Source organism: Mya arenaria, chromosome 14 (assembly GCF_026914265.1).
Source record: "Mya arenaria isolate MELC-2E11 chromosome 14, ASM2691426v1".
Taxonomy (NCBI): Eukaryota; Metazoa; Mollusca; class Bivalvia; order Myida; family Myidae; genus Mya; species Mya arenaria.
Genome location: NC_069135.1, coordinates 38,620,725 through 38,764,903, shown reverse-complemented (window position 1 = coordinate 38,764,903; position 144,179 = coordinate 38,620,725). Strand labels below are relative to the sequence as shown.

The window sequence follows — 144,179 nt, the reverse complement described above, 5'->3', positions numbered from 1 at the left end:
AGTGCAGTAAACTATTATTAGTATTCACTGTAGTAATAGCCGGTGCCTTTTAACCCTTCCTTGTCGATCGTAGCCGGTTCACGCGACGGACCCTTATTTTTCACAAACTCAGCCACTGAAATTCCCAATTTTCAGAAGCAAAACAATCAAATAAAAATCAATAGATTTTGAACAAACAGAAAACAACTTCAATAATAATTTCCATTCCACTGCATTAATATTTGCAAACAAGGGGAAGATCGTAAAATTCCGGTTGAATGCCGCGAACCGGATCTCAGGGTTGTTCTGTAGGACGGGCAGCCTCGTTCGGGAATTGACTTCTACTAAATATGACCTTTGGAAAATCAACCCAACTCGGGAAATGGTAAAATAATAAAACGAAAAAAAAATAATTCTGACGAATCTATTGTATAACAATACAGAAATATATCATAAAACGCTTTCATATACAGTTACATTTTAAAGCACGGATGTTATATCGAAGCATGGAAAACAGTTTGTTAGCACATAACTAGAAAATGTCATTCATATCATCAAGGCAATTTGAGCTATATTGCAGCCAAGACAACACATTGCTGTTGGGGCCGATGCCGTAAATCCTTTATTTGCATGGTCATTTGGATTTACTGAAAACTATTGAAACTTCTTTGATGTCACTTGTCTACTTGCCAGTTTTCGTAAAATTACGGGGACTGTTTATAATCACCGACGATGTATCCCTAATTGACATATGACGCGGATATAGTGTATTTGTCATCACATTCACGCCTCTGGCATAAGGGGTCACTCCTTATAAAAACAAAACAGCACATTTCGAGGCAATAGTTATATTATTTTATTTTTTATACAAAAAAACATCGAATATTCGAATATCGATTTTAACATTCGAATACCAAACGTTTGATCGAATATTCGAATATTCGTTTGCATCCCTATTTATTATAATAACCTAATGAATTCGCCGAGTCAACACACAAACGTATAATATATATATTATATACTTGTGAAATGATCATTTTTTATATATCCAAGTTCACACGAGCGTATAATATATATATAATTGTGAAATGACCAATTATGAACAATTATCCAACGCATTGATAGTGTGGTGAATAGTTTTCAAGAAAATCGCCAAAAGTATCATCTAAATTCATATGTTGTTATTTCACCAACAGTACGTCCATGAACTATTACTTTATTCAGCACCTCCTCCAAACGATTGTGGAGTGTTGCGCAAAGATGTCAGCGGGCTTAAAATGAGCACTCAGCCACACGACTCCCAAGCTTGCCCGGAGGCCAAGCCCCTGATTTGCATGGTTACGAACGAAGGAAAAACAACGGCTTCAAGTTCTTGCCGGGCAAATTGTACAGACAAACCGACAGGTATGAGGCGGAAAACTAGTTCTTATTCTCCCGCACCCCGTCTGGCTTCGGTAATGCTCTATCGCGGTATTGAGGTTTCTTAATATTATTTAAACATTTAAAAGTGTTAATTTGAAATACAGTCGAACCCCGTTGGCTCGAACTCCCAATGACCGGCAAAGATACCAGGATACATCGAAAAATTCGAGCCAAACAAATCCCGCTTACCATCAGTATAAAAATCGGTCCTTTACATTCATTTCGAGCCAAAGAGGAAATCGAGCCAAGCGGGTTCGACCCAACGGGGTTCAACTGTACACAGATAATCCAGCTTATCGACGAGCATATTGTGCGTATTTTATTTATGGCTGTAATGGGAGATATTTTGAAACAAGAAGTTTGACTGGAAATACTTCTCTTAGAATATGTTGAATTTTCATTAAAATTTTAATCCAATTTCTAACACAGATTAAGTAATTAACTGCAATTCATTATTATATGATATATGGTCGTACGAGTGAAGATTTAATAACCTAAAAGATAACCAAGACAGCTCACAAACATCACTTGCTGATAAACCTTATTGCTATTTATCCCGCGAAGTTGCAATTTACTTCTCAATATGAATAAGCCTTACACAAAAATCGAATGGTCTGTGGTTTAAATAGCCGAGCACTAAAAATTAATGTTTCCATTCCAATTTTCAGGGCCATCAATCAAGGATCAATATTTCAAGCTGGTAGGTACGGGCGTCTCTCCGCCGCCGAATGTGACGACCATCAGTCACGTGACTACTGGTTCCCCGAGGCTATGCGGCGTGGAATGTCTCAAAGTTTCTGTGTGTGGTTCTTTCTTGTTGAACCCCGGCTCCAGTCAGTGTTTGTTGTACGCCGGAAACCACTCGAGCACAGTCGTGCAAGGCCCGATAGGCGTGAAGTACTTCGTGAAGTATAAAAATACAGTTTAAAAACAGACCGAGTTACGGATGACCCCGAGGGGTGGGGAATTGTTTGAACTATACAACTGGGCTTTACTGACATGTACTTGCAGTGAAAATAAAGTTATTGAAACACTTAGTGAGTTAATTAATCTCTTTACTGACTGTAAAATAACAGGGATATAACTCAATTGTAGGTGAAAAGTATGAAAGTTCCTAATTGTTTTGTTTACAGATAATATGCGAAAGGAAGATAACTCTTTCTCCCACCTCAGATACGTAGATCCGATAAATTGACCATGCTAGAACTTATTTCTTAAGTAGATCTAAAAATTTAACCATGCTATAAGTTCTTTTCTCCCACCTCAGATAAGTAAATCCAATCATTTAAGCATGTTAGAAATTCTTATCTTGCCCACGGGCCCGTATAGAACTCCTTTTTAATGGTCATCACATTGTAATTACCTCCCTTGTTGAAGACTGTCGTCTGTAGCATCATGGAAACCTTGTCTTGTGGCAATATTAAGAATGCTAATTAACTATTTCTCGCTTCAAATGTCACCATAAAAGAGTTTTCACGCACCTGTCAAGAAATAATGCTTCACTCTCTTTAAAACTATTTAAAGACAGATTTGACTATTAAAGCTGCACTCTCACAGATTTACCGTTTTTACAACTTTTTTTTTTTTGTCTTTTTAGAGCAAATTTTTGCGTAGATATCTGCAAACCAATGATATAAGATTGCTGACAAAAAATCAGATCGTACATTTTCCTATTTCCGTTCGAAAATTAATGTTTTATGGCCTTAGATTTAAGAAAAATGCATAAAACATCATTGTTTTTACTTAAATATAAAAATCTGCGATCTAATTTTTTGTCAGCAGTTTTATATAACTGGTTTCCATGGATTTTCGCAATAATTGGCTCGTTCCAATTCAAAAAATAAAAAAAAAATTGTCAAAACGTTCAATCTGTGAGAGTGCAGCTTTAACATAATCTGAATCACTGCACGCATATCCATGACAACCACAAATGATCGCCTATCCATACGCATTTATTTTCACTACGCACAAAATAGTTCCAGCAAAAAATACATTTTTATTTAATTTTGTTTAACTAAGGTGGGAGAAAAAGCATCTACCATAGCCGCTCGTGTAAGATAGGTTCATCCAGACCCTTGCACATGGTGTTTTGCGGAAACTCGGTAAACCTCATACCATACGCTCGGGTCGGAATGAACCTATCTTACACTCTCGGCCATAGATGATACTTAAAATCGTACACTCTCGGCCATGGAAGATACTTGTATAGTTAGCTTTTTGTAAGTTCTCCTATCGAATATGTTTAGAACAAGTCTGATCAATTAATGCTTTTTAGGTGAAAATATATGTGTCTCAGAATCAGTCCTAATAAGCTGATATCTAAAAAACATTCCTGATTTTAGTGCAACCCGACCCTTTCTGACAAAAACCCTCAACCCTAAAGTATTTTTTCGACCCTAGGTAAAACTAATTTGCAATTTTCCGATTTTAGGTTGCTATTTACCATGAAATGCACTTGATGGTACAAAAAGTGTAAATCATTTGATAAACAAGGTACTGAAATGTTATGGTAAGCATTCGGGCTTTGCTTTGCTGTTTTGACTGGACTTTAAAACGACAACAAAAAACAACAACAAACCAATGTGTCCATGTCCTACTAAGCATTTTCGAGGCCGAAGTCTCAGACTTAAATAGATTTTTAGACCTTAGGATATGCTGTTCACGAATCTCAAATCATATTTAGAATACTCAGTACATCTTTGTTCTTAAATGAAAACATTGATTAAACTCTTGCGTCTGAGTATGCTAATCTTGCGGTAACTGTTGTTGCTGATGATAATGATGATGTTATCGAGGCTGAAAAAATAGCATAGGCAAGTGTATAAACTTTTGGTTAAAAAAAAACAACGTTTTAGGCTGACCTACTCGTAAACAATTTCAATGCACTTTTAAACTTCATTGTTAAATATCAGTTAGTGTTCTCTGCGAATCTGAACTCAGTACGCATTCAAAATACAGATTTCATGCCAGTATGAAACGAATCAGAGACAAGGACAAGGATTGTTTAGACGAAAAAACATCGATGTATACCATACCCGTTTACCCTTACCGAAATATTCAGGTAACGACGTTTCATTTCTACATAATCTGCTACCATCTGCTACCAATATTTTTTTTCTCCGATTAATGGAACGGACCTGGAATGGTACTTGGGCGTGGCGAGCCATAATAACAATGTGTGTATACCACGTGATAAATTACGTCATATATGCTACGTCGGAAAGCAATATTTTGCTTAAAATGAAGACTTAAATCAAAGATAACTTTTCTTTTACAACACCATTTTAAATAAAACAAAGGGCAGTCTATGACGCTTAAATAGCCCCGCCTTCGTTGTATTACCGTAGTTTGATAATGTGACTAGTTTTATCAAACATTTCGCCAAACATGTTTCAAAAATAATGTTTTGACAGTGCTCCGTCAGACTCCGTATTGTGAAAAGGTTTGTCGAAGTGTTTTAAGAAACTAAACTCTCAATCAAATTCTGGTAAAGACCGAAGCAGCGCTCCGTAAGCGGCGAAGACTGCACTATGTTTCAATTAAAATTGTGAATTAATTTTGAAGTTATCTTTGTTAAAAGTCTTCATTCGAAGCAAAATGTTGCCTTCCGACGTAGCATTTATGACGCAATTTATCACGTGGTATACACACACTGTAATACGTGACCACCATTTTTTTTATTGATAAAGGGCATGCATACTAGTCGCAACATGAGTACTCGCAGACTGCCACAACTAACACCGAATGAAGAATAGTAACACTTTTGCATTACGATAACATTGATTACAATTAAATACTGTATACAAATACCAAGTAAAGTTTCAAAACAATATAACTACTTTTCAAAACTTTCATTATAATTAATTAAATTGAATTAACAATAAATTAAAATTAAGATTAAAATTAAATTAAATCTTTTTAGATAAATTAAATCAAATTAAATTAAACTAAAAATTAAAATTAAATTAAATTAAATTAAATTAAATTTACTTAAAATAGAATTAAAATTTAATTTAAAAGAAATCAATAAAATGTTGTTTTTTTAAATTAAAGCTTAAATATTATTTAGTGAACGACTTAATGTTATTCTGGGAAAAGCAACCATAACAATGAACCGATAGTAAAGCATAAGTATTTAACAGCTCTCTAAGATCATAGCTTAGTAACAAATTCGTAAGACTGCTGAAAAATTATCATCCTGCTGTACCAGAATATCATATCGTATTCTATTCCTCAATCTATTCATAAATAATGCCGTAAATATATTCATAACACACAACATATTCAATGAACAATAGTATCTAGTACAGGTTAATAATCTCTGCCCGCAAGAAAAGTTCTAGAACAAAATCTTATCCTGACTAAGCAAATTTCATCTATCGTCCAACCATTTTTGGTTAGGACGAAGGAAGGTTATGACTTACCTGTAAGATCTGCGCTCTGAGAGTAATTTACACCAACACGGGTTAAGTATAAAATGACCACTCTCGCGCGCCCACTCCAGAAGTTATTCTGGTTATCTTACAGTTTTGTCTTGTGGTCGTGTTTCGGATTGAGAGACATAACCTGATAACTCTCAATGAAAATTGAAAAATGAATATGAGCTTCGCATCCCCAGTTGGTACGAACACCAACATCAGTAATGAAAACAATCCGTAACAATACTATAATACTATATCAAGAGTTATTGTTTCTGCGCATTGTACTTTTCCTCGATGAGATCTATCTGTATGTAAAGTTTGATGTCAATAGTTTAAAGACTCTCGAGTTATGCCCGGACAAAAAATAAGTGAACATAAACAAAGGGCAATAACTAAACAAATACTTCAGCAGTAGTTATGGTTTATGTACAGTGTACTTCTCTTGAACTATATAAAAATTATATCAGTATAAAAAGTTTGAAGTCGATACTTCAAAGACTTTTCGAGTTATACCCCGAAAGAAAAATTATAATTTAAAATGCAACAACTAAAACAAACTGCAGCCGTAGTTATGGTTTCTGTGTTCTGCACTTTCCCTCAATTTACATGTATATGAAATTTGAAGTCAATATGTCAAAGACTTTACAAGTTATGCGCCGCAGAAGATTGCCCGGACGCACATTCACGCACACACTCGCGCGCTCACGCACACACGTACATACACTCGCTCACACACACACTAGAACACGCACGCATACACGCATGCACATACGCACGCAAGCACGCACGCACGCACACACACACACACACACACACACACCCACACACACACACGCGCGCGCGCATGTACGCACACACGCGAGGAATTATTACTTTATCTCTTGGAAATTTCAAACACAATTATTGTATTATTATCATTATTTTATTGTTATTTTGTTGTTGTTGCATTTTGTAATTATTGTTGTTGATGTCGTCGTCGTTGTTGTTTCATATTATTGAGTGGCGTTTTGAGTTGTGTTTACATTGACACTTACAACTTCGGAGTTTTTTTTAAACGATTGTCATTAACAATAGGAGGATAAAGAAAAACTGAAAAAGAAAAAATATAGAAAAAAAATAGAAAGAAAACAACAACAATGGTTTTCTGAGATTAATAAAAACAACAGCCACAATGATTCGTTTATGTAGGTAATAATTAATTTTGACTACAGTTATAAAGTATATGAATTGATTTATTTTCGTTTTGTCACATTTGATCCTTTTCTCACTCCATTTTTTTGTATTTTTCGTCTCATTATTATATATTTCGTATTATTTTTTTCTGAACTAGAATTTGATCAATAAAGCTCAAACAATAGCTATTGTCAATCATTATTATATATTTCGCATAGTGTATTATTTTTTTCTGAACTAGAATTTTATCAATAAAGCTAAAAAAAATAGCAATTGCCAATTCCGAAGCTGATATTTGATAAAGTTAAGTCAGTTTAATTCAAGTCAATGATTTTATTGCAGCGAATTTGGCGCAAGCTTTTGTGGAAGATTTAAAGTCTGGCTTCGCTAAAAATGCTCGATGATTTGATTGCTTTTCAAGATATTCTTAGAAGTTTAAGACCTAAGCAAACAGATAAACGCCTTTAACATTGAATTTTAAACACCTTTAATTTATAAACATTTTTTTTAAATGCAATATCCGGTAAACCATCTGTGAAATTTGATAAAAATATAATGCACAAGAAAACTGAAATACACTTCATTTTAGCCATGGCGACTTTTAGGAACGGTCTAGCAGTTATTTTACTTTCCGCCATGTGTGGTAAGTATATATTTTAAGAAGTTCTTATTCCATTAATTTTTAATAAAGATAATTACTTTCGTTTTATACTGATGGTGTTATTTAAAATTACAATCGTATTTTAGGAAAGGGCCGTAACTGATATTGGTAAAACTCGTGGCCAACTCCTTTTGCATGTCCTTTTTATATGAACGTAACCTTTGTTACATTGCACTGTTTCTGTTTCTTTGTTGTTATCATCATCGCATAATGTGTAAATATATCGTCATGCAATATTATATGTTTAAACTAATCGTATTTTAAAGGGATTATCTCACGCAAATAGTATCAGACGTCGATTTAGTAAGTGTGTTTTTATTTCGTCTTTAATGGCACACGTACAAATGTTGATGCCAAAAAAATATTAAAACAAAAATGTTTTTTTTTAATAATAGTTAGCAAAATAGCGCAAATATTTTGTATCTGTACCTAAATTAGAGGCATTTTTGTTTTGATCATTGACTCATTGCTTGAGCTAAAGGCGATAATTCATTAAAAAAACAACAAAAAAACAACAACATTTTTAACCAACCTTTCAATTTAGCAGTAAAGGACTTTACTTTTAGGATTCTTTATTATTTATGCAACTAACATTCCTTCGACAAATGTGAATATTTTCCTATGAACTCAACATCTTCGGGAATATATATATATATATATATTCGGAACCCGATTGATCGAGTTTAATTAGAGTACTATTGTATTGTATTGTTTTAGCAGGTTACGATTTTTTTTTACAGTCGAAACTCGTTGGCTCGAACTCCCAGGGACCGGCGAAAATACTTCGAGCCTCGAAAAATTCGAGTCAAGCGGAATTGCTTACATTCAATATAAAGAAATCGGTCCTTTAAATCCAGATCGAGCCAACGAGGAATTCGAGCCAAGCGAGTTCGAGCCAACGAGGTTCGACTGTATCAACATGTTGAAAACATTCTCCTTCATCAGAGGTTCGATCTGATAAATTTAACTTGGTACGCATAGCATCATCACTCTGGTGAACGAGAATGATTGAGAAGTGTTATTTTATAATCTGTTACATGTACCATCATAAGCGCTTCAGTTTTACTTTAAAAATTGATTTTATTTTGGGACTTTTTTGTCCAATATAATGTGTAAACCGGTCGGGTAGTTCAATTCACAGCATGGGTGAGCAATAATTACTATCAGGTTTTCTTAAATGAAATAACGTAGTTTAGAACATTTTTGGAAAGAAATAATAAGCTATCGGTCTAAACAGAAGTAATGAATTGCATGACTGATGTCATAATCGGGGTTATGAACGCATTTGGGCTGGTAAAGTACGCGTGGAGTCGGACTCAACACACTTAACCAGCCCAACTGCGTTCGAACCCCGATAATGACATCGCGCAATTCATTCGGTAATACAAATCGAGGGGTGAATGCGAAAAGGTTCTAAGTGACATTAAATAAAGAAGCAGATAGAACCTTTTCGCTTTCACCACTCGAAATTATACGTTAAAACACTACATATAATTATTAGTACTATCAATTTTACGAACTATTTCCACTGATATACCGGCATCCGAATTTGTTTTCGATGGGAAGTGGCCGAGTTGTTGATTTGATATCACGAAAACGGTAAGGTTAACACACTAAATTATGACTGCCATTTATATAATAAATATAAAATAATTCCGAAATAGGTGCGGACGGACATACGACAGCGTTCCCAGGTGACGATCGGACAAACTGGAATTTCATGAATCCTGGAATTGGACCGGAGAGTAGTACCCCAGTGTCACCGGTTGACTCTGGTATGTTCCCTGTGATCTTGGGGTTTCTTAATACAGTCGAACCCCGTTGGCCCGAACTCACAGGGACCGACGAAAATACCTCGAGCTTCGGAAAATTCGAGCTAAGCGGGAAAGAAATCCGTCTTTAACATCCTGTCCGAGCCAACGAGGATTTCGAGTTAAGCGATTTCGAGCCAACGGTGTTCAACTTTATAACATAATTTACGCAAATGCTACAGGAACAGCCCGTTGCTGTCTGTTATACATATGCAGAAAGCAAATGTCCAAATATTTTGCTGTTTAAAATGGTCAATGAGAACTTACTAATAATCATACTTCACCTGCTTTCTTACATGTAACAAAAAACAACATTTGTATTATGTATTTTACCATTATGTGTATATTTAACTTTAAATTGTCATTGTTTAAGTAGTTTGTTTGTTTCTTGTCACAAAATTAGTTTGTTAGTGCCAAAAGGATGAGCTTTTCTAACACATCGGATAGGCATTTCCTCTGAATTTAGCCGTGCTGGAAAACTCCATCTGGCATCCCCCCATGCCAGATGAGTCACGCGCTGTGACGTAATAATTTCAATTTCTTTTATAATACATTTTATGTAATCATAATTATGAGATTTAAATAGATGAGTTCCATTAACATTAACTTTACAAAATCAAACTTTAAAAAACAAAACAAAATAACCTTTAAAAGACGTGATGTCGAAGGAATTTATTTACGTATGCCTTGAATACAAATTACTGCGCGTCATGACGTCAGTAAACATCATCGCACGCGCTTTTTGGTGAAACGTATAAATATGCGCTTTTTTATGTATTCTCTTCACAAAATATGTAATTTAATGTATGCTAGAAAAAATATATGTCATGTGTGTCCGTTCCGGATAGAAAAATCCGACCCTCGGGCACGCTGCGTAGCCGGTAACTCGGCAAGTCTCGTTACCTGGCAACGCAGGTGCCCTCGGGTTGAATTTTTCTATCCGGAACGGGAACACATGACAGATATTATTAGTATAGTGTCAGAGGGCCGATTGTTCAGAAGTTTGTTAACGTTAACAACGTTGTTAATGTCATCGTTGTTAACTTTTAAATCAATATGGCTCTGTAAGTTTCCCAGATACCTTTATGATCTGCAGTGTTCCTGCATCAAGAGGTGAGACAACTATTTCAGCTGTACTTGTTTTATTTAAATATATAAGCACATCATCAAATATTTCACCCTTACAAGTTAACAATGATGTCATTAATCCCGTTGTTAACTATAGCACAATTCTGAACAACCGAACCTCTAGAGGTTGTTAATAGTGTGAGCAGTTAAAGAAGGGAAGTATTTTGGGAACCAGAGAAAATAAACTAAAAAACCGCCCGAATAAGACGAATTGTCTTTTTGAACAAAAGTTCATGGTCGTCAATTTGTAGACAATTTATATCAGGAGAAAGGTTTGTGCATTTTTTTTTTATCGGAGTCTTCTGATATTTTGATGATGAATACAATAGAATGTTAGTCTGGTCGTGGATTAGACTCAATGTTGCCTGTTAATAGGTATATTTGATATATAGAAATTGATATAACTAATGCACCGTGCCTGGTAGTTTACTTCCAACATATTTTCTTGCCTTTGTCTATTTTTTAAACATAGCCTTTTTGCGCCTGATTGTGTATGTTCATAGTGCGCTATTGCGAACGGCAGTGCTACGTCGTCCATCGTTGACAATTTGCCTCTTTTACAAAAGTTCGTGTTGTTTGAAGTTCTTAATGACAATAAGTTTCCATGCTTTATTTTAGGCCCACAAACCAAGGGCCAACATTTTAAACTAGCGGCTACGGGCGCCTCTCTGCCACCAGGAGTGAAACCTCTCAGTCATGTGACCACTGGTTCCCCGGTGCTCTGCGGAATTGAGTGTCTCAAACAGACAATGTGCATCTCTTTCTTGGTGCGTTCCGATACATCACAGTGTTTGCTGTACACTGGAAACCACTTGAGCGCAATATTGGACGGGGCCATCGGAATGGAGTACTTTGTGAGGTTTTAAAAGACGGCGACCGGGCGGGGTAATCAACGACACCGAGGTGTTGGATTTGGTTGATATATACTGTTGCTATCACACTGACATCACATCACACTAGATTTACATGTATTTGCAGAGAAAATAAAAAAGGTTTCGTATAAGAACAGGACAAGTCGTGTATGGTTATATCACAATAACAGGTGCGTAAATAAAAGCTGCACTCTCACAGGGTGAAAGTTTTGACAACTTGTTTAATTTTTGTCTTGGAACGAGACAATTTTTGCGAAAATGCATGGACACCAGTTATATAAGACTGTTAACAAAAAAACAGATCGCAGATTTTTATATTCAAGTTCAAAAATTGATGTTTTATGCATTTATCTTAAACCGTTAGTTTAAGCCATAAAACATTAATTTTCGAACGAAAATGTTAAAATCTGCGATCTGATCTTTTGTCAGCAATCTTCTAACATTGGTTTGCAGATATATTCGCAAAAATTTGCTATTTGCAAGACAAAAATAAAAAAAAGTTGTAAAAACGGTATATCTGTGAGAGTGCAGCTTTAAGGCTTTAATTCTTTATTATTTGCCGGAGTTAGAGCTGCCCTTTTATCAATCAAAAAAGAAAGGATGAGCATTGCAGGCGCCGGCCCGTGGTGCTTGTGATGTACTTTTAGCTTGTGTGGTTTTAGAAAAGTCACTGTATTGTCATATTTTGTGCGTGCGTGTGTGCGTGTGTGTCTGTTTTCTTCCACCTCAAACAAACCTTGTTAAAACTTACACATGTTTATCTTAAAGCAACTGTGCACCAGATGATCAATTTTCAAGATTTTTTTTGTCGAAAACTGTCATAAACTTGGTATGAATGTGTACAATGCATTGAAACTTACTAACTGAAGTACCACATAGTTTACAATTTATTTTAGTTTAGCAGTTATTTCGTATTTTTCCATTAAAAAAGATTACTGAGTATGTCTACCTAGTATAATTCATTCCTTATGCGTGATTGGCTAGTCGGTGTTATCACGTGATATTACCGAGGTTGGTGTATTGCTTAATTACGTCACCCGATTAGAGTAAGCCGTTGAGCTCATTGGATACGCCGCTGGACTTCAATTTTGGCGACACGGGTTCGACCCGGTCTCTGACACATTTTTTTTTACATTTTGGTACTTTTTTAACAATTATGATATCAAAGCGTAACACATTCTATTAAATAATTGTCCTGAGATTCGTTACAGAAAAAAAACTTTTTTTGGTGCCAATCTGGTTACTTAAAGCATAGTATGTACATGATGTGTACAATGTCCATTTTATGTGTCTTACCGTGTCTCAGACACGGTAAATAAAAGTATTTCTGCCAATACAAGGGTCATAACTCTGGAGTGACTGAGGCGATATGGTGGTTATCGAACTTGACCAATATATTCTGCCCAATCACATTCTGACCAAATTTGGTGATGATTTGAAAAAGACGTCTAAAATAATTGATCAGCAAAACCGATTTAAGATTATTTAAACAAATAAAGGGTGATTACTCTTGAATGACTCAAACAATGTGGTTGGTTATCGAACTTGTCTGAGATCTTTTTTTTAAACACATTCGGAATACATTTGGTAATGATTGGACAACGGCCTCTAAAGTTATTGATCGGACGATACCAATTTTAGGTATATTCTATAATTAAAGGGTGATAACTCTCGAATGACTCAAGTCAAAATGCTGGTTATCGAACTTGTCCAAGATATTTTGCCCATTCACATTCTGACCAATTTTAGTGATGATTTGAGAAACAAATCTAAAATTATTGATTTGACAACACTGAGTTTAGGTAATTTCTTTATTCAAAGGTCGAAACCTCTTGAATGACAAAAGCGAACTTGTCCGAGATATAATGCCCAACACGTTCTGACTAAATTTGAGGATGATTGGACAAAGACTTCAAAAGTTATTGATCGGACAAGACCGATTGTTTTCTAATATAAAAGAGCGATAACTCTCGAGTGACTACAGACGATATAGTTGGTTATCAAACTTGTACAATATGCCAATTCACATTTTGAATTTTCTTGTTGGTTTATTGAGCGGACAAGACTGATTCTAGGTACATGCTATTTCTTTAAATTAAAGGGCCATTACTCTTGAGTGACTCAAACGATATGGCTGGTTATCGAACTTGTCCAAGATATTATGTCTACAGCGGTATATTTGGTTTTCGAACTTGTCCGAGATAATATGCTAATACACATTCTGAATGTGTTTAAAAATTGTAATTGGACAAAGGCTTCTTAAAGCTGCAGTCTCGCAGATTTACCTTTTTTTCAACGTTTTTATTTTTTGTCTAGGAATTAGCAAATTTTTGCGTGAATATCTGCAAACCAGTGATGAAAGACTAATGACAAAAGATCAGATCGCATATGTTCATATTTCCATTCCAAATTTAATGTTTTATGGCTTAAACAGTTACTAACGGTTTGAGAAAAATGCATAACACATCAAATTTAGAGAGGAAATATGAAAATCTGCGATCTGATCTTATGTCAGCAGTCTTTTATCACTGGTTTTTAGATATTTATGCAAGAAACTGCTCGTTCCAAGACAAAAAATAAAAACAAGTTGTCAAAACTTTCAATCTGTGAGAGTGCAGCTTTAAAGCTATCATAAAGCTTTGTTATAATTGTTGTTTTTTTGGCCTTGATTTTAGTGCAAATAGTATAGATTAATCTGCCGACTAGGTTTCATAAATGTTAGTATCGGTTTAAGCCATAAAACATTAATTTTCGAACGGAAATATGAAAATCTACAATCTGATTTTTTTTGTCAGCAATCTTATATCATTGCTTTGCTGATATTTACGCAAAAATGTGCTCTTTCCAAGACAAAAAAAATAAAAAGTTGTAAAAATGGTAAATCTGTGAGAGTGCAACTTTAAAGCATTGAAAATAAATAATAAACAAATAATAGTGATAAGTTTTTAAATAGTTTTATAGATTGAATCCAATTTAAATGCACTGTCACCATTGGTATATTCAAATTGTGAAGCATCTTGGTTAAATCGTAGTAATGGGTTAATATATAACATAACTCTTATTCTGTAAAAAAATATATAATTATCATTTCAAAACAACAACAGCAACAACTTAAAGACAAGATGTATTGTCCATTTCAACATTAAAACCTCTATAACTTCACAGATGGACACTCAGATCGGAGATCTTATAAGCAGCACCAGGTAATTTAGATAAAGATCAATACACTGAAGTTGTGTACAATATACGGATTGGGGGGGGGGGCACTTATACAAGGCTCAAACTAGGCCTTTAAATACCCGGTTATAATCTAACCTAATTTATATTTTCCGTTAATGAATTATTTAATAAGGATTTAAAGGTCAAGATGTATGTTTGTTATACAATGTTATGTATTGTTTTTTAATAAGAGTATCACTTTAAATTATGGGATTACCACGTTGGAACGGTCAGGGAAACCTGCGTTCACTTGAATGCGAGTTAACTAGGAGCTTGAACTTGTTTGCATGGCCATAGATCACACGTAACAGTATCAAATATCGTTAATTTGATTGCTTATCAAGTTACTTTTTTAGAACTTTAAGGCCTTTGACAAACAAATATATGCCATAGACACCTTTATAGTAAACAGTGGCAAAGTTGCAATGTCCGGTTTACCATCTGTTAAATTGATTACACAAAAAAAATGAGAAAAAAGGGAATGACCTTAAATTCATTTCCAGCCATGGTGACGTACAGGAACGGTCTAGCTTTTTTTGTGTGGTCTATTATATGTTGTAAGTATATATATATATTATTTAAGGAAAGAGTTGATAATATCTAATTTATCAAAATAGAATGTTTTAGCAAAACAAACTTTAGGCATGTTTCGTTTGATATATTTGGTGTTAAATGTAAATAGTAATTTATATGGTTGATTGATGTTTGTTCAGGTTAAAAAAAACCTCAATTTATATTTTTTTAATAATAATACATTGAGGATAATTGTTTGTTTTAGTGTAAGATCGTTATAATATATTTCACCAAGTGAGCACCAAAGCCTGTGTTTCACGAGTGGGTTGTGAAATATTCACTTAAGGTGTTCATGAGGAGAAATATATTGCTATCTTACACTGAAAAACAACAGCAATTTTTCTTTTTCTTTTTCAATAAAATTGGTATAAATAGACATTTTATTACATTTCATTATAAAGAAATGGCCAAATTGTATGCACACATTACGTCATCGTTGTTATTGTGTCCCAGGTTCGTGCGCGCTGGCGTTTGATTTGGAATGCAAAACGGGCTAAATTATCTGTTTGAAACAGTGTAATATCATGTTTATTTCATTGATAAATCTCTAAAAATCACCGGAAAGCATATAAGTAGATAAGATGTTTATAAAAGAATATAACTTTAAAGTAGTTAAACATATATCATAGAACTAATCTGCTTAACACTTATATTCCACACAGGTAGGTTATTTTAATGCTAAAAAAATCAATACATTTGTGGAATCAGAATTTAGAAACTGTAGATGTTTTCCCGCCTTACGTTTTGTGTGTAACAACGATTGGCCGTTGGAAGCCCTGGATTTTATTTCAAATGAGGTCAATGGTATTTAGGAATAGAAGGTTACCACTTATTGTTACTAAACTGATAACACCTTTACATTTTATGAATTACCCAAGAACCCAAGGTCCGAGGTTTACAGTCCGGAATCACGTGATTGTTTTGTGGGTGTTTTTGCATACCTATGCGTAAAAAATGACGTAAAACGCAATTTGGTACATTTCACCAAATAGGGCGGGGATTTCGTTCACTGATATCTTGACACTGTCATCATTATATAAATTTTAACGCGTTTTCTCTAAAATCACGTTTTAACGAGTGAGTGCGTTCGTTTTTAGACTGGTGGCCTCCATTCTCATTCATCAGAGGTTTGATAATGATAAATATAAAATCTGCTGTACGCATAGCATCAAACTTTGATACCGCAAATCAAAATCAGGTATCGTCAGATTAACTTTTTGATATAATATGTTAGAATATTAATGCACCTGGGTTTAAAACGGGAGATATACTGTTATGCGGTTTAAAATAGAGCGAATATATTATATGACCACTTAATTGAAATATGTTTATAAGATTGCAACGTTAATGTGAATTTGAGCAGAATAATCTTCAATAAATCCTGGTAAAAACCCGACGGGAATAGATAATTACGTTGAAAATCGAAATATGTTGACTAAAAGACCCTGTCTTATTTTACAAACTCCATTTAGTCAAAACGTCACAACCAATATCGGATTTTATTAAAAATCTAAAATTTTATTTCGATATATTGTGCGTGACACCAGTGGCATGCAGGGTTCCATACATAATTTACCAACTTGGTTAAATGTATAGGGTGGGCAAATAAGACGTAGGTGGTGCCAATTGCATGGGTAGGTTGATATCGCTCGATGGAATATCTACCCAGATACTTCGTCGTATCGTTCCATTGCGCTCTACCTACTTCTCATTACAACGCATAGATTGTGATATCATGCAATATAAACAATCCGGAAAACCAAAACCAGAGAAGATAATTCATTATTAAAAACAACCTTATTTGTACTATTTTTCATTTTTCAGCGAACGTCAGCGCGGGTTCCGCTGCAGATCTATTTGTGCACTGCCAGGGAAGACGATATGAAGTCACAACTCAACCGTATGGTGTATTAATATATTATGATTGCACAATTAGTGTATAAAATACGTTTATATCTAAGGGAAATTTTATTTGTATTACATGATATTTAGAGTCGCCACTCGTGAAAATATTTTTTCTATGACATAAATTATATTGCACTTTCATTTTTTGTTTTAAAAACACAACATCTTTAAGGTTTTGAATCATTTTATGCTTTTTATGTATGTAATGATAGCTTCGCCTGGTCTTTGATTCTTGTAAAGTTTCTTCATAAAGTTACATAATGTTAAGACCGAATAATGTAATGTTTTTACAGAGAGCTTTTTTAATTAAGACACTATGTTATCTAATAAACAAATTGATTAAAAATAAAATTGCTTTGACTTGTAATCATAGTAAAACCTTGCTATATTACCTCACTTTAGTATATTGTATCATTGTGGTACCGTTTAATGTTATGGTGTAATTCCATGCACACAAATATAATTGTTAATCAAAATAAATTAAACATAGAAATTATCTCGATTTCAATGTATAAAATGCACTGATACAACTTTGCTTCCTAATGAGGGATGGTTTACCTGAAACATAAGTTCGTCAGAAGAAAAAAAATCCATTAGGGCCTCACAGCGTAAGACATTAGTCAGCACATGAACTTTGTGCATTTCACAGTAAATTAAAAGTTAACATTTTGTCTGCTACGCGATTTTTCACAACAAGTGGACAAGCTGTTTAATATGTATATCAACTATTTTTTGTTATCATGTAACGTGGCAAGGTACTACAAAAACAAATCATAATTTTTTTTCAGGATGTTTTTGCTGTGTTTCAAAACAGTTCGACATTTAATTTTGACAAAAAAGATGTGCAATTAATTAAACTATGTTATTATAATATTAATAACTCGGCCGTCTTGATGTAGCTCCAAACCGGCGTTGCATACAGACGAGGCGCCAGACTATGCATCCACTGTTTTTTATAAGGGTTATATATAAGCCGTAAACATACTTCAAGGTTTCGGAGTTTCCCGACCTACCCTATTGTTTTGCCTCGACTCTATACCGTTTTATTGCCTTCAGAAATATGTTTTTATCATTGTTTTTAATGTGTGTTTTTTGTGTGTATTTTTAACAAAATCAGTGGTGCTTATATTTAATTGTATAGGTGTTCTTAAGCATATAATTTATATTTATTGGTAACAGAAAAAAAATATAAAGAAACAATTTGCATAATGAAAAACATGTACAGAAATATTTTCCGACATTTGTAACCTTCCTATTATTTTAAGGCATGAAACCTGAAACAAGCCTACTATTTTACGCCTTCTAGTGAATTGTCCCTGTAAATATGACGTAAACAAAGGGCGTAACATTTGTATTAGTTTCAAACACTGATTCAGTGAATTTATATTACTAGCATTATATGTATAATACCCTTACAAACAAATAATCACCACCTAACGCCCGATATATGCTGGCTCTTAAACACTATCATTTTTTTTTTCAAAACGAAATCATTTTAGAAAAAAGTGTTAACGAGTCATAGATATACCTTTTAAAAGGATGGATAGACACAATTCATATATACCTTTTAAAAGGATGGATATACACAATTCATATATACATTTTTAAAGGATGGATAGACAAAATTCATATATACATTTTTAAAGGATGGATAAACAAAATTCATATATACATTTTTAAAGGGTGGATAGACACAATTCATATATACATTTTTAAAGGGTGGATAGACACAATTCATATATACATTTTTAAAAAGTGGATAGACACAATTCATATATACATTTTTAAAGGGTGGATAGACAAAATTCATATATACATTTTTAAAGGGTGGATAGACAAAATTCATATATACATTTTTAAAGGGTGGATAGACACAATTCATATATACATTTTTAAAGGGTGGATAGACACAATTCATATATACATTTTTAAAGGGTGGATAGACACAATTCATATATACATTTTTAAAGGATGGATAGACAAAATTCATATATACATTTTTAAAGGGTGGATAGACAAAATCAATGTGAATCTGTTTAACTTTGCTACACCCTTTTCAGATATCCTTGGAATGAAACGGATAGCACATGCGCATTACATAATGGTGTCCTAGCAACGCCTCCCTCGGATCTGAACATGTGGAAAAATAAATGTCCTGAATTAATGAACGCGATCGTTGCTAATCATATGTATCGGATGGCATGTGAGTAATGGTATAGTTTCTGGTAGAAAAGGCCCGAGTCAGAAAATGTGCGGTTAAGTACGGATTGAGAATATATCCGTTATGGAATGAGAATGAATCCGTTATGGGATGAGAATGTATCGGTTATGAGATGAGGGATGTGACTGAACCCATCACTGGTTGAGAATGAATCTGTTACGGGCTGAGAATGAACCGTTATGGAATGAGAATGTATCCGGAGTGAGAATTAATCCGTTACAGGATGAGAATGTATCCGTAACGGGATGAGAATGAATCCGTTACAGGATGAGAATGTTTCCGTTATGGAATGAGGATGAATCCGTTACGGGATGAGAATGAATCCGTTACAGGATGAGAATGAATCCGTTATGTGATGAGAATGTTTCCGCTACGGGATGAGAATGAATCCGTTATGGAATGAGAATGAATCCCTTACAGAATGAGAATGAATCCGTTCTTGGATGGGAATGAATCCGTTATGGGATATCAATGAATCCGTTATGGAATGAGAATGTATCCGTAGCCGGATGAGAATGAGTCCGTCACGGGTTGAGAATGTTACCGTTGCATGATGAGAATGAATCCATTACGGGATGAGAATATATCCATTACGGGGTGAGAATGTATCTGTTACGGAGTGAGAATGAATCCGTTACGGGGTGAGAATATATCCATTACGGGATGAGAATATATCCATTACGGGGTGAGAATGTATCTGTTACGGAGTGAGAATGAATCAGTTACGGGGTGAGAAGGTATCCGTTACGGGGTGAGAATGAAACCGTTACGGGGTGAGAATGTATCCGTTACGGGGTGAGAATGAATCCGTTACGGGGTGAGAATGTATCCGTTACGGGGTGAGAATGAATCCGTTACGGGGTGAGAATGTATCCGTTACCGGGTGAAAATGAATCCGTTACGGGGTGAGAATGTATCCGTTACCGGGTGAAAATGAATCCGTTACGGGGTGAGAATGTATCCGTTACGGGGTGAGAATTAATCCTCGTTAACTTTCAAATGTAAAATAGTTGATGATATAATCACGTATTTAAATATAATCAAGTACAGCTACAACATTTGTCTAAGATCTGGTTAGAAATACTGCAGATCACAAGTGTATCCATTAAAATTCCTGAGCAGCAAAGATTTAAAAGTTAACAACAGTGATGTTAACAGTGTTGTTAACTAAAACAAAGTTCTAAACAATCGGCCCATTGTATCCACCATTAGGGGACATCTATATTTTCTTTATGAATTCAAACTTTCCTTCAGCCGTCCCTCCGAGTGATTGTGGGGTGATGCTGCATAAAGTCGGTAGCAACCTTGAACAGCTCCCTCATATGTCAGAGAGTTCCCCAATGTGTAAGAATCCAAGCCGAATCATTTGCCAGAAGGCCGCGAACGGACCAACGACAGCGTCACCGACACATTGGACGCGTAAACATTCGGAAATGGGGCCGGAAACTAGTTCTAGTTCTCCAGCGACCCTCCCTCGGCTTGGTTTGTTCCCTCCCGGTTTTATGTATCTTATTTTTAGAGAGGTTGCGAAATATTACATGTACGTGAGCGCAATGGCCATCCTATTTATATATTTTTTTAAAAAAACACATACTTTTTAGATATTTTAAGATAAATTTTATATAGTTTTTATATACAGCTTTGAGAGTTTTTATATATATTTTTTTAAAGTTTTTATATATACTTTTAGAGTTTTTATATGTATTTTTAAGAGTATTTATGTATAGCTTTTAGAGTTTGAATATATATTTTTAAGAGTTTTCATATATCATGTTTAGAGATTTAACCAAACACACATACGCCCAGGCCGGGAATTGAGCCCGGGTCGACTTGGTATGAAGCGAGTGCGCTAACCACTGCGCTAACAGGACAACCTAAGGATAAGATGAATATTGAATAATAGCCCAGGGGTTCAAAATAGACACCAATTTCAGACCATCAACATGCATCACTTGCCATCAAGCCTGATCACAGTTACTTGGTTTTTGGACTGCATTTTTGGCCAGTCGAGCTATCTAATTCGAGGGATTCGGTTCTTATGGTATACTCCATTTTTTACAGATTAAATATTTTAATATTTCATACAATGATAAAGACTGTATGAAATAATAAAATATTTCATACGTAAAAAATTACGACTAAATTAATGATTCTCTGTCCAAGAGATCACCATAGGGACCGAATCGCTCGAATCAGATAGCTCAACTGGCCAAAAATGCAGTCCAAAAACCAGTAAACTGTGAGTCTGATTAGATTTAACCTACCCAGTTGCGATTTACCTCTTTAATAGTTTAAGTTTTTTACTAATATTCTTATATGTATTTTTGTTTGCTGCCTGTCATATTGGCTTTTAAAACCTTCAAGTGTGGCATAAAACATTGGACATGTAACAGACTTACTGAACTTGGACTTTAATTTCATGTTTAGTTCTTCTTTATTCAAATTAACAACCAAGTTGTCATTATTTTAGTGTTTAGTTGGTTTTCCTCCCCCGATGGCCGAGAGGAGTTCTTCATCACAAAACAGAACAAAACGTTTGACGAATGTGAAACCTACTGTACAATGTTCACTGTTCCCTCTCCTGCGGAAATCGCACTTAAGAAAGACCTAGACGTCATTTTCGGCATGGGAAAACTTCAAGTGCCGGGAAAGTTTAAGTTTAGACGCAGTGACGGCTCGTGTGGACTAGGCGTAATATATCCTAATTCGGCCAGATCTATGGAGATGAAATTGAATGCATGCGATGAACCTGGACAATGTATCTGCAAGCGACGATCAGGTTTAGTTTTATTTGTTGTATCAGCTCATTTATGCCAAGCGTTAATTTCCGGTAATTTCCGTATTAACTCGGAAATTGACATCGAAAGCGAATACCAGATTCCTGGAATGTTTGTGTTTGCATGTTTATTTTTCAATTGATTTAAAACTCTTAGTGAGACTTCCTGGTAGTTACACTTTTTTTAATTAAGCACTTAACTCAAAATGGCACAAATATCTGTGCATAAGATATTCATGGTGCGCTATTCGTATGCGGACGTCCTAAGTCTGGCGTCGTCTGTCGTAAATAGTTTGCCGTATTAACACTTTGTTTAGAGCTTGTGGTCAGAAAACCATAACACAAACATCTTGTTTCCATGCGTACATTTCAGCTCCACCAACCAAAGGCCAACATTTCAAGCTGGTCGCTTCGGGCAAATCTCCGCCATCGGAGGTGCCACCCTTCCGTCACGTGACCACTGGTTCCCCGTTGCTTTGCGGCATGGAGTGTCTCAAACTACCGATGTGCGGTTCCTTCTTATTGGTCCCCGGCTCATCGCAGTGTGCGTTGTACGCCGGAATCTACTTGAGCGCAATAGTGGACGGTTCCATAGGAATGGAGTACTTTGTTAAGTTTTAAAAGACCGGGACAGACTTGAAGTGTGTTGATATTGGCATCACACTCGGACTTGACTTTCATGTACTTGCAGCGAAAATAAAATATTGTTAAAAGGCTAATTTGTTTTATATCTACACATGGTTGTAAGACTTATCGTGTATGGTCAAATATTATGTACAGGTGACTATATTTAGGCACATTGGGATTGGATGGTGGTACATTCAATATTATTTTTCGCAGTTTAAGTCGTTATTTCCAAGTCATATTAATTTGGTAAGGAAAATATTGCAGTGTGTGTATACCACGTGATAAATTACGTCATATATGCTACGTCGGAAGGGAAAAATTGCTTAAAATGAAAACTTAAATCGAAGATAACTTTTCATTTACAACACCATTTTAATTGATACAAAGAGCAGTCTATGCCGCTTAAAGAGCCCCGCATTTGTATTATTTCCATTATTTGATGAGGTCATTAGTTTCATCAAACACTTAGACAAACCTGTTTTCAAAATAATGTTTTGACAGTGCTCCGTCAGACGGCCGTATTGTGAAAAAGTTTGTCGAAGTGTTTTAAGAAACTAAACTCGCAATCAAATTCTGGTAAAAGACCGAAGGTGGGGCTCCGTAAGCGGCGTAGACTGTACTATCTTTCATTTAAAATGGTGAAGAAATAGTGAAGTTATCTTTGTTTAAAGTCTTTTTTTCAAATCAAAATATTGCCTTCCGACGTAGCATTTATGACGCAATTTATCACGTGGTATACACACACTGCATATGCCAAATCGTCATAATTTAGCATTGAACATTACTAAAAAACGTTCAAGATATTAACTTAAAACTCAGTACACATGTTACATGTCCTAATACACATTTGTGTAACAAATTTTAAACTTTGGGTGTAATATTATAATTTTCGAGTTATGCCCCTAGCAGCTAATGCCCTCGATGTATTTAGGCTTGTCTGGCTTTCAATACAAAAAGTCCTTGCATTGTCAAAGCCTTAGTAACTAGTTGGCCAAAAGCTATAAGTAGATTTTGTTTACTATTGTATATAGTAGCGGACAAAAAATAATATTGACTTGACTTGACTTGTTACCGTTGCAATGGCGACGTTTTGGTGTGTGAATTTGTTTCCTTTACCTCAGACATAATACTTAATATTAATAAAATCAAACATATGCATTGAGATGTGTGATAGCAATTACTAAGCTCATAGCTTGCGAAGCCATGCCATATACACGCCCTTTTACGCCAAACTTCTATTGAAACATTGCCTCTATGCAAAATGTATTTAACTTTTAAATTGTGTCCCATATACCATGTATACTAGTACACTGACAAAAATTTGAACTGTGTAATAATTTAATAAAGGAAGATATTTCGTCATGAGGTTGAACATAGAATTACATTGTCATTTCAATCCAAACACGTCTATAAAAAGATTTGATATCAATGGAGCTTTAGTCATGATGATTTTGAAAAATTAAGGTATACGAGTATAAATACACACTAAGCCTGTCTAAAAAGGTTTAAAGATGGCCACCGTTTTGGACGGACAAATCACCCTTGAATGAGGAGATGGTAGACGGAGGTAGGGATTTCAGAAAGATATATACTAATTATTTTGACTAAGAAAATGAATTTTAATAAGAGCATGTTCCTGTTAAACATGCCAATACAATAATTTATACGGTTTAAACAATATTTATTTCAAAAGAACATTTTAAGGATACACAAAGTTAAGGCATGATAAAAAGTTGTAAGGGAGTTGCTGTGTTTATAATACATGACAGATAAACAAGTTAATATATTTGCACAAAACAAAATGGTCTCGACAGAATGGAGAAGGAAGCAGTTTAACTTATACATGTACTATGCCTTGCTTGTGTTACTCTCTCAAGTTTCTTGTACTGGTGTACATGTTATTATGATTTTTAGAGTTGAGTTATAGTTATAATTTGATGGATACGATAAAAGATGAATTACAAATGCATGAAGTATTAGGTGGTAAAATGTGTTGGTAGTATGTTAGTAAACAAAGGGGAAGAAACGTAAAGAAACAGCAAGATGGTGGATGGCATGCAGTGGCGGTTCTACCGGGGGGCACATAGGGTCCGTGCCCCCCCCCCCCCAGCGGGCCAGCAAGTAATGTTTTTGGGGGCACATCTTTATTGATTTAATTGTACAAATAAGTTATTTTGTCACAATTTAAATTTTATATCAGCATTTGAGCAAATAAACAACCTGTTAACGAGTATAATAAAATATACGAAACGAAAAAGTCTTTTAAAAAATGACATCGGGGCCCGAACATTCGATAAAAAAAATCGGCGCCGCATTTTACACAGACAGCTGATCAAAAGTAGACAAATATGGCTACAGTTATACGCGTAAGTTTACTGTTTTCAGAATTTATCATGTACTAGAAATATAAGTGGTTTTAAACTGTTAACATGTGCACATTATATGGTCGTCATTGCTTTTAATAATGTAATTGTGTGCCAACAAGATATGTGTGTGCATGACGTGCATTTAACAAAAGTTTAAATTCAAAACTTTGCCGCTTTGAAACTTTCCATTTCGGCCTTCATTATCGTCTAGTTCTCTGAATTATGCTAGAGCCTTTGTAAATTAATACATTATAATTTATTTGAAACCCTTTTTGGAATTTGTTGTCAAGTTGTTTTTACTTCATTTAACTTAAATTTACATCCGAAGTACCTACAGTGTCGTTGAGTGCAATCAATATAATGTAGTGTAGGTTTATATAGCACTAATTTTAAAGCATAGATATGTGTGTCTCAGGTGGACGAGTGTTTAACGACTTAACCTGTTAATCTGTCGACCTTGGTTCGTTCCCAAAACGGCTAGATATCTTTGTTGTTTTTTGAAAGGTTTATCTCAGTAAATGTTATCTTTTTAATTCAATTTATCTGCCAAACATTAATTCCATGTCATTATATGATTAAAATAATCCATTCAAAAAAGTTTGATATGTTTATAATTAGTTGTGCCCCCCATTTAGAAAGTCCTGGATCCGCTGCTGGCATGGGCGGGTCAGGTCAGTGGTAGTATCAAGTTTTTTACTTATTTATATTAAGGAGATTAAAAGCATTTAGTTTGGCGAATGTAGTGCTGACGTCATTGAATATCGTTGAGTTGATCAGGGACGTGGAGTTTTTGGATCCAAACAGTAGTACTTAAAGTGGCATAGGCCGAATAGCAGACCATTGGTCGAATAGGTGGTACCTTTGTACATGATATAAAGGACAGGTGGAGAAGATATGGTAGGTGCCTTCAAATTCACCACATTGGCAATTCGGGTTATTGATAATGTGTTTTTTTATAGATCGAATGTTCATTTAGATTACTTCAGTCCATCCACAGCCTTGCATGTTGACATTCAATTTGCATTCACCCTCGTAGTAGAAGAAAAATTGTTATAATTTGATGGATAAGATAAAAGATGAATTACAAATGCATGAAGTATTAGGTGGTAAAATGTGTTGGTAGTATGTTAGTAAACAAAGGGAAAGAAACGTAAAGAAACAGCAAGATGGTGGATGGCATGCAGTGGCGGTTCTACCGGGGGGCACATAGGGTCCGTGCCCCCCCCCCCCCCAGCGGGCCAGCAAGTAATGTTTTTGGGGGCACATCTTTATTGATTTAATTGTACAAATAAGTTATTTTGTCACAATTTAAATTTTATATCAGCATTTGAGCAAATAAACAACCTGTTAACGAGTATAATAAAATATACGAAACGAAAAAGTCTTTTAAAAAATGACATCGGGGCCCGAACATTCGATAAAAAAAATCGGCGCCGCATTTTACACAGACAGCTGATCAAAAGTAGACAAATATGGCTACAGTTATACGCGTAAGTTTACTGTTTTCAGAATTTATCATGTACTAGAAATATAAGTGGTTTTAAACTGTTAACATGTGCACATTATATGGTCGTCATTGCTTTTAATAATGTAATTGTGTGCCAACAAGATATGTGTGTGCATGACGTGCATTTAACAAAAGTTTAAATTCAAAACTTTGCCGCTTTGAAACTTTCCATTTCGGCCTTCATTATCGTCTAGTTCTCTGAATTATGCTAGAGCCTTTGTAAATTAATACATTATAATTTATTTGAAACCCTTTTTGGAATTTGTTGTCAAGTTGTTTTTACTTCAGTTAACTTAAATTTACATCCGAAGTACCTACAGTGTCGTTGAGTGCAATCAATATAATGTAGTGTAGGTTTATATAGCACTAATTTTAAAGCATAGATATGTGTGTCTCAGGTGGACGAGTGTTTAACGACTTAACCTGTTAATCTGTCGACCTTGGTTCGTTCCCAAAACGGCTAGATATCTTTGTTGTTTTTTGAAAGGTTTATCTCAGTAAATGTTATCTTTTTAATTCAATTTATCTGCCAAACATTAATTCCATGTCATTATATGATTAAAATAATCCATTCAAAAAAGTTTGATATGTTTATAATTAGTTGTGCCCCCCATTTAGAAAGTCCTGGATCCGCTGCTGGCATGGGCGGGTCAGGTCAGTGGTAGTATCAAGTTTTTTACTTATTTATATTAAGGAGATTAAAAGCATTTAGTTTGGCGAATGTAGTGCTGACGTCATTGAATATCGTTGAGTTGATCAGGGACGTGGAGTTTTTGGATCCAAACAGTAGTACTTAAAGTGGCATAGGCCGAATAGCAGACCATTGGTCGAATAGGTGGTACCTTTGTACATGATATAAAGGACAGGTGGAGAAGATATGGTAGGTGCCTTCAAATTCACCACATTGGCAATTCGGGTTATTGATAATGTGTTTTTTTATAGATCGAATGTTCATTTAGATTACTTCAGTCCATCCACAGCCTTGCATGTTGACATTCAATTTGCATTCACCCTCGTAGTAGAAGAGGAAGTGATTGTTTATTCTTGTTAAGATTGTACTTGAAGTAGGGAAAACATGGAGAGGAACGAACTGTTTTCGGAAGTGCATTCCATGACGATATTTAGTTGGCAAAAAATGAATTTTATAACAACTCAATTTTACACGAAACATTACGAAGGTTTACATAAATCCGAGTTTTTATCAGAAACTCAGCACGGAAATAGTGTAATGATATATGCTGGCGTAAAAGAATGAAAGATATTATAAAAAAGATAACTTTTCCGCTTTCTCTCCTTCAGAGATTGAAGCCCTGCTTCAACTTAATGTTGCTCCTGAAATTATTGTGCTGCCTCATGTTGAACATTCTCTATGTTCTCATCGTCAGCTTGCGGAAGATTGTGTCAAACCACATCTGCATATTCCGACTGTATTTGAATGATCGCATGATGTTAATACTTTGCCTGGTCTTGGTTTTGACGTACTGAATATATTCATGTCACAAGCAGTAACTGGGGAGTTTGACGCCCAGATGTTTATGAATAGTATCTTCCGTTATTTGAAATGGCTTGAATGATACAAGCCACCTTTCGGTCAACATATTGATCTTTTCCATGGCACCGTTTAGCTGAAGAGCAACAACAAAGGGTCATCGGCAATGATATACTTCGTAGTATCAATTACAGAAAGACGTATAGGTGATTCTACGAAAAATATCATTAATATAGACAAGAAAGAGTAAGGGACCAAGAATTGAACCTTGTGGAGCTCCGGCATATATTGAAACCTTAACAGGAATAGAACCGAACCAGGCAACGCTCCCTTTTCTCACTGAAATAATCAGTAAGCCATATTAATAGTGAACCGGAAATGCAAATTTCCTTAGGATTGAAAAAATACCTTCATGTCATTGGTGACTTAAGGTTTTGAGATGTCACAGAATACCCTTAATCCTCATCTAGAAAAAGGCAGAAAGAGTGATATATAGATACAAGCTAATAATAATGGGGTCCTTTAGAACAAAGCCCGACTGAAATGAGGTTAAATAGTCGTTATTAAGGAAGATGTTGAACATGTATGTTTGCAAAATTATTTATAGTACATGTTGTACCTTAATTAACTTATAACACTTAACAGGGATATCAGTCGGTAATTACCGACATCTTTGGGCCATTTGACTTCTTTAAAATTGCACAGATATGAGTCAGCTCCACTGTTTTGGCACTTAACCAGAACGAAGAGAATTATTGAGAAGGTCTCGAATGTCTGTTAATTTTCAGTTGCTATCTCCCTTAGAACATATTTGTTTACAAAGTTCGGTGTTGTGGTGTTATAAAGTGGAATTTACAATTGCTCTTAAGATAGTTATTTCAACATAATGCCTTTTTATTGTCTTCATGACATGCTAGAAAGTTTATCCCTTGAAATGCATGGTCAAGTTTGATTATGTGCCATGCCTGGGTTATCCTCGTTCAGTGAGTAGGTCACATTATAAGTCAAATGATCAAGACAACATGTTAACTCTTTTGAAGCTCTTATCAATCTTTTTACAAATATCTAGGAAATATAGGTCAAGTTCAATTATATGCTGTTAAGTTAAAAGGTTGGTCGCTATGTCAAATATATGAAACAGTAATCAATAACTCAAATGGCCATATATTAAGTTCGAGTGTTGGTAATTTAGGTTTAAATATGGACAAAATAAACAAGTCAGCATTGTTGTCTTTGAAGCCATGTTTGGTTTAAACAGTATTAATTTTTATAACAAATAAACATTTGCAACATACACATATGCTATATAGAATTGAAGAGAAAGCCACAGGCTTGTCCGAAACCTCTTTTCTATGCCATGTTTTCTAACAAATATTCATAAAACGTGGTTGGAATGTATGTCTATGATGAAATCTAGGTTAAACAAGTATGTCTTAGGATCTTGTTCGGTCAAACAATAGATCAGTGACAGTGACAGTTGCAACAGCAAATCCAGGAGCTATTTCGTACATACGACATATTTTCAGTAGTGCAGTATACTGTAAAAATTCCATGTCCCACATTGCTGCCAGGATAATTGATGAACTCTATGATATGAACGCAATTGGGCTGGTCAAAGTACGCGTGGAATCCTACGGACTCCACTTTGATCAGCCCAATTGCGTTCATACCCCGATAATGACACCACCCCCGCAATTCATTCCTTAAAATACAACATAAGCTGTAACGTAAATACAACGTTGTCACAACGTTATGTGTTTGCTGGGATATGGGTTTTATGGCACTCTTTTTTAAAGGGAAATTAATTTAAGTCGTAATTACATTACCTGCCGGAAACTGCCAAAGCACAAACATAGCAGATTATGTCGATCTCGTAAAATTTTAAGCACTATATGCCTATCAGTAATCTTATGAAAGTTGTTGCGGGCAATAAATCTTTCAAGGTTTCAAGTTTTTCTACGCGATGATCTAGAAATAATTGAGTATCAGAGTTATGTAAAACAACCTCGACTAATTGTTTTAGAATTTAAGCATTAAACTTGACCAAGTTTTAATATCCGGTGCGCCGTATGTTTGATTTGATAAAAAAATATGTTTTTACTGCACAAAAAATGAAATAAGCGTCACTTTTAGTCCAGCCATGGCGGTATTCAAAAACGGTCTGACAGATTGTGTGTGTTTATTACTGTGTTGTAAGTATATTGTATTTATTCTCTTCATACTTACTGTATATTCGTTGAATATGTTGGATAATATCTAATTTATAAAATAATTTAAATGTAACGTCAATTGTAAAGCAATGATATTTTACGGGTGCATATATCGAATATACTTATAATCTGATCATGTATTTCTGTCGACTTGGTTTACGTCGACTTGATAAGTATGATATATTACGACATGTTGTCATAATGTTGGCAACTTCTTCACTTATTTTTGGATATGTTTACTCAATATTTGTCGACATATAACATTGAACGCATTATGCCGACTTCATTTTTGTCCACAAATTACGTCGAACACGTATTTCGACTAAGATTATGTCGAATTAGAGTTACGTGCATAATGTACTTTGATACCTCTTTTAAAAAATAAATAAATGACGATTTTAAACAGTAAATAACGACTTTTTGTTAGTTGGATTATCCGTGGGGTTCTATAACTTCGAGGAGTCAACTAACACTGTATTTATTTTATTTCAAAAGTATTTTTAAATTAAAATAACGATGACTTTCTTTTAATTTTTTTTTAATTTTTATTCGAGGTCAAGCGTCCTATTTCTTACGCGTAGTATTTTGGACATAGATTTGATCATGCGCACTAGGCTACTGTGTGATACGGAATCGGATTCATACAGATGTTTTCCAAATTACAAATTTAAGAATTAAATCATGCGATATTTTACACGAAAATTAAAAGGAATGAAAGAAAATATTTATGGTAATTATATTTTCCGGTGAATCAGGGAGACATATCAGTGAAATTAAAATGATATTTCACATAAAAATACAATTTGATACGTTCACTGTTTTGAAAAACCCCACTCTCACGTCCAACTCCAACTTCATCGCGCACAAGACTGGGACACAATCTTTACGACGTCATTTTTGATATAACGTTTGTATAACGATTTGGTGCGCTAAAAGTTTCAATGAATTGTTATTTTGTATCCTTTTAAGGCAAATAATTAAAAGAAAGTTGTTTGTTTCTTAATAGAAAACAATTGTTTTCTCCTTTTCAGCGTAAGTTCGCAATATATTTCACTACGTGAACACCAAAAGTTGATATTTTTCTCGTGGCTACGCCACTCAATCAATTATCTTCTATGAATTATGTTTATATTACAGTGACCTCAATCACGGTTGATGGGCTTATAATCTGCCAGGGAAGACGATATGAAATCACAAAACAAGAGTATGTTATATAACAGAACTTAACATTATAAGTTCAATATGTGTATAATAATTATTGTAACATGTTTGAAAATTGTCAATACATTTAGTTCCATATCGGAACGGGTAAAAAGTAGAATGGGCGTAACCGTTCAATAACTACCGTTTGGATAAATAACAACTTAAATCGCCTGGTATTTAATGAACGTTTGCATTGACATGGTAAAAAAAACCTCATCCGCAACCTGAGAGAAGTATACACCTGAGCTAAAGCTCAATAACTCGGATTTTGGGTGCCTTGACTATTATGCACCAATCAATTGTAACCACGCCCCTCAGGTCCGGAGGTATACCGGGGGATAGCAGGGGAAATAGGCCGTGTTTTTACCTTTTAGGTGGCCCCGCAGTGCCGGGTGAATGCGGTGGTTTTGTCTTCGCGCAAAATATAGCGGGGAATTTGCCTTACCTAGGCTCCCTGGGGTGCGGGGGCATTTGGCGGTGATTTGACCATCAGTTTGTTCCCACAGGGCTGAGATTTTACCCGGGGTTGGCTGGACCGAAAGTCAAAGTCCCCGCTATTCCCCGGACCTGGGGGGGGGGGGGGGCGTGGTTACAATTGACTGGTGCATTACTCAGAGAGATGTTCAAACACGCATTGAAATTAGGATAAAATCGGTATATCATTTTTACAAAACAAAATGATTATAGAACATATGAGAAAACAATTTCTTTGTGCTTTTTCATATTATAATATTTATATCAGACGGTGACCTTAATGTATATATATATATTTCAATACATTATATATAGGGTAAAAACATCGAGAGCAACCCCTGTGATATTTACTTACACGCACTTTCCTTATTGAACGCTGCCCTTTACAATATGGGACAGAACAGTAAAAAAAAACAATTACCGAAATTCATTAATTATAATAATCTCGACGCTTAAGTTCGTGTGCGATTTCACTAAGGCCTAGAAAAAATATGTTTGGTTAGGGTAATATCCCTTTTCAAAAATAGGTAGGGTAGGTAGACTTTTTTTTATTTTTTTATTATTATTATTATTATTAGGTTTATAAGAATGTCATTTTTTATCCCAGCGGAATGGTGTTAAATTTATCTTATGTACAAGCATTTAAGGTTTTGAACTACATATTGAAAAAGAATTATTATTATTATTTTTTTTTTTTTAGTTTTTCCTTTTTTTTCAAACTGACTATAAAAACGGTAAGGTCGGCGCCTATTCCGTAGGTAGGGTCGGGTATGTATGTATTTTTTATAAGGCCTAATTCGGGTAGTTGGTACCTACACTTCGTACCTTGACTCTCTTTTACATTGTAGATGGGGAAAAACGCCTCTCACCCAAGGGTTGTGGGTTCGATCCCACCAGGGGCACTTTCTCATGGCCTCTCAAAAAGGACTTAGTACTTGTTTCTGCCCAGGAAACGGACTCGAGAGTGATCTTATAAGCTATCAGCTTTCGTAAAAATCGAGCTTAAATAACCCACAACCTCTGTTTATTTTGCTTATATTGTTACAGCTATCCTTGGGATGAGGCGGCAAGTATATGCGCATTGTATAATGGTAACCTAGCTACGCCTCCCTTCGCACCGGGACCTGTTGATATCAACTGGAAACTTAGTTGTCATGATTTTGTGAGCAATCTTGAAGCCACATGGATGTATCTAATGGCATGTGAGTACGAGCAAGCAAACAAGATTTAGAAAATGGGATTTTAAGGTTCATTCGGAACTCCGCTACCATTACTCATCAAAAACAACCTTGGATGTATATCGACGGCTTACAATGTCAGCAATCTATAGAGTTTAACTACGCTGCAAGTAGATCGCGTAGTAATTCTAATTTAGTAGTTAAATTTATGACTTTAATTTTGGGAGTCTTAATTATTTATGCAATAATACACCTCACAGGCAATCAATTGAAACTTGACAATATAAACTACACGTTAGAGCACTTCTATTAATTAATATTATGAATAAAAAAACGAACTGCTTTTACTGATGTACCGTTATACATCCGAGGTTGTTTTCGATGAAAAATGGCCGAGATGTTCCGAAAGGTTTAGGTTTCGTTACGCCGCGAAATATTTCTACAGGTACGTACATGTGTAGGAACAATACTAATTATATTCTTCAGGGAATGTGCCCCTTGAATTCCTAGCAGGACGGACATGTAAGAGCAATAATATGTTCTTCAGGTGATATGCCCCTGGACTGCCAAACGGGACGGGCCTGCATATCTTATTTTGTAAATCCACCCCCCCCCCCCCCCGTTTACTGTTTATTTTAGATAAAATTGTGACAACATTTGTTTGTCTATGTGCCATGGTATCGCGGCTTGATTTTATATAATCAATAATTGGCCTTATTTTTTCGCGTTTATGCAAGCGCTTCACGGTATTTGTTCGCGTGCCCTACTGCGTTCATACAGCATAAACGCAAGAAAAAATGCGAACACTACTTGTATTTACATACCAAAAAATATATTAATTGCGGTAAAACAGTAGCAGTATCTTTTGCGAATTAGTATTTGGTCTTTAAGAAATGAAACCGTTTGTATAAAATAAAAGCTTATTTTTGTTGCGGCGTTCATTATTGGTTTAATGACGTCGCGCAAATCCAATCGGAGCGCAATATTAAAATAAACAATGACGTCATAACTCCTTGCTTGTTTTACAACATAAACGTCTTATCTATACAAAGGACAAGGCGAGTATTATCTATACAAAGAACAAGGCGAGTATTATCTATACAAAGGACAAGGCGAATATTATCTATACAAAGGACAAGGCGAATATTATCTATACAAAGGTCAAGGCGAATATTATCTATACAAAGGACAAGGCGAATATTATCTATACAAAGGACAAGGCGAATATTATCTATACAAAGGACAAGGCGAGTATTATCTATTCAAAGGACAAGGCGAGTATTATCTATACAAAGGACAAGGCGAATATTATCTATACAAAGGACAAGGCGAATATTATCTATACAAAGGACAAGGCCAATATTAATATGAATCAAATGAATTTGTCACGGGGTATTAATGATTCCGTTTCAATATACAATAGGAAAATCTATTATATAATTGTTCGAAATCGAGGGACAAATAGCCCACTTGCATTGTGGATAGCTTGATTATTTGTTCTTGGAAGTATCGTTTAAGTATAGTTTAAATAGATCTACTGATCATTACCAAAACGTCATCGATTAATGCATTCATGCAATACTATATGATATTTTCATAAGCTCCCTCTCCAGACGATTGCGGAGTGTTGATCAACGATGGAAACGGGTTATTAACATTGACCACTCAGCCACACGACTCCCCAACATGTGTCAATCGCGGGCGACTCATTTGCGAGAAGGCGGCGGACGGACCAACGACAGCCCCCCAGACACATTGGACGCTAAAACAATCGGGAACAGGGCCGGAAACTAGTTCCAAATCTCCCGAAACCCTCTCTCATTTTGGTATGTTCCCTCGCGTGTTTAGGTTTCTACCATCCAAGATAAGTAGATCCAAATAAGTAAGTAAGTAAGTAAGTAAATTGTTTATTATAGTGACATGTGTGCATAGCATAATAACATTTCATAATGAATATTTTTACATTTACCACCGGCCCATCGGGCCTATAAGTCACCTATATATTGGCGGTATATGGAGCATAATTTCATATAAAACATAAGTTGTATGTAACAGTGCAGATATACAAACAATCAAGTACTATTTTACCTAGCATCAACGACTGGACTTAAGACAAATATGTGACTTGTTTTTTTCTTGTAATTGTATAATCTGGTGTCTAGCCGCTTTAACGCTTTAAGCCAATCGTCTGAATAATTCATGCTTTTATTAAATAAAAAATATTTTCCCGTTGTTTTCATAAAAATTGCTTCCAATTTGCTTAAAGAAACTAAAGAAACCATGAGCTGGTTTGTAAAATGCACTTTTTTAATTTCGAAATAAAATGTGGCAAATCAAAAGGAGTGTTGAAACAAAAATACCAAAAGCTTGAAACTGATGGTAAAATCCCCGCTAAATGCCTCGCACCCAAGTGGTCATTGGAAAGGTCCATTCCCCGCTATATTTGACGCCAAGGCAAAACCACCGCATTCACCCGGCACTGCTGAAACACCGGGAAGGTATGATATTCATGGTACGCTTTTTATAAGCGGACGTCCTAAGCCTGGCGTCGTCTGTCGTAAATAGTTTGCCGTGTTACAATTTGTTTAGAGCCTGTGGTCTGAATACCTTAACACCCTAAAAATTCCATGCTCAAATTTCAGCTCCACCAACCATGGGCCAACATTTCGAGCTGGTCGCTTCGGGCAAATCACCGCCATCGGAGGTGCCACCCTTCCGTCACTTGACAACTGGTTCCCCTTTGCTTTGCGGCATGGAGTGTCTTAAACTACCGATGTGCGGTTCGTTTTTGTTGCTTCACAGCTCATCGCAGTGTTCGTTGTACGCCGAAAACCACCTGGGCTCTCTGGTGGCTGGATCCGTGGAAATGGAGTACTTCACTAGGTTTAAGGTTGCACACCCCTAATAAAAACCGCCACTTTAAACTCTTCAATTTTAATGCTTTAGGACAATGCCCACAACGAAATTGCACTTCTTGTTCAATGTAAAATCACTCAAGTTCACCACTTTATTATGAATTTGCAGAATATATTTCAGCAATGACATTATTTTTCCACAAATTATGAACACTCTGTCTGTTGATTTAACACAAGAAAACCGTATCAAGATAGTTCCGTGTTTCTGCTATCATCATTTATTTACAGTCACTATCTATAAAGTCCATGTGCCACAGTCATGGCCGCATCTTTGGGGTCATCTCTGAATCCATCCACCCAAGAAAGAGGTCCTGCAAAACATCATTCAAAACCACATAATTATCTTCAAATATGATATAAATCATGCGTAAACTTGAAAATACATACAATCATACAATGTACACATCATCGAATGCTATCTAAATGGGGAGAAACATTTTTCTTAAGAACTACTTGATGTGGTACTACGACCCGGAAGCATATCGTTGTGTGCCGACACCTTTAGCCTATATTGTTAAGCACATAATTACAAATCTTTTGAGGGTTTTATGGTAACGGTTCGAATCCATCCAGACCAACAAATATTAAAAAAAAATCATTTTTACACATAAATATATAATCTTCTTTGAAGATTTTCTTTCTTGCAGTCACGGCTGAAATAGGTGGTCGGGAATTTCAAACCCCTATTTTTTTAAACGAGATCGTAAAACATTCTGATTTTTTTACCTAATGGTCCCAAAAGGTTAAAGTTAATTATTAGTATGGAAAAGGTCATGAGAATTGTTCGGTTTCAATGTAGGTAGGTAATCAAGACACTTAAGGGTTTATTAATAAGGAAAAGGTCATGAGAATTGTTCGGTTTCAATGTAGGTAGGTAGTCAAGACCCTTAAGTGTTTATTAATAAGGAAAAGGTCATGAGAATTGTTCGGTTTCAATGTAGGTAGGTAATCAAGACACTTAAGGGTTTATTAATAAGGAAAAAGTCATGAGAATTGTTCGGTTTCAGTGTAGGTAGGTAATCAAGACACTTAAGGGTTTATTACATTTATTCTGCAAGTGTATTACATGTGAAAACATCTATAGTCTGAATCATACTACCTCTCTGAGACTTCTAGGTGTTCCACCTTGGTGCCTTAGCAGGGCGGTTACTGGTTTGGATATAGAGGGCGAAGATTCTATGCTCACAACATTACACGTACTTGCAGAACTAGTTGATTTTGCTTTTAAACGTCAAAGTTCCAATTTTTATGCGACAAAACAGTATGTTAAAATTGTACTACCATATATGTATTTCAGTACAGTTTGATTATATTTGTTGATGATGTGATCAATTATGTTTTATTTCTGAAACAAAATATAATTTTACTTAATCTGATATCAAATTATTATTAAAATGTTAAACAATAATAAAATGAAGGATTTTTCTTGTCTAAGGTGATTTCGTTTTTATCAAACTTTCTAAAGTGTGTTGGTGTGGGAGGTGTGTGTGTGGGGGGCGGAAGGGTATTTCAATTTTAAAGTAAATTGTTGACGGTAAATATCTAGATTCACTCTAACTCCCAAATAAGATTTACCAAAAAAAGTAAAGTTGTTTTAATATACCAAAAGGAATGAATACATGTCGAAAACAATGATTCAATGATTCGATATGAAGGATACCGAGTTTAATTTGAAAGAAAGGTGCAGAAAACACGCTATTTCCACCTTATGAGACAATAGTAGATCACAGTAAATCTTTTAGCATTCACCAGTCATTTAATATGTTTGCGCTTTCTGCTATTAAATACACGGTGGCATTTCTGTTATCAGTAGTTAATATTTTCCATAAATGCATTGTTTTGTAAGCAGTTAAAGGTTTAACACTCAAAATTTATGTTTGTTGTACACGTGTATGTATTGATTTTGAATAAGAGTGTCATTTTAAATTTTGAAACCAGATAAATGATACACATTAAGTAATAATCATACTAATCATAGTTTGAAATGATGCCCATTTGGGGTGTGCTATCTTAAAAGACAGGGAAAGGCCGGATTAAGGATAAGCCCGGGGTGTGGGGAAACGTTTTAATATAATGTTTTTTTAGACTTACATTTGCAGTTAAATAAATTTATTGAAACGGCATTACGGAAACCTTTCATATTGGTTGAATCAGACCTGGGGTGGTATTCTTAAAAACTTCTTTAATCATTTCTTAATTTAAGTCAATACCCTAAATTTTTCCTCGTTGTATTGTAAAGGTATGTATTTTGATTTAATTCAATGAAAATAAAGTATTTCAGATATTATGAAGCAATTACAGTCGAAACCCGTTGGCTCGATATCGCTTGGCTCGATTTCATCGTTGGCTCGAACTTGATATAAAGGACCGATTTTGTTTAACACTGTAAGTATTCTCGCTTTGCTCGAGATTCGCAAGGCTCGAAGTATTTTAGTTGGTCCCTGGATTTTCGAGCCAACAGGTTAAGAATGTATATAAAATGATTAGCAAGATACTTAACTTAAGAAGATGACTCAAGTTACGAACTTACTTAAGATGTTTTATAAATACCATCCCTGTATTATAATGGTGATAAACCAAGGGCAAGTAACTCCATTATGGGGGGGGGATTTTTTTGGGATACAATCGTTGTTTCCCGGAGTTATAGCCTTGAGCTCCCCTAATAGATTTATACATTTATTTAGTACCCATTTAGATATTTGCCAAAACATTATTTATTGTACAATTAACGTGTGATTCGAAATAGAAGTATATATTATATATATATATGGCCCAAGAAAACGCTCACCATGAACCCCAAACTGCTCAAAATTTTGGTCAAAGCTTCTCCTTTGATGCTGCTCTGTTGTTATTTATGTACCTGCTGTTGTTGTTGTTGCTGCTGCTGCTGCTGTTGCTGTTGCTGCTGCTGCTGCTAATAATGATGACAATATTCAAGGCTAATAGCATACCGTAGAAAAAGGGCTGGTAAATAGTGACTATTTAGGCTTTCGTACTCGTAGGCATTGTTGATACAACTTCAAAATTGAATGAAAATAGGTTTTGAACTCATTTACCAAGTTTACCATATAAGGAAGTTAAGCCTTCTAGCGGATCCAGGGTGAGGATCACCCACCATAAAACTATCCATGTGTACTTATTATGTTTATATAAGAGGGAAAAGTATAAAAATACAATTGTTAAAACTGTTCCGGAAGCCAAAAGGTCATGCCCCTAAGTTACGGCCCCTTTAACTTCGAATCCTGGATCCGAACCTGAAGACCATAATTTTTTTAAGGGTTTCCCAAAAATTAAGGAGCAAGTTTCAAACTCTAATCAAGAGGTGTAGCTAAAGTGGGTGTCACACATTGAAACGGACATTGAGGACATAAATACGATAATTTATTTTATCTCTTAGCTGTTGGTATAGTGATGTACAAGGTCAGATTTTCTTGCAGAGAAAAAAGGATTAAAGGGTTCCACATCTAGGAAAACGTCAACAAACCAGGTTTAAATCCACATTTTATACGGCATTATAATCTTTCACTCTCGGGTACCAAAAAAGCATCCTTGTACTGCCTCAAGTATTGCGGTATGTTATGTTTTTTTAACACCCATTGTTCATAAATTTGAACGAGGTTTACCGAGTTTCCGCAAAACACCCTGCCCGAGGGTCGGGATGAACATATCTTACACGAGCGGCTATGGTTGATGCTTTTTCTCCCATCTCAGTTAAATTAAGTAAAAATGTTGTTTTTTTGGAACTGTTTTGTGTTTAGTGAAAATTATTGCGTATTGATATGCGATAATTCGTGGTTGTCATGGATATGCGCGCAATGATTCAGATAATGTTAATAGTCAAATCGGTCTTTAAATAGTTCTAAGAAGAGTGAAGCATTATATCTTGAAAGGTGCGTGAAAATTGTTTTATGGTGACATTTGAAGCGAAAAATAATTAATAAGCGTTCTAAATATTACCACAAGACCAGATTCGCATGATGCTACAGACGACAGTCTTCAACAAGGGAGGTAATTACAACGTGGTGACCATTAAAAAGGAGTTCCATACGGGCATTTTATCTTCGCCCGTGGGCAAGATTATAAGTATCTTCCATGGCCGAGAGTGTAAGATAGGTTCATTCCGAAACCTCGTTTCCGCAAAACACCCTGCGCGAAGGTCGGGATGAACATATCTTACACGAGCGGATATGGTAGATGCTTTTTCTCCCACCTAAGTTAAACAAAATTAAATAAAAATGTATTTTTTGCTGGAACTCTTTTGTGCTTAGTGAAAATAATTACGTATGAATATGCGATAATTCGTGGTTGTCATGGATATACGCGCAGTGATTCAGATTATGTTAATAGTCAAATCGCTCTTTAAATAGTCCTAATGAGCGTTCTAAATATTACCACAAGACAAGGTTTCCATGATGCTACAGACGACAAGTCTTCAACAAGGGAGGTAATTACAATGTGAAGACCATTAAAAAGGAGTTCCATACGGGCATTTTATCTTCGCCCGTGGGCAAGATAAGAATTTCTAGCATGGTTAAATTATTGGATCTACTTATCTGGGGTGGGAGAAAAGATTTTCTAGCATGGTTAAATTATTGGATCTATTAATCTGAGGTGGGAGAAAACTATGGCGTGGTCGACGATGGGTTCATAACTGTTTTGATCAACAAGGGGCAGATAAGAGGATAGCTGTCATTAGATAACCATGGTCAGCTAGGGGCAGAAAAGTATGGTCTGGTCAACGAGGGTAAGATAACTGTGGTGTTCATCCATGGGCAGATATCTGTTGTCTGTTCAACTAGAGGCAGATAACTATGGCGTTCAACGATGAAACGCAGGGCAGATAACTGTGGTCTGATCAACAAGAGCAGATAACTGTGTGATCACCGAGGTTAATATAACTAGTCATGATAATTTAAGGGCAGATAAATAATATGGTCACCAAGGGCCTGATAATTGTGGTATTTGTCAACATTTCAACGACGTTCAGACAACTGTGGTATGGTCGACGAGGAGCAAATAAACGTGTTCTGGTTAACGAGAGTAAGATAACTTAACGAGGGACATGTTACTTTAGTCTGATCAACTAGTGGTAGGGGTATGTTCATAAGAGGTTCAGATAACTGTGGTCTGGTAAACGAGGGTTGATAACTGTGGTCTGGTAAACGATTCAATGCGGGGTAGATAACTATGGTCTAGTAAACGATTCAATGCGGGGTAGATAACTGTGGTCTGGTCAACGATTCAATGCGGGGTAGATAACTGTGGTCTGGTAAACGATTCAATGCGGGATAGATAACTGTGGTCTGGTAAACGATTCAATGCGGGGTAGATAACTATGGTCTAGTAAACGATTCAATGCGGGGTAGATAACTGTGGTCTGGTCAACGATTCAATGCGGGGTAGATAACTGTGGTCTGGTAAACGATTCAATGCGGGGTAGATAACTATGGTCTAGTAAACGATTCAATGCGGGGTAGATAACTGTGGTCTGGTAAACGATTCAATGCGGGGTAGATAACTGTGGTCTGGTAAACGATTCAATGCGGGGTAGATAACTGTGGTATAGTAAACGATTCAATGCGGGGTAGATAACTGTGGTCTGGTAAACGATTCAATGCGGGATAGATAACTATGGTCTGGTCAACGATTCAATGCGGAATAGATAACTGTGGTATAGTAAACGATTCAATGCGGAATAGATAACTGTGGTATAGTAAACGATTCAATGCGGGATAGATAACTGTGGTCTGGTCAACGATTCAATGCGGGATAGATAACTGTGGTCTAGTAAACGATTCAATGCGGGGTAGATAACTGTGGTCTGGTAAACGATTCAATGCGGGGTAGATAACTGTGGTCTGGTCAACGATTCAATGCGGGGTAGATAACTGTGGTCTGGTCAACGATTCAATGCGGAATAGATAACTGTGGTATAGTAAACGATTCAATGCGGAATAGATAACTGTGGTATAGTAAACGATTCAATGCGGGGTAGATAACTGTGGTCTGGTAAACGATTCAATGCAGAATAGATAACTGTGGTATAGTAAACGATTCAATGCGGGATAGATAACTGTGGTCTGGTAAACGATTCAATGCGGGGCAGATAACTATGGTCTAGTAAACGATTCAATGCGGGGTAGATAACTGTGGTCTGGTCAACGATTCAATGCGGGGTAGATAACTGTGGTCTGGTAAACGATTCAATGCGGGGTAGATAACTGTGGTCTGGTCAACGATTCAATGCGGAATAGATAACTGTGGTATAGTAAACGATTCAATGCGGAATAGATAACTGTGGTATAGTAAACGATTCAATGCGGGGTAGATAACTGTGGTCTGGTAAACGATTCAATGCGGAATAGATAACTGTGGTATAGTAAACGATTCAATGCGGGGTAGATAACTGTGGTCTGGTAAACGATTCAATGCGGGGTAGATAACTATGGTCTAGTAAACGATTCAATGCGGGGTAGATAACTGTGGTCTGGTGAACGATTCAATGCGGAATAGATAATTGTGGTCTGGTCAACGATTCAATGCGGGGTAGATAACTGTGGTATAGTAAACGATTCAATGCGGGGTAGATAACTGTGGTCTGGTAAACGATTCAATGCGGGGTAGATGACTGTGGTCTGGTCAACGATTCAATGCGGGGTAGATAACTGTGGTCTGGTCAACGATTCAATGCGGGGTAGATAACTGTGGTCTGGTAAACGATTCAATGCGGGGTAGATAACTGTGGTCTGGTCAACGATTCAATGCGGGGTAGATAACTATGGTCTGGTCAACTATTCAATGCGGGGTAGATAACTGTGGTCTAGTAAACGATTCAATGCGGGGTAGATAACTGTGGTCTGGTCAACGATTCAATGCGGGGTAGATAACTGTGGTCTGGTCAACGATTCAATGCGGGGTAGATAACTGTGGTCTAGTAAACGATTCAATGCGGGGTAGATAACTGTGGTCTGGTCAACGATTCAATGCGGGGTAGATAACTATGGTCTAGTAAACGATTCAATGCGGGTAGATAACTGTGGTCTGGTCAACGATTCAATGCGGGGTAGATAACTATGGCCTGGTCAACGATTCAATGCGGGTTAGATAACTGTGGTCTAGTAAACGATTCAATGCGGGGTAGATAACTATGGTCTAGTAAACGATCCAATGCGGAATAGATAACTATGGTCTGGTCAACGATTCAATGCGGGGTAGATAACTGTGGTCTGGTCAACGATTCAATGCGGGGTAGATGACTGTGGTCTGGTCAACGATTCAATGCGGGATAGATAACTGTGGTCTGGTCAACGATTCAATGCGGGGTAGATAACTGTGGTCTGGTCAACGATTCAATGCGGGATAGATAACTGTGGTCTGGTAAACGATTCAATGCGGGGTAGATGACTGTGGTCTGGTCAACGATTCAATGCGGGATAGATAACTGTGGTCTGGTCAACGATTCAATGCGGGATAGATAACTGTGGTCTGGTCAACGATTCAATGCGGGGTAGATAACTGTGGTCTGGTCAACGATTCAATGCGGGATAGATAACTGTGGTCTGGTTAACGATTCAATGCGGGGTAGATAACTGTGGTTTGGTTAACGATTCAATGCGGGGTAGATAACTGTGGTCTGGTCAACGATTCAATGCGGGGTAGATAACTGCGGTCTGGTCAACGATTCAATGCGGGGTAGATAACTGTGGTCTGGTCAACGATTCGATGCAGGATAGATAACTGTGGTCTGTTCAACGATTCAATGCGGAATAGATAACTGTGGTCTGTTCAACGATTCAATGCGGAATAGATAACTGTGGTCTGGTCAACGATTCAATGCGGGGTAGATAACTGTGGTCTGGTCAACGATTCAATGCGGGGTAGATAACTGTGGTCTGGTCAACGATTCAATGCGGGATAGATAACTGTGGTCTGGTAAACGATTCAATGCGGAATAGATAACTGTGGTCTGGTAAACGATTCAATGCGGGGTAGATAACTGTGGTCTGGTCAACGATTCAATGCGGGATAGATAACTGTGGTCTGGTCAACGATTCAATGCGGAATAGATAACTGTGGTCTGGTCAACGATTCAATGCGGGGTAGATAACTGTGGTCTGGTCAACGATTCAATGCGGGGTAGATAACTGTGGTCTGGTCAACGATTCAATGCGGGGTAGATAACTGTGGTCTGGACAACGATTCAATGCGGGGTAGATAATTGTGGTCTGGTTAGCGATTAAATGCGGGGTAGATAACTGTGGTCGAGTAAACGATTCAATGCGGGGTAGATAACAGTGGTCTGGTAAACGATTCAATGCGGGATAGATAACTGTGGTCTGGTAAACGATTCAATGCGGGATAGATAACTGTGATCTGGTTAGCGATTCAATGCGGGGTAGATAACTGTGGTCGGTCAACGAGGGGCAGATAACTGTGGTCTGGTAAACAAGGGGCAGATAACTGCGGTCTGGTTAACGAGGGGTAGATAACTGTGGTCTGGTAAACGAGGGGCAGATAACTGTGGTTTGGTAAACGATTCAATGCGGGGTAGATAACTGTTGTCTGGTCAACGAGGGGCAAATAACTGCATAGGTCTCTGAGGGTCACTGATGGGCAGATAACTGTGGTGTTTGTCGACGATTTAGCGCGGAGTTTATAGCTATGATTTAGTCAACGAAGGTCTTGGTCAACGATTTAGCTCGGAGTATATTGCTATGATTTAGTCATCGAAGGGCAAATTACGGTGGTCTGATTAACGAGGGGTAGATAACTGTGGATGTTACCGAGGCGATTATAAGTTATAATTTATAACTGTGGTCGGGGTCGACAAAGGGAAGCAAACTGTGATATTGATCATCGGGCGGCAAAACAACTGATCAATGAGGGCAGATAACTTTTGTCTTGGTCTACGCTTTAATAATGGGTGGGTAACTATGTGTGTGTGTGGTCGATAAGACTCAACATTTGAGAGTAAAAACTTCCAATCTACAGTTTACTGCACTGTTGTTATAGGAAAAGCGGTAATGGTTATGCACCAGTCAATTTTATCACAACCCCCCCCCCCCCCAGGCCCGGGGATATACCGGGGATAGCCGGGGGAAATGGGCCATGTTTTTATCTTCCCGGTGGCCCCGCAATGCCGGGTGAATGCGGTTTTTTTTCTTCGCGCCAAACATATAGCGGGGAATGAGCCTAACCTAGGGTCCCTTGGTTGTAGGGGCATTTGTCGGGAATTTTAGCATCAGTTTGACCTAAAGTCAAAATCCCCGCTATTCCCCGGACCTGGGGGCGTGGTTATAATTGACTAGTGCATTAAACCGGCCATATATATTGCAAATACTTTATGAAGGATAATTAATAACATTTGAAAAAAACACTTTTCTGAGCCAGAGTCTAAAACGGACCTGGAAAAGATTTCAAAGCGACAAACAAATGTGCAATATGAGAACAGAAGTGGTACTTTAAATGATTGAAACAATTGATAGAATATGCGTTCAAATAAGGAAGCGCAAAACAAACGAGGGGTAATATTTTTTATCAAGACGGAATCGTTTCAGTTTCATATTATGTGGTTAAACTTTACCGTAGTCAGTACATTCCAAAACAATTATATGTTTAGCGTTATCAGGCTAGTACGGTTTGGGTCTTTAAAACCAAAACAAAAAGTTTTTAAAAATTGAAATATTGCAAAGAAGCTGGATTATTATGCTAGTTTAATTATGGAACAGTTTTAGATGTACAGTCGAACCCCGTTGGTTCGAACTCGTTTGGCTCGATTCCCTGTTGGCTCGAACTGGATGTAAAGGACCCATTTCTTTTAACTCAGTGTAAGCATTTCCCATTGGCTCGAAGTTTTCGAGGCTCGAGGTTCTTTTGTCGGTCCCTGGGAGTTCGAGCCAACGAGGTTTGACCAATACCAAGGGCATGGGCGGTGACCCGGGTACTCGCGTGCCGGGTACGTTTTGGCTTTCTATTTTATACCGACTACCAATTAAGCAATGATTTACACGGTACAGCAATACATATATCAAAGCGTTTGTTTTTTTAAATCTAATTAATTTATTTCATAAATTCAGCTTACACGAAAAGAATCTGCGTTAAATCTTCTTATCATTTCACAAAACGATAAAAACCCCACTTCCAAACCTTACTTGTTTCAGACTCGACACAGTTACTTTCGCGGGATGTTAGACTGTTTATTCACTCATATTCTTATTCGTGCAGCGTGAACATGTATATAAACGGGTACGTGACGCTCGTTTACCCGGGTCCAAAGTTTCTACCCACTAGCGGATTTTGAGGGGGCACCGGCGCCCTTAACTCGTCCAAGTTTACTTTTTATATCAATAAGAGTGTAAAAAGTAATAAAGCACGCTATTTATGCACCATTTCCGACTACAAATTGATAATGTTTTCTTGGGGGAGTAACCAAAAATCCCCATACGATCAGTTTATGCCATATACTTTCGGTTCTGAGGGAGGGCCGCATGTCAAAAGGTTACGCCCCTAAGTTACGCCCCCTCTAACGTCAATTCCTGGATCTGCCTAAGCGACCTGTTCATTCCAACTAATAACCAAATAAAAAGATGATCTTTGTATAAATGGTACCATAATATGCCTGTTGTTTATACTCTTGACATTTTTTTTTCCTTCTGCATGTACGCATATTTTGATATATTCTTACACTTAGCTAAACTTCTACTTTACCTGTTATTATTTATTGCATTATACGATTTATTAATTAGAAATCTTTTGTATCGTAGTTATTTGACACATTATTCTTATTCCTATGTATATGAATATTACATAAATGCATGAAATATTACGTTTAGTTTCATAGTTTATGTGACAACGTAAACATTTTTGCTTTTCATGTGACGTTTCGGGAAAGGGCCGTAACTGATGTTGGTAAAACTCGTGGCCCAATCCCTTTGCATGTCCTTTTTATATGAACGCAAGCTTTGTTACATTGCACTGTTTCTGTTCCTTTGTTGTTATCATCATCATATAATGTGTAAATGTATCGTCATGCAATAAAATATGTTTAAACTAAGGATATTTTGAAAATTAAACCGGACGTTATTTAAACACAAAATCAGTTTAGCATGGCCTCAATAAAACCCAATACCGTGAATAGATAGTGCGTCAGGATTTCTTCTTAATAAACTTATCCTTAAACAGCAGATTTTACAAATATATCCGGGTGTACATGAGTTAAGGCGTTACAGAACAATAAAATAAACGAATCGAACCATGTATTTGCGTAAACGTCTTCTATAAATAAGTTTAATATTCACTCTGGACGCGTCATCGGATTTCCGCACATGCTAAATATAATGTTTCAAAAGGAGACGTTTTGTTTATTGTTAAATTCAGCAACGCATAATTTTCCTTGATTTATCTATGAGGCTGAAATACAAAACAATATTAACCGATAAAAGAAACTCGTCTATTTAATTCAGTTTAGCCCTGGGCTTTCTCAACTTCAGTTAACCCCATCCTTATAAAGTGTGTGACTATTTTGTTCAATGGTCCGGCACAGAATCGAGTGGTTGAATTATTTTTGTATATAAATACGCAAGGTAACCGGATTTTTCCTTAAAGTTATATTGTCTGCGAGTATGACAGGTATGTTAAAGTTTTAAATGTATTTCTTTTTTTTAATTTTAGTAAGCGCTTGCTTATTATTTTATAATGTTCATTATTTTTTTTTCAATTGAAATTTTAGTAAGCGCTTAATTATTGTCTTAAAAGATCATTATTTTATTTTCAAAAGTGTTTATGTACTGGTTAAAGTTAGTTAGTATGTACTTACAAAAATAAATGGCTTGATGTGACACAGTTGCATAATGCATAATCATTTAATTGTTGTGTAAGTACATTATAACACTATTGTTTTAGTGGTAAGCTACCTAATAAATGGGCCAGCCACTGGTTATATCCAACGCTTCCCTGATTTAAATAAAACAAAAACGGCTAGCCGCTCAATTAATGAAATAAATGTGTTGGAATAATTCTCCATTAGACAAAATGAAATGTTGACCATTAATTCATTTGTATTGCTTAAATAACGAAACGCATATCATTTTAAAGATATTCGGCTAAATGGCTACAGGTAAATGAATGTTCTGTTCTGTTCTGTATTATTTCGTTTTAGAATAAACGTGCATTTATCTAAATATGCGTATTTAAATTCGGTTTAAAGTTAATGATGAATTTTTCACTTTGACTTATAGTGGAGTGCTTTAGCTTATAATTTTGAGTCTTTTTGTGTACTAAACACTTGAATGGAACTTGAAATTTGATAGGTTTTTCAGTTGAATACAGTGATATTAATAAACGGATATTTCATGCATGTGCATGATAATGCATTTAAAGTCCTTGAACGTTTGATAAACAAGGAAAATCTGCTACGACGTTTCATTTTCAAGGGATGGGTTTAAAGGGACTTGCTCGTGTTTCTGGATCAAAAATTAGTTTTCCCGGTAAGGCATCTCAACACACTAATTTTATATTTTTTTACTCGATGATATCAAAATTGCACAAAAAAATACAATTATAGTATAATAATTTTGGTTTAGTGGTGTGCGAGCCCACACCGGTAAAGTCAGGATAAAAATAGAAAAAACCAATGCCTTACCACTAGACCACCAGAGCTTAAACATGATGGATATTTTGACCGTTTACTTATACATTGATAACATCACGTGATAATGCCAATCAGCCAATCACGTAGCAACAAAGCCGGAATTAAGTGACCATTAACGTTATTAACGCCTATGAAAAGTTTGTCTTCAAAAACGATATTGTAGCAGAAATCAACATTTGCTGAAGGGTTCCAGCTTTTAGTATCTTAGTTTTAACACTTCTAAAGATTTGCCATACTTTATTTCGTCATACAAAAAAATGCATTTTATAAAAAAACAAACATGAGCGAATCCCTTTAATGAAATCATATTGCCGTATAAATCAGCGGACAATCTTTAGCATCGTTTTGTTTTGATAGGGATTGTTTTAACCTTACAGGGACAATGGAAAGCTACCGTTTGACATATTTCAACAAAAGAGGGGGTGGTGAAATTATACGTCTCGTGTTTGTTGTGACGTCACAGACGTTTGAGGATGAAAGATTGACGTCAGAAGAGTGGCTAAAGAGAAAAGAAGGTATAAGCAATTTTATTTGGTTCAAATCCTTATATTTGTATTTAAACAAAAATATAAGAAAACAATAAACAAACATGATTTGACGCATTACGGTGGTAAAAACGTTTGATCTAGGAATGTCGACGCTGTTTCATTTACTTTAACGTATTACGGTGATCACGATCAACGTACGTTTAGAAACTACACGAGTTTCGAAAATATAGTTAGGTTTTATTGACTCACGCAAAGCAGTGCTTTTAACAAGTGCAACTGTAGTATCCCACAGTATTGATGTTTTATCACATACTTTAAAAGATGCAGCGACTTTTTTCAAATGCCCACATATACTAGTGTGTGGAATTCATATAAACAATGTCCATGTTATATGAAAGTAACCATACAACTCTTATCTTATACAGAAATGCCAATGAAAAGTTTGCCCGTACTGCACGTTAAGCGAGAGGACAAAGAAACAACGTTTTGTCAGTCGGGAGCCATCGCCAAATACCTCGCAAAGAAGTTTGGTAAGATCGCGAATCATCGGCTTATTCCGTAGAACTCCGTAGAAAATGTTCATTTTTAGGCCTGGTTTAATTAATGATGTTTACAAGATAAACTTTGAACTATGAACAATTTGAGTAGCATGCGTATGCCTGTCCTTATGTTATGTATTAATTTTGATTTAGATCTCCTTTCGGCGGGGTTTCCGTATAATTTCCGTATTTCGACTTTCGGCAATGTACGGAAAATAATCATACACCAAATTTTAATTGTTTTAATACACTTGGCCGAGAAGCCTTTCATTAAAAACAAAATTAATTCTTTCCGCGATAGCGGTCAAGTGGTAAAGGTGTCTGTCATGCACCCAAGATGTCGTGGGTTCAAACCCTTTAACGGCACGGACACCAGTAATGATTTCTTCCCATGAAACCGACTCGAATGTGAATCAAAACAACTTAAAAATTTGGGTCTCAAAATGATAATTAATCAAATTCTCGTACATTTAGGAATTCATGGTGAAAATGAAGACGAGGGCTTATTGGTAGACGAAGTGTACGACTGTGTTGGAGATGTTCGAAAATCCCTGGTACAAATCCACTTTTGTAAAGACGAAACTACAAAGGTAACACCATACTGCGTAACACCAACATATTTAGTGCAAATTCACTTTTATCAATATGAAGCTACAAATGTAAAACGATGAAATAAATTATATCCAAAATATTTGCTTTTCACATACGGATGTGAAATTTGGGGGTTCGCTTCAAACTGCACACAACTCAAGCCAGTACATGTTAGCATAAACTGTAGTTATCTCTTTTGGCTTTCTGTTTGGACGACATACATTTTTATGTATGTAACTCTTTAGTCCCAACATATAGTGACTCTTATAGTACACTGGTAATATACTGGAAACTTTGTAACAGAGACGAGATCAGTAACTAAAACTTTCGACGAATACTAATACGTTTGCCGCTGTTATATATTTCATTGATATTATGATTATGCATACATAGTTTGTGCATTGAGTAAATAATACGCGAACTTTAAATATGCTGTATATTAAATCTAAACGTATACTGTCTCATTCTACAGGCCGACTTACAGAAGAAGCTTATTAGTGAGGTCTTGCCTAACTTCTGTCAGTACTTTCAAAGACGAAAGGCGAGTTTTGGTGAAGGTGGTTACATAGTTGGCGGAAAGGTAATATTTCATTTGAAGAAAAATCAACAATTCTGAGTGAATTTCCCATTAAAATCATTTTAAAGACCTTAATAATTTCATATGAATTTTATACAGTAATGCGGTTATCACGTGGTACACACACTGTTCATATATAGTTGGAATTGGAAACATATTTCCTATATAAAGGTTCTGTTATAGAGTTATGCATTCCTTTACAAGTAGTTGAACCTTAAAAACTCACCATACATTTCAGATCTCTCTGGCTGATTTAGCTGTTTTCAACATGGTCGACAGCTGCTTGGAAATGGGACTCAAGTCGCTATGGCAACCATACCCAGAATTATTGAAACACAGAGAACTGATCATGGAAAACGAAAAACTTTCAGACTGGCTTAAAATTCGACCTGTCACCGAGGTCTAGATTTTTATGAACTATTTTTGGTGTCTTACCTCCTTAACTTGTATATTAGTTAACCGTTGTCCCATCCAAAAGTATTAATATGTGTGCTAGTATATGTTGCTTTGTGCAATAAAGATGTATGTTAGTTCACTGTTGTCTCATTCAAAAGTATTAATGTTTGCGAGTATGTTGCTTCGTGCAATAAAGATGTATCATGTTAGTTTACTGTTGTCTTATTCAAAAGTATTGATATGTATGCGAGTATGTTGCTTGGTGCAATAACGATTATTAACTTCATTCTTATTTTATAACACATGCCAAACATTATTAAGTTTCTGTATCCGGTATAAGTACTTAAAAGTTCGATGTCCTAATAATATTTGAAACAAGAATATCGTTTAAATGCCTAGTTAAAAGGCTTAGTTTAAGGAATGTTTGACATGACAACCCCTGCTGTGCATCTCCTGCTTATTGCACTGATGTCACAGTAGGGGCCAATTTCCTGTTTATTTGTTTATTGGCTAAGGGCCATTTAGAGTCCATTTCTATAATAAAATCTCCAAAACTGCACAACAGGATATTCAGCATATATGATAAGACAATTTGGCAATTAGATTAAGACCAATACAAAGAGGTTGTGTACAATACTCGGTTTTTATTCATTTTTTATTGAGGGGGGGGGGGGGGCACTTATAAAAGGCCTTTAAGGAATCCCGGTGCCACAGCATGGTTTAAAATTTCATATGTATTTTTTATTTGGCTAATTTACCACTTTTGAGCCTAAAATGTTATAATTATGGGAACTACTTTTACGCACAGCCACCCATAGTCGCTGATGTGTTTATCCGATCTGGTTATTGTTCAGTTTAGTTTCGTCCCGTCCAGACGTCTAGTATTTGACTTAAAAACTGATCTGGAGCGACGATAACAGACACGAGATATATAGATTAGGACCAATAAATATTGTGCAATACACCGAACATTATTTTTTTTATCTTTTTGAAAGGGGGTTAGCGGGGGTCACTGAAAGAAGACTTCAACTATGTTATACGGGTAATTGGGAATGTATAATTGCTGTCAATAAACAGTTTCGATCAAACCGAGATGGCCTTGGATTCCCGCAGAATGTGTTTCGTATATATCTAATAAGATATCACTAGCAGAGCGCACCCAGACCCCCCCCCCCCTCTTCCAAAAATGAAAGTCCAAGTTTACTTTTTATTTCAATATAGAAGAAAAAAAGTAATAAAATACGCCCAAAATGCATCGTTTCGTACTTGAAACTGTAAATTTTTTCTTGAGGGATGACTCCGGACCCCTGCCCCCCCCCCCACCTGCCAGCACTTTAAACCAAATAAGTTTCGTTTCCAAGGAAGGGCGCAAGTAAAAAGGGTACGCCCCTAATGTACGCCCCCTCTAACGGCGAATCCTGGATCCGCCCTTAGCTATATTAATAATCATCTCCGCTTCGGACACATATTTGTTGGATATGAATAAGTGTGCCGGTATGAAGATTGTTTACTTTGTCTTCGTCTAAAAATCATCTTCCATATCGGAACGGTTACACGTGTGCTGCAATTATCATGCGGATGATCTACAGCGCTATTTACTTATACACATGCTAGAAATTGAACAGTGTCCTTGACGAAGCGATACAGAGCATTCACCTCACCCACTTCCATCGTGATTGGTTGTTATGGTTTGGTTGTGGTTAGGTTGTGGTTTGGTTGCCCCAGTAAGATTGAAAGCATTCATACAGTTTGAACCTAATTTAATGGCCAAAACAAACATATCTGGAGCAAACTGTCAATGGATCGTTATATATGATCATAATCATAACCGCAAACTAGAAATTGTCTTCTTGAAAAAAGCGCTTGTCTCCCGCCATCATGTGGACACGGTCGATGTGAAATTTGTACGTATGGACTGGAGACGTACCAACTGTGACCTTGAAGTTTGACTGATCTCAACATCAAAAGTGGTCATCTACTAGTCATGGCCGACTGGCATACAAAGTATGAAATTCCTGCGTGCAAGTGTTCATAAGTCATTGAGTGGAAACCATATTTCAACGTAAGGTCACAGCCAACCTATCGTTTTTCATCTAAAAGTCATCGCGACCTTGACCTTTGACCTTCTTACCTCAAAATCCATAGGGGTCATCTACTTGTCATGACCAACAAGCATACCAAGTATGAAGTTCCTGGATGCAAACTTTTTGAAGTAATCGAGCGGAAACCATTTACAGCTTAAGGTCTTAGACAACATATCGTTTTTTGCCTTAAAGTCATAGCGACCATGGCCTACTGATTTTCAATATCAATAGGGGTAATCTACAAGTCATCACCAACAGGCATACCAAGTATAAAGTTCCTGGGTGAAAGTGGTCTTTAGTTATTGAGGAAACTATTTTTCAGCTTAAGGTCACAGCCTACATAACGTTTTTCACCTGAAAGTTATAGTGACCTTGACCTTGACTTGATAAACTTATCTCAAAATCAATAGGGGTCATTTACTAGTCATGGCCTACTGATTTTCAATATCAATAGGGGTAATCTACAAGTCATCACCAACAGGCATACCAAGTATGAAGTTTCTGGATGAAAGCTTTCTTTAGTAATTGAGCGGAAACCATATTCAGCTAACGTTCTCAGCCAACATATCGTTTTTTTGCCTGGAGGTTATCGCGACCTTGACCTTTGATATCAAAATCAATAGGGGTCATCTACTAAGCGTGACCAGCTCGCATACCAAATATGAATTGCCTGCACCCAAAGGATCTTCAGTTATTGATTAAAACCCGTTTTTCACCTGAAGGTCACCTTGACCTTTGACCTACTGACCTCAAAATTAATAAGGGTCATCTTCTCGCCATGATCGTCCTGTATACCAAGTATGAATGTCTGGGTGCAAGCGTTCTAGCGTAATTGAGCGGAAACAAAGTGTGACGTATTAATTGACTGACGAACGGACTGGGCAGAAACAAAACATTTATGTCTTCCCCCTTTTTTTCATTTTTAAAATATCATTTTTTTTTGGGGGGGGGGGGATTTATATTGACATTGTTCGCAACTAAAATGGAGAAATTAGCTTAAGTTGAATATGAAATACATAATAAACATTTTTGTCAAAAGAAACACAAATAATGTTTGTAGTGTTTATCTAGATATATTTATTTGCACTAAAGATACAAGTGTATAATTAAAGTTTCAGTACAAAAGGTGTCTCCCAAACTTATGTAAAGGAAGTTTTTAAAAAGGACATGATAATTACATTACACAAGTTATTTACAATCTACAAAAAATCAGTTTCGACAAATAAACATAACATAAAGCTAGTGCAAATTATGCAATGAATGACTAATTTTGAGTAAACTCAAGACATTTGCAGGAAAATGAAAGGTAAAACTAACTAGAGATTGCTTTTTTGAAAAAGCGCATGTCTCCCCCATTGTGTGGTCGTAGGTGAGAAATAATCAATGATGGATCCCAAAATCAATAGGGGCCATCAACTAGTCATGACTAACTGGCATACCAAGTATGAAGTTCCTGGGTGTAAACGTTCTTGAGTTATTGAGCAGAAACCGGTTCTTCACCTCAAGGTCAGTGACCTTGACCTTTGACCAACTGATTGCAAAATCAACTAGACATCATGACCAACCTCACTTCAAAGTTTGGTGAACCTAGATCAAAGCATTCTCCTGATATTGCACGGAAATATTTTTTTACATTAGAGGTCACAGCGACGTTGACCTTTGACCTTGTGACCCCCCAAAATATAGGAGTTTTCTAAACCTCATGATCAACCTCCCTACCAAGTTTGGTGAACCTAGGTCAAACCATTTTCAAGATATTGAGCGGAAATGTTTTTTACATTGGGGGTCGCCGCGACCTTGACCTTTGACCTAGTGACCCCAAAAACAATAGGGATCTTCTACACCTCATGACCAACCTCCCTACCAAGTTTGGTGAACCTAGGTCAAACCGTTCTCAAGATTTTGAGCAGAAATGTTTTTTATATTGGGGGTCGCCGCGACCTTGACCTTTGACCTAGTGACCCCAAAAACAATAGGGATCCTCTACACCTCACGACCAACCTCCCTACCAAGTTTGGTGAACCTAGGTCAAACCATTCTCAAGATATTGAGCGGAAATGTTTTTTACATTGGGGGTCGCCGCGACCTTGACCTTTGACCTAGTGACCCCAAAAACAATAGGGATCCTCTACACCTCACGACCAACCTCCCTACCAAGTTTGGTGAACCTAGGTCAAACCATTCTCAAGATATTGAGCGGAAATGTTTTTTACATTGGGGGTCGCCGCGACCTTGACCTTTGACCTAGTGACCCCAAAAACAATAGGGATCCTCTACACCTCACGACCAACCTCCCTACCAAGTTTGGTGAACCTAGGTCAAACCATTCTCAAGATATTGAGCGGAAATGTTTTTTACATTGGGGTCGCCGCGACCTTGACCTTTGACCTAGTGACCCCAAAAACATTAGGGATCTTCTACACCTCATGACCAACCTCCCTACCAAGTTTGGTGAACCTAGGTCAAACCATTGTCAAGATATTGAGCGGAAATGTTTTTTACATTGGGGGTCGCCGCGACCTTGACCTTTGACCTAGTGACCCCAAAAACAATAGGGATCTTCTACACCTCATGACCAACCTCCCTACCAAGTTTGGTGATCCTAGGTCATGCGGTTTTCCAGTTATCGATCGGAAACGAAGTGTCACGTACGGACGGACTGACGGACTGACGGACTACCGGACTACCGGACTGACGGACAGGGCAAAAACAATATGTCTCCCCCAGAGAGGGGGAGACATAATTTTCATGTATTATCATACAGTTGCACCCTGTTGGCTCGAACTCCCAGGGATTGGCGAAAATACCTCGAGCCTTAGGAAATTCGAGCCAAGCGGGAATGCTTACATTCAGTAGAAAGAAATCTGTCCTTTACATGCATTTCGATCCAATGAGAGAATCGAAACATGTTCGAGCCAAAAAGGGTTCGACTGTATTTATTATAATCTACTATGTATATGTCCAAACTATTAAAATAATGAAATTTTAAATAAACCAGGAAAACTGCTTTCCTTTTTTTTCAGTTTCCTCAAATTCCAACTCAAATATTGCGATGTTTCATTTCTGCTTTAAAAGGAGGAAAATGGTTGTTAACTTAATACATGCAAAAAAAGAAAGGTATTGCCTCAATAGAATAAAAAGCAATATATCATTTATGTACAGATATAAACATATTTCAATTGACAGCTAACTAGCAACAATTTTTTTCAGTTAAAACAAGAGCAAAATTATCCCTAACATGTTTTTGTATCTATCAAGGGTTAAACTATATTACCTCCCACCCCCTGGTAGACATACCCAGTAATCGTTTAATGGCAAAACACGAAATAACTGCTAAACTTAAATAAATTGTATACTATGTGGTACTTTAGTTAGTAAGTTTCAATGCATTGTACACATCGATGCCAAGTTTATGTCTGTTTTCGACCTTTTTCTTTTCCCCCCGCTATTTTATCATACGGAGTACAGCCCCTTTAAAGCTGCACTCTCACAGATTGAACGTTTTGGCAACTTTTTTATTTTTTGTCTTGGAATGAGCCAATTTTTGCGAAAATCCATGGAAACCTGTTATATAAGATTGCTGACAAAAAATGAATCACAGATTTTTTTATTTAAGTTAAAAAAATTTGATGTTTTATGCATTCTTCTTAAACCGTTAGTAACAGTTTAGGCCACAAAACATTAATTTTCGAACGGAAATATAAAAATCTACGATCTGATTTTTTGCCAGCAATCTTATATCATTGATTTGCAGATATTTACGAAATAAATTGCTCTTTCCAAAATAAAAAAGTTGTAAAAATGGTAAATCTGTGAGAGTGCAGCTTTAAGATCACAATGGCTTACTTTTTGAAAAAAAAATACCTGAATTTTAAACATTGGTTTTGAATCTGTCAAATCTGCAGACCAAATCACTGGACAGCTTAGGCTTGACAATCTAGGCTTAAGTAGCTTATTTCAATTAGCCAAAATACATTTCAAGAGCTTGATTTGAATGTGGAAAATACTTTGTGATTATTATAAGGAAAATCCCTATGTAACATAAAAAAACTGCTCAAGATGTAAATCCTACCCATATACTTGAACATCAAAATTAGTGAGCTTAGCTTAATCCTGTTTTAAGGAAATTTAAAATTTCGAAAAATAAGGGATGCCGAACTTTTAGTTGAACATGCTCAAGAGCAAATCGAAGGCTTAGCGAAATAGTGTTGTAACACATTCAATTTCTATATTGAGTTACAACCATGTTGCACTAAGTCAAAATATAACTTTTAACATAAATACCGAAATTAAAAATGTATACTCAATTAAAAATCAGAATGTATGATCTCTGATATGTGTGATCAAAGTTGATATGTATAATAAAACATTAGTGTGTAAATTATTAATACAAAAGTAATAATAACAGTATTTACAAATTATAAAGACAGAATGCAGTTTTACAAAAAAGAAAATGATTGTGAAGTGGCAAGCATTCAAGCATATCACAACCTTAAAGCTGCTCTCTCACAGATTGAACGTTTTGACAACTTTTTTTATTTTGTTGTCTTGGAACAAGCTAGTTTTTTGTGAAAATGCATGGAAACCAGTGATATAAGACTGCTGAGAAAAATCAAATTGCAGGTTTTCATACATGTATTTATGTTCAAAAACTGATGTTTTATGCATTTTTCTTAAAGCGTTAGTAACACTTTTAGCCATAATACATGAGTTTTCAAACAGAAATATGAAAAAAACTGCAATCTGATCTTTTGTCAGCAGTCATATATCATTTGTTTTCAGGTTTTTATGCAGTAATTGACTCATTCCATAACAAACAATAAATAAGTTGTCAAAACAGTAAATATTCGAGAGCGCAACTTTAAATACTATAAGATTACACAGATTTTACCAGTCTAAACTACAAACAATTGTAAGCACACTGTTATGTCCATAAAGGATGTTTTAAACAAACTAAAATATAAATAGAAAAAAATTGAGCCATTTCCATTTGTACAAAAGTAAATATATGTTTGTATTGGGTTTCCCAGCCTACCTGATCTTTTTCCACATCCATGAGGCCTCTTATTGCCTTGAGAAATATTTTTTATCAGTCATTATTTTATTTTTAAAGTGTATAATTGGGCTTTTACCAATATTCCTTAGCATTTAACTTACAGGTTTTGGTAACGCAAAAATCTCAAGAAACAATATGCCCGATGGAAAAAAGAAGTAAAATTATCCGACATTTAGCGCATGAATCCTGAGACAAAGATATTTTTTACGTCTAAACAATTTACGCCATCATGATTATGACCTTAAAACAAATAAAATATGGCACATAAAAGCATCATCATAAACTACTCCGACATTTTACATTTTTTTTAACACCTAAATAACAAGATTTTGAAGATTAAACCCAATATGAGCCGATATGAGCCGAACTTTGTTAAAGTTAACAATATTGTTAACATCAGCGTAGTTAACTTTCAAATCGTTACTGCTCTGGAAGTTTAATCAGTTCACTTCTGATCTGCTTTATTTCTAACATTAGACTTGAGACCACATTTTTAGCTGTACTTGTTTATATTTAAATATTTGAGCACATCATCAAATAGTTCATGTATAAAAATTAACAACAATATTGTTAATCACATCGTTAACTATAACAATTTTCTGAACATTCGGCTCAATGCCAGGTACAGTATTTCTCCAACATATTTTTTGATACAGTAGTTGTATACTATATTGCATGTACACACTAGCACAATCTACACATTACAACATCATCTTACTGTTCACATTCTGAATTATTGCTACTATGTAGTAATTGGTTGAAAATGGGCGGAGTGAGCGTGCGTAGCGATCGGGCCCTTCTTAATCATTAAGATATTACTTCAGGTTATCTAACTGACTTAGAATACAACCTTATTGGCTGATCAAAGCAATCTGTAACTTACAACAATATTTGGTCATACACTCGTTAATAAGATGGCCACTGATAGTTTAAGAACCTTTATAACTCACTGACAGTCAAATGAAATATTGCACATACCTCAAATTCAAGTTAGATAACTTAATATGCAAGTATAAATCTGTATTGATGAACCATATAGGGCACACATAAGACTGACAACCAAATTGAGAAACAAAACACCAAACCATGCAAACAAGAAACCACCAAATAACAAGAGCGCCAATGCTCGTCTGTTATTGTGTTTAACAGTCGAACAAGGGGCACAACTCAACAATGATTTAAACCAGAGTAAAGGGCCTTGTCGTACAAGTGTAAATTATTATTAGCAACGTATACACAGTTTTATTTGAATACCTTATATGTTGTTTTTTTTGGGTTATGGCCAAGGTTTAAAATTTTGCACAACATCAACGCTGAGAATAGGGCTAACACTGTTAACAACGACAATGCTGATGATAACAAAGCCAAAACTTATACAATACATCTACAACTTTCTTTGAAAAAATGGACAAGATAATTATCCAATTCCACACAATGGTTCTGATACTTGTCGATTCACCCTGAAAAGGCACATCAATGGCAAAGGAAAATGTCAATGCGGTTTTGAATAAAAATTGGGAGTTTTTTCTAGCGCATGTAGATAAAATGTCTTTAAAAATGTGGAAATGACTGTATCAGACAAATTATAACATATCCTTTAACAACCTTGAAAACATGTTCAAATGAACAGATGAAAAACGTATATTTTAACGCATGAACTAACAACATTTTTTGTGGGTAACATTGTTTGTATGTAATCAATTTAGGTCATCAGAGTGATATTCTTAATGTGCAATTAAATTGGTGAAATACATTAAATTCCATCAGCAAATGTCTTAATCAAAGTGATGTGGCTGTTACAAAGGCCTTCAATTATGTCAATAGTTTTAAATGTTACGGTAATGGTAGTGACGATAATGGTAGTGACGATAATGGTAGTGATGATATAAATGTTTTAAATGACAAAAAACTTGCAACCCTGTTGAAAGCCTTCCCCTGATTGAAAAGGAAATCTACAATGAAATGAATTTGTACAATGAAAAAATAGTTGAGTTTCTATGTAATTTCTGAGCAAATTCATCTCTTTCAAATTGTATTTCTTGGAATTCCTATGGAATGTAACTTCATTGAGCTAGGTTTAAATCAGAGTAAAACTTAATAAATTAGTTGAGAACAGAGCATATGACATAAAGAGTGGAAAGCAAAACTGTACAAATTAATTATTATCTTGTAGAATAAACATCAATAACATAGGTCACATCTCACAAGCTAGATAAGTAAATCTTTACACAAGTCGCGAACTAAATAAGTAATCTATCTCTTTCATAATTCCCCAGAGGGAAGGCAGCTAAGTCACGGCATCATTATAACACAATTAACTATACACAATACACTATTTCAGACATAGCCCTAATGTTCAGACTTCAATAAAATATTCAAAACATTTTGTTTAATCAATGATGAATGGGCTATGACTGTAAAATTTATTAATGTGTAAAGGCCACACCATTTACCAGTAATTGTTTGCTGAACTTTGGCTATGAAACATTGAAGCTTGTGTGTGAGAAATTGAAGCTTGTGTGCGAAAAACTTAGAGCCTTTTTTTTTACAAGTCTTTTTTGGTAACAAATAGGAGCACTCGCTTGAGAAAAAAAAGTATGTTTTTTGCATTTTCTGAAAACAATGTGTGGTATATATAATTATATCCGATGAACACATCAAGTTTGTTGTGTGGCCTAAACAATTATGTGACATAAATAATAAACATTTATTTCTAACCACAAAATGACATACATGTTTTGATGTAAAAGGATAGATGTAAAAATGCTGCCAAATATCAACAATAAAACATGGAATGTTCATCTCATATTTAGTGGTTAAAATTTTATTTTGTCCAATAAGAAGAAAATATTTCTCTTAAGTTTTCAAACACATTTACTTCAGTAAATCATCAGTCAGTTGTTACTCATTTAAACCAGGTAAAGCAATATATATTAACAGTGTTAGTGGATTACTAAGTTACACAAGAAAATGTCGACCACTAAAAAGTTGTCAAGTCGCTAAACCAGTTATTAAATAATACCTTTCACCATTACGGATTAGTGCATATTCAGGTTGATCTGTCAAAAGACATCTTGCTATGAAATAGGCTATAACTAAAAGAAGTACATTTATAATTAAAATTTAAATCTGTTGGATAAGTATTACAAAAATTATTGAATCTGCTTAAAAAATATTAATACAATTTTCATACATGTATTGTTTAGTATTTCAAAGAATGTAAAAAATCTCAAAAGTTGAGAGTGATATAATTAATATAATTATGTTTTAAATCTTTAAAATTCTGATTAATGACATGAAAATCATCATAAATGCCTCTACATGTAAAAATATTTTTTAAAGATGGTATAAAATCTCAAAATTGAGAAAGCTTGTAAAAATTTGAAATTCTGGTTATAAATTGAACAACAAAAATATTTCTTGTTTTAGACAAACAGTTAACCGATCTTCAGTATTCATTTTCCATGGTATGCAAGAGCATCTATGCTAAAATTTATCATCAGTAGTCATGTTAACTTCAACTTAAATCTGAGCTCTACACTCTGCATAAGTTTGAAATATTTCTAGTAATACAGTATATTGGTTTTTATGACCTAAGCATTGGAATTGAAAAAAATAGTGTTAAAATGCATAAAATTAATAAGTTAATTAACTGTAGTATATTTCAAACAAAGAAAGAAAGTGAGGACCCCTTAAAGATCATCACTTTAAGGAATTTTAAGAGTTATAATAAGACTGCATTTAAACATACCTGATTTGTTAAGAGTTAATATTGTTTTAAGATAACAAATTAAATTTGAGTCCAATTTTTGTGAAGAAAGGGCCCAAAATTTTTAGTAAAAGAAAAACACTGTATAAATCAAAAAGTGAAAATAAAACATTAAATCTACAATATATACAAACTAAAAACTATTCTATTCACACTTACATTCTTAACTTCATATTACAACACATCATAAACAGAAAAAACAATACATGTAAATTTAAATACAATTTGACATTATAAACATAATAAAATGAAAAATAGCACAATTAAAATGCACTTGTAGACATTACATAAAAAAAACAGCAAAAATATTCACTTCAAATAAAATTCTATGATATTAAAGTATAGAATAATTTGAATAAATTACTGTACATTATATCCTGTTTTTATTTGACAAAATAATTTTGGGAATAATAATGCCATGATGTTATGAATAAAGATGACGCGAACGGAAAGCCTCGCTCTGCCTGCCACTATTCAGTGAATGCGCTGATTTTTCATACTTTGTTAAATAAAAAATGTTTTTAACAGAATTTTTGTTAACTTATGTGAAAATATGAAACAATGAAATATGTAATGATATGCTTATATATTATACTGAAATAAAACCAGCAGAGCTGAAACTGTTATGTGTATTTGTCAATTATGTGTAAGTTTAGTACTGCAGTTTATGAATGTTTCAATGAAATTTTTAAAATTAATAAAGATTTGAAAGTTAACAACATTGATTTGTTAACATTTAATTACAACCAGCGGTTTAATGATTGCCATCATAAAGATATTAGGTTTATGAAATATATATCTTACAAATAAATTTAATTTAGTTTTAATTTGCAACATGAATGTATCATAAATAATGGTGACAAAAATCGCTCCTGAGTCAATGCCAAACATTCCATTATTTTTCATTAAAAAAAAAAGATCATTACTTAAAAAAAAATGAAAGCCAGAGTTATGGGCCTTATATTAACCAGTTTAACATGAATATCATGAATGGTTTTTGAGTTATGGTCAAGATTTTACACGCTGATGACAACTGCACCAATGCATATGACAAAACATAAAATATTTTTTCCTTCGGCTAACAGACTAGCTAGAAAAATAACCATAGCCATAATTACGCCATTTACACTAATTTAACCTGCAGTATCTACAATCATTGGAAGTATTTTTTTATATATAATCATAAAACGGTGGAGATCAACAACTTATCATACAAGTTATTTACACACAACAATCTACACTTCGCTTTCTGAACTTTGCTGTTTTCCATCAAGTTTCCCTGCTTTCGGATTGGTTGCTGCTTTTAGTGCGTCCCAAGATGAGGATGTATGAATAATTCCATTCTGGGCCCTGACATCAGCATTTTCATAATTCAGGGCCCTGTATGCAGCATTTTCATAATCTGGAACACTATTGCTATGCAACATATGCTTAGGAGGCGGCGGATAGTTGTGGAACTGTTGATAGGTTGGAGGGTTGCCATAGTTTGGCAAACTCGCAGGATTGTTCGTAAAGACTGAACTAGCCACAGAACCAGTTTCAGTAATGTCATCTCGTTCGCGATGAGAGTCTGTTATTTCACACAACATCTCCCAATTTGATTTGTTCCTTTGCTTAGGAACCTGAGCAGCAGGCACATTAGAAAGTAGTCCATTGTGGGCTTGTTGTTGCGGTTGATTTGGCTGGAAATTGGGATAGCCTGAATTTGCTTGCCCGGGATATTGTGGATATTGACCCTGCATTGGAACACCTTGTTGACCTGGGAAATTTCCAGGCTGAATTGGATAATTTCCCGCCTGACCCGGGAAATTTCCCGCTTGCCCCGGGTAACCAGCTGGAGGAGGCATTCCCTGGTATCCCTGGGATGGATAATAAGGCTGTTGAGGTACAAAGCCCTCAGACCCTGGGTAGTACGGATTAGCATTTGGATCTGCTGCTAGATTTTCCTGAGAAGCAATCTTTTTTTCTTCTAACATGGTGTCTGCACTTGTTGACTTTCTGGGTCGAGGTTTTGGCCTAACTTTCGGTTTTTCCTTTTTCTCGCTTGAGTCAGTCTCATCAACAGCATTTTCTAGGGAGTTCATGCTCTTTGAACGTTTGTTTTTTCTTTTCTTTTCCTTATCAGAGTGGTAACCTTTTTCTTCAGCTAGGTTATCGATCGATTTTGACTTTGATTTTTTAACAGTCTGTGTTCCTGATGAACTTACACTTTTAGATGGCTTCTTCTTTTTCACAAGCATTTTATTCTGGACCACCACTGCTACACCTTCGCCGGTTTGTGTAGCAGTTTCACGTAATGTTTGTGTCCCAGCTTCTTTCGGCCGTCGCCCAAGGTCGTTCTCTGATCTATACAATCTTTCGCGATCCTTGCGAGAGAGCGGTTTTTCATAGCCGTCAAAATCTTCATCGGAATCAGAATACCTTCCAACGGATATATCATCCCTGTATGAGACATAAGACCCTGTTGAATTTTTCCGCTGACGCCGGCGGTCGTATAAAGATGACCTTGATGAATACAGTGAATTCTTGGACCCGTACCTCTGCAGTCCTGTACAATGAGAAAATGTCAATTGTTAGGTATGATGGCACTAAAGAATATCTTAATACTCTAGTAAGAATAACTATAAGCTTCTTTAGGCGGTAAAAATTAGTGAAAGGCAAATGATTGCCTATAACCCATTATATTGGCAATCCAAATGCTATATGATGTCTAATGACGATTCGACATTGCATAATTGATGTTTTTTTCTCTTTATTATTTTAACAAAATCAACAACAAGCTGTACAAATGTCTTCTGCCGGTAAATATTCTACCTTATAATCTTCAACACTGGAGTTTAGGAGACCACTGACCAGGACAGGTATAGTTCACTTGCCTATTTTGTATGAGTTTTTTAAGATGCTTGTGGCGATTGTTTCCCACCTGTTTATAGACCTTAAGTTCTCTGGATTACAGAGATAGAACTACTTGTTAATGTGTTTTTCAGCGCTTTGTTAATACCAAAAAACAAGAATTCATACTCGAGTTTTCAGTAAAATACAAACAATTTAGTATATGTAATGATAAACAATGCAGCATCCGATTAATGAGGATTTTTGCATAATTGATCAGATTGGATCTCCAATGAATCTATGTTGGAAATCCATTCCAATTACCAATCACTAGTCAAAATAGTAAGCTTGATAGTTTAGTTCCTATTCAATTTAAATATAAACTTCATTGTTATCTTGGACTGTATCAATAATACTTGTATAAACAGTTGAGCTGCATCCTGTTAGAATGCAAGATTACGTCACAAAAATGAAATAAAAATATATCAAAGAAGGCATCAAAGAAGGCTGCAAGGTCATTTTTAACTAATATTATCACTAGAATTTAACAGTGCTCCAGCCAGGATTTGAAATGGGCGGAGTGCTAGGTTAGAAAGGGTACTTTAGATGTGCATTGAATGAGGCTTAAAATGGGGCACATCAAGGGCTGATGTTCAATTCTTAGGCCTAGCTGGAGATTCCATTGACCTTTAAGTCCAGACCTTGACCTTTGGTATGAAAGCAATAATGCAATATATGTGACACACCTTCCAGATTTTAATTGACTAGAAGTATAACAGCATAGACACAACCTATGAAATCCCTAAAAAATGGGCCAAGTTTTCAAAGACAGTGAATGATATCAAAATGTTATTTCACTGTTTGGTAACAGTGAGATATCAATTATATCTCATTTATAAAATCCTCTCTACATCATTATATGATTTTATATGTAGTTAAATTACGTACGAGGAATGGAGTCCAGGTCTTCCATGGAGCCAAAGGCACTAGTTGGAGTTGTGGGCCTTGAATCCAGTCGATCAGCGCTTCGTCCACGCCTGTGGCTAAATCCACGACCTGGAGATAACATTCAATATAATACACACAAGATTAAAAATTGGTGGAAACCTTGATGTATTCTAGAATGGAATTTTGAGGAAGATATTTTCATTTTTCACTGCATTGATTTATTTAATAAGTTTTATGGAAATTCAGGGATATGCACATATGGTTACACTCTCATATGTCTTCCTATATATCCAAAATTAACAAAACTGACAATTCTGTACATACAATGTTTATACCAATGTTATAAAACTTTCTGGTGTTTTTTTTCCAATGTCACTAAAATGGATACTTTTAAATAAATACTTCCATGTCTTAGTCTCATTGACTGTACAATATAAATAATCGTTCAATGATCATGTCTCGCATGCCATCCTGTTATCTAGGGTGTGACCTAGGAGTTATAAAAGGGCAGGGTTTAAATCAGAACTTTCTCTAAAGCATTTAATCATATGAAGTCAGAAGGGTGCACAAGCTGGTCTCCAAGAGGGCAGAGGTGTACTTCCCAAAACAGGGTGCAGCAGCCTCCTATAACTCATTAGTTAAAGCCCTGGTAGAGCAATCATTCATCTTTGCTTACCTGAACCTTTGCCTGGCCTTGGTGATTTCCGCCCCTTCCCTTTACTGTATCGCCCTGAGCCCATTTTCTCAAATGGCAAACCCAAATCCCTTTCCTGCGCCATTAACCTTTCTACTTGACCTCTAGGCCGGCCTAGCTCATCGTCAGTAGACTGCACGCGATCTCGCGGCATTCTTGGGCTAGGTTTTGGTTCAGGATCTAAAGCACTTGAAACCGATTTTGTCTGCTTCTTTTTGCCTCTGTTTCCCCTATCTGGCTTTAAGGCATGTACTGTATCGGCTTTCCGTTTCTGATCGGCTTTTACGTTAATTGCGACGACTTCACTTGACGATGATGTGCTATGATCATCTCGCAAAACCCTTATATCAGGATCCTGCCCATCTCTAGGAAAACCTTTTTCAAGTTTCTTAACTTCATTTTCTGATAGAGACGTAGGTCTTGGTGCTCGATTGATTCCTGCATGCTTAGATTTTTTCCCCTTTGGAGATTTTGGAACTGGTGGAAGTGACGGGCGATTTGAGCCATCACCTGGGGGGCTAGGGGCTGGCCCAAACCGTTCCAATGAAGAAGATGATGAAATTCTTTGGGCTCTTTCGTTGGCGTCTTTTTCATTTGACTTAAATGAATTTCTGAATTTTGGGTTATTCTTCAAAGCACCAAGCATGTCATTTTTAGGCCGAGTAACGACGTCGATGCCCCGTTCTTGTGAACCAAAAACATCCTGACTATTATCATCACTAGATCCGCCTGAATAGTTTGGCGGGGGAGGAGGTGGAGCAGGTGGGGGAACATAAGTTGTCCGCCCGAGTCCATTTCTATTATTATCACCTTTCGTTCTGTTATCAAAATTATCACCCCTTGATTTATTATTATTGCCCCTCAAATTCAATGTCCGAGGTCTCTGAAGATCTAGCTTATCATCGCCACTGCTGTCTGATTGAGACAGCAATTTCTTTTTCGCATACGGAGACCCGTTCATGCTCTCATTTGTATAACCCACACTCACACTGTTATTCTCATCGATTCTAGGTTTATCATGATTAAAAGGGCTTCTTGCCGACCCCCTGGCTCGATATTTTCGGAAGCAACATATCCCCACACAACTGACAATGAAGATTAGGCCAAACACGCCGCCCACAATCCCGATAACAAGCCCCACTGCAGCAGGATTTGAATCACTTGGTGCTGGATATCTGTCTTCTGAAATAGCAGATAAAAAGGATAATTTAATGAATGGAAGTAAAAGTAGTATTTTATAAGTTCTTTGTGAGATTAGGAATCAATTGTATCAGTTTCAGCGCTATCTTACTACATGGTACTGGGGCCTGAGAAAGGGGAATTAAGCATAATTTTTGCTAAAAAGGGGGATTTTGCATGTTGATTATGCATACTTGCCATATTTCTGAGAGGCTTCCCAGGGGATTTTGGTCTGAATTCCAGGATTTTCATATTATACTAGTGGATTTTTACGCAGCGAAATTTTGCACAATATCTACATTTATGATATAAGAATAAATACAGAAACACACTCTAATTATAATAATTTTTGAACTTGGTCATCATGGTCCTTCATGGAATTTCACACTCATAATATTATGGATGCTTTCCACTGTCAACCTTGAGCTAGTTTAAACAAGAGATGTTTGTCAAACATTATGCCCCCCCTGAGCGCCATGTTGTCAGGATTATATGGACAATTGAATGAAATATGCATGGACCGAAATGACAGCTGATTTGTCGCTAACAATGTATGCCGTTGAGGCAGTTTTAAGATTATGACCATTCAAAGTTTGAGGATAGAGTGTGTTATGACCATGACCTTTGACTCTATGACCTCAAAATCCATAGTAGTCATCAGCTGGTCACCAAAAATCTAAATGTTAAGTTTGAGGGCCATGGGTGCAGGCATTGACAAGTTATCACACAGACAAGCATTTTTCGTTCAAGGTCACTGTAACCTTGACCTTTGATCCAATGACCCCTTAAATCATAAGGGGTCATCTACAGGTAAGACACAACTCCAAATCAAGTTTGAGGGCCATGGGTGCAGGCATTGTCCAATTATCACTTGAAACATTTTCGCATTCAAGGTCACTGTGAACCTGACCTTTGACCCAATGACTCCTAAAATCAATAAGGGTCATCTCCTGGTCAGGCCCAACTTACATGTCAAGTTTGATGATCATAGATTCAGGCATTGTTGAGATATCAATGGGAGAAGATTTGTTAACTTTTTTGCGTTAAAGGTTACTGTGACCTTGACCTTGGCCTGATGACCCCCAAAGTCAAGAGGGGTCATCTACTGGTCAGGCCCAACCTTCATGTCAAGTTTGATGACCATAGGTCCAGGAATTGTCGAGTTTGCTTTCAAGGTTACTGTGACCTTGACCTCTGACCCCTAAAATCAATAGGGGTCATCTACTGGTCAGGTCCAACCTCCAAGTCAAGTTTGAGGGCCATGGGTGAAGGCATTGTTGAGTTATCACTCGGGCAACCTTTAATCATTCAAAGTCACTGTAACCTTGACCTTTGGCCCAATGACCCCTAAAATCAATAGGGGCCATCTACTGGTCAGGCCCAACCTCCAATTCAAGTTTGATGGCCGTGGGTGCAGGCATTGTCGAGTTATCACTCAGACAACCTTTTACCATTCAAGGTCACTGTGACCTTGACCTTTGGCCCGATGACCCCCAAAAACAATAGGGGTCATCTACTGGTCAGGCCCAACCTCCAAGTCAAGTTTGAGGGCCATAGGTGCAGGCATTGTCGAGTAATGACACGGACAACCTATTACCATTCAAGGTCACTGTGACCTTGACCTTTAGCCCGATGACCCCCAAAAACAATAGGGGTCATCTACTGGTCAGGCCCAACCTCCAAGTCAAGTTTGAGGGCCATAGGTGCAGGCATTGTCGAGTAATGACACGGACAACCTTTTACCATTCAAGGTCACTGTGACCTTGACCTTTGGCCCGATGACCCCCAAAATCAATAGGGGTCATCTACTGGTCAGGCCCAACCTCCAAGTCAAGTTTGAGGGCCATGGGTGTAGGCATTGTCGAGTTATCGCATGGTCAACCTTTTACCATTCAAGGTCACTGTGACCTTGACCTTTGGCCCGATGACCCCCAAAAACAATAGGGTTCATCTACTGGTCAGGCCCAACCTCCAAGTCAATTATGAGGGCCATGGGTGCAGGCATTGTTGAGTTATCACTTGGACAACCTTTTACCATTCAATGTCACTATGACCTTGATCTTTGACCCGATGAGCCCCAAAAACAATAGGGGTCAGCTACTGGTCAGGCCCAACCTCCAAGTCAAGAATGAGGGCCAAGGGTGCAGGCATTGTCGAGTTATCACTCGGACATCCTTTTACCATTCAAGGTCACTGTGACCTTGACCTTTTGCCCAATGACCCCCAAAAACAATAAGGGTCATCTACTGGTCAGGCCCAACTTCCATATCAAGTTTGATGACCATAGGTCTAGGCATTGTTGAGTTATCACTCGGACAAGCTTTAAAATGATTTTACCATTAAAGGTCACTGTGACCTTGACCTTTGACCCGATGAGCCCTAAAATCAATAGGGGTCATCTACTGGTCAGGCCCTACCTTCATGTCAAGTTTGATGACCATAGGTCCAGGAATTGTTGAGTTATCACTCGGACAAGCTTTGGTCTACCGACGGACCGACCGACTGACATACCGACATGCCTGTGCAAAGCAATATACCCCTCTTCTTCGAAGGGGGGCATAAAAAAATAAAATACAGGGGATATGGATCCCCCGGCAGGGGACCAGGGGATGAGTGGGATTTTTCCCCCTGCCGGGGGATATGGCATGTATGATTATGCAAATTGATGAAATATACATACAATTATGTATAAAATCACAGTACACAATGTAGTTGCAATAATCAGGTTTTTTTCAGAAAAAAATTAGAAGAGGTCTGGCCTTTTCATTTCATGAATTTTTTAACACCCTAATGCTCAAAATTGGGAAAAATTCTCAGTTTTTCATGAAAACTCTTATCATGTTCATTTATCAAAAATAATGAAATACTGACATACAATTAGAAAAGAACACATTTATAACAAGAGATGTTTGTCAAACATTATGCCCCCCCCCCTGAGCGCCATGTTGTCAGGATTATATGGACAATTGAATGAGGTCCAAGAATTGTCGAGTTTGCTTTCAAGGTCACTGTGACCTTGACCTTTGACCCCTAAAATCAATAGGGGTCATCTACTGGTCAGGCCCAACCTCCATGTCAAGTTTGAGGGCCATGGGTGCAGGCATTGTTGAGTTATCACTTGGACAACCTTTTATCATTCAAGGTCACTGTGACCTTGACCTTTGGCCTAATGACCCCTAAAATTAATAGGGACCATCTTCTGGCCAGGCCCAACCTCCAAGTCAAGTTTGAGGGCCATGGGTGCAGGCATTGTCAAGTTATCACTCGGACAACCTTTTATCATTCCAGGTCACTGTGACCTTGACCTTTGACCAAATGACCCCCAAAAACCATAGGGGTCATCTCCTGGTCAGGCCAATTCTCCAAGTCAAGTTTGAGGGCCATGGGTGCAGGCATTGTTGAGTTATCAATCGGACAACCTTTTACCATTCAATGTCACTGTGACCTTGACCTTTGGCCCAATGACCCCCAAAAACAATAGGGGTCATCTACTGGTCAGGCCCAACCTCCAAGTCAAGTTTGAGGGCCATGGGTGCAGGCATTGTTGAGTTATCACTCGAACAACCTTTTACCATTCAAGGTCACTGTGACCTTGACCTTTGACCCATTGAGCCCAAAAAACAATAAGGGTCAGCTACTGGTCAGGCCCAACCTCAAAGTCAAGTTTGAGGGCTATGGGTGCTTGCATTGTCACGTTATCACTCGGACAACCTTCTACCATTCAAGGTCACTGTGACCTTGACCTTTAGCCTGATGACCCCCAAAAACAATAGGGGTCATCTACTGGTCAGGCCCAACCTCCATGTCAAGTTTGAGGGCCATGGGTGCAGGCATTGTTGAGTTATCACTCGGACAAGCTTTAAAATTATTTTACCATTAAAGGTCACTGTGACCTTGACCTTTGACCCGATGACCCCCAAAATCAATAGGGGTCATCTACTGGCCAGGCCCAACCTTCATGTGAAGTTTGATGACCATACGTCCAGGAATTTTTCAGTTATCACTCGGACAAGCTTTGGTCTACCGAAGGACCGACCGACCGACATGCCTGTGCAAAGCAATATACCCCTCTTCTTCGAAGGGGGGCATAATAAGCAAAAACAAACATTTCATTATTAACAAAAAACGCCAAAATAACTAAAAAAAAAATTGTTAATATTTTTTGGGAAATGTCTATAAATTGGGGAAAATAGAATCTTTCACACAGGAAGTAGCCGAATTTCGGCCTCGAATTCGGCCTCGCTAACGGAATTAAAAATAGCCCTGATAATATTTATTTTGTTATTTAAACTTGACCAGCAATCATTTTTTCAAAGGTTAAAATATTTGAAATTATGGAGGGGAATTATCGGCCCAAAATTTCTTAATTAAAACATACTGATGTATGGTATTTTTTATCTTATGTTGAAAAATACAATTCTATCATTTTTGGCTTGTATGAATCACTTGTTAAAAGTTAAAAAAAAGTGAACAAAGTGCAACGGTTAACTTTTACATTATGGTAGAGCAGACAACAAATCATCGGATTTGGAAACTTACTTAAAATCTTTTAAAGAAAGTTTTACTGCTTCTATAAAAAATCTATTAAAATGTGTGTGTGTATGTGAGCTTGTTTATACTTGCACATTGTAACTGATCGCAAACAATCTGACCTTCTGTGTAGTAGCAAAAAAACAAAGAGTGTCTAGCATTATATGTACGGTACCATGTTTCAGTTATTTTGAACGTTTTTTCAGTTAAGTCCAAGGTAAAAAAAAATCACGACGACGACGCTGACAACAACACCAATGCAATGACAGTACCTCAACTTTTTCCATAAAGAGATAAGCTAAATTGATAATTTATCTAGAACGTGATTCGTACATCAATAATGTCATTTTTAGTTACAACCTTTTCACAAATATTAATATATATCTATCCTTAGATTACAGAGCTAATAATTAGGGATATTACATTTATTAGAACTTACTTGGAATGGGCACGACCAAAAGCGTGAAATCAAAGTTTTGTTTGTCAGGAGAGGGCACATATAAGGTGATGCCGAGTGTTCTCCCGAGGGTGTAATATGTACTAGGATATCCAGCACCACATGTGTATGATTTCTGAAATAAAACAAGATTTTTTTGATATAAAAATTCCCATTAAGGGAGTTCCTGGTATCGAAATTCCAGCCAAATCTTTTTCCAGTGCAACGGTTTAATTGGGTATGTGAAAACCTGATGTATTGGGAATGTCCCATTGTCTAATACCTTCAAACCCTACACCCCCATCCACTGACCCCGGTGGGCAAAGTATTGACAGGTACATTATCATTATGCATGAGTTTTCAAGATATTACAAACATTAAATTATAATATAAAAACAAGTAACTATGACAATACCTTGACAATTGCTCAGTCAGAAGACTGCAGATTACATTTAGTGTTCACTTATGAATTCTCACAATAAGACCTCAAATTAATTTTTGAACTACAGCCCCACAGTGTGAATGCAAACTAAAAATTTAAGAACAAGAGATGTTTGTCAAACATTATGCCCCCTGAGCGCCAAGTTGCCAGAAATATTTGGACAATTGAATGAAATATGCATGGACTGAAATGACAGCTGATTTGTCATTGGATGCATATGAGGCAGGTCATCTACTGGTCATACCTAATCTTCATGTCAAGTTTGATGACCATAGGTCCGGGAATTGTTGAGTTATCACTCGGACAAGCTTTGGTCTTCCAACAGACCGACCGACATGTGCAAAGCAATTATATAACCCCTCTGCTTCGAAGGGGGGCATAATTAAACTAGATGTTCACTGAAAACTGATACTTCAACTCATGCATTTAGTGACATATAAATTTCTACTGTCTACTATATAAGACAAATATCAGAACAATACTCTTACTTTAAAACTTTACTGAAGAAAATATATCCTTGATGATCATCTATCTTAGTTTGAAACAAACATGGCACTTAGTGGATAGAGGAGCTTGAGGCAAATTTTCTCCAAAATTGCATAAGATGCACTTTACTTATGATAACTTAAGAAGGCAAATAAATGCCCAACTAAAATAGTAACATAAAAGAAAATCATTTCTATACAAACATTTATACATCAATCCCAATCATCTGTGCATGCATTAAAAAAATATGGACAATCAGAAAACCTTTTTTCAGCTTACAGTCACACTGACCTTGACCTTTGACCCACTGACCTCAAAATCAATAGGGTTCATCTGCTGGTCATGACCAATAAGCCTACCTAGTATGAGGTCCCTGGGTCAAAGCGTTCTCAAGTTATTGATCGGAAACCGTTTTTCATGTTAAGGTCACACTGACCTTGACCTTTGACCTCAAAATCAATAGGGTTCATCTGCTGGTCATGACCAATACACCTACCAAGTATGAGGTTCCTGGGTCAAAGCGTTCTCAAGTTATTGATCGGAAACCGTTTTTCATGTAAAGGTCACACTGACCTTGACCTTTGACCCACTGACCTCAAAATCAATAGGGTTCATCTGCTGGTCATGACCAATAAGCCTACCTAGTATGAGGTCCCTGGGTCAAAGCGTTCTCAAGTTATTGATCGGAAACCGTTTTTCATGTTAAGGTCACACTGACCTTGACCTTTGACCCACTGACCTCAAAATCAATAGGGTTCATCTGCTGGTCATGACCAATACACCTACCAAGTATGAGGTTCCTGGGTCAAAGCGTTCTCAAGTTATTGATCGGAAACCGTTTTTCATGTAAAGGTCACACTGACCTTGACCTTTGACCCACTGACCTCAAAATCAATAGGGTTCATCTGCTGGTGATGACCAATACACATACCAAGTATGAGGTCCCTCGGTCAAAGCGTTCTCAAGTTATTGATCGGAAACCATTTGGTATTCCGACCGACCGACCGACAGACAGACAGACCGACCGACCGACCGACCGACCGACATGTGCAAAACAATATACCCCACTTTTTTCAAAAGGGGGCATAAAAATTATGTCTGAACAAGGGGCATTACTCCTATAAGTTTCATTTATAATCTTGAACTGCATTAAAGACATAGACAAGGCCAAAAAAAAAAATTTGGTTAGGGTATCATTCTTTTCAAAAACAGGTAGGCTTCTATTAGGTTTTATGTAAGAACGTTATTTTCATCATTGGAGAATGGCGTTTAAGTAATATTCTGTATAAAGCTTAAAAGGTTTTAAACTTCATATTAAGAAAACACACTTTAAAAAATATTTAAATATACTGACTATAGAACGGTAGGATCAGCCCCTGTTTCGTAGGAAGGGTCGGGTAACCTGAACCAAATGTATTTTTTTAGACCCAAGGTTACAGTTTTTGCACTATGGCAAATGGCAATCCTAATTGCAATAACACTAATGCTATGACAAATTCTCGACTTTTTGTCCTCATTAAACCAGACCAGCCTAAAGCTGGACAAAGATTCATAAATCCCATACCAATGATGCACCGCCAGAAATCTGCAGACTAACGGAGCAGTCGCTTATAACGATACTGGAAAACTCAACTGACAGCTTCGAATCTGTTTGGGCAGCCATGAAGTTTAAACTGCACCCAACCTGAAATTCAGAAGGAATCCAATATCAAATGTATAAAAATGTATATATGCATATTCAGGGATGTTATTGACCTGGCAGCTGATGGGCTGAAAGCGAGGGGTTTGGGAGAAGCTCAAGGTCCCCAGTGGGGGATTTAAAGGGGGCCTTGCCCCCATATAGCCACACAAAAAACTGGCTTTTTAGAAAACCTTTAGAGGGCTCTCCAGGCTTCAATTTTGAAGCAATCTGGAGTGTCAATACTTATGCACCAGTCAATTGTAACCACAGCCCCCCCCCCCCGCCCACCAGGTCCGGGAAATAGGGGACCTGGGGGGGGGGCGTGGTTGCAATTGACTGGTGCATTACAACCAGTGAAGTAACAACCAAAATTATTAACAGAGTAACATATCGATATTTCATACAACACTTTGACGGGGTTGTGTATTTCAATTTTAATTTGAAACGAAAATATCAAAAAATGTACAAATTTCAGAACTTTTACTTAACCATTTTCTGTTACTTAAATTGGTCCGTTTTGGTGAAAATCAGTCAAGACTAGCAAATTGTCTGTTTTTAGCAGCCCTGCTCCAGAAATATCTTTCAGGCGGTATAAAAATGAAAGTTTGGTTCTGAGGTATGTTCAAGCAACGCTAAACATTCAAAGTTGACAACTTCTATTTCAATGTTTAGGGCTTTTTCACCAAAAATTGTGAAGAGCCCTAGCCTTTTTATTGTGATCCGTGAATACTGACCTAGATTACCCAGGTTCGAATCCTGTGGCTGGAGCAGAGTTTGTTTTAAGTATCATTTTTAATCAATATATTTTTATGACCTTGCTTATAAGATTTATTTTATGTCTTTGAAATGTGTTTCAAAATTTTCAGAAATGTTTTATATTTGATTACATCATTTATAACAGCTGCAAATGGATTTTGTGTGAAGTCCTGTAATCTACTTTTGTTATACTAATGCTTAGAAATATTGTTACCTGCCCAGATCCTCCCTCTGTTTTTGCGTGCAATGTGACTTTCTGGGTGTCTGATATCGTATAAGCGCCGATTTTTCCACAATCATCCCGGTTATCCATGAAATCTGAAAAATAAATAAATTAATAATTGTTTTAGATCATGCAATTTATTACTTTTAGCAAAAGTTGAAATTAGCATGAGCCTAATTTCACAATGCTTTACCAGCTTGCTCAAATTCTGGATTTTATATAGCAGGGCCTGTTAAAAATGCTGATGCCAAGCACTAACTAGTGTAAGAGTATGGGCTTGTTCATTCAAAAGTCTAATTATGATGACTGTATAAGTCACATTTTTAAATTAATATTCACAAAATAGTTCAAATAATTCCATTCTTGTTCTGTTTGAAATGAACTGAAACATTAGTTGGATTTTTATACACTAAATACTTATTTTTTATGATGTTTCTTATATATATATCTAAGAGAGGAAACTTACATTCTGTCTTTTGACTTATGACCAATGGAAGAGTTGCCATGGCAACCACCATTACCAACAACTCCGTCCTTCCCATGTTGTTGCTGACCATTTATTAAGCAAGCTACATTGTATGTCTCCACTCTGTCTCTACATGACAGGGACTTCCTTTCTCTGTAAAACAAATATTTAAATATAAAATTTATAAACTATGAATTTTATATGTTTGCTGGAATAATAAAATCTTAAATACAGGATATTTAAATGAGTGTAAAATATAAAATCTATTTGTGGACTAAAAACTTAGAAACTTTAGACATATTTGGTAATATTACTAGTTTAGTGTGTTTATAACCCTATAAATATGGCCCATGAATGCCCTGATTTCCAATGACCTTTTTTTTCTTACTGGCTATAAATTGCATAAATGCCTAAACATGTATAATTAGGAACCACCCATTCATGAATTGACCACATTTTTTCTTGCATTTACTTGTATCATGAACACAGTAGGGAAAGCGCACACATTCCATGAAGAGCACACATTTATATCAACACATGTATATTATAAAGGTATCAAGAACTGTATAAAAGTCAGAACATTTATGGGTTTATTGCCATTGCAAGCAGTAGTTGAAAAAGACAAATGCTGGTCAAAAGATGGCCACATTCCAAAAGGCCAGACTACAAGAAAGGCCCAGTACCAGAAAGGCTGGGTCAGATTTACCTCTAATTCTAATAATTGTCTTTGACACATGTTGGTTTCATCAACCTTTAGAAGCAAACTATTACCCATCATTCTTACTTTTTTACATTATTTTGTTTAAAAATGGTAATGATTAAATCCGAAATTAACCTTTTACATCATAAACATCTCCGATCTTTGCCATAGATATTCGGATATCCAGAGCCCTGTTCAGGTAGTTTTTAAAGTCCAATAAAGTCCTTCTCTGTCTTCTTCTCCCTAACAAAACTAACCATAAAATATCAAAGACAATCATTACCACTAAGTTAAAGACACACACACGCATGCACGCACGCACGCACACACACAGCTTATCCTATCAAAGTCAAACCCAGTTCACAAATATTAAAACATTAAACAAAAAACATTTGAAATGAAGGATTTAGCTTAGTACACAGGTAGACAGTAAGGTAGGTATTTTCTTTGATTTTATAGTGTGCCTTATTTATTTTTGGTACAGGGCCATTTTGACATGAGGCTGAAGCATTGAAAGACTATTCATTTTTTACAAAATTCTGGATAAAACCAGATTAATACTCTTACAAACCAAAATAAAAACAATTCCTTGACATAATATGACTGAAACAGACAGATATATATTTCTTTATTGTCATAAACATGTTTAATAATAACATTAAGCCGTGTTTATTATGTGAGTCCAATTTTGTGTTACCAGACAAGTAATTCAGCCAATTAGCAGATAATTAATTGCATCACGGACAGGTTTACTGTTTAAACCTGGTATATAAATTATAGATCCATGATTGCATCTATTTAAAATATACAATGTACATACATTTACGTAAAAATAATACATGTACATGTGTGTAATGAAACCCCCATACAGCATAGACAAACGATGTAAAAACACGAAAATACATAATTTAGTGTTTACTGTCGAAGTGTCGTACAATAATTAACAAGATAAGTTGTTAATTGTGCATATGTGTAAGAAGAAAACAATATGTTACACCTGTACACAGGTGTAAATGTACCTGGGCTAGGTAAAAATGGTTTAATTATAATTCAAAGGCCATAAACAATTACCATATCTATCAAAACATTCCACAACTGTTCATTCTTTCGCTTCCGTTGTTGACGCCATGACAGTTTTGATCTATTTTTAGATTGATTACCTGACAAGGTAAGTATCTAGTCCATAAACATAAATGACATATTTAATAAGGCATGTACCACTCCTTTTATGGAAAATCAAATTTTTCATAAACTCAACAAATAAGGAACAGAAAAAGTTGTATGTGATGTGATCATGTCAATAGATAAAGTATGAATTGGTGAGCAGTTTTAAGAAAAAAATGCATGATGAAAAGATAAATATGTTTATGGATTTGGTGGTAATATATATAGGGCACTAACCCAATTCTCACGGCATACCTCAAAAGAACCACAAGGCAAACGTAATACTAGCTGTCATTACTCACAAACAAAATATGTCATAAGCCTTATATTTGAAAGTGATAATTAGGATTGGCATTGTATTCTTAAATTTATTCAAGTATTTTACCATTATATAACAATTTATTTATTTATTTATTTATTTATTTATTTATTTATTTATTTATTTATTTATTTATTTATTTATTTATTTATTTATTTATTTATTTATTTATTTATTCGTATGTACGTCCGTACTTACTTTCTCACTGACTTAAATTTTCAAAATATTTTATTTTGGTATAAATAATTGGGGTTATTTTTGCAAGAAGTTTTCGTCGCAATTTCGCATTTAAAAGAAGAAAGGTAATGGGTACCGTTATTTAATACGAAATACATCTTGAAATGATTCTTAACATGTTTTGAAAAGTAGCAATTGTAATGTTACATATATCATATCAGGTCACGTGACATATCAGTTGTAACTTTAACTATTATTTCCAAAAATATATTTTTCATAATGTTTATGCCAACAGGTAAATCTTGAAATTCAGACCCCACCGCTAAAATGAAACACACAGAAACACCTTACAAAGCAAGCCCCATCGCTACGTACGTTCTGTTTCAATAATAAAATAAGAATGGTATTGCTTCTAATTCAGAACTCAGTTTAAAAAGACTCAGAATGGGATTTTTATGAAACCGAACAATAAAGTAAAAACAACGTCTAAAAGGAAGCTGTTACCCGTGAGATGTAGTACAAAAATGAAAGATTGTTACGTTCCATAAGAAGTCGGAATAATTTTGCGCTAACATAACACATGCTACGTCGAATACTCGTCCGACTTGAGCATCTGGTTCATGAAGGGTGACTGTAGCATCAAGATTGGTCTTCATTTTCAGTTTGTGTCTTGTGATAAACTAGATTTTAATTTCATTTCCATACCTTTTGATGTAAAAGCTTATACTCATTAAACCTCTCATAAAAAAGCATGCCCTGTCTATGTCACTCTGTCTGCATTATGTCCTATATACATGTACCATTTTTTTACAGCTTGGTTTACGAACCTATGCGGACACGATGCATATAACCTCAATTTTTAATAAATATGTAAATTTAATGACAATTCATTAACTATAACAGTATGAATGATATAATGTAGGAACTGTACGTAACCCAGTAATGCAATTCGCATGGCCGTATAACTGTCCTACCACCTTTTTCAAATTCATATATGTTAGCTTACAATATACATAGTTTATGAAAATAACAGTGTTATGAGGCTTAGGGATCTTTTATTTTCTAGGTATGTAGAAAGGTCATGACAATGATATCGAGGGGTGAAAGCGAAAAGGTTCTATCTGCTTCTTTATTTAATGTCACTTAGAACCTTTTCGCATTCACCCCTCGATATGAACTCTTTCGATTTTGGTCAGTGGGTCAAAGGTCAAGGGCGTGATGACCATCAGCTGAAAACCGGTTTAAATTAGGCTTTGGCTCAGGGACTTGGCAGAATGATTGTTCATGGCCAGCGGATGATCCAATCACATTAATTTTAACTTCAGTGGATCAAAGTTAGTGGTGACCTTAAGCTGAATCTCGGTTTCCGATCAAGATCTGAAGAGCGCTATGGCCCAGGGACAGCTAGATTGGTCATGACCAGCAGATGAACCATTTCGCTTTGAGGTCAGTGGATCAAAGTTCAACGTCGTGGTGACAGTTAGCTGAAAACACACAGTTTCCATCAATAATCGAAAAACAATCGCTAGGAATGGAGACGTAGAACTTGGTATAGGTCCATCAAACCAGCACCCTAACTATTTCGACGTCAGTTGGTCAAAGATCAAGGTTGTGATGAACTTTAACTAAATATCCAATTTCGTTCAACAACTGCAGAATGCTTGCTTCCCGGATGTACCTCAAACTTGGTATGCTGATGAAAATCTTCTTCCTTTTAGTCATGCTTCAAAAAACATTCGCTGCGTCTTTGATTCGTTGCATCAAAATTAGTCTTGTACGTAACTAAATCGACACTATCAAAAACGTTACATCCGTTAAAATACAACACAAATAGACAGACAATATGTTCAGACGCATGCACAATTTAACTAAAATAACATTGTAAACATGGCTATTAAGTACACAAAATAAGTAAAGTTCTTAAAAAATTGACATTTAAAAGGCATTCATATCTCCAGATATTCTATTGTTAGGCAAATGGTCATTGGAAGAAATATAGTTTATTCATCAAATTAACGCCGATTTTTCCAATCATTCTCGCAGACCTTTTAGAATAGTTCAAACTATAAGATAAAATATATTTTTCTATTTCATTCAATGATTTTTATAGCATATTTTTTAGCATTTAAAATAAATGCCCATTTTTCATTTAAAGCTATGTGTTTGTTTTCCTTTCACCAATACGTGTTTGACATATATTGCCTTAATGACTTTGCAACTTTGACGTTGGATACTACATAAACTGATAAAGTCTGTAGAATGCATTCATTCGGTCGCTCTCTTGCTTACCAACTATTTGTAAACCATTGTGTGATTACAGCTCAGCATTTGACCAGTAACCAATGTGTAGAATGATGCAATGTCTGCATAATTCTCGTTTTCGAGTAACAAGGCATTTTATTTGTCTAGATAGTCAAGCAAATTTCCAACGATAAATAATGATGATTATGGATCACGATATTGTGATGTTAAAAGCGAATAACTGACGTAATTTATTTTCTCTTTACGGTTATAGAAAATACTATTTTTTTCAACAGAACATACCAACATTAACATACATGTATAAGGATAGTCTTACACCACGAAATCATAGCAATATCAATATTAAACAATTCGGACTATAAACTGAACCAGTGCGCGTATATAAACATACTTATGGCAGGTTTATAAACTCTCTGGCAAAATATCAAAGATAACGTTCAGGTATATAATCAATATTATAGTTAATTTAAAATGCCTGCATATAAATGCAAGTTACAAAAGAGAGAAAGATGACTAACATTAATTTGCAATTTGCAATTAACCAAGCCCTAGAAGGAATAGGGGTTACTGAGGAATTAGTGTTGAGGAGGAGACGCACATTTCTAATGTTTGAAACTTTTCAAAGTGTCGGAGCTAGTACAGGTACACTTGCATATTCGTTTTTCAATTTCGGAAGTCAGAGTGAAGGAACTACTACGCCTGATATGGAATCAGATATCGACATATTGTTTGTACAGAACAGTGATTGTGGAATTGTTTATATAGATGACTGGGAGGATGGAAAGACGAATTTTCTCATTTCAAATGATGAAACAATACCAGCACAATATTGCACTCTGCAAGCGATGAGTGATTTTCGACCATATCCAATGCCGATTTCAGAAAGATATGGTAGTCGTCCGTCGCGGATATTTGAACGAGACTTCGCGAATGGTAGGTTGCTGCTTAAGAATACGGCCATCAGTGTAGTTATTCAAAATGATAATCCTCAGATAACCAACTTTTACAAGCATGGACCATCATTTTGTTCTCATGCAAATATTGATAATGTTTTGGCTTTTAATTGCAAAACGTTTCACAAAAATTGCATGTATTTTTTCGAAAGAAAAAGGCCTGGACATTGGCCAAAGGCCGAGACAATTGCCAATGCAAGAACATGTGGGATGTTTATAGTTGCCCAAGGACCACCCAATGATGACACGTCCATTCTTTTTAGAATGTCTACAAATAAGATAGAACGACTTCTGATGTTTGATCTTTCAATTCCACAGTTAAGAACATACGTGTTAATGAAAATGTTAAGGAAGACATTTTTCAAACCTTTATTTGGGGACAGATTAAGCACCTTTCATTTGAAAACGACACTCATGTTTACCATTGAAAACATGCCATCTGAGATTTGGACAACAGAAAATATTATACAATGCCTAATATGTTGTTTAACGACACTTCAAATATGTTTGTGTTTTCAATACTGCCCTCATTACACAGTGAAGTACACGAACCTGTTTGCTGGTAGAATGAAACAGTCTGCCTTTTCTCCTATTGTTGCAAAAGTTGCCGACGTTATTAACCAACCAATGAAGTATTTGAACGAAATTGAAATGGACATGTTTAATCAAAGAATGAAACATGCTGTAGCAGCAATAGAAGCAAGGGCGGTTGAAAGAACGGGGTATCGACACCATCATTACATTGTTCTGTTTTGCATGCATATTTACTTGAGCGCGTTTCACAAGGAAAAGGAATATTGCACACAAAACAAAGAGAAACAGTATGTTGTTGACGCTGAACGATCACTGTCAGAGTTCTATAAATCGCTAGACAAACTTTACAATGTCTTAGAAAACGGAGATAGTTTTGAAACGGAAGCAGCGTCTCTCTTGATAACACAAGTAAGACTGACAATTTGCTCAACAATTGCTTCGAGGAAACTTAAAAGAAATGTGTCCGTTCCTGATGAGCTGCTAAAATGGTGCAGTGATTTTACATTCTCAGATCTTACATCTGCCAGATTGAAGTTTGCATCCTTATGCATTTGTAGCGGACACTTTAAAGAAGCTGCTAAGGCCTTGGATGAAACTGACTCGCTTATTGCATGTTGTGGGGCTGACAATGTCTTGCACTTTGCTGGAAAGAACAGACCGTCGTCATATGCCATAGTTGCAGGAAATAAATCATTTCTTCAAAACGCAACCAAAAAATCAAATATTGACGTTTTAAAGTCTTCTGTCGCTGTGCGTTCAACTTTCACAAAGATAGAATCTGGATGTATCCCATTCCAACTTGTATTTGAGGTGTACAGACGAAACTCTAAATGCCGAGAAACTGAGTGGATGGAAATTGCCACCTTAGACTCAGTGCCTTTTATGTACTTTCTTCAGTACCTGACATATGATCATTTTCAAGATTTACAGAAGAAACGCTGTGCTTTAAAGAAACTCAGGGAAGTCACTTTCTCAAATTTAAATGCAGAAAGCCGACATGGTTACATTGAAACTACGCTGAACATGCTTGGAATCGTCTATGAAATGGAAAAAAAAACAATTACGTGGCCTGGTGGTTCTATTGTACGTCAAAAAGCCTTCAACCTACAGACAATGCAGCAGATTGGCACTTGTTGCGAATACTCCACACATGTTTCAAGAAAGAAAGAAACCTGTGTCGGACATTTCGCAACTAAACTTTTATGCATGACCAGAGACATATTATATTGTGAGCGTACGTTCTCTCACTGTGGGATATGCATAACGTGTTATTAATCACAGAACTCTATTGAGGTACGATATTGTTCTCTTCTAATTGACAGCAGTCTAGATAACAAGAAGAGGAGGAAGTGATTTTATAAACGACTGACATGTTTAAATGGTTTGCATTTTATAAATCTCCATCCAAAATTTGCCCAAACAAATTCATTCATAAAAACGATGTACGTGCCGTCGGGTCGAATATTTCGATCCGGACAGGAAACACACGATATATTTTATTAAAGTTAACACATGACAATGTCGCCGGAAATAATTTTTTTATAAGTTATTCATATGTTGAAAGGTAGGTAAGATGTTGAATACCAGATCAGTTTTTATTATCGATACCCTAATAAATAGGAAGGGCATAGACTTTCCCTTATTCATCCAAAGCTTGTGTCACACTTAACTTTCAACCTTTGCTCATAACTAAAATCAATAAACCTTAATTTTTAAGTGTTAGTATAACAACACCTGGGATTGATATGCCCCAATTAGTGGCATATAGTTATCTGATCGTCTATCCGTCCATCCGTCAATCCCCAAAGTTTCCGATTAATATCTGAATAACTCATATGCCCAGGGGGCTTAAACTTTATAGACAAGTTGGTCATAACCAGCAGATAACGCTGTTTTTGAGGTCAGTTTGTCAAAGGTCAATGTCGTGGTGACCTTAAGATTATCTTCAGCTGAAAATCGGTTTCCGATCAATATGTGAAGAACACTTAGTCTCAGGGATTCTAACTTTCTACGTAGGTAGGTCATGACCATGATATGAACTCGATTGATTTTCAGGTCACTGGGTCAAAGGTCAAGGTCGTGGTGACCTTCAGTCGAACACATGTTTACATTCAATATCTGAAGAACGCTTTGGCTCAGGGTCCTCAAACGAGGTAGTATGATAGGACATGACCAGCAGATGAACCATATATATATTTTTAGTTCAGTAGGTTAAAGGTTAAGTTGATGGTGACCTTAAGCTAAAAATCGGTTTCCTATCAATATTTGAAGATCGCTATGACCCAAGGACCTCAAGCTTTGTAGGTAGGTTGGTCATTACCAGAAGAACCCTATTGCTTTTGAAGTCAGTGGTCAAATGTGATGGTCGTTTTGACCGTAAACTAAAAAACGCAGTTTCTTATCAATAATTGGAAAAACACTTAGGCCTAGATACCTTGAACTTTGTAGATGTCCCTCAAACATGACCAGCACCCTAATTATTTTGACGTCAGTTCGTCAAAGGTCAAGGTCGTGTTGACGGCCAATGGCCAATGTTTACCTTACTCTCCGGTGATATATGTTTTTATTTCGAAACGTTTTCGTTTATTAAACGATTTACCGGATTTTCTGCGCTGATATTTAATATTGGTATAACTTTGATATAAGGACGATGCAGCCAATCGGATTACTTGATATAAATAACTGGCTTATGCAGTGAACGAAGTCAAACATGTATGGTCATAAGACTGACTTAATTTGCATATTGAACACTACCACTTTCACAGTACAAGGTACATATGGCGTTTTTAATACATAATTCTACACAACAAAATGCCAGCGCAATACCGCTATGCAAAATACAGTTAATACAAACTTAAGACTAAACTCTACCATTAACGACAAACACTATGCAGCTTCAACACGTGCTATTTTGCAGTTTATTTGTTTAAAAATGAAACACTCACACTTCATATTTCATCATAAATTCTTTATAAAATCACATCTTCATTAATATACGAAGATTTATATCAACATAAACTCATGACAACAAGATATACCATGTTATTTCACCATTCTCCTCGTCCTCTACCTCTTCCACCGTGGCAACGCCCACCTGCCAAAAAGGGAAATAAATCTCATTCAAAATCACTTGAAAATAGAATCTCGCAAATCGAATATGCCGCTGACTTTTTGTCAATAAACAATTATTTATTATGAGTAGGCTGATATAACTAAAACGATATGAATAGGACGATTAGGATGTTGATAATATTTTTGCAAATAAACATAAATATCAAATACTTAAGTAAGTGTATGATACCGCGGATACATTCGGAATTCCTCGGCCATTTCCCACCGAAAACAACCTCGGATGTATATGGACGGTTTACAGTGTAGAAATCTTAACATTAAGCTACGATGCAAGTAGATCGCGTAGTTATTTCAGTTCAGCAGTTAAACTTCATGAATTTACTCTTGGAAATCTTAATAATTTATGCAATAATACACTTTACTGGCAATCAATTTAAACCTAGATTTACAACATACACGCTAGAACACTATAACTTATTGAAACTATTATTTAAAATTTTACGAAATACTTCTACTGATGTACCGGCATACATCCGAGGTTGATTTCGACGGAAAATGACCGACAAGTTCCGAATGACCACGGGCAACGACCACGCGTGCGGCATAACAATACTCCAAGTACAATGCACATATGACTGTAGTGGGGCTACTGTATTTGCAGTCGGTTAAAACAAGCTAAGAGAAAGCGTGCACGTTTTCCTAGCATACTTATTTGAAAGTAGATATTTTTTTCCACATATGTAGTCCGATAGCATGCCTCTTATTTCTCTACCATTATCAAAAAAAGATCATAACGTTTGTACGGTTTTGCATGTACTTGGAATATAGAAAACAGGTCGTTCCTCTCTTCCTCATTTCCTTTCTTTCTGATTTGAGAAAAAGTAGCCAATCTTACCGCGGTGGCCCCTATGTCCATGTGGATGGTGGTGTCTTGGTCCGTGGTGTGGGGGAGGGTGGGGAGGTCCATGATGAGACCCCAAGTGCTCATGGGGGTGGGGATGGTGACCTCGACCACACCCACTATGTTGCGGCGGATGAGGCCTCATCCTTCCCCTCGGAGGATGAAAAGGCGGCCAAATGTGATCCTCAGGTGGTGGGTAGTCACCCGGAGGTGGATGGTGTGGTCCAAAGTGGTGAGGTGGTGGAGGCATATGGACATTATTTGCTGGTTCATCCGGTGCTTTTGTAGTATGAATCGGTGTCTCCTCTTTATGCGGTGGCTCGTGTCCTCCTATATCGTGGAAAATGTCCTCAGCTGAGGTCGGTATTATGTTTTTATGTCGGGAAGGGTTTTAATTTGTGAATGCGTTGACAAATTGGCTATTGTGTAGGATATAATAAATGTAACTGTAAGGATAATCAACGGAGCACAATAAAAATAACTAGTTATCTCAAAAGTGATGACTACCCACGAACCCCGCCTTGACATAGGATGGTATTGACTAACTAATACAGATATTAAAATAAAACTCTAATATACGTTTTTAGATAATATGAAGGGAAGTAATTCACGCATGCCTATATATCAAACATAATTATGGTCAAAGTTTTAAATTGATGTTTACGGGCACAATACTAAAAGAAGAGCCGGGGTCAATACAAATGATAATTAGCCATGGTAATTTGTATGAAGTATAAGAGTGATGTCCTTCTGATTGGGAGAGAAGTTCGCTCCACAATATCCGAAATACATGTAGCAAAAAGAGTAAAGCTCGAATTAAATGGCTTAGAAATCTAAGCTGAAATGGTCGTAAGTCACAAGCAGTATAATCAGATTTAAGGGCATATAACTCTAGGACGAAATGACCGTAGGATATCAAAAATAGCCAGACACTACTACACATCATGGTGTTTATGGTGTACTAAATCAAAGAGAGATACCCTTTAAACTCATTCGGAGCTGCTCGGCAATTTTATTCGACAACAACCTCGGATGTATATGGGCGGTTTACATACTCAGAAATCGGTGTGTTTAAGTCCGCTGCAAGTAGGTCGCGTAGTCATTTTTTTCAGCAGTTAAACTTAATGATTTAACTCTTGGATATCTTAGTTATGTTTGCAATAATACGCATCACTGACAATCAATTAAAACTTAGATCAACAAATACAATCTAAAAAACTACATTTAATTAATAATATAATTCAAATTTTTACGAACAACTTCTACTGATGTACCGGCATACATCCGAGGTTGTTTTCGATAAAAATGACCCAGGAGTTCCGAATGCCTTTAAGCTTTGAGAGAAGGTGACTCCACAAACTTTAATGATCAGACCGACCGACCGATTAAGATGGTGACCCCATCTTCAAACTAATTCAGTTTGAGGGGTACTACTACTGCTACTGCTACTGCTACTACTACTAAAAATTACTTCTTGATCCAACTGATATTACCTGGTATGTTCTTGATTGGTTCCGAGTCTTTGACAAAGCCTGGTACTGTAGACGATTTGTCAGATTTACCCAGTGGCCGATGTTTATCATAGACTTCTGTTGAAGGTCCTTTATATTCATCAAGTAAGGTCATGATTAAGTGATTAATTGGAAACAATTGAGCCCATTGTTCATGATGACCTCGATCTTGACCCCCTTTCACATCAGGAAGAGTTTCACGGCGGCAAACCGGACATTCGAAACCCGAGGAAAGGTTCCCTTTCCTGGCACTTGTGTCAATGAACTCTTGCAGGCAAAGGTGACAAAATGTGTGAAGACAAGGCAACGCTCTTGGCTGTTGAAACTTTTCAAGACATATTGAGCAGTGGAGAAGATCGTTGGTTTTAGAAGAAGCCATGGTAGATTTAGCCAGTAATAGCTTATATAATTTGGCAAGCGATTTTCTGGAAATAAAATAATATGCATCAATTCGGTCTTTCATAGAATCATTTTATCTCATACAATTTAAGTAAGATTAAAATTGTACATGAAGTTTCATAAATCACTTCCTGCTAAAAGGTAGCTGTTACATTATATAGATATATCCTAAATCGAAAGTAGACAAGTTCTGCTGTTTTCAGTTTATCAGACATTTACAACAATTGTTACTATGAAGTTATGTAAACCTGATTTCTTACCTTTTAATGTTTGACTGAAATATTCAAGATCTAAAATGGTTTAAATTATTCTCTTTACGTTTTAACGAAAGCATACACCCCGCACAAACATACACTTTAATCGATATGCTAATGTTATCAACTGTGCGAAAAATGACCTGGATACAGGGTAAATCTCAGCGTTTAAGGTTATCAAATACACTCAATATACGGAATAATTGAAATTGTTTCAAATAATACAAAATGGCATGTCCAGGTCTTAAGGAATCAAAATGGTACATTTATTTTCATGAAGCTACAAGAGAACTAACTTATTATTGTGCCGAACTCCTAAACATACACTTATTTATGACCTCTACAGGAGTTGAAGGGACACGACCAGTAGGAAGACCATCTAAATAGCTTAATGTCACAAAGTCCATACCGCAGGCATTGTGCATGATGGTTGTAACTCAAAATTGAAATTGAACGAGATACAACAGTTTTGCGCTAAACCCTCAAAATATATTGCCATTAACGGACGTAAATATTATGGATATCTTGATTATATGGAGTCTTGTACATTTTCTGGCATGTAAGACCATTTAATAGTTTATATTTATTAATTGTATTCATATAGAGTTGTAAAAAATAACAAGTTCACAGATGCTTTGATTTTAATACCATATTTATACATTGCTAAATAGAATCTCACAGACTTGGTGATAAGATAATTTTTATTTTTGTGTAAATAGACATCTGAGAATGTGACATAAAATGCTCTTAAGGTGGAACGCGACCCTGAGCGAAATCAAAGTTAATGTCTGAAAATTGGTATACATAAAAAAGCATACGCTTAACTAGGGACTGTTTTGACATTTTCAATATATTCAAAACAGTTATAAAACTACGAGTCTTCAAGATATAACACCGATGTCAATATTTAGAACGTCTGTTTCGAATATTAAAAATGTAAAAACAGTCCCTAATTGTGCCTATGTTGTTTATTTGTATACCAATTTTTAGACAATAACTCGAAAAATCGCACGTGGTCGCGTTTCACTTTAAGCATTAAAATTAGTAACGTCTTAAGTAAGTTGGACACTGATTTTCGTGTTGAACTAACAATAATCTGTTCAAATAAAACATATTTGAAAATTCTTTTTGCCGGGCTTTAAATTTGTATTGCTATTGGACAAATAAGATGGTTTTCGTGTTAAATTTACAATATTCTATTCAAATAATACATATTTGAAAATGTTTTTTTTTGATTTGCCGAAAAGTATCAAAATAACAAACGTTTTTGCACATTGAATAATTTTCGTTAAAATTCTCGGTTCAAATGAAAAAAATATTTGAAAGATGTGCCAGGGCATCCGTCACTTTGCTGAAAAGCGTTGAAATAAGTTACGCGTTTAAATATTCAATGCGCATCGTGTTCAATTCACAATATTCAGTTTGAAAATATTATAAGCAACACGAAATCTGTGACCGGGTCGTTTTAAGCTGAAGAAGCAATGACATTTTCCAGTTTATCGCAAACGCCCTGAAACGGGTCGAAAACCATTGGCACTTCCTTCAGCCCTTGTGGACACTCTCGTTTGCCAATAAAGCGGCCCTTCTCGCACTCAGCATAGAACTGAGTGAACATTTGCCAGTTGATAGGGATTTTACCATCTGGAAGACCCTTGCAGTTTGGAAAGCGGATGTAGCAGGCTTTGCAGTGGCTACCGTTGCATTTGTTGCTCTTGTATTCACCTTTAATAAAGAAAATGTCCTGATAGTACAGGGAAAATAAAAAATGGGAAAAATACACAAAAATAAGTTGGTGTATTTGTGTCATATCAAACACAAAATTTGATTTACTAAAAGGATAGAACATGGTGCAAAATGTGATTGAGGTGACTTTGGAAATAAATAAATAAATATGAGAATTTTTAGAATTTGTCAATAACTTACCGAAGTAAATACCAAATTGCTGTTATATACTACCGTATGAACTAAAGGAATTCTGTAACATTTGGGATGATATTTCTGAAGTATTCAGAGACAGGAGCATAAATGACATTGCAAAAAAGTTATATATTTGTACGCGTGGTCCTCAAAATTATTTCTTTTAATTCAGTTATTTGCATACAGTCACTATGACCATAGCCGCACGGACGCATCTTTAGTTTTCCAACAAAACTCGTATAGCAACGTAACAAAGATATGTTTGTCACCTTGGCCATGTGTTTCTGGAATCTGACATACAAGTAAGCTTCTTCTCCCAAGGATTTATAGATCTTTATTGTTTTATTGCTAAATTGTATGTTCCGTGTTGAACTTACATGTTTTTCTCTCAATAACAGGTTCATGCGAACCGAGAATGCCATGTTCGTACTTTTTCCTTCAAGGTTACTTCAAAATGCAAAACTGCGTTATCTTTATATAAAAGTTCGCAGAAATAAAGTAAATATCCATTCAATCCTACTCACAGCCGCTGACAAGTTCCACCCTAGGCCCACAATCCACCCCTCTAAAATCACGACAGGTTAACAGTGTTGCGTCAAAGAGATCAGGGTAGGTGCATTCCTGTACGTGGTTCCCGAGCAAAAAGGGAGAGTCGGTCCTCGAACAGTTATAGAACAATTGGCACTCGCCAGGGTGGGGCATTATGTCCATGGTTGAACCATCACACGGGTCTTTATCTTTCGCCACTAGCATATTTTCGAAATAAGAAGTGATTGTTCATGAATGGAGAAAGATTCATTGTTTTAATCTAAATCAAAATCGATGGATGAATGCGAAAATATTTTAAATCACAAAGAAAATAGAAGGAGGTAATTTGTTTTTCATTCCAGTGACGATATCCACTAACATCTCTAGCATTATTTTGAAATCCAGACGTAACAATGCTTTTTTGAAAAATATAAAAAAAATGAAATAATTGATGAGATTTAAAATGTTGAAACTCATTGTTACAGTAAACCTGCTCGCCACATATTATGTGCAATTTATTACAATGTTTTAATTGTTTGGTGGTGCATGTTTTAACATTGTTTATTTCATGAAATGTTTTGATTATGGGCCGTAGTGAGCTTCATCAAACATATACATTGTATTTATTCATTCTTTGAATAAGTGATCTATGCAGCAAAATTCACCATCTGTACTTAACATGGAACACTTTAATAATAAAATATAAAACAATGAGTATTTAGTATGACAATCTCACAAGGTTAGTTAAAATGGAGCCAGGATATATCTCAGTAGTACATTAACTATCCGAAAGTATCAAGCTAGAATGTTTCTTTAATAAAAATAACATTTACGCAGTTATGAAATTCATTTGCTAACAAACCATAGAATAACCTAACCCTTTTGTTAAAATAGAAGTCTATATATGTGTTTCATAACATCATATGGTTATTTTTAAATATTAGAAATAAACGAAACCCCAAACTGAATAAACATTCTAATTAAATGATAATTTGTTTTCAAAAACGTTTATTTAACAACTCTAAATATTTACCAGCTGACTCCACTGCTAAAATAAAACACACATAAACACTGTACAAAGCAAGCCCCATCACTACGTTCTGTTTTAAGAAAAAACAAAAATGGTATAGCCTCTCTTCAGAACTCAGTTTAAATAGACTCTTAATGTGATTCGTATGGAAAAAAAACAATAAGGTAAAAACAACAACACAAAAAACAACATCCTAAAGGAAGATGTAGTACAAAAATGAAAGATTGTTCCGTTCCATAAAAGGTCGGCTATTTTTTGCCATAACGTATCACATGTTCTGTCGAATACTCGTTCCAACTCGAGGCAAGTTATCGAGGCAATCCAATCGGTCACAATTGTAAGTCATATTGTACTATATTATATCCTAACGACTTCAGTGATACTTTGTTTATGCTTTTTTAAAGCCTGCTTCTTCCAAAAACCCTCGAGCACATAATACTGTCATTCGTTTGTAGATGGATGTAGCGTCCAGATGGTTCTTATTTTTCATAATATTAAGTTGGTTGCATGTCAACCAGCTTTATGCATCTGCTTCATGAAGGATGTCTGTAGCATCAAGATTTGCCTTCATTTTCAGTTTGTCTCTTGTGATAAACTAGATTTTAATTTCATTTCATACACTTTGATGTAAGAGCGAATAATTAATAAATATCCCATTAATAATGCTCTGTCTTTGCCACTCTGTCGAAATTACGTCCGATGAATCACTACCAATACATACTTTTTTCTCAACGATGATATAAGTTTCAATTCGAAACGTTGTTGTCTAGTTATATAATTATTTACCGAATTGATGTTCTGAGTCCATGTGAAGATTCAAAGAGTTAGCTATGAAAAAACAACAACGGTTTATTCAAATTAAGACTAAACTCTAGCATTTAAGACAAACACTTTTCAGCTTCAACACGCGCTATTTAGAAGTTCATTTGTTTAGTAATTACAAACAGTCACACTTCATATTCCTATCATAAGAATGCTCCTAAAACGTTTAAACAAACCACTTTTCTTAAATATAAAAGCATTTATATCAAAATTAACCCCTGACAGTAAGAGATAATATGTTTTTCACCACTCTCCTCGTCCTCTGCCTTTCCCATCGTGGCAACGTCCACCTGCCAAAAAAGAGATAAATAAATGAAATCGAAGATCTTTTGAAACTAGAATCTTCCGAATTAAATATGTCGCCGACTATTTGTATCTTTAAAGATTAAACAATCATTTATTATGAGTAGGACTGATCTAACTAAAGCGATATTAGTATTGTGATTTTGATCATAGTTATGCCAATAAAGGTTGTAATCAAGGTTGTAACCAACTTTGGAAAATATTAAATACTTATTAAATACACCGACTAAACACATGCGAAATAACAATACTCAAAATTCACTGTACAGATGACTGTAGTAGTCCGATAGCATGTCTACCATTCCTCTACCATTAACTTAAAGATCACATCGTCTCTACCGTTTTGGATATACTTGGACTCAAGTAAACAAGTAATAGAGGACTATCTTTTACTTGTTTTTTTTTCTTTTTCTTCCTTTCCTTTTGTTCTGATTTGAGAAAAATGACAATCTTACCGCGGTGGCCCCTATGGCCATGTGGATGGTGGTGTTTTGGCCCATGGTGTGGGGGAGGATGGGGACGTCCGTGATGAGGCCCCCTGTGCTCATGGGGGTGGGGATGGTGACCTCGACCACGCTCACTGTGATGCGGCGGAGGAGGCCTCTTATGACCCCTCGGAGGATGAAAAGGCGGCCTAATGTGATCCTCAGGGGGTGGGTAGTTACCCGGAAGTGGATGGTGTGGTCTGAATTGGTGAAGTGGTGGAGGCATATAGACAACATTTTCGGGTTCATCTGGTGCTTTTGTACTATGAACCTGTGTCTCCTTTTTACGTGGTAGCTCGTGTCCTCCTATATCATGGGAAATGTCCTCAGCTGAGGGCGGTTTTTTGGCTTGGGTAGTATGAATCGATATTTCCTCTTTACGTGGTGGCTCGTGTCCTCCTATATCATGAGAAATGTCATCAGCTAAGGGTGGTGTTTTGGCTTGGGTAGTATGAATCGATATCTCCTCTTTACGTGGTGGCTCGTGTCCTCCTATATCATGAGAAATGTCCTCAGCTGAGGTCGGTGTTTTGGCTTGGGTAGTATGAATCGATATCTCCTCTTTACGTGGTGGCTCGTGTCCTCCTATATCATGAGAAATGTCCTCAGCTGAGGTCGGTATTTTGTCTTTTGTAGTATGAATCGATATCTCGTCTTTACGTGGTGGCTCGTGTCCTCCTATATCATGGGAAATGCCCTCAGCTGAGGGCGGTATTTTGGCTTTTGTAGTATGAATCGTTATCTCCTCTTTACGTGGTGGCTCGTGTCCTCCTATATCATGAGAAATGCCCTCCGCTGTGGGCGGCATTTTGGCTTGTGTAGAATGAATCGATATCTCCTCTTTACGTGGTGGCTCGTGTCCTCCTATATCATGAGAAATGCACTCAGCTGAGGGCGGTATTTTGGCTTTTGTAGTATGAATCGATATCTCCTCTTTACGTGGTACCTCGTGTCCTCCTATATCATGAGAAATGCCCTCCGCTGAGGGCGGTATTTTGGTTTTTGTAGAATGAATCGATATCTCCTCTTTACATGATGGCTCGTGTCCTCCTATATCATGGGAAATGCCCTCCGCTGAGGTCGGTATTTTGGGCGTATCTTTTGTTTCTATGTCGGGAAGGGTATTAATTTGTGAATGTGTTGATAGATTGGCTATTGTGTAGGATGTAATAAATGTTACTGTAAGAATAATCAACGTCAGTAGCACTGCAATAAAAATAAAAGTAATTACATTATCACAAAATAGATTTCTACCCCCGTACCGCGCCTTGAAAAAGGATGGTGTTGACTGACTAAGCCAAACATTAAAATAAAAATATTAATACATGTTTAAGATAACATGAAGGGAAGTAATTCTCACTTCACAATATATCAATCTAAATTAGTGCCAAAGTTTTAAACTGATGTTTACAGGCACATTACTAAAAATAGCGGGTATCAATGAAAACGATTATTAGCCATGGTAATTTGTACGAAGTATAAGAGTGATGTCTTTTTAAGTGTGTGTGTGTGTGTGTGGGGGGGGGGTTAGTTCGTTTTAGAAATACCTAAATAACAAAAGGACTAAACATGGAATTCAATGGCTAACAAGTCTAAGACGAAGTTGTCGTAGATCACAAAAATATGACATTCAATACTACACATCATAGTGTTTCAAATATTAAACAGATATATCTTAAACTTTGGGAGATGTTCGCTCAATTTAGCCAAAAATTTTAACATCATTTTCAAGGGCATATAACTCTAAGACAAGATGACCATATGCTTCTTTACACAAGCGAAAAAATAGCAAGATACTATTGAATATAATGGTGTTTATGGTGTATTAAATGACATAGGGATACCCCTTAAATTGTGTGAGAAAGTTCACACCACAAACCTTTACCATCAGACCGACTGACCGACTGACTGAGCAAGATTGTGACCCCCTCTTAATAATAATAATAATAATAATAATAATAATAATAATAATAATAATAATAATAATAATAATAATAAATAAGTACAAGATTCAATTGATATTACCTGGTGTGTTCTTGATTGATTCCGAGTCTTTGACAACGCCTGGTACTGTAGAAGAATTGCCAGTTTTACCCAGTGGCCGATGTTTATCATGACCATCTGTAGTACGTCCTTTATGCTCATCAAGTAAGGTCACGATTAAGTGATTAATTGGAAACAATTGAGCCCATTGTTCATGATGACCTCGATCTTGACCCCCTTTTACACGAGGAAGTGTTTCCCGGCGGCAAACCGGACATTCGAAACCCGAGGAAATGTTCCCCTTCCTGGCACTTGTGTCAATGAACTCTTGCAGGCAAAGGTGACAAAATGTGTGAAGACAAGGTAACGCTCTTGGCTGTTTAAACTTTTCAAGACATATTGAGCATTGGAGAAGATTGTTGGTTGTAGAAGAAGCCATGGCAGATTAACCCTGTAATAGCTAGTATAGTTTGGCAAGTGATTTTGTGGAAATAAAATAATATGCATCAATTCGGTCTTTCATATAATCATTTTTTCTCCTACCTCAGATAAGTAGATTCAGAATTTTAACCATGCTAGAAATTCTTATCTTGCCCACGGGCGAAGATAAAACGCCCGTATGGAACTCCTTTTTAATGGTCATCACATTGTAATTACCTTCCTTGTTGAAGACTGACATCTGTACCATCATAGAAACCTTGTCTTGTGGCAATATTTAGATTGCTAATTAATTATTTCTCGCTTCAAATGCCACCATAAAACATTTTTCACGCACCTTTCAAGAAATAATGCTTCACTCTCCTCAGAAATATTTAAATACCGATCTGACTTTTAACATAACCTGAATCACTGCGCGCATATCTATGACAACCAGGAATGATCACATATCCATACGCATTTATTTTCACTACGCACAAAAGAGTTCCAGTAAAAAGTGCAACTTTACTTAATTTTGTTTAACTGAGATGGTAGAAAAAGCATCTTCCATAGCCGCTCGATAGGTTCACCCCAACCCGAGCGCAGGGTGTTTTGCTGAAACGAGGTTTACCGAGGTTTAACCTATCTTACACTCTCGGCCATGGAAGATACTTATACTCTCATACAATTTAAGTAAAATTAAAATTGAACATGAAGTTTCATAAATCACTTCCTGCTAAAAGGTAGCTGTTACATTATATAGATATATCCTAAATCGAAAGTAGACAAGTTCTGCTGTTTTCAGTTTATCAGACATTTACAGTGTAACTATGAAGTTATGTAAACCTTAATCCTTACCTTTAAATGTTTGACTGAAGTATTCAAGATCCAAAATGGTTCACTATTTATTTCTCTACGCATTTACAAAACCAAACACGCCGAGCAAACATAAACTTAAATCGATATACTAACGAACATGATAGCCTTTTCAATCAACTGTGAAAACACTGAACTATTTTGGATTTATTGTAAATATAAGCGATAAAGGTAATCGAATATCTTCAGTATGCGAAAGATTTAAAAATGTTTCATTTAATTTCACATTTAAATACGTACCTGCATTGTAATTGTTTAAAGTGTAGTTGTTATATTTTATATTATAGTTGTTATATGTAACTGATATATCCGTATTCATTGTTGAGGCATAAAACATTTTTTGTTTAAACGTAGAAAAGAATATAATCTATGTCTTTTACTCTTAACGTTTTCACGTGAATTCATTCTTCGACGTTTTGCTCCTAATGGTGTCTTTGCTAGTTGTTTTATGTAAACGCAATGTGTCTGCACTCAACACCGGTATATTTTTTCTACTATGCCCTTAAAAGATCTTGCTTCATTTGAAAGGGGGGGGGGTAAGGCATTCTTTGGCCTGTTTCAGTAACAATACAGGACATTAGTTAAAATAATCTTAATGGGGAATGTTCATATTTCTTTCGGCTCTTGTCTAAAAAAGGGCGGTAACCCGTTTATACAAATGACGATATTTTCAAACTTGTGTGAATTTTCTTGCCTTGAAGCGCTGTGTCTCATGTTTTGCGTTTGTTTTGGCAATTATTGATGTCTGTGCTTAATTGTAGACTTGAAATATTTCATTCATCCAATCAACTAATAAAATTAAAATATAACAGCGAGAACAGAGTTATTAATACAAATTTGGATGTGTATTAATGGTGAAATGGCACAGCCAATACAAATGTGGTTTATCTCTGTAAAAGATGCTTAAATGTTAATATTTTCCAAATTACTGAGTAGCAATAAATACACGACATGTAATTTCATACATAAATAATAAATTTGTTAAAGATAGCTGAAAAGTGAAATTGGATAACGAATGTCAAGTTCATTTTAAGCAATAACGATTTGTTGATTATGATATCTTAATTCGTATTGCTTGTTTGGTCTACAAAACGGCATTTCACTTTCATTGTCACTTTCAATAACGAAATTCTAAGCCAAGATGTATGCGTCTGGAGTTTTGCAATCCTAGGAAACATATCGTTCATTTCATGACTTTCATTATTGTGCTGTTGATCTTCGAGGACGAAATATGAGCTGTGCAAAGGAATGGCTATGAAAGTTATGGAAGTCAGAATAACTGAGGTCCTTGGATTTGTCATTTCGAGTAAAATTATGTATCTTATTGATATTAGGCCTTTGAATGAGGCTATGTGACATGTGGACTTGAAACGTGTTATGGGTGTAGTTCCGACTAGTGATCAGCAGTAATACACTGAGTAGCCGAAATGATAGCAGCAACGCTATTGCAATATCATTGCTGTGGTTGTTAATGACATCAAGCCACGCTTGTCGGGTGCTATTGCTGAGGTAAGACAAGGTAATTTAAGTCTGTCATTGCAGAGGTTTGTTTTGACAATAGTATTTCTGAAATGGCTAAAATCCTCCATTGTAAATTACGGGTCGCAGCTGGTGTGGTTGAACATAAAAACATAAAGTGGCCGTGACAGTTGAGGTCTTTCGGTGGTGCTTGACGAATGCAGTTGCTGATATCCTAGGGTATTGCTTGCTGGATGCGGTTGCTGAGGTCCTTGGTTAATGCTAGCTGGATGTCGTTGATGCTGTCCTTGGTTGACGCTTGCTGTGTGCGGTTGATGAGGTCCTTGGTTGAGACTTGCCATATACTGTTGCTGTGATCCTTGGTTGACGTTTGCTGTATAAGGTTGTTGTGGGTCTGGGTTGCGACTTGCTATATACGGTTGTTGTAGTTCTTGGTTAACGTTTGTCATAAACGGTTGATGTGGTCTTTGGTTGACACTTGCTGGATGCGGTTGCTGAAATCCTTGAATGACGCCTGCCATATGTGGTTGCCTAGGTCCTTGGTTGACGTTTGTTATATACGGTTGCTGTGGTCTTTGGTTGACACTTTCTAGATGAGGTTGCTGAAACCTTGAATTGACGCTTGCCATAAACGGTTGTCGAGGTCCTTGGTTGAAGTTTGCTTGATACGGTTGCTGAGGCCCTTGGTTAACGTTTGCTAGACGCTGTTGCTGTAATTCTTGGTTTACACTTTCCATATACGGTTGCTGTGGTCCTTGGTTGACGTTAAATATATGCGGACGCCGAGGTCCTTGGATGGCGCTTTCCATATACGGTTGCTGTGTTCTTTGGTTGACACTTGCTAGATGAGGTTGCTGAAAACCTGAAATGACGCTTGCCATATGTGGTTGCCTAGGTCCTTGATTGACGCTTGCCATATACGATTGATGTGGTTCGTGGTTGACGTTTTCAATAAACGGTTGACGTGGTCCTTGGTTGGTGCATGTCATACACGGTTGCTGTGGTCTTTGGATGAATGTTTCTATATGTGGTTGCTGATTTCCTTGGCAGACTCTTGCTGGAGGTAGATGCCGAGGTCCTTGGTTGAGGCTTGTTGGATACGGTTGATGGCGTATTTGGTTGACTCCTGCTGTATGCGGTAACTGTGGTCCTTGAAAATTCGATTGTTGATGTCCTTGGTTGATGTTTGACAAATGCAGTTGCTGATGACCTTGGTTGACACTGGAAACATGCGTTTGGTAGGGTATATGACTTATGTTTACCGGATAAGGTTGGTGACGTTCTTGGAATTCGTTTGCAGGATGTGGTTGCAAATAATCATGGCCGACCCTTGCCTGTGGTCGTATGATAATGCTTGCTTGACTTGGTTGCTGCGTTCCTTGGTTGATGCTTGCCGGATGCGGATTCAGAGGTCCTTGGTAAACACTTGCCAAATACGGTTGCTGTGGTCCTTGGTTGATGCCTGCCGGATGCGGATGCCGAGGCTCTTGGTTGACACTTGCTATATACGGTTGATCGGGACTTTGGTTAACGCTTGGTGGATGTAGTTGTCTGTGTACCTGATGGACGCTTGCCGAATGCGGATGCTGCAGGTTTGAGCAAGTACATAACTGAAATGGCTGAGGAACTTGGCTAAGTCTTATTGGATGTCGTGGCTGTTGTGTTGCGTGACTAGGTAATTGAATGCGTTGAGCCCTTTGAGTAAAGCTAACGGACTGTTGGTGCTGTTGAATTCCAGTAAGGATGATTGGCTGTTGTAGCTCAGACATGGGATCAACATTAGCAGCACCAGAAAAAGAAGCAGCAGCTATAGCTTCACCATCAACATGATGATAATCATCAGCACTATTAACATTAGAATTATCATCGTTATCATCGCTTTCACTATTATCATTAGGACTGTGACCGGACATGAAGGTGCTGTTATTGTTAGAAATATAACCAAAATGTGAATCCCCTTCCCCATCCTGGACCGTTGACTCATTATTTTCCGTACTTTCATTCAAAATTACTATTGTTGGGTTTGTAGGAAACAATGCAGCCCATGTTTGATGGTCAGGTAATTGTCTCTCCTCTGTAGGTGGGAGGGTTAAGCGCCGGCACAAAGGGCATTCAAAACCGGCTCTGATATCTTGCCTATGCTATGCTGTTTATAACTGCTTGGAGGCAATTTTGGCAAAACGTATGAATACATGGTAATGCTCTTGGCCGTCGTATTCTATCCTTGCAAATCGTACACTCAAGAAGGGACTTGACGGTAGACTTTGACGCCATGTTCGCCAGAAAATGAAGCTTGCTTGCAGATGTATACCTGTATGTATAAATAAATATATATTGTTACAAATGAAAATGAAATTAGTTGTGTTTCAGACTTCATTGTCAAAAACAATTAGGGCGATAGAATTTGTGGCGAAATTTGTTCACTTTTTTTAAAAGAAAAAAACATTTCGTCTGGGTAGATATATATTAGACGTTCTTTAAAAAGAGTACATTCACGCGTTTTGCCGGTAAAAGAAAAAAAAAAACGAAATAAAAATAAAAACCATGAACAAAAAATCACAGCAAATAAAGTTTGTACGGAGGCAATTAAAACCTAAGTTGGTTTCACAAATGAATGTTTGCATAGACATACTATATTTATATTTTGTCAACATTTATGTTAATAATGTGTATTATTATTTGTAAATTAGAAAGACCGATCATTAATTTTTGACGGGAAACATCATTTTGCAATTTATCTCAAACTTTAACTATGACAAATATTTACAATACCATAAAGGGAGTAAAAGAGGTTTTATCAGTAGAATTATATAAATTGTGGTTTAAAGTGACCCTCTTATTCAAAATCAATACATACACATGTAAAACAAACATATATTTTTAGTGATACACCTTTAACTACTTACTAAATAATGCATTTAGAGAAAATGTCTGATAACAAGATTGTAACCGTGTATTTAATAGCTGATAACGCAAAATGTTAAATAATTGGTGAATGCTAAAAGATTTACTGTGATCTAGTATAGTCTCACAAGGTAGAAATACCATCTTCTTTGCACATTTTTTTTCAAATTAAACTTGGTATCCTTCATAAGAATGATTGTTTTCGAAATTTATTTATACTTTTGGTATATAAAAAAAATCGTATTAATTGTGGTAAATCCTATTTGGGAGTAAGAGAGCATCTTAAACATTTGGAACCAATTATCCACAAATATTATCTTAAATTTTAAATATAAAATGATCAAATTGTAACATATTTACTCAAATAAATGCATATATTTGGGAGATAACGCACACAAAATCTCACTACGGCAAAAAAGTGTAGGGTCGGCAAGATAAAATAGTGGAAACAAATATATTTTACGCCAAGGTTTTGTCGATGCATTCATACCCAAAACTTACAACATACCTATTTTTAGGTCGTACATCATTTAAACCATTTTAACCCATTTTAAATATAATATTGAATATAAAACGCTTACCTCCTTGTCAAACAGTATGAAGTTAATTTAGTTCACAACAAAACAATAAGTATTATTCCGGGAAGTTAAATTTTACAGGGAAGATAAAAACCAAATCAACGAATTATTATCAAGGTACCAAATAACATTAGCCATATTACTAGCATTCATTTGGTATTTTAATGGGGATTTCCCTGTGCTTTTTGAACACGTCATCCCATCAACTTGGTAACGCACTAGTTTCGGTTTTGAATAGTTTTTTGAAAATCTGAAAACCGGTTCGATATTTTTACTCAAGTTACAACTGCATGTTTTTTTGTGAAGTTTCATCGAATATGTCGATTGCATTAGCTCCCATTTTAAAAATATTGACAGCAAATGATAGGTCTCTGCAAATATTATCCGGGATATAAAGATTACATGGACTTAAATTTGTCATGTGGCTATATAGCATTGACGACTCTTTATTTCTATTGAAACCTCTTTAAACTTATAAGAGTAATATGTCTTAAGAGGAACAGTGATGTTTATTTCATGATACAGTTTAAAACAAAATATATTCATAAATAAATGTTTATTAAATGGGGACAATAATGATACAATGCATTTATAACTGGTAACAAAATTACACAGGGTAGTATATCGTGAATGTACTAAAACTGATAAACTATCAAAGGTGAATTAAACAAATACAAAGACTGTTGACACACAGTGTGTTCCCATTAAAGAGATAATGCAATTTCAAAATATGCTCATATCTTTGTAACAATTTGAATGTGTTATTATGGTGTGCGTTTGGTAACTGTGACTCATAAACACAAGCACGGAGCGGATCGAAGGCGTGCATTGCTATATCGGCGCTTTTACACACGCCAGTGCTTCTTTCGTTTTCCATTTTCTTTTTGTTGGTTATAAAACGTGAGGCCCGTTACATCAGACTTGATACTAGCGCTCTGTACTTCTAATTTGCTGTTTTCTTTCCACCTAACTATTTTATCGAAATCCTGAAAAATCAAGTATGGGTCATTTTTCAGACCATGTGATAAAAATGCATGGCTTAATGTACTCACCTTCTTGCTTAATGTGTTAAAATAAAGCAATAAAAATAAGCGTATTGTTTTTCTTTTTTAATTCATATATAAGGTCAAGACATCTTTGAAATGTTTGTAAATTTACTTTTGAAACCTATATGTCGTATCAAATATGCTATTTAAAATTAATTCATTTCTGTATGAAAGTGTATTGACAATTGATCATTCAAATTTCAACAACCTAAATAACAATGCCTTACCATCATTACCCGAATAAGGATAGATAAGTTTTGAACATATCATAATGTAAAACAATGAAACTTACAAGGAGAAGTCCAGTTATCAAACTTATAAGGAAAATACCCTGTTTAGAGGTCAAAGAGACACTAAACGAGAGGCAAAAACACGTTCAAACAACACAAACAGACCACACATGCATACACAAGAAAAATCTTTCACCCGTCGGTTGACTAGGGTTCGAAGCTTGTTTGAAAATTTGACCACACTAAATATTGCTTCTGGTTAAATTGTTGATAGGTTTTAAATATGTAATCGTTGATTACTCAGGAAATATTTGAGCAATGTCATACAGTGTTTGATAAAAACGAACGAATAACTTGCACACTTCGAAAAACGAACTAGTGTCACGTGGAGACTCTTTAACTAAACTATGTCCAAATGGCGTAGGGTGACCTTGACCTATGATTGTCAGCCAGTCAGATTAAGCCCGAAATTGAATCCTATTTCTAGCATTCTTTTCGTTGTTTTTTATCCTTTAAATAACATATGTCTTACGTTTAAAAATCGTTCGCGAAGAATAGATATCTTCAACTTTAAAACAACCAAGGAATCGTATTAGATATTTAATCCATTCTCCTTTTCTATATTCACTTTACAATCTTTTCAATAGTCAATGGGAGTTTTAGTTTCATTGCATTGCATTCATTTTCATCTTTCATCGTTTCTCTACATATCTATCAAATTTTCTGTAAAATATATTACCAAGCTTGTTATCAAAATTACATCATACAATTAATACTAGTATCATTTCTGGATGTTCTAATATTTCGTTTAATTAAAATGAATACAACTCCTTTTTACTCTTTAACTAAACTATGTCCAATATGGCGTAGGGTGACCTTGACCTATGATTGTCAGCCAGTCAGATCAAGCCCGAAATTGAATCCTATTTCTAGCATTCTTTTCGTTGTTTTTTATCCTTTAAATAACATATTTCTTACGTTTAAAAATCGTTCGCGAAGAATAGATAACTTCAACTTTAAAACAACCAAGGAATCGTATTAGAAACTTAATCCATACTCCTTTCTATATTCACTTTACAATATTTTCAATAGTCAATGGGAGTTTTAGTTTCATTGCACAATGACAAATGCAAAAATCAATTATATTCAGTTCATTTAGCAGGAAGTAAGGGTGGATTCAGTTGGCCTATGGCCGAATGTTTGGGAGTTTCACCGTTTAGGAACAGCCGGTTAAGGACGATTTTAATGGGGGTTGAAAGTAGTGGATACGCGCACAGCTACATACATTTTCAAACATGTACAATATAGTACCCAATTACTGCCGAGCGCAAGGCAAGGAAGCTATTGATACCAAATATTATAATAGACCCGGTTTTTTTGTATTTTACCTCAAAACTTAAGTTCGTATAAATCGAAACAACCGTGGAAAATAATTGCCCGAAAAGGACATATTGATTTAGGGTACATAATTTTATGATGAGCTGTGACTATGCAGCCTTAATGAATGGACTAGTCTCTATGTAAAAACACAGAATCTCATGTATTACTAAAATCAATGTGCAAGGATAGAACCTTGTCAAATCAGGCAAGAACTAATTATTCAACTGATGTACGATGTCTAAAGAAAATGGAATGATTTTCGCCCATTTAAAGAATCATATAAGGAATCCGAAAATCAACTGTGTATTTAGTGTTGATGCCAGGTGACCCCATGTATTCATTGTTTCAATTGAAAGCGTATTGCTTGCTGATAAATTAAATGTATAATAAGTGACACACACTTCATGAAAATTATTTGCCCTTTATTTTAACCGAAATCGGGCGTCACATGACGTATTTGCTTTGTTTCCAAGGCCAAAAAGCTTCTTTGTTATATTTTTGTCTTTGTTTTCTGCACACTTAACCCTTTAAATTTATACCGAAATAATAAGGGGTCACCAGTTCTTTAAATCTTCACATATTCGTGGGTGGAATACTTTCAAAGAGTACTCAATGAAACTTCCGTCATTTTTTTTAGTATCTAAGTTGCATTACATACTGATCGTCATTCGAACTGTTTTATAACAAAAGTGATCAGGAAGGCCATAGTGAAAGTGTTTGTAAACCTAAATGAGTTTTCTTCAATAAATTCCAATACATTTCATCTTTAAATCTGGCTAACTCAAGACTTTTAATCTGTAACGTATGATAGTCCAGTCTGCTTTCTTATACATGTTTTATATTGTAACTCTTTATTTTCATCTTTCATCGTTTCTCTACATATCTATCAAATTTTCTGTAAAATATATTACCAAGCTTGTTATCAAAATTATATCATACAATTAATACTAGTATCATTTCTGGATGTTCTAATATTTCGTTTAATTAAAGTGAATATAACTCCTTTTTATGTATTGTTTAGTTGTAAAATCCAGCAGCGGTGTAATTCGATATAGTACTTTAACCAACAACGCCATACCATGCAACTTATCAATTATATCAACATTAACTTAATTACCCTTGTATGTTTGTTAATACTCATTATTCAATTCGTATGCGGCAAGTGGGCGTTGTATCTCTTACAAAGGAAAGACGAGTTTGTTTTAAAATGAAGTATGTTGGCATCGAATTTTACCTTTTAAAAACAAATGATATCATTTAATATTAATATCGCTTTTACGTTTTGACACCTCTAACAACGTGCATGGAGTGAGACACCGACAGATGTATGGTTCCCAAGAAGAAGAATACATTCAGAGCACTTTTAAGCTTATTTAACAGGGCATTTAACGAACCTTTTGCATTGCACAACTGTTAGCGATTCGAATAACATAATATTATAGTTCACTAATAGGCAGCTCGTAATTCAGTAACCAGAAAACTATGAGTCTAGTTTTTAGTAAGACATAACATAAAATCTCGACTTAGTCCAGATAAATGTTTGGTATTCATTCAATAAATGGACACAAAAAATGGAAATTAAGTTGAAAACACTTCTTTTTTTATCAGTCAACATTATCTTGGAAAAATATTCGTCCCATTAATAATTGATATGATAAGATAAATGATTATGTAATTTCAACAAAGTAACAAAATCAACAAAACACAAGAGAATCGATGCCGCAGACTTGCCGCAGTTTCACAAGTCAGACACTGTGTTTATGTTTATTGTGCCTCATTTTCGACTGCCACACAAGACAACCGTTTCGAATATCCAACAAAATGACCGTCTCGATATATTTTTTAAACCTTAAGGCCCTTCTACAGTACAATAGTGGAAGGGGAAGATAAAAAAATAAAACATTTTCTAAAAAGCATGTTTTATTTTGTTTTGAGGAACGATTTTTTTGAGAGTAAAACATACATTATTGTTGATATGATTTGGAGAAGTAAGGATTTGACCAACATTTACAAAAGAAGATTTTATCAGACTTCGCCTTTCTTTTCGGAAACGTCTGTCGACATTTAAACTTTTTTTGTGCTGAAAGCCCCAGAGTACCAGAGTATCAACAATGCTTTGAGAGTTCTTGGCGATATCTTTTCAAATAAGAAAGTTATTCAATAAAATAATGCAAAATAGTGGATGAAAATTATTTCCTGGTTACAAAAATGCAAATATCATTTTTTTTTTAATATCTGCAATCACAACAAATCCTCAAGCCACTCTTGATTGGGTAGTTCTGAAAATTTTGGCAATAATAAAGACAATTCCGGAAAAATGTAAATGCTTTTTGATTGGAAATCTGATAAAATCTTCCTTCGAAAAATTTGCTTAACTCTTAACTACAGCTTCACATGATTCAACGGATATATTGAATTATGCTTGTTGAGTATTGAACCTCAAAACTAAATAAAGACCTTTAAACGACGACTGCACAGTGGAAGTCCCTCGATGCATTAACTGTACACATGTATTATAGTATAAATCGTGATCTTAGTTTTGTTTCTAAATTACTGTTTTTAGACTTAGCCAGTAAATTTCGATTTAGAAAAATACACAAAAGCTGCAACAGATAAGTGTGTCGTTAGCGACGAGATGCATCATTAAGTAAGATTTAATGCGTTGTACACAACGAGATACATTTTATGTCAGTTTTTAACAAATTTCTTTTTTTCTTGCAAATGTATCACCTTATCCGTTTAAAGCTTAAATATTATGTTATGTTATGTTCAAAAAGGTATTTGCCATTGTTTACTGATAATACCTTTTTACAAACTTCTGTTTATAAAATGATGCGAATTGTTTGGACAATCTTAATCTATCAAACTTATTTTACTATTGTGTTTGTCTGCAGCCCATGTTATGTGGACCGGGCTGGTATGAATATGGATCCTCGTGCTATCTTGTCGATACAACAGATCCCAGTACCTGGCAGACGGCTAGTGAAAATTGCACAGCAATGGGCGCACACCTCGCTGTTATAACCGATGCTGCTGAAAACACGTTTATCGTGAACCTGATGACGTCTCTCAATATGGAATCCGAGGTTTTCTGGCTCGGTGGAAACGACATTGCTGTCGAGGGAACCCATGTCTGGGAGACGACAGAGCCGTTTAATTTTACATACTCTTTTGATATCGGAAGTGGCAATACTGCTATGGACTGCATATGTGTGGTACAGTTTTACGGCTGGTACGACCGTTTCTGTACAGAAGCTTGGTATCACGTGTGTGTGAACGCAAATCTGGTTAGCATAGACATACTGAATGGAGATGGACAATTCACAACCCAAACACGTCGCATACTTCAGACGCAGAAGATGTATAATTGTTGAATTAACACTGCATTATTTATGCGCTTCACCCAAATTTATTATAGGTAGAACGTGTTGAAACGATTTCCAAATACTGCAATACATGTTATGAAAATGGAAGCGCTCAACACGGCACAAGGTTCATATGGGATTACAAAGAGACATTGTGATGAAACATTTTTAACGTCGTATTTTCACAATCGGATACCGACTAGAATCTAAAGACATTACGTCAAAATGTCAAACAAAAAACAATTGGAAGGTGTCCTTGAGCACTCTTAAGCAGCGTTAGGAAAACGACTTATTTATCTTACTAAAATATTATGCCCAGGCATATAAATAAAACTGTTATGACAAATCTTCCTGTAGACCTTTTACCCTAAGCACATACGTCATTGACATTACAATGACGCTTGGGAAGAGATACAACTAAAGTTGTAATAACGTATGGCCAAAACCCATTTATTCTTTTGTCTGATTTGTTTGTAGGTTTATGTATCATTTGTATGTCTCTATGTTTACAAAAAAACAGCAGAACAATTATACACCATTGAGCTAATAAATGTTTACTCATTATCAACAAAACATCCAACAGATATACACGCGAAGGCACTTCCGAACACGCACTCACGCACGCACACTAACACATTTGTCACATATTAATATCGTAGATAAAATATGAATAATAAACGGTTTGGTGCAGGTAACGGTCAATCGATAAGTTTGTTTGTGTTGTTTTTCGACAAAATGTATATTATATTGAACCTGCATTAAAATGTTAAATGTGTGTTCATTTTGATAGAGTATGATGAAATAAATATTTTATTTATTTGTCAAAACTGAATAATTTTTGTTCACCTTTATAAACTGAAACAAAAGAGAGGTTTTCATTTAAATAGATTTTTGTATTTCAAGTATATTCAACTTCCAATAGTAGTTTCCAAAACACTTACAGAGATAATGGCGTTCTGTACTATTTAAGGTTACGTTTAATTAGATAGATTAACCTAAACTGAAATTACCTGTGTAGAAACGAAAGTAAACACTTTCAATCATTTCTTAAGCCTCATTAAGGAATGTTTTGGCATTTCACTGTTATATCTTAAACGAAGGTTTCGAAACCTAAATAATAACCTGAAAACCCATGTACATTTTAATAATGTCTGACCAATCTATACCAAGAATATGGTAGATAAGTAGAGAAAATGCTACATTTGATTAAATAATCCACAATGAAATCTACTGGAACAAGCCCAGTAGTCAAACAGAAAACACATAAACCCTGTCTAGAGGCATCATTTTAAGGGCCAAAGGAAGCAAAACATACAGACAACACAAGGAGACCAAACATAGCAATAAACGTTTGGATTTAAACCGCTTAGATATGTCGATATCAGTGGGGATTCAAACTAATTGATGCGCGCAAACCCTCACAGTTGTTCCAAGAGTTATCATATACTACCCTAAATGACCAACGTCAGGGAAGGGAGCTTTTGGTACCAAATATGTAAACAGATCCTTTTTATGTATTTTACTAAAGATAAAGGAAGCTATTGGATTTTTACTTAATTTTTTACTTATGAGGCAGATTTTACGAAAACCGGAAACCCTTTCACCACTGTATATTGTTGTACTTGTTTTGACGTTTTTTTATGCCTAAATGGGCACCATATTTGTTTTAAATCAAATCATAAACACTGGCCGAATAAGTAAATTTAAAAAACACACACAAAAACAATGAAAACCACAGGGACCAGCTAAGTGAAAATTCAAAATCAATGTTTAAAGGCACAGGTATTGTACGTAAGTTCCTTTTGGTTGTAATTTTGTAAGACAAAACTTCGTCTGTTCTATACACGGTTTCTCTTTTAATGTATCTCTCTAAGAACGTATTATAAAATAATGTGAGATTTTTTGTAAGATCAAATCTTTCGAAATGTAAGGATTCACTGCTCACAAGTTAAAAGAAACTTATTTCAAATTGTATAATTCAAAATCCTACTTCAGAAAAAGACAGGAAAACAAGTACTGAGTCTTAATAGTTTCAAAGGGAGCTTTGCCTATTGCAACTCAGCGTGACTTATAAGTGTACCAATATTGGTTTGGAATAGTTTTTATTTCGTTATTCAAAAGGCATAAAATAACGGGAAGACTAAATTGAAACAGCCGAGTTAAATGGTGAACATTTCATTGATTTATAATAGCTATTCATATTATGAAATGTTGCAATATGGTGTATTCTATTCCCCCTCCCCTCGGTATCGACAAAAGTTTTACTTGATAGTTCCGATTTCAATCTAAATATGCTAGTGTATGCAAGTCGCGCTTGTGTCCACTGATATCTCAAATCAAAACAGTTTCAACTTATAAAACCATTGTCGTTTTACAACTATCTCTTAATTTGTATTCAAAGTGACTTAATCCAAAGTAGGAGAAACAATAACGCCTAGAGAGAACAGCAAATACAGGCGTTAAAACTTCACATATTGTACTGAATGAAGCCTTCGAACATTACTTACTACAATCTGTACCGTTTGACAATAAAACGGATTGGAAAAATCATGGTGGAAGTATTTGCTAATTATATGATAGGTTTCATTTGTATTTACATATCCCTTGTATTGAGGAAAAAGTTCAAGATTTAATTAAAATTCAATATCAATTTACAGAATATTCACAAGACTATGGCCAAAATGAACAAATCATTATACATGTACAAAACAGTGTTGCCAGATGAATCAATGCATCTATTATAAAAAAACAACAACAAAAAACAAAACAAAAAACCAAAAAAAACCAAACCAATATGTAAATAAGTCATTGCGAAGTTAGAAGTATTTCTTTACCACGAATGAAACAACACTCACATGTAAGTTCATATCTCGACCACTACTTTTATAAGTTATGAAGTTCTTAACGGCTTAAACAATACTTTCTATAGTGATTTATATTTTGCATATCGTTCGAAGCAATCATGCTTTTTGGGTTATTAGTATTTCTCAAATCGAGGGGTGAAAGCGAAAAGGTTCCATCTTCTTCTTTATTTAATGTCACTTAGAACCTTTTTGCATTCACTCCTCAAACTGCACTCAATGAAACATCAGCATTTTTCACATCAGCATATTGCTTCAGCATATTCAAAAACAGTTTAGCAATCCAGTTTACTCAATCTTTTTAGTCTGTAACTTATCATAGTCCAGCTTGCTTTCTTATACATGTTTATATTCTGCCCAGGCAGCACTAAGTAACATTCTTTTTTCATCTTTCATCGTTTCATTTAAAACATATTTAAAAAAAAAATGTTATGAAAATGAAATGATGCAATCAATACTAGTGTCATTTCTTCAAGTTCTGTCATATCGTCTAATAATAGGAGAGGCAACTTCATCTAATGAATTAACGTTTAGTTGTAAAACACTAAGCATTCTATACCTATGTATGAAGTGTACTTATGATCCCGCCGAATAATTGTCATTGAAATGATGTAAAGAATTTACTTGTTTATATTGAAACGAAGTCTGTTGACATGAATTGATCAGCCCCAAACAACAAAGGATGTCATTTAATATTCATATTGCTTTTTTAAGTTTTGACACTTCTAACAGCGTGCATGGAGTGAACCGCCGTCAGATGTACGGTTTCCTAGAACAATAATACTTTGAGGGCACTCAAAAGGATACCAACAAATAAGCTAGATCTTTCATAGATTCATTCACCTCGGATGTATGTCGGTAAATCAGTAGAAGTAGTTCGTAATAAGGTATATAATAGTATTAATTAATTTTAGTGTTATACATATAGGTTTAAATTGATTGTCAGTGAAGTGTTTTATTGCAAAAAAATAAGATTCCAAAGAGTAGAGTCATGAACTTTAACCGCTAAATAGAAATTACTACGCGCGATCTACTTGCAGTGTAATTATTGTAAAGATTTCTGACATAGTAAACGTCCATATACATCCGAGGTTGTTTTCGATCGAAAATGGCCGAGGAGTTCCGAATGAAAATTTGGCATAAATTGAAAGGCAATTGCTTACTGATTACTACAATGTAAACTTAATGACTGAAAGTACATAAAACTGCAGGCTTACATTTCGAGAAAAGAACGCATATTTTACTGCGCATTAAACGCTTTTAAATGATACCAAAATATTTTGGATCCAAAGGCATTCGAAATGCAAATATTTTAGGATTGAAACCCTCAAAGGAATATTGAATGAAACCTTAGTACAGTTCTTGTCTTTGTTCAATTATGCGAAAGGTTTAGTTATATTTACATACCTTCGTTACAAAGAAAAATGTTTATGATAGATGTAAAGAAAAGACCCGTTTATTTTTAAATGAATAATGTTTATATGGATTGATTAGCCTCAAAACAAAAATAATGTTATTGAATATTTATATAGCTTTTAACGTTTTACGCTTCTAACGGCGTGCATGGAGTGAACAGATGTACGGTTCTCAAGAAGAACAATACGTTGGTAGCCCTATAAAGGTTATCTGACAGGGCATTTAATAAACATTTCGCATAGCAAACGTCGTAGCAATAAGAATAACAAGATTGAAATGAATCTTTATTATTTCTTCAGTGCAGTTGTGCTAACTTCATGTAAAGCAGAAATCCAGGTTCAAAACTATTTCCGATACACAGGGCCGGGTGTGATTTCTGGCACATTGATACAAGCTCTAACTGCACAATCAGGACTTAAATGTGCATCCACTTGCTCCTCGTTAGACAATACATGTGACGCATCCCGCTACCATGGGGCCACCAAGAAATGTGAACTTCTGTCAAGTCACCCAAACGGAACAGTACAATGGACCAGCAGTCCAGACTGGAAAGTTTATACTTCTCAGGTATTTGTGCCTTTATTATTTCAACTAATGCTGCTAAATAATCGTTAAAAGCAGTTTAAGACGCTTCTCGCCCGCTCGTCCGTCCTTCATTTACTATGATTTTGGTGTTAAGACGTTTCATAAAATATTAAGATTAACTAGATATCCGTTCTGTGCTTGTTCAATAAAGGAACAGAAAGTGTCAAAATATAGTTAACAAATATAGAGCATTTAACACAATCTTGGCGGAATGCTTCTTAAAGACATATTTTATTTTATTTTTTTAATTTAAAAAAGAATATATTGATAAATAATTTCAACAAAAACAAGAAGAAAATTGATGAGCAGACATTTTTAAATCTGACACAGTGTTTAGGTATATGATAAAGCAACCGTTTCGAATATCTATCAAACACTCGACTTTCGACTATCCATTAAAACAACCGTTTTGACTATCCATTAGGACTGCAGTTTTCGACTATCCATTAAAACACTTGTTTTGACTATCCATTAAAACTACTGTTTCGACTATCCATCAGAAAGACCTTTTTTTGACTATCCATTAAAACACTCGTTTTGACTATCCATTAAAATAACCATTTCGACTAGCCATTATAAATACCGTTTTCGACTATCTATCAAAACAATCGTTTTCCACTACCAATCAAAATAACCATTTTCGACTATTAATCAACAATCGTCTCGATTATCCAAAAAACCGTTTGACCTATCCATAAAAACGACCGTTTGGACAAAACATCTGTTCTCAGCAATCCATTTAATCAATCGTTTCGACTATCCATCAAACAGTCGTTTCGACTATCAATCGGAAAAATCGTTTCGACTATCAATCGGAAAAACCGTTTCGACTATCAATCGGGAAAAATCGTTTCGACAGTCCATGAAACAGTCGTTTCGACTATCAATCGGAAAATCGTTTCGACAGTCCATGAATACAACCGAATCGTCTTTTAAACACCCCCGTTTCGAATTTTATTTTAGGGATCATAATGTATAAACTATACGTCCTCTTTTATAGGATTGATCGTCACCTTAGCACAAAATGAAAGAGTTTAGTTTCCCCTCTCCCTCTCTCTCTCTCTTTATATATGAATATTATAATTTAATTCCTAAGGTATACTTGTTATCACACTATATGTAAAACCATGACACATATTGTATTTTAATTTTCGGCTAAATATGTTGTTACAATTAAAGCTAAATGCATTTATGTTTTGTTATGATCTGTTAACATGTCAAAGAGTATCCTGTGTTTCAAACGTGTGGAATTTTAATTAAGCAGATTTCTTTATTTTGTTACCTTCAGCCGATATCATGTGAACCGGGATGGTATAATTATGGTTCTTCGTGCTATATGGTCGAAACAACAGCTACCAGTACATGGCAAACGGCTCGTGACAATTGCGCAGCCCTGGGCGCGCACCTGGCCGTTATTACCGATGCTGCTGAAAACTCATTTATCGTGAACCTTCTGACGTCGCTCAATATTGGTTTTCCGGTTTTCTGGCTCGGTGGAAACGACATCGCTGTCGAAGGAACCTATGTTTGGGAGACGGCAGAGCTGTTTGTTTTTACAGCTTACTCACCTAGCAGTATTCATGGTATAGATAGAAACTGCATAAACATAATACCGTCTGAAGGCTGGTATGACGATGACTGTACACTTTTTCTGTATCATGTGTGTGAACGCCATTTCTTGTTAAAATAGAAATACTGAATGGATATGGTTTTTTGAAAACTCGAATAGATCGCATATCTTGGACGTATAAGGTATCAATTATGTTGCTTTGACATATAATTCATTACGTGTTTAACTCCAATATATTAAACTGCAAGATAGGAAAAGGAAGCGTTCCATACGGCGCAAGGTAGCATACGAGATCAGAAGAAGACATTGTTATCAAACAGATTTTTCAGTTTGTTATGCTTGTTTTTTAACCTTTATTACAAAATACAGTAGTCACATTCAGTTTTAGCGTAATGCATTCTTTAATATTAGGAATGGATTTAACTATGATAAAAACACCATGAGTGTTAAAACATTCTTACTATGAATTCCATTCAAGTGGCACATATAGATTAACGTAATGACATTTCTGTTCCTTTCTGTTTCTTTTAATGCATTCTTATATTAAACTCATTTTACTATAATGATAATAAAAACAAACAAAAGCATCATGTTCAAAGTTTAAATACATTTTAACGCTCTAAATATTTTACTTTTCTTCTACTAAACAAGGGAATATAACTTTACAATCTACCAAGTTTCATTTAATTTCTTCAGGTGGTTTCAGAGTTAATCTTTTCTTTTGTGTAACCACATAATGGCGATCCGTTTTCCCTTCGTGTATATTACGATGCTAAAAGGTGTCATTTATCTTCGACCAAAATAAAAAAAAAGATAAGGGCAATTTATAAGAAAATTGTCATTATCTTCTTGGATACAGTGATTATAAGGAGGACTTAAATATTTCAGCGGAATAGAGTTAGATTTGTGGCCATGATGTTATGAAATTTAAAATTGTCTAACTTTATTATCGGTAATCACCCAAGGTAAAATGAAATACCTCATTTGCCATTTGGTTGTTTCATTGAAAGTTTCTTACAAGTATTTATGTAGAAAGGTTTTTTGAAATACAGCGTTACGTTATACATGATTAATGTTTTTTTTTATAAGATCGTCTAAATGCTTTAAGCTTAAACACGTTTTAACCTTTTCTACACATAAACCCAATAAACCCCATGGAAAATTATTCCAAAGAAATATGTGGTCACCATGCATCATCATTTCGCATGGTTTTGTATCGGATACCTTAAACTTCAAACTCTTGAAAGTAATTTGACTTGGTTGTTTGCGAGGTTCCCTCACGTGCTGAAGATCTTCACAATGAATAGAAGATGATTATATTTCTCATGGTTTTTGTTTTAATAACATATGAAAAAAACTATATGGTGTAAACGCATATATAGAACAGTATAAAAGGAATACTATATATGACGGTTGATTTGGGTTGCATGACTTCTGGTTGCTTGCGTGAAGTCTACGAGTGTATGTACCTTTACTTTAGCAACAAGAAGTGATCTTATCAACAAGTCAACCCACTAATGTAGACTTGCTTTTCCCATACATTTCAGTATTTGTTTTAAATAGAAATAACAATAGTTTTTTTTACAAAACATTTAAATTCGACGACAATGACAATTTGATTGTGTAGTATTGTGAAGGTAGATTCGCGCATGCGCACAAGACAACGGTTAGTTACGGAATCAGCAAAACGCGTAGTGTAATCCAATGTTTCTATATGTTATGTTTCAATCATGACATGTTTCAGACGAAAACGAAGTTTATTTATATAACGCTTGATCGGATGTGTATCAAATGTCAAATCACTTAGTCATTACAATTAAGATCTATTAATTTATTTTTTTCCAATAATATAGGAAATCTTGACCTTCGATATTTCAGCATATAAGATTGCAATCATCATCATTTTGTTGTGCGCAAACAATGACTCTGACAGGTTGCTAACACTCTGAGGTTGATGTCCCTAGATGAAGCTCTCCAAATGCAATCATTGAGGTCAGACAAGATAATAACATTCCTATGGATGCTGATGTTCTTGGTAAAATCTTCCCGGAAGCGGTTGCGGTTATTGACTAACGCTTGATAGATGCAGTTCATGTAGCCCTTGGTTTACACTTTCTAGATGCTGTTGCTGAGATTCTTGGTTGACGCCTGTTAAATGTGTCTGCTGGGGTACCTGTTCGATGTTTGCTGGCTGACTTTGGTTGACGCTGTCGGTAAACGGTTGGTTTGTACCTTGGTTCATGTTTGCTAGATGCGGACTCTGCCGTCTTTGGAATACGTTCGGTGAATGTGAATGCTGAGATTCTTCGTTGACCATTACTGCATACGGCTGATGTGGTCCTCGGGTGAAATTTTGTGGACGAGGTTGCTGTGGTCCTTGATTGACCCTTGGTGGATACGGTTGTTGTTGTTGTTCTTGGTTGAAGCTTGGCGGATACGAGTGTTGTGGTCCTTGATTGCAGCTTGGTGTATATGGTTGCAGAGGTCCTTGGGTGGAGCATTGTGGATGCGGTTGCTGTGGTCCTTGATTGCAGTTTGGTGGATGAGGTTGTCGTTGTCCTAGATTAAAGCTCGGTGTATACGGTTCCAGAGGTCTTAGGTTGAAGCATTGTGGATGCGGTTGCTGTGGCCCTTGGTTAAAGCATCCATAATGAGTTTGCTGTTGGCCTTGATTGTAGCCATGTGGATGCAGTTGCCATGGTCCTTGGTTGACATTTGGAAGATACGATGGATGTTGTCCTTGGTTGTTCCTTGCTCGATTCGGTTGTTGTTGGCCTTGATTGACGCCTGTTTGATAAATTTGTTGTTGGCCTTGATTGACGCTTCCTAGATGGAGTTGTTGTTGGCCTTGATTGACGCTTGCTAGATACGGACGCTGTGGTCCTTGGTTGACGTTTGCTCGATGCAGTTGCTGTGGAACCTGATTAACGCTTGATAGATACGGTTGCTGAGGTCCGCTTGGTTGATACGGCGGTGGAGGTCCCTGGAAGACGTTAGGTAGATACGGTTGAGGTGATCCTTGGGAAGTGTTTGGTCGATACGGCGGCTGAGGTCCAAAGAGAGCGTTTGGTGGATACGGCGGCGGAGGGCCCTGGAAGGCGTTAGGTTGGTACGATTGAGGTGGTCCTTGGGAAGTGTTTGGTCGATACTGCTGTTGAGGTCCTAAGAAAGCGTTTTGTGGATACGGCGGCTGAGTTCCATGGAAGGCGTTAGGTTGGTACGTTTGAGGTGGGCTTTGGGAAGTGTTTGGTCGATACTGCTGCTGAGGTACTAAGAAAGCGTTTGATGGATGCGGCGGCTGAGGTCCCAGGAATGCGTTAGGTGAGTACGGTTGAGGTGGTCCTTGGGAAATGTTTGGTCGACACTGCTGCTGAGGTCCTAAGAAAGCGTTTGGTGGATACGGCGGCGGGGGTCTCTGGAAGACGTTAGGTGGGTACGTTTGATGTGGTCCTTGTGGATACAGTTGCGTAGGGTCTTGGTATACGTTCGATAGAGACTGTGGCTGTGGTATTTGGTTGACGCTTGCCGCATTGGGTTGCTGAGGTCCCTGGTTGAAGCTGGCCGAATATGAACGCTGTATGACGCTTGCAATATTATTACCATGAACATGATCATCTTCATAATCATAATAATCATCATCATAAGAATCATAATCATAATCATCGTCATCATCATCATAAAAATCATCGTAATTATTAGAATTTAAATAAGGATAATTATACTGTTCTGAATCATCGCTTTCAAAATTATAAGGACTGCTCTCGATATAAGTTGTTCGATGTGAAACTGGAATTCCCTCGGATGAAAGTGGTCGATGATTTGGTAATGTAGATCTGTTTACTGAAGAAAGAAGTAAGTATTAAGTAGAAAAAAGTAAATTTAATTCGAACAATAGTATTTGTAAAATAATATTTGTTAAATAACATTTGTAAAAATAAATTAATTCATTATACGCTTAAATTAAACTCCTGATATAAATAATTCATATTTTCTTTATCATTGTTATGATGACCTTTGCATTTATTTTTTAGTCAATAGATAAACACAAGTCCATAATTAAAATATCAACTCTCATTGCTATATTAACTGTACCTGCTTCTGATGTATGCGTTTCTGAGTCGTCTGCTTCTGGTGATACGAATACCGAATTTTCTGATTCATTTACGTCATTATCTCTGAAAATCGTATTTACATCTTCCTGCACAGTTGATCCATTATAGTCCGCGTTTTCAAGCAGAGAAACAATTGTGGGATTTGTAGGAAACAACGAAGCCCATGTTCGATGGTTAGGTATACGTCGTTTCACTGTAGGGGGCGCGTTATGCGGCGGCACAAAGGACATTCAAACCCGGCTCTGATATCCTGTTCAACTGCTTTTTTGTTGATAACCTCTTGCAGACATTTTTGGCAAAACGTATGAATACATGGTAATGCCCTTGGCTTTTGTATCTGATCTAAGCAAATTGTACACGTTAGAAGACTTTGAAGGGTACACGATGAAGCCATGACTGCCGTTAATGAAGCTTTCGTTCTTGTACAGACCTGTATGTATTTAAACGGTTGTTGCATAACTTTTATAAATATAAGAACATACACATATAAATGAAGACTTTAAACAAAGATAACTTTCCTATTTCGTCACCATTTTAAATGAAACGTAGCGCAGTCTACGCCGCTTACGGAGCCCCGCCTTCGGTATGTTACTAGAGTTTGATTGAGAGTTTAGTTTCTTTAAATACTTCGACAAACCTTTTCTTAACACGGCCGTCTGACGGAGCTCTGTCAAGCATTATTTCGGAAACTGGTTTGATGAAGTGTTTGATGATACTAATCGCCTTATCAAACTCCGGTAATAAAACGAAGGCGGGGCATTTAAAGCGTCACAGACGGTCTTTTGTTTCATTTAAAATGGTGTAATAAAGGAAAAGTTATCTTTGATTTAAGTCTTCATTTTAAGCTAAATGTGGCCGTCCAACGTAGCATGTATGACGTAATTTATCACATGGTATACACACACTGTATATCGTTATCGGTAAAAGGTAAATCCGTTCTTAAGATGTACACAATATATCATAAATGATCAAATATTTCAAATAATGGAACCTATGAATATAAATATAAAACGTGAATATTGAAACATAGGTATGACATAAACCTTATCTGTGTATGAACATTGCAAGATTTGACATGCCACACAAATTGATAAAAAATAAATAATATTTGAATGTTAATCATTTGCAATACATTCTACATTGTTCATAACCTCAAAAAATCAACTAAGACAAAATAGTTAAAATATAAGTTATAAAATAAACCCCATACTTTCGTTTACAATCCAGTTAATACAATTCATAAAAATATTAGTGTTATTCCAGTAGTTTAAACTGTACATAAAGAATTAACACCGACTTGAAATGCATAGCAATCGAGTTATATTGATTGTCATAAGCATTCAATCTCAAAATAGCATCGACGTAGTGCATAAGATAGTTGGGTTTTTATCAGTTGGTATCCTTATATTGCTATAAATGTGTATTCGTCATCTGTAAAAGATTTTTACAATTGATTTAAGAGAGCTCATTCACAGAATGTATGTTGGAAGAGATCTATTTTCAGAAGAGTGCCTTAGAATAAGATGCTTAGTTCTTACTTCTGTAAACTTCTGTTATGTGCAAGTGACTATCGGTTATTTATTCTTGTGTGTTATCTTCCTGTATTTTTCGGCAAAATTCATATCATGTTGGACTTGTATTAACATGTTTTCTGTGCCATATTTAAAGAAGATATATGATAAACCAACTCTCTTTTCTTGTTCTTTTAATGTTTAGTTTATTAACTCACTTTTATGAATTCACACCAAACGGTGATTCTCATTGCAACACAATTTTGCAAATCCTATATGTATATTGAAAACTACAGAAACAAGTGCAGTTTTCAAAAGTTAAAACATAAAACCCGTTTAATGGCACAGGGTCAACCCCAATGACATAGATCACACAAACAACAATCACAAACCAGAGAAATGGAACAACAACACAAAAATCCACAAACAACACACTACATATATATTTTTTAAAACTAGGTTTGTTTATCAAGGATTGATAGGTACCGCCTTTGAACGGTCAGAAAAATGTAAATATACTGGGGATTTAAACTAGGTTGTGTGCACAATCTCACTCGTTTACCAAGAGCAAGCCTAAAATAATTCCGGAAAACTCAACTTACAGTAGTAGTTTTTCCCAAACACAAATAGAGATAATGGTGTTCGGTAATGCCAAAATGAAATTTACCTGTGATGAAATTCCCTGTGTTAAAACCGAAAGTAGAAAACTTTTCATTTAAATCATTTTCTTCAACCTTATTATGGAATATTAAGGTTTTTAAAGGTAATATCCAAAACAAAGGCTTCAAACCCAAACATCTAAAAGCCCTTCTACCAATAAAAAAATGAAAACTATATTGACACGAGCAGTAGTCATACAAGTACGTAAAACCCCTATACGGTTAGTTTTCGTTTAGGAGCCAAAAAGACGCTGAACGTAAGACACAAAACATCACAGCCCAATGCATCAATTTAGCATAATCAAAAACTGTTGGGGGTTATATCGCATAGTAATTGTCATTTAGAGAAGATGTAAATGCATGTTTTGACAAGGTGCTATGCACAAAGCCTCATACTTGTCCCGTCATCGCTTCTAATACTATACTATAACTGCCGAGCGCCAGGCAATGAAGCTATTGGTAGCAAATATTTTAGTTAACCCTTTTGTGTATTTTACTGCATAGAAAACAAAGTATATTTGCCTTTTTCTTGCGCAAAAACACTTGATAATTTCCTCTTTGTAACGAATTCAAACCATTGAAGGAAGAATAAGTTATGTGTGTGTTTTTGGTTTAGTTCCGCATTGTATTGTAATGTATGACTATGCGGCTACAATGTACGGACCAGTCTTTGGGCTCGAGGTAAACACAGAGAATGTCATTTATTGTAAGTATTGTTATTCAAGTTTTGAACTATGAGACATTACGATAATCGAAGGAAATGGGATTATATGCGCCTATATAGAGAATCAGTTCATGTCATTTATTTTCATCCGAAAATCAACCATGTGTTTCATTTTGATGTATGGTGACCAACTGTGATTTTAGTATCATTTAAGAGGTAACAAATATGAAAAATAAGTTACCAAACTTCATGCAAAACAAAGCTTCTGAAGTTCGTAATATTGTTATTTTATTTCAACTAAATTTTTAAGGCCTAAGAAGATTTTTTGTTATATTGGTGTGTATTTCTTTGCACTCAATGATGTCAAAATATTATGGGTCACCAGAATTTCAAACTTCGAGCATTTGTGGGTCGGATATTTTTAAGAGTACTGATTAAAACCTTCGATCATTACTTGTAAGAAACTAAGTTGCATGACATACTATACGTCCTTTGTACTATTTGAAAATAATATGGATCGGAAAAAGCATGGTGGAAGTATTTGTCAACTTCAATGTATTTTAAAACATACAAGAAATAAAACATGTGTTATTTAATTATGTGATTAGTTTTATCTGTATTTACATACCTCCGATATGAGGAAACAAAGTTTAAGATTCAAGATTTATTAACAGAATACCAAAAATGACATATGAATAAAATATTATACAGCACAGTTTTGCAAGAGGATTCAATGCATATAAAAAACGATTAAACAATTAACTTATATGTTAATATGTTAGAAGTATTTCTTTACCATGAATGAAAAAAACAAACATTTAAGTGCGTATCTGGACTATCACTTTTATTAGTATTCAATTTCTAAAAGGTTTAAGCAATTTTTTATAAAGTGATTCGTATCTTTCATATCGTTCAAAACCTTTAACAACATTATCATCGGCGAAGCAATCATGCTAATTGGGGTATTAGTTCTCCTGAAATGCTCTTAATGAACCATCAACATTCTGCGCATCAGCATATTGCTTAAACATATTCCAAAACAGTTTAGCATTTTAAAATCCGGTCAAATTTCAATCTGTTCTTACTTATGTATGTTCTATATTCTGAAAAGATATCACTAAGTGACATTTTATATACAATATATTACAATAATATGTTATGAAAAAGAAATGCTATTAGTATTTGTATCGTTTCTGGAAGTTCTAATATTTCGTCTAATAAAAGGAGAGGGATTCTAATGTATCGTTTAGTAGTAAAATACTATTCATTCCATGCATATATATGAAGTGTACTTTGGATCTTTTCCACAGACCCATTGTCACTGCAATTATGTTAAGAATAAACCTGTTTATTTTACAACGAAGTCTGTTGACATGTCGAATTGATCAGCCACAAACCACAAAGGTTGTCATTTAATATTTATATCGCTTTTTACGTTTGACACATCTAACAATGTGCATAGCTGATATAATTATGTTAAATGTTGATGTCGTAGTCGATTGCTAGTCTGCCCGCCTTACTATTATTACGGTAATTGCCGATTACAAGCACTTCACACTCGACTGCGTACTAGTTGCAGTGGTCTTAACTATCACCTTTATTGTAAAAATATTATCAGCTCTCCTCTTTGCGAGTGTGGTGAAGTTGAAAGTAGTACTCACTATTTTATGCATTGTCCTTTATATACCGACTCTCGACAAACTTTCTTTCGTGATATGTCAATTATTACAGAAATTAACATTGGTTTCATTCTCTATGGCAATCCAACACTAAACAACGTAAACAGTTCCAAAATATTTGATACTGTTCATAAATTCACACATGACTCGAAACGTTTCTGATCATGACCTGACTTACAGTGTTTCCCCAATATGGTATGTACCCAACTTCTTTTCTTCCTTCATATCTGTCCACACCCTACTTATATATCCTTTATACTGTCACTTGTGCTTATTTTGTATCTATTATGTATCGTGTTTGAAATATTGAATCCATATCTAAAAAAAACAAAAACTTATTCCTATTTTTTAGCATTAGAAACAACTTGTCTCGCATAAATGATATATATCGTCTAATCGTCAATCATACGCATTTTTCTGGCAAATGAGTAATATTATTCCCTTGGAGAAGAACACTATAAGCTTTGCTTTCGTTCCAATCCATTTCAATATTATAGACAAATTGTGTGTGTGTGTGTGTGTGTGTGTGTGTGTGTGTGTGTATATTCTGTGTAGTTTGTTTGTATATGTTGAATAAAATATGTTTAAATCAAATGTTGATGCCTGCTGTTCCCATACAAATTTGTCTTAAATTGAAAGGTAATTGCTTACTAATTTTTAAAATGCAAACTTAATGACCAAAAGTACATCATACATAAAGTTATAAATGTTTGTATATATTTGCTCTAAATGTCAACCGAAATCGGACGTCAGCGACATATTTTGGTACAAAAGCAGGCCTAAATTTCGGGATAAAGAACGCATATTTTACTGCGCACATAACGCTTTCAAATGAAACCAAAATATCTTTGATCCAAAGGCGTTCACAATACAAATATTTGAATTAACACCTAGAAGGAATATTGAGTGAAACTTTCGTACAGTTCTTGTCTTTGTTCAATTATGTTATAACTTCAGTTATATTTACATACCTTCGTTTTAAAGAAAAAGGTTTATGATCAATGTAAAGAAAATACCCGATCATTTTAAATGAATAATGTTGATATGGATTGATTAGCCTCAAAACACAAAGAGTGTCATTTAATATTTTTATCGCTGTTTACGTTTTGACGCCTCTAACGGCGTGCATGGAGTGAACAGATGTACGGTTCTCAAGAAGAACAATACTTTGAGAGGTATAAATGTCATCTTACAAGGCATTTCATGAACATTTCGCATAACAAACGTCGTAGCAATAAGGAGAACAAGATTGCAATGGATCATTACTATCTCTTCAGTGTAATTATGATGACTTCATGTAAAGCAGAACTCCGAGTTCAAAACTATTTCAGATACACAGGTTCGGGTGTGATCTCTGGCACATTAGTAAACTCTCTGACTGCGAGATCAGGGCTTAAATGTGCATCCACTTGCTCCTCCTTGGACCATATATGTGACGCATCCCGCTACCACGGGGCCACCAAGAAATGTGAACTCATGTCAAGTAACCCAAACGGAACTGTGCAGTGGACTAACAGTCCAGACTGGAAAGTTTATACATCTCAGGTATTTGTTTCTTTATTTATTCAACTAATGCCGCTAAATAACCGTCAAAAGCAGTTTAAAAAAACAACCTTTCCGCTCGTCCTTCATTTTTACGTTTCCTCTGAATCACTCTCGTTTTGAATTTTAGATTTAGAACCATAATGCACGAACTATACGTAATTATGTTATATTATTAATCGTCATCTTAGCCCAATATGGAAGTGTTTATTATCTCCTCAAACTAGATGAATATATATGATTTTTTTTTAAAAATATGAAGTTATTATCCTAAGATGGATACATGTTATAACACTATATCGTGTCTATAAAACCTTGACGCAGACTGTTTTGTAGTTGTCGGTTTATGATGTTTTTAGAATTAAAGCTAAATGCATTTACGTTATGTTATGCTTTGTTCTGTTTGTCAAAGAGGTATTGTCTTGTGTTTTAAACGTGTGGATTTCTTCTGACAATTTTAATTAAGCAATCTGATTTTGCTATTATGTTTTCTTCAGCCGGTATCATGTGGACCGGGATGGTATGAATATGGTTCTTCGTGCTATATTGTCGAAACAACGGTTACCAGTACATGGCAGACGGCTCGTGATGATTGCGCAGCACTGGGCGCGCACCTGGCTGTTATTACCGATGCTGCTGAAAACACATTTATCGTGAACCTGCTGACGTCGCTCAATATCGGCTTTCCGGTTTTCTGGCTCGGTGGAAACGACATGGATGTCGAAGGAACCTATGTTTGGGAAACGGCAGAGCTGTTTGTTTTTTCAGCTTACTCTCCAACCAGTATTCACGGTATAGATAGGAACTGCATAAACATAATACCGTCTCAAGGCTGGTACGACGATGACTGTACACTTTTTTTGTATCATGTGTGTGAACGCAATTCTGGTTGACTGAATGGGCGTGAATGAAATACTAATTGAGCATGTACAATTCAAGACTCGGATACGTCGCATCTTTAGATGCATTATATGTATTTGATGTTGTATTGTATTGACTCCGTGTTTTACTTTAAACATTTGTACATTAAACTTTTTTATAAAGCATAAGGTATCATACGGGAGCAGAAAACGACAGAGTCATTAGACGTTTGTGTATTTCAACCTTGTGTACGAAAGACAGGTGTCATATTTAGCTTTTGTGTTAATATAAGTTTTAATATTACGAATAATTTGTACTGTTTTAAAATCGCACCAACATTTTATGTAAATTTTTGAAGGAAGTGAAACACAGTGAATTTCATTAATCTATATTTGCCGTTAGAAATTTAATGGTCATTTGGGTAAAAAGCATATAAAATGCACACACTCAGAATCTGTTTTAAGCATAGAAAGAACGCTGAACTAAACATGTGATACCAACAAAAGTGACGGGCTCACAGCGAGTCGTAGCGGTCAGTGTCTGCATTACTGACACGCTTATTGCCTAAAATTAGTGTCGTATGTATAAGTACCATTTGTGCTGGTTATAATAATACCTTAATTTCTTAAAATAGGTTTTAAAACTAATATAATATTAACTTAATATAACTTAACATCTGAGTTTTAATAAAATTAAAGTTTGATATTTATTTCAAATTTATAGAACTTTTTCTATTTAACTGTATTCTTAAATACATACAACATTGACGTAACAATTAATTACAAACTAATGCTTTTAAAAAGTGTAGCCCAACTGTTCTTTTTGTGTGATCAAAAAATAACTTAACATCTGAGTTTTAATAAAATTAAAGTTTGATATTATTCATTTTAAATTTATACTACTTTTTCTTTTTACCTGTATTCTTAAATACATACAACATTGACGTTACAACTAATTACAAACTAATGCTTTTAAAAAGTGTAGCCCAACCCATTTTTTTTGTGTGATCAATATGTAAGTTTATGGATACTTTGTCTTGGTAGTAACAAAAACAATATATAATTAAACTGATATGTTGTAACTAGTTATCAACAAAACCTGCCGTCAACACACACGCACACAGGCACACACACGCACACAAGCACACAGGCACACAGGCGCTCACACGCACACAGGCACACACGCGCCCACACAAAGACATACTTGGATCAAAAACATCAGAATGCACCATGTTGGACTAAAAGTTGTAAATAAAAATCCTGGATAATGGAGCCGCTCCTGATTATTTTTATTATAAAAACACACACACACACGCACGCACGCACGCACGCACGCACGCACGGCACACGCACGCACACACGCACGCACTCTCACGCACACGCACACACACACACACACACACACACACACACACATACGGGGTTCAGTTATGGTCGAGTAGGTTGATCGCATTTCTGAAACATTGTTGTGAAAAGCATGTATTTGCATTTGTGTAGGGGTAACATCTTTTGAGAAACATGCGAACACAATATGTTTCAGTCAAAATGTAATAAAGTCAAAGGATATTTCCATTTTTAGACTGAAATGTTTTTTCGCATTGAAAGGTCCAAAAAAGTATTTTAAAGTAATTAATTACTTAAATAGGATGATTTTACATTGATACATAGCAGGACACATTTGCATTTGTAATTTTCATTTATTTTCAGTGATTGGATTTGAGAAAAGATTTTTGTGATTCAATATGTTTTTCTTTGAACAGTGTTAAAAAATGAGCTTGTCTCGTCTACCTATACCCGATTTCAGTGCTTTTATTTACAAAGGCGATCCAGCTGTTGATCGGATCCAGACGAGATATTATGCCCGGTAACATTGCAACCTAGTTTAGAAAATACATAATGATCAAAGGTCATGTTCAAGAGTTGACAATATGTATATGAACAACAGCAGAAACAAGTCCAGTATTCGAAAGTTTCATCAGAAACTCCGTTCAATGTCATAAAACACAACAACAAACAATCACAATCAAGGATTGTTAGGTACCGCCTTGGAACGGTCAGTAAAATGTAAATTTACTGGGGTTAAAACTAGTTTGTGTGCACAACCTCACTCTTATCCCAACAATCCCGAATAAAGTAAAAACGTAAATGGAAAAAATTTATCAATGAATGCATTAACTTCACGAAACTTAATAATGGAACAATTAGTATTAACACTTACAATGGCAATTCAAGACCATAATGCGTTAATATTGCGATATGGCTGTTGATCGATGTCACTCGATATGAATGCCCAAACGCGTTGTTACTTCGTTTAGTAATAATTGGATAACAAATGATAAGTGAGATGCAATCGCGGACGACGACGACGCGGCCGGACGATATGACCCCTATTTGGCTTACTTGTTTCTTAGGGGAAATATAATTCGAAGAACAAGGGTGGTAACTTTACAAAAATAGATCCAAGGGTTATAATCCTTGCGTAGTTTATACTCTAACAGTGTCATATGTCAATGCCAAAGGTTTCGTTCGACTCCTTTCAGTAGTGTGTTAGTAAGGCGTAACAATTGTAAAAAAGTTCTTAGAGAGATACCTTAAACAATGTATTTCAGAGTTACAATTCATTCCTGAGCTGTGCACAACTTCAATTCCCTAGCGTTCTTATAATGCTTCAGACAAAGAAGAGATATAATATTGTGAGAAATTTTACCATATGTCCTTGCTGACAAATAAGAATAGAAAATATGGCTGTTGGTAATACAAGCGTTACAGAAAATCATCGCAGCCGAGCCAATGCAAACATCAACAAATAATACTACCACCATCACTCTTCCTCCTCATCCACTTACTCATACTCCTGTTGCACCTTCTACTACAACTCCTGTGACTTATTTTACTAATGCTACTGGATACTACTGCAACTGCTGCTGATACTGACTACTACTACTACTACTACTACTACTACTACTACTACTACTACTACTACTACTACTACTACTACTACTACTACTACTACTACTACTACTACTACTACTACTACTACTACTACTACTACTACTACCACAACCACTACTACTACTACTACTACTACTACTACTACAACTACTACTACTACTACTACTACTACTACTACTACTACTACTACTACTACTACTACTACTACTACTACTACTACTACTACTACTACTATACTACTACTACTACTACTATAACCGCCACCACCTTCACCACCACCACCACCACTTCTTCCACCACTACTTAAATATTACAATTAAGCATATAACCATTGATGGAACAAGCCATTATGAAACACGAAAATCATTCCAACTTATATGTAATTTTCATATACTCACCAACCAAATACAGACATCAACAGCAAATGAGCATTTTCGTACCCCAGAGTGCTGATGCTATTTGTAGATTTATCATTAACAAGCCTATGGTGAATGAGAATCCAAATGAATGAAGATAACAGTCTGAATGGTGATACTTTCACCAGACACAACTCGTCCATCAGTCTGGATTTCACAATTTAACAAAACAACAGTTTAAGTTTGATTTTAGTGTATTCTTGTTTTGGTGGTACTCAGTTGATATCATCATAGAATATGAGTCGATGTGAGTTCACATACGGGATCAATACATTGGGGTAAGCGATATTACTTCATTCGTCTGAAATGATGTCATTATGTAATTTATCAGACGATGGGAGAACACAGAAACAGTTGACGACATTGTGGTTGGCCACATTAGGGCATTTGTCCTTTACATTAGTTTTAGCGATAGTGTTCTATTTAAGCCGAACTCATTGCAACGATAAGGTGACCCATTTCAAAGCGCATGCTACATGTCAATACAATGTTTGAAATTAAGATGAGGTTATATTTTTAAAAAGTTAAAGGAAAGGAGATATTGATAAAGATGTCTACTTTGGTAAGATTTATTAAGTTTGATCTAAATATACTTGTTTTATAAATCGGATTTTAAAGATATTTCGATAAGGCGACCATATGCAACAAACTGTACGTGGTTTGTCCTCGTTCATTTATACATATATTTGAAACCAAATTTATAGTAATTTTTAAATTCTCCTTCTTTTTGCAGCTTAAGATTTAATGTCTTAAAAACGTGTGCACATGCTTGTAATACATTTTCAAAAAGATTTGACTTGGTAAAACTTTCTTGTTTATTCTCTCCCTTGCTATATAAGTGACAAAGTGTTTTCACAGTTGAATATTATACTTAAACTACAACTGACCCCAGACTCATTACATGATCTTGGTTGTAACTTACAATTGTCTGTATTGACGTCAACAATTATTACATGTCATTATCACGAGGGACATGACGGATGTCATATACATGTGTACATATATATTTTGATGATTGAATCACTTCCAACCTCATTGAATTTGACATATCTAACATTGCTCCGGAGTAGGAATTAAGACGTTTATCTTACGACCGTGTGTGTGCCTGCCGTCCGTCACGGTAAGGGCATACCTTTGACTGTACATATTAGCGATCGCTACTGTTGTTTACATTGCCGTTTGAATTCCCAGGACTGGTATTCTATACTGGTCTTAACTGGATCTAAGAACGATGTAGCTAATCAGATTGCTTGTTATTTATAACTGACCAATAGAGTGAATGAAGTCAATCATGTATGACCATAAGATTGACTTAAGTTACATATTGAATACCACCCCAGAATGGGATCGGTTAAACTTCCTCAGCAACATTAAAATTCCTTATTGGGTCAATGAGTTGCCTCAGCATTAACTGTACAATCTATTAACGTTAGTTAAATATATCGCGTTTGATTTGTTCTTAATTTAGCTGATGCTTTCTTTTTAAGATCATGTACGTTGGGGTACTTTTTTATGATATGTGGGTGCCCATGGCATAGTGTTAAACTATGATAAATGGCTTGTGTATTTGTAACTGTACTATCTGTTGCTTTCTGTATATCGAAACAACGAGCATAAAATACTAGCGTGTATGATTAAGCTCCATTCGCTTTTTTGCATGCTCTATTCTATATTTTCAGCGCCCATTAGTAATGCTTCTAGCGTTACCGTTGATATTTTGCGAACGCACCGAACATTCTGTTTTCCACTTCAATTATGACCCGGAAACGGTAATGTTATTTTTTATTACAACCACATGCTCTTGTCTTTCTGTATCATACTATATAACATTACATTACATGTAGTTTGCAAGCTTCAGATAATTGTAACGAAAATAAAGCACTTCTTTTACACTATTCTATCGATAAAACGTACAATAATTTGTAAAGAGGCTAAAATGGCAAATAACATTGATCATAGCCGTATGGTTATGACGAAGATAACAACGCGACATTATAGTGATCATGCAGAAAGCAATTTCTTTTACTTGAAATATCTCAACACTTTGAGTATGTTGTTGTGCTTTAGAAGCCTTGTTTATGATAAATGCAATTTATATTTCTTTTGATTAATTTCATATTTAGTACGCTGCGAAATTTCCAAATTATTACAAAGAAATACTTTAACTTATCAGATATACATCTCCAATTTCCAAAGCTAAACATTAGTTTTTCTAATTCGAAGAGGCTTAATCTTATTTCCAGGGTTTCTTTGTTGGTCATAACACGGTCGAGTGTTTTATAGCTATGTTAACGGACAACGAACGAAGAGATGTACACACGGACGCTGGACTTTATGCCTTAGAGGTGTTATATATTATATTTTCATTCTTTGAATTCTAATTGCTTAACGAGCACATTTTGCTAGGTTTATTTGCAGTAGTATTTAATGTTAACCGAACCTGTCCGCTCTTATCCGTCATATTGGAGTTTTAAGACTTTATCAATTATACATTTTTTTGCTATATATAACATAATTATGTCATAAAACAGTCCAGCACTTCCAATCTGTTATTCATGTGTTGTTCTTTACATCCAAATGTAAAGTTATATTTAGCAAGATAATTTTCTAATACCTTCTGTTTTAGCTTCAAATGATAAAGAACTGGATTGGAAAATTTCCCGAAATGTCCATCTACCATGATGACCATATGCTGAGTTCCTACATAAGACAACACATTTGTTACAATAAAATAATAACTTTAATTGAAAGAAAAACCCCACCAGGTAAGGTGCCTTCGGTTGATATTTGGAATGAAATAAAGAAAATGGTGTACCGATGTAGTAATTAGATGTATGTTTGAAATTAATTTACCAGTTTAATACACTCGGAGATTCTCACCAATTTTTCGCCATTATTTACTTAGTTCTTAGCATATTATAAGTCAATCGGTAATAGCATGTTGAGTACAACATCAGCTTTATTTAGGGATAATAGAAACAACCATAATTTTGGCTCCGACGACACATCCAACGCCTCACGTTTCCTCTTCTGCAACATTGCCTCCGTTTGTCCAAACGACCAAACTACCACAACCGATGTCGTTTAATATTGCGAGATCAACTACTGTGCCTTCCACATCAAGTTCACGAAGTCTTACAATTTTTACAAACGTGTTGCTGCCTACACGAGTACCCATAGCATCAAATTTTAAGTTCTCCGACATCTACTTCTGTAACAGATGATATGTCTACAAACGCATCAGGAATAGCATCGACCACCAGTTCACCAACACAAACGACGCTATCCATCCTATTTACACAATCGGGAAGAAATACTTCAGTAGTAGACTCAAAATCAACAGTGCAAGAAATAACAGCTACAAGTCCTCATACGACATACTCAGGTAAATTAAATTACCACATAAACTGCATAATTATTTATATATCCAGTTCTGAATATTTCTGCTTTAGAATGGATGGTAGTTCTGGAAATATTATCAGACACTAATTCTTCTCTGCAGGAGGTCATAACTAGACAAGACAGCAGTGTAACATGGTCATCATTGTTTATTCTTTATTTTGATTGCATTTAGACAAACTTGCGTAATTCTTTGGTCAAAGAAATTGTATTGTTAATTGCAGGAAACATCATTGAAAATATCATCTTCACTACCAAAGTACGAAAACCTTTGACGACACAATCAGCTACCCAAAGTTCACAACCGTTTGTGATTTACGATGGTCCATATAAACTAGTCAGTATTTTCTTTAGTTCTCTTGTTAATATAAATATCATGTATATTTCTGCTTTTGTTGCAATTATTGGGTTAAGGGTTTGTTGGTGTTGATTTTCTACATGGAATAAATATCTTACAAAAACGATAGGCATCTCTTTTAATTTATTTTGGTATGTTAAATTCAACTTTATTTACATGTTGACAAATTATAATACGTACAGTCATAACATCCTTTCTTTTTCTTTACACTATACACCATGTTTTACTTTTAAATAACGTTTGCTGAATGTGCTTGCTTAAAGTTAACTGCATTTTACAAAGATTGATAACATATTCTATTCTCATCATTTGACAACGACAATGGACATCCATGTACCAAACTTCCAAAAACACTGTACATTGCTATTTCAAATGTATTATTTACAGACTGAAGCTATAGTTGTGGAACCCGGAAAATCCTGTTTTGTTCACAATTTGACAGAGGAAGAAAGACAAATGATAACATCGGGATCGAAACAGAGCTTTGAGGTTGTGAAACTTGTCTAAATAGTAGTTAGTAATAATCAAGCCAATTTTGATACCGGATGACAACTACAAAATAAAAGTGTTACCATATTTGAATTATTGTCAATACAAGCAACTATGTTTAAACTTTCAGTTTGTATATGACGTCGATGATGATGACGATGATGATGATGATGATGATGATGATGATGCTGCTGCTGCTGCTGATGATGATGATGATGATGATGATGATGATGATGATGATGATGATGACGATGATGATGATGATGATGATGATGATGATGATGACAATGACAATGACGATGACGATAACGATAACGATGATGATGATGATGATGATGATGATGATGATGATGATGATGATGATGATGATGATGATGATGATGGAGGTGGTGGTGGTGGTGATGATGATGATGATGATGATGATGATGATGATGATGATGATGATGATGGTGGTGATGGTGATGATGATGGTGGTGATGGTGATGGTGATGATTCTGATTGGTCTGAATATTAATATAATATATTTTCAGAATGCTCTCCTGTATTCAAAGCTAGATCCACACAGTGGTTGGAACGTCACTGGTCAAATCGGCCACATGTCAACAGAGGTCCAAACATTTTGCACCGGGCCCGTTTATGTTCTCTGGTAGTTTGTAAAACGGTGTTGAATACAAAGTTTTGTATAACATATAATATAAGGTTATTATTTATTGACTTGTCTTGTTGAACGGGTACATTTTAGTACGATACATTCTTATATATTTAAACCATTGTTATGCTAAACTCATTTGACTTTAATTATCAAACAAAACTAAAGTATATGTGGAAAAATATTAGCTTGAATAACATTAGCCAAACCAATATTATGGGCTTATCAGACACATTAATAGATGAACATCTTTACTCCCGAATTCTATTCTATATACCATGCGCCTGGCAAAATGGCAATCGGTACCTATTATTAAACTAACTGATGGGTAAGCAAGTGGAAATATCAGAACAAGTCCCTAGCTGGACTATTTAAGTAAGCAACCGGAAATATCAGATCAAGCCCCTAGCTGGACTAGAACATTCGACGTCCTGCCCCGTAACCCTACCTTAGTGCTAGTGCAAATCGGTGAATTGATGTTGGGAATAATGGGTTTTACATTTCGGATTTGAGTTTAAGACTCAAGCCAATAGTTTATATTGGCCCTGTTAACTGTTCTGCTTTGATATTGGTAGTGCAGTTAAAATCGGAAATATAGCCTTTATGACGGCACGATTAAGATAAGAAACTGCATGTGAAAGATAATACGGACGGCTCATGACCCACAGCAATGTCGTCGGCGGTGAGTGCTTTCAATTTATGATAATATGCCATTTTACCACATTTAAGATGAGACTAAGAAATGCATATAATGTTTTTATTAGATAGTAATACAGACGCTCAATGTCTATAATCATGAGTTTGGCTATTTCTGTAAATCAACACGTTTTATCCCTGAAATTCATGAACGACTCGACAGGATTTAGGTGAATTATTTGGCAATGCCATGTAGTTAAAGATACAAACATTTTGTTATTAAATATAATCCAATTTTATTTGGAATAACCGCTATTTATAAAGCAACATTGTGAGTTATTAGTATTGTCGTAGCAGATTAATATCATCCATTACAATGACACATAATTATAATACGACTGCGCATATACTGTTGCCGTAATATTTTATAACTGATAAACAAAAGAAACAACTTAATGTTGATTGAACAATGGAATACATTTCTTTCTTACTGAATTGTACTCTTTATGTGCAAAAATAATTTTGTCTGATTAATTAACCATTTCTTATTTGACGTTATTTTATAGGGGTTCTTACTGTGGATACATTTAGCAGCCTATTATATGGGCACTGCTGAAAGTGATCGTATCGAGACCAAGAGTTTTATGTTCCTCTATGACCCTGAAACGGTATGTATTTGCTTAAAAATACATGTATATTCTCTCAATGTTTTAAAATAACAAATGACTGAAAAGCAAAACATGTTTCATTGACTGCAATTTTTAGAATGCTTTATATTAGTTATCAGAAAAGATAATACAATATAATAATTGTTGACGAGCTCATAAAGAATTAAGTTAAAATGAATTTTTTTCTAGTTACTGAAAATCGTTTTCTTTTTTGAACGTGGATGCAAGTTTGGACACGTGCCAGCTTCCGGGGGAGGGTGAGGGGCTATTTTTAGCCTGAAATGGTGTATTGTGTTGTCACCTCTCCCCTCCCCCAAATTTGCTACTGATTTATAATATCCAAATTGAGGCTACTTCTAATTCCTATGTAGGTACATGTATAACGCTTTTGAATAATAAACTCCCTTTAAAAAAATAAGATAATGTGAACGGAACTTTTAAAGGGAGTAGACACCAGATGGTCCAAATATCGGCAAATACAGTATTTCGTCAAGCCTAAAATCGTCATTGCGAGCTAGTGGGAGGTCGATAATACATCGTTTTACATGATAACATTAGTTAACGCAGCAATAATTTTGCTGTCTCATCTGGTAAATTTCGAACTGTAAAAATGCACAAAAACTGCGAAAGTTGCATGTGTCGTAGTTAGTAAGATTTAATGCGTTGCTCAAAACGATGTCAATTTTTGGTAGGTTTTCGACCATTTTCTGGTGTCTGGCCCCTTTACTGATTTAATTAATTGCGCTTATAGTTTGCACATTCACAAAAAAATGTCACACGTTCGAAAATGCTACAATATTTTGTGCCATTTGTAATTTGATATATGTGTAAGTTTTAGATTAATTTCAAAATTTGCCCAATAGGGATTTTTTGTAGGTTACAACCATTTAGCCTGCTTTGTTGCTAACTTGACAGATCTAGAGAAGCAGGATGTGCACACGACCTCTGGAATCATAGCTTTAGAGGTTCGTAAATATAACCTGGTTCTATCAACGGTTATGTATATCTCAAAATGCTAAAATTTCTGGATTTTAACTCTGTTTCATACTTTTTTAGATCCTTCATGCGAGCTAAAATATGATATATTAGGTTTAATAGTACTACGGTTGGTTCCAAGGGGTTGTATTCGACCCGAGGGGATTTGCAGATTCTGATATCAACGGGCGCATTTTTTAGCTTCTACAAAAATCCACGAGAGTCAAATACGAGATTCCGGATAAATACACAGTCGGGTTATAGGGTTATAAATACTCCGTTTGTTCAAGCATGTCTGTGGGTTTTGGGCGATACTACAAGTACCGTTCATATATACCATGCTTCTTTTCGACAGGCATGCATCAATTGGCTCACATTGGTTCCCGTTTTCAAAGCTGAATACAGCAGCAAGCGTGAACCAATATCCAAAATTTGACATCGTCAAATCACTAAGAAATATTTTTTAAGATGCTGATTTCACTCGTCTAGCGCCTTGTAAATTCCGAATCTGAAAAAAAACACTAGAGACGAATACAACCTCCCGGATCAAAACGCAATATTTCGTTATGCTTTGCTGCTTTTACAAAACGTATTTTATTATGGAATGTGTTGAAAAAAAGCAGTTATCAAATTTAACGGCCATCCACAGTGCAAAAACCTATTTGAAGGACAAAAACATCAATATTTAAACAATAAACAATCATTTTTCATTTAGTTTTGAGGTTCAATATTAAGCAAACATAAAATATACATTCGTTGCAACATTTGTAGGTATAAATTAAATGAAAATGCTTTTTGAATCAAAATCTGATAAAATTTTCTTTTTTTCGTAAAATTTGTTTAACTCCCTTGTTCAAAAATGTTTTGAAAAAAAAGTTTGTTTTACTCTTGAAAGAGATTGTTTCTAAAACTTAGTTAAACATAACCTTTTTAAATATATTAATTGTTTGCATTCCCTACCTACTTTTGCATTGTGGAAGGCCCTTAAAAGAAAAGTAATTCTAATGCAAAAACTAAACTAGAGTGGTTATTTAAAACAGTGCTGAATTGTACTGAATATCATTGCTTGTTGTGAACTAATTTTCTTTGGAATCTTATCCAAAGGTTTATTCCACATGTTTTATGACAGAATGCGCTTTTAAAAAAGCGTAAAGACATATACGATATTTAATAACTTTTGATGTTATGTGTTAATAAGAGTTGAGATTGAGATTAGGACTTGACTTAAGTATTTTTGTGATATTGGGCCCGATATTTGCATTATATTTAGCTGAAAATGATCAGAGACTGGATTGGTAATGTTCCTGAAATCCACATTTACGCTGACGACCCAATGCTGTCCATTCGGCTTCAACACATGTGCAGCCACCTGCTTATCTACTTTCTAGACAGGGATACTCAAACGGGTAACCAAGTTTGCATTTGCTTTGAAATGACCTCAGTATATTTCTTGTTGAATACTTACATTAACAATTTACTAACCTTATGTTATGATATGTATTTTATATGGACCAATTAAAACTTTAAGTTAAAGGACGATTCAACTGATGAGAATAAATGTTATCTTTAAGGTACTCTTTCATACTGACAAACCAACAATAATTATTTGGAATTCGATTCGCATACCCCAGGAACATCTTTTACTCAATTTCTTTTTATATTACTAAAACCTGTTCTGATCCTTTCAGGCTCACAAACAACTCCAGTGATTGCTTCTGCAGCACTGCATGTTCCAACAACAAAGCCTTTCGTTGTCACAGCTACAAGTCCTACGGTAGTAGGTCGGTCTGGTTAGTATTGCAAGAATATCGTTCATTGTTTTCAGTTGTAGGTCGAGCTGGTTAGTATTTCAAGTCTATCGTTCAGTCCCTGAAGTTGTAGGTAGGCCTTGTTGGTAAATTTTGCAAGCCCGTATTGCAAGTATTGCAAGCTAGTTATAAGTCTAGCTGCTTAGTATTGCAAGTATATCGTTCAATGTCTGCAGTTTTAGATCGAACAGTTAGTATTGCAACTTTATCGTTTAGGGCCTACAGTTGTTTGTCGGGCTGATTGTATTGCAACTATATCGTTCAGTGCCTACAGTTGTAGGTCGGGCTGTTTATATTGCAACTATATCGGTCAGTGCCTACAGTTGTAGGTCGGGCTGTTTATATTGCAACTATATCGTTCAGCGCCTACAGTTGTTTGTCGGGCTGATTGTTTTGCAACTATATCGTTCAGTGCCTACAGTTGTAGGTCGGGCTGTTTATATTGCAAGTACATCGGTCAGTGCCTACAGTTGTAGGTCGGGCTGTTTATATTGCAACTATATCGTTCAGTGCCTACAGTTGTTTGTCGGGCTGATTGTTTTGCAACTATATCGTTCAGTGCCTACAGTTGTAGGTCTGGCTGTTTGTATTGCAACTATATCGTTCAGTGCCTACAGTTGTAGGTCGGGCTGTTTGTATTGCAACTATATCGTTCAGCGCCTACAGTTGTATGTCGGGCTGTTTATGTTGCAACTACATCGGTCAGTGCCTACAGTTGTAGGTCGGGCTGTTTATATTGCAACTATATCGTTCAGTGCCTACAAGTGTAGGTCGGGCTGTTTGTATTGCAACTATATCGTTCAGTGCCTACAGTTGTAGGTCGGGCTGTTTATATTGCAAATATATCGTTCAGTGCCTACAGTTGTAGGTCGGGCTGTTTATATTGCAAGTACATCGGTCAGTGCCTACAGTTGTAGGTCGGGCTGTTTATATTGCAACTATATCGTTCAGTGCCTACAGTTGTAGGTCGGGCTGTTTATATTGCAACTACATCGGTCAGTGCCTACAGTTGTAGGTCGGGCTGTTTATATTGCAACTATATCGTTCAGTGCCTACAGTTGCAGGTCGGGCTGTTTATATTGCAACTATATCGTTCAGTGCCTACAGTTGTAGGTCGGGCTGTTTGTATTGCAACTATATCGTTCAGTGTCTACAGTTGTAGGTCGGGCTGTTTATATTGCAACTAGATCGGTCAGTGCCTACAGTTGTAGGTCGCCCCGGTTAGTATTGCAAATATATCTATCAGTGTCTGCAGTTGTAGGGCGAACAGGTTAGTAAGCAAGTATATCGTTCAGTGCATGCCATTGTATGTCAAGCTGGCTCGTATTGCAAGTCTATCGCTCAGTATCTGCAGTTGTACGGCGAGCTGGTTGGTATTGCAAGTATGTCGCTCAGTGCCTGCAGATGTAGGTCGAGCTGGATATTTTAGCAAGTTTATCGTTAATTACCTACGGCTTAGTGTCGGGCTGGTAAGTATAGCAAGTATGTCGTTCAGTGCCTGCTGTTGTAGGTCGAGCTGGATATTTTAGCAAGTTTATCGTTAATTACCTACGGCTAAGTGTCGGGCTGGTAAGTATAGCAAGTGTTTCGTTCAGTGCCTGAAGTTGTAAGTCGAGCTGATAAGTACTGCGAGTGTATCGTTCAGTGCAGGTAGTTGTAGGTCAAGCTGTTTGGTAAGAATTGCAATTGTGTCGTTTAGTGCTTGAAGTAATAGGTCGCGCTGGTCAGTATTGCAAGTCTATCGTTCAGTGTCTGCCGTTGTAGGTCGAGCTGTTTGGCTAGTATTGCAAGTCTATCGTTCAGTGTCTGCCGTTGTAGGTCGAGCTGTATGGCTGGTATTGCAAGTCTATCGTTCAGTGTCTGCCGTTGTAGGTCGAGGTGTTTGGTTAGTATTGCAAGTCTATCGTTCAGTGTCTGCCGTTGTAGGTCGAGGTGTTTGGCTAGTATTGCAAGTATATCGTTCAGTGTCTGCCGTTGTAGGTCGAGGTGTTAGGCTAGTATTGAAAGTATATCGTTCAGTGTCTGCCGTTGTAGGTCGAGCTGTTTGGCTGGTATTGCAAGTATATCGTTCAGTGTCTGCCGTTGTAGGTCGAGCTGTTTGGCTAGTATTGCAAATGAAATCAGTTACAAAAATGTCTAAAAATATGTATTTTAATGTAGAGATAATGCGAAATTGAATATCACGTTTTAAAGCGGTTTCAAAAGAGTTCTGGTTATTTACATATAATTTGAATTATGTTGCTTATATGTAACAAAAGTTAAATCATGATCAGTTTTGTATTAAATGCAAAACATTACTAATTATTAAAACGACAGAATTATTCCAACGAGATATATTTATAATTAAGCTTCTTTGTATTAGATTATAACACATCTTTCTCTTTTTTTTCAGTTTAAAACTTACCAAATGTATTGAGCAGCCATCCCCTGGTATATGCAAAGTATTGTATATTGTGAAGTAAATCAATTGTCAAAATTTCGACATTCCATTGTTTAATGAATGTACCGCAGATCACATGTGTTTTCATAAACTATTTAAGTATTGAAGTCTATTGAGTATTCTAGATATAAAAGTTAACAACAATCAAATCGGACGGCATGGTTTTAACATTCATACATTCAAGGACTTACTGACCAGAAACAAACGCTTTTCTTTAAACCACATGCGCATCAACTCATAAAGATTAGCATAAGTATGACTTTAACCTTTGAAGAAGGGGTGTGGGTGGACGTGATGCTTTGCTCTTATGTACCGAACACATGCTTCAAGTAATGCTAACATTAGCATGACAAAGTTACAGCCCGGACACGACCAACTATACTCTTCCGATATGTATGCAGCAATCCATAACGATAAACCTCTAAGCGTGACATCGATGTAGGGACGTGAGTCTTGTATGCGACACGTCCTCTGTATATGCCGAACACATATGCAAGGTAATTCGAAAATTATTTTGGGTATGACAAAGTAACAGTCTGTACATGACCAACTATACTCCTCCTAACGTATGTGCATATGCATCATAATAATTAAACCTGTGACCTTGAACTATCATTTATCGTCATGGGTTTTGCAAGGGAAACAATGCATATGGACCGAACAAGTCTTTGTTAAAACTCGCCCGTGTATGACATATGTTATGTAATAACAGCCTTGAGACGGAAACCTTGAAGGACAGGCCGAATCACGGACGGACGTCCTTGGGCATATAAAGAACAACCTTTAAAGTCTTGACCAGAATATTGAAGACATTCTACAAAGAAAGAGCAGAAAAATGGATAGAACGTCTCTTTCGATACGTCAACATCTTTTAAGTGCATACCACATTGCAAGAGTCGGTGGGGAAGGCAAAAAATAAAATGTTTGGAAAGTTTATTTAGCTTTGCGGAAATTCATTTCTTAGAAGTAAAACATACATCCTTCGCAACACGTGTTGGTGTTATAAGGAGTCGAGCAAATTTTACAAAAGAAGATTTTATCAGATCTTAACCGCGCGGATACGTATAAGTAGTTGTTCGCATACTCTGTACTAGGTTGTATACATGTTTATTGAAATGGCAGTGGAAGATGGTAATGTAGACTCGAATGAAAACTAAGGCATGACGACGAGGAAAGAGATCATGGTTAAGACAGAACCATCCGTTAACAGATCAACAAAGTCCTTAACAAGATTTGAAAGAAAAATTCACAGGAAGTGAGATTATTTGCGCTCAAATGAATTATAACGAACTGCAAAACTCAATGAACTTTTTTCAAGACAAGATAAAACAAGCTAGTCAAAAGCATGTATTTGCGCAATGAAGGATCCAACGAACTAATCAAAAGAAGGCCATACACATGTTTAAGGTATTGCAGATTTTACTCCTTTTATCAAAACAACTCAAAATTTAACCAAGTTTTAAACACGTTTAAATACATGTGGATACAGATCAAACAAACACAAAACAAGAGACACATAACACGGCATGTCAACAAACATTACGTTAATACCAAAACAAAACGCCTATGGGCGATCGGTAAAGAAATCGAAACATTCCCTTGTTTTTTCCTTGTACACATGCCGTTTGGTACACCAATTACCGGACGGTGCAAAGGACATTCGTGAAGATCCATAATTATTACAATACCTTTAAAAGAAGGTAATCTATAAAAGCACATTAACGAAATGAAAGATGAAGGAACTACGCCGATGTAAATCAGGGTTGCCGCTGTTCATGAAATCAAGGCAATCCGTAAAAAGACCATATGTGTTTGACAAGATGGAGATAATTACTTTACAAGAATTGGAGACCTGATAGCAAATATCCATCAAGAACGAAATGAAAATATGCACAACAATTGCATGAAGAGTTAAACAGCCTCTTGGTCGCGATTTAAAACAATTCGTCACAAGAAGCTACATTTAATTTATACATTTGGTATAACAAATTTTAAAACAAAGGATTCACGAAGTACAAGAGCATGTACAGACAATGACAGTTTTGTATCAAATTGATATGTTCATAAAATACAACGCTCCTTGGCAAGATAACCAGGTATATCATTGACTGGTGGTGAATATCATTGAAAACATTTAAAGCAGAAGGAGATATAATGGAGAGGCTTAGACACTTGACCTTGTATAGCGACAATGATATTTACGATGTCTTGCTTTTCTGCACGTCACCTAGATAAGGAGATCATGACACAAAATTTAGTCAATATTCTTAAATGCTTGTGTTTCTAACTAATAATCATTTAATGTTAAAAAACCGGGTTTAAAGATCTATATAAACACAATTCGTGTATCATCGGCTTAATAGGGTAGCGTACAACCTGTGTATTCCTAAAATATCAAGATGGTTATTATCCTGTTTTTCTTGGAGGTTTGAAGTACATGCTAATATTTACTTCAAAACATTGACACAAAACGATTCACAAATTAAGGATCAAACCTTAAATAATGCATAAACACTTAACAAATTCTTGGGACCTGTCCTTCTTATAAGAACGATAAATCAAGATACGTGTCAAGATAAATGATAATAATATTACCGTGACTTTAAACATGAGTCCTGTTGAGTTGCACAAGTGATTCAAGAATATGTTATTTAATAATGATAGAGGTTTAGCTTAACATGTAAAGTAAATGTATAGTACATGTTTTATGCCAAGTTTCACCAAGTTAAGAAAGTAGGAACAAACATGATGAGAGAATATGATAATGCTACTACGTGGAGAAAAAAACAACATGATTTACCATGACTTTTACATATATTTTCCGTCAGTTGGTACTAGTGCACAAACCAAAAGGCCAGGGACTGGGGCAGCACTGACAACAAGGGCACGACCTGGACTATTAAGTTAATTTCTCTGATAAAGTTCCAAATATATGTTTCCTTGCGTATCCACATACTACCGGTATCTTTTAAAAGGTGTTGCTTGCTGACTACAAGTGCTTAAAAATAACCGAAGGCATATTTAAGTTATTAAGGTTTTGTGGTCTTTATTTTAATTAAAATCAAGAGTACCTGACATATTTTACAATGGTTGATACCAATTAAACTTGAAAACAATGTATATGCTTTTCCGCATTGTATTTCCATTTTACTTGTGTGGAATGAAAGCCCTTTCAAATGATATCAAAACAATATAGTGCCACCAGACATGTTAAGATTTAATTGAAAAGCGGTTTATCTGCTGTGAAATTTTGCATGTAAGCAGTTGCGACCGATTCGAAAAGTTGACAATTTAGCCGGTGCTGAATATATTGAAAATGTAAAACTACACATGAAGGACATGAAAACTTCTGTAAATACAATTTTAATAGCAAAAAACATGGGTGTATA

The 144,179-nt window shown here is 35.8% G+C and overlaps 11 protein-coding genes across 16 annotated transcripts in view; 6 read left to right on the top strand and 5 right to left on the bottom strand.

Moving 5' to 3' along the window:
• The window catches only part of LOC128216098 (uncharacterized), a 2,531-nt gene extending 147 nt beyond the window's left edge, over positions 1–2,384 (top strand). The window contains exons 2-3 of the mRNA XM_052922687.1: positions 1,262–1,383; positions 2,070–2,384. Coding sequence (XP_052778647.1) covers positions 1,262–1,383; positions 2,070–2,316 — 369 coding nt within the window. The 3' untranslated portion in view covers positions 2,317–2,384. The remainder of the gene's footprint in view (positions 1–1,261; positions 1,384–2,069) is intronic.
• A 45,145-nt stretch (positions 2,385–47,529) lies between these two features.
• Positions 47,530–51,579, top strand: LOC128217294 (glutathione S-transferase 3-like). Of its 2 annotated transcripts, none has more exons than XM_052924338.1 (6): positions 47,530–47,758; positions 49,157–49,294; positions 49,693–49,797; positions 50,281–50,396; positions 50,870–50,977; positions 51,213–51,579. In XM_052924338.1, exons 1-6 carry the CDS (start codon positions 47,752–47,754, stop codon positions 51,378–51,380), a joined length of 642 nt encoding a protein of 213 aa, XP_052780298.1. In that variant the 5' UTR covers positions 47,530–47,751; the 3' UTR covers positions 51,381–51,579. The 2 variants fall into 2 exon arrangements, with proteins under 2 accessions (XP_052780298.1, XP_052780297.1); XM_052924337.1 differs by lacking the exon at positions 47,530–47,758 and adding an exon at positions 48,549–48,615.
• A 2,923-nt stretch (positions 51,580–54,502) lies between these two features.
• Positions 54,503–78,777, bottom strand: LOC128217291 (nucleolar protein dao-5-like). 3 transcript variants are annotated; one of them, XR_008258219.1, is made up of 9 exons: positions 77,788–77,805; positions 76,953–77,105; positions 76,478–76,581; positions 75,391–75,510; positions 72,902–73,034; positions 66,736–67,935; positions 66,060–66,167; positions 56,194–64,827; positions 54,503–54,766 (listed from the first exon to the last, which is right to left on the bottom strand). XR_008258219.1 is itself a non-coding variant. In XM_052924334.1 (8 exons), the coding sequence occupies exons 2-8, from the start codon at positions 77,041–77,043 to the stop codon at positions 63,515–63,517; spliced, it is 3,069 nt and encodes a 1,022-aa protein (XP_052780294.1). In that variant the 5' UTR covers positions 77,044–77,105; positions 78,724–78,777; the 3' UTR covers positions 54,503–63,514. The 3 variants fall into 3 exon arrangements, 2 of the variants coding, with proteins under 2 accessions (XP_052780294.1, XP_052780293.1); XM_052924334.1 differs by lacking the exon at positions 77,788–77,805 and adding an exon at positions 78,724–78,777 and having other exon boundaries at positions 54,503–64,827; XM_052924333.1 differs by having other exon boundaries at positions 54,503–64,827.
• A 7,049-nt stretch (positions 78,778–85,826) lies between these two features.
• Positions 85,827–89,309, bottom strand: LOC128217293 (uncharacterized). Its single transcript, XM_052924336.1, has 4 exons — positions 89,205–89,309; positions 88,528–88,970; positions 87,029–87,364; positions 85,827–86,155 (listed from the first exon to the last, which is right to left on the bottom strand). Exons 2-4 carry the CDS (start codon positions 88,922–88,924, stop codon positions 86,109–86,111), a joined length of 780 nt encoding a protein of 259 aa, XP_052780296.1. The 5' UTR covers positions 88,925–88,970; positions 89,205–89,309; the 3' UTR covers positions 85,827–86,108.
• A 529-nt stretch (positions 89,310–89,838) lies between these two features.
• Positions 89,839–97,666, bottom strand: LOC128217290 (uncharacterized). Of its 3 annotated transcripts, none has more exons than XR_008258216.1 (6): positions 97,542–97,666; positions 96,309–96,717; positions 94,254–95,489; positions 92,677–93,785; positions 91,640–91,861; positions 89,839–90,920 (listed from the first exon to the last, which is right to left on the bottom strand). XR_008258216.1 is itself a non-coding variant. In XM_052924332.1 (4 exons), the coding sequence occupies exons 2-4, from the start codon at positions 96,703–96,705 to the stop codon at positions 93,739–93,741; spliced, it is 1,680 nt and encodes a 559-aa protein (XP_052780292.1). In that variant the 5' UTR covers positions 96,706–96,717; positions 97,542–97,666; the 3' UTR covers positions 92,251–93,738. The 3 variants fall into 3 exon arrangements, 1 of the variants encoding a protein (XP_052780292.1); XR_008258217.1 differs by having other exon boundaries at positions 96,309–96,726; positions 97,542–97,617; XM_052924332.1 differs by lacking the exons at positions 89,839–90,920; positions 91,640–91,861 and having other exon boundaries at positions 92,251–93,785.
• LOC128217288 (putative uncharacterized protein DDB_G0291608) lies at positions 97,622–102,656 on the bottom strand. Its single transcript, XM_052924330.1, has 2 exons — positions 102,524–102,656; positions 97,622–101,349 (listed from the first exon to the last, which is right to left on the bottom strand). Exon 2 carries the CDS (start codon positions 100,949–100,951, stop codon positions 99,155–99,157), a length of 1,797 nt encoding a protein of 598 aa, XP_052780290.1. The 5' UTR covers positions 100,952–101,349; positions 102,524–102,656; the 3' UTR covers positions 97,622–99,154.
• Positions 102,657–116,307: 13,651 nt separating this feature from the next.
• LOC128216799 (uncharacterized) lies at positions 116,308–119,452 on the bottom strand. The gene is made up of 2 exons (XM_052923464.1): positions 119,066–119,452; positions 116,308–118,813 (listed from the first exon to the last, which is right to left on the bottom strand). Exons 1-2 carry the CDS (start codon positions 119,313–119,315, stop codon positions 117,036–117,038), a joined length of 2,028 nt encoding a protein of 675 aa, XP_052779424.1. The 5' UTR covers positions 119,316–119,452; the 3' UTR covers positions 116,308–117,035.
• A 5,594-nt stretch (positions 119,453–125,046) lies between these two features.
• LOC128217111 (perlucin-like) lies at positions 125,047–126,161 on the top strand. The gene is made up of 2 exons (XM_052923993.1): positions 125,047–125,143; positions 125,638–126,161. The coding sequence occupies exons 1-2, from the start codon at positions 125,075–125,077 to the stop codon at positions 126,031–126,033; spliced, it is 465 nt and encodes a 154-aa protein (XP_052779953.1). The 5' UTR covers positions 125,047–125,074; the 3' UTR covers positions 126,034–126,161.
• A 3,664-nt stretch (positions 126,162–129,825) lies between these two features.
• LOC128216097 (uncharacterized) lies at positions 129,826–132,592 on the top strand. The gene is made up of 5 exons (XM_052922686.1): positions 129,826–129,930; positions 131,048–131,137; positions 131,612–131,713; positions 131,995–132,133; positions 132,336–132,592. Exons 1-5 carry the CDS (start codon positions 129,919–129,921, stop codon positions 132,590–132,592), a joined length of 600 nt encoding a protein of 199 aa, XP_052778646.1. The 5' UTR covers positions 129,826–129,918.
• Positions 132,527–134,284, top strand: LOC128216505 (uncharacterized). Its single transcript, XM_052923085.1, has 4 exons — positions 132,527–132,753; positions 132,992–133,104; positions 133,513–133,614; positions 134,145–134,284. Exons 1-4 carry the CDS (start codon positions 132,594–132,596, stop codon positions 134,262–134,264), a joined length of 495 nt encoding a protein of 164 aa, XP_052779045.1. The 5' UTR covers positions 132,527–132,593; the 3' UTR covers positions 134,265–134,284.
• Positions 134,285–135,470: 1,186 nt separating this feature from the next.
• On the top strand, positions 135,471–140,807 carry LOC128216974 (uncharacterized). The gene is made up of 5 exons (XM_052923739.1): positions 135,471–135,567; positions 136,431–136,532; positions 137,813–137,948; positions 138,231–138,332; positions 140,743–140,807. Exons 1-5 carry the CDS (start codon positions 135,502–135,504, stop codon positions 140,745–140,747), a joined length of 411 nt encoding a protein of 136 aa, XP_052779699.1. The 5' UTR covers positions 135,471–135,501; the 3' UTR covers positions 140,748–140,807.
• Positions 140,808–144,179: the final 3,372 nt, after the last annotated feature.

Coding starts and splice junctions, on each gene's coding strand:
- LOC128217294 (XM_052924337.1), top strand. CDS start 48,564: ATGGGTTTAAAGGGACTTGCTCGTGTTTCTGGATCAAAAATTAGTTTT. Junction 49,798..50,280: donor ATACCTCGCAAAGAAGTTTG/GTAAGATCGCGA, acceptor TCGTACATTTAG/GAATTCATGGTGAAAATGAA. Junction 50,978..51,212: donor GTTACATAGTTGGCGGAAAG/GTAATATTTCAT, acceptor CATACATTTCAG/ATCTCTCTGGCTGATTTAGC.
- LOC128217291 (XM_052924334.1), bottom strand. CDS start 77,043: ATGGTCAGCAACAACATGGGAAGGACGGAGTTGTTGGTAATGGTGGTT. Junction 75,511..76,477: donor CAGAGGGAGGATCTGGGCAG/GTAACAATATTT, acceptor TCTGAATTTCAG/GTTGGGTGCAGTTTAAACTT. Junction 66,168..66,735: donor AAGGCCAGGCAAAGGTTCAG/GTAAGCAAAGAT, acceptor TGTTATCTCCAG/GTCGTGGATTTAGCCACAGG.
- LOC128217293 (XM_052924336.1), bottom strand. CDS start 88,924: ATGGCTTCTTCTAAAACCAACGATCTTCTCCACTGCTCAATATGTCTT. Junction 87,365..88,527: donor ACCAATCAAGAACATACCAG/GTAATATCAGTT, acceptor TCCACGATATAG/GAGGACACGAGCCACCGCAT. Junction 86,156..87,028: donor TGGACATAGGGGCCACCGCG/GTAAGATTGGCT, acceptor CCTTTTTGGCAG/GTGGGCGTTGCCACGGTGGA.
- LOC128217290 (XM_052924332.1), bottom strand. CDS start 96,705: ATGGCTTCTTCTACAACCAACAATCTTCTCCAATGCTCAATATGTCTT. Junction 95,490..96,308: donor ATCAATCAAGAACACACCAG/GTAATATCAATT, acceptor TTTTTATTGCAG/TGCTACTGACGTTGATTATT. Junction 93,786..94,253: donor TGGCCATAGGGGCCACCGCG/GTAAGATTGTCA, acceptor CTTTTTTGGCAG/GTGGACGTTGCCACGATGGG.
- LOC128217288 (XM_052924330.1), bottom strand. CDS start 100,951: ATGTCCGGTCACAGTCCTAATGATAATAGTGAAAGCGATGATAACGAT.
- LOC128216799 (XM_052923464.1), bottom strand. CDS start 119,315: ATGTCCTTTGTGCCGCCGCATAACGCGCCCCCTACAGTGAAACGACGT. Junction 118,814..119,065: donor AACGCATACATCAGAAGCAG/GTACAGTTAATA, acceptor TTCTTTCTTCAG/TAAACAGATCTACATTACCA.
- LOC128217111 (XM_052923993.1), top strand. CDS start 125,075: ATGTCAAGTAACCCAAACGGAACTGTGCAGTGGACTAACAGTCCAGAC. Junction 125,144..125,637: donor GGAAAGTTTATACATCTCAG/GTATTTGTTTCT, acceptor TGTTTTCTTCAG/CCGGTATCATGTGGACCGGG.
- LOC128216097 (XM_052922686.1), top strand. Junction 131,138..131,611: donor TCAATTATGACCCGGAAACG/GTAATGTTATTT, acceptor TCTTATTTCCAG/GGTTTCTTTGTTGGTCATAA. Junction 131,714..131,994: donor CTGGACTTTATGCCTTAGAG/GTGTTATATATT, acceptor CTTCTGTTTTAG/CTTCAAATGATAAAGAACTG.
- LOC128216505 (XM_052923085.1), top strand. CDS start 132,594: ATGTCTACAAACGCATCAGGAATAGCATCGACCACCAGTTCACCAACA. Junction 133,105..133,512: donor ACGATGGTCCATATAAACTA/GTCAGTATTTTC, acceptor TATTATTTACAG/ACTGAAGCTATAGTTGTGGA. Junction 133,615..134,144: donor GATCGAAACAGAGCTTTGAG/GTTGTGAAACTT, acceptor ATATATTTTCAG/AATGCTCTCCTGTATTCAAA.
- LOC128216974 (XM_052923739.1), top strand. CDS start 135,502: ATGGGCACTGCTGAAAGTGATCGTATCGAGACCAAGAGTTTTATGTTC. Junction 135,568..136,430: donor TCCTCTATGACCCTGAAACG/GTATGTATTTGC, acceptor TTTGCCCAATAG/GGATTTTTTGTAGGTTACAA. Junction 137,949..138,230: donor AGACAGGGATACTCAAACGG/GTAACCAAGTTT, acceptor TGATCCTTTCAG/GCTCACAAACAACTCCAGTG.